Source organism: Ranitomeya variabilis, chromosome 1, assembly GCF_051348905.1.
Source record: "Ranitomeya variabilis isolate aRanVar5 chromosome 1, aRanVar5.hap1, whole genome shotgun sequence".
Lineage (NCBI taxonomy): Eukaryota > Metazoa > Chordata > Amphibia > Anura > Dendrobatidae > Ranitomeya > Ranitomeya variabilis.
The window spans coordinates 761,015,687-761,159,865 of NC_135232.1; the positions used below are offsets into that span (position 1 = coordinate 761,015,687).

A 144,179-nucleotide genomic window follows, 5' to 3' on the forward strand; every position below is an offset into this window, starting at 1 on the left:
CACCTGGTAAGAGTGTAAGTCCTGGAATGGTCAGGGTGTTGGATTGTCCTCGGATGGACTGGAGTCCTGCAAGCACCTGGTAAGATCATGGACTGATGGCCTGTGTGTTGGAAGTGCCTGTGATTGGACTTCCTGGAAGCGCATGGAAAGGCTGCATCTACAGAGCCTGAGACGGTTTCTGTGTTGGGGAAGCTACAGTTCCTACTGTGGGTCTGGACTATCCGAGGTGCCCTGGTCACAAGGATGGTGATCCCAGTGAGGCAGTTTTCCTGTGAACCAGCACTGGCAGGAGTCAGTGTGTGGAGCCGGAGCTCCTGAGAGGTTACCCCTGGTATGGGAAAAAAACTGTGATATACGGCAGAGACGTATCTGCCATTGGAACAGACTGTCGGTGATTAATATGTTCCGTTGATGCATACAATGAACTGTAATGAACTGTGCAGTCACCTGGTGACTGAAGACTATTGAATGCTTTGTAAAGCCACACGTGTTAAAGTAACAGACTATGTGTAAGCTGGTGATGTGTAACCTGGCTTACGGTGCAGTTTATGATGCTTTAATAAACCGGAATGGACTTAATTTGTGTGAGATATCGTGCCTGTATGCGTTATTCCCGTGCAATGCGAGTGTCCCCCAAGACCCGAAGTAAGGGAAACGCTACAGCTGACAAACATTTACTGTATTTTCCAGTGTATATGACGACTTTTTAACCCCTGAAAATCTTCTCAAAAGTCAGGGGTTGTCTTATAAGTCGGGTACGGCGTGTGCAGGGAGCGGTCCTGGATGGTTCCCAGGGTCTGGAGGAGAGAAGACTCTCCGTCGGACAGTAAGTTTATCCATATTTTTTATTTGTATTCTTTTTTTTTTTACATGAATATGGATCCCAGGACCTGAAGGAGAGTCTCCTCTCCTCCAGACCCTGGGAACCATCGGGACCGCACACACCATATAAGACGACACCCGGCGTATAAGATAACCCCCGTCTTATACGGCGAGTATATCCCAAACTCCCTATTTTATATGGAAAAGTTGGGGGTCGTCTTATACGCCCAGTCGTCTTATACACCAGAAAATACGGTACCCCTGGAGGTATACGTGAACATACTGTATAAGCATTTTTTTAATTACGAGCATCATAAACACCAATTAAAAATATTATGTGGGTGTTGCATCACGGACCATGGTCACCCTGGTGATATGGTGGAGGATGAGGATGGGGAGAAGGAGGAGGACAACAGCAAATAGCCAAAATCAGGAAGCGTATACCCATGTGTGGGTGTGAAGAGGTGCATGGGAATAGACCTCCCAAAAAAAGACACTGAATTTCGGTTTGTTATGTTGCTATTATACGATGGTGTTGAGAAGTCTGGCCCAATCCAGCCCTTGTTCATTTTTATAAGAGTCAGCCTGTCAGCATTTTCAGTTGTCTGGCGGATGCGCTTATCAGTTACAATTACACCAGCGGCACTAAAATCCCGCTCTGACAAAACGCTAGCGGCAGGGCAGGCCAGGACCTCCAAGGCATAGAGAGCCAGTTCATGCCACGTGTCCAGCTTGGATGCCCAATAATTATAAGGCACAGAGGAATCACGGAGGACATTGGTACAGTCAGCAAGGTAATCCCTCAGCATCTTCCAAAACTTTGCACTCCTTGTGAGAGTACCCCGCACCTCAAGGCCTGTGCGATGGGAGGGTCTGAAAAACTCTACCAGAACTTTGCCAGTGTTTCCTTGCCTCTGCTGGATAGGAGTTGTGTCTCTCTTGCCTGTACTCCTTGGTTGTCCAACGAACTGTGACCACTGCCGCCAGCATTTTCAGATGGGAATTTTTTTAATAATTCCACAACAAGGGCCCTCTGTTACTGCCCCATTTTAGTAGATCTGTCTGTCTCTGGAAAAAGAGATAGAAAGTTCTCTTTGTAGTGTGGGTCTATAAATGTCACCAAACAGCAATGACTGTCACCCAAAATTTGGAGAACTCGAGGGTCACGGGAAAGGCAGCGTAAAATAAAGTCAGCCATGCGTGCCAGACTGCTAACAGGCAAGACTTCGGTGTCCTCACCAAGAGGACAACTGACCATGCTCTCTTCATCTTCAACTTCCTCATCCTCCTCCCTGTCGTCAGGTCATCCACGCTGAACACACGGTATGACAGTTGTGCTTGTTGTACCGTCTACGCATGAAAGTAGCTCCTGTTCTTCCGCCTCCTCCTCACTGTCACCCAATCCACGTTGGGATGAGATGAGGCTGGGCTGTGTGTAATCACCCTGTATGGTTCCTTGCTCCATCTCATCATGCTCCGCCTGCAATGCATCTTCTTTAATTGTGAGCAGAAAGTGTTTCAGAACACAGACAAGCGAGATGGTGACGCTAATTATAGCATCATCGCCGCTCACCATCTTGGTGGAGTCCTCAAAGTTTTGGAGGATGGTACATATGTCAGACATCCATGTCCACTCCTGAGGTCTTATGTGTGGAGTCTGAACTGAATACCGATGGACTTATTGATTCTGGTAGTCAACAACTGCCCTCTCCTGCTCACAAATTCTTTCCAACATCTACAGTGTTGAGTTCCAATGCATGGTGACATCACACAACAGTCTGTGAGCCGGAAGCTGCAAACGCTGAAGCATGGCAAGGGCGGCGGCTCCGGGTAGGTTTTGAGAAACTGCTGAACCACGAGGTTAAGCACATGGGCTAGGCATGATATGTGTGTTAGCTCGTCTCGCCACAGAGCCGCCACCAGGTTCTGGCCATTGTCACACACGACCATGCCTGGATGTAGATTCAGCAGTGTCAGCCACAGATCTGCCTGCTCTTTCAGACCTGTCCACAACTCTTCAGCATTGTGCGGTTTGTCACCTAAGCATATTATCTTCTTCTTGGCTGAGGCAGTGCTTCCAGCTTGTGACTGCTTGTCATTTCGGAGATGGAGGCTGAAGAGCAGCAGGTGCAGGAGCTGTAGACTGTGGGGGCAACCCTGACTAATGTAAGGCCCGCATTTTTCGGTGTCGGGAGGATGTGTTCACTCCCAAGGTCTGACTGGGTTCCGGCTTCCTGTTAACTCAGTGTGCTGTCAGCAAGATGTACCGTCCCTGCCCACAAGCACTTGTCCTTGTGTCCATGGTTAGGTGGACTTTCCCAGTAACTACATTGTTGAAGGCACATCTAATGCTGTGGGACACGTGCTTGTGTAATGCGGGGACAGCACACCGGGAGAAATAGTGGCGGCTGGGGGCCAAGTACCGAGAAACGGCCGCTGACATCAGGTTCCGGAAAGCGTCCGTCTCGACAAGCCTAAAAGGCAACATTTCAAGCGCAAGCAGTTGTGAAATTTTGGAATTTAGTAGTGTGGCCTTTGGGGCGTGGGCTGCGTATTTGTGCTTGCGTTCCAAGGACTGGGGTAAGGACAACTGAATGCTGCGCTCGGACAAGGACGTGCTTGCTGATGGTGCTACTTGAGTGGGTGCAATGACAGGTGCAGGGCAGGAGGCATCTTCGCATGCACCATGGACAGGGGATTGGCTTGTACGCACAACGGCAGAAGATGCAGTGGTGTCACCCGCAGACACTGTTCCAGGAGCCTGGGGTTTGGCCCACAAAGTCAGGTGCTCTGCTGCCATGTGCCTGATCATGCTGGTCAGGCTGGTAGTTTTGCTACCCCTGCTGATGCTAAACCTGACAGGTGGTGGAAATGGCTTTTTTGGGGTTATCGGCAGAGTCTTTAAAAAACAACCAGACCCAGGAAGACCTAATAGCTGGACTGGCAACTTCCGTCGTGTTGGTGTTACGGGGAACGGTTGCCCGCCTTCTGTCTGCGGCTTCCACACTGCTTCTTCCTGCATGTTGGGGTGCTAAGCCTCCCTACCTCTGTGTGCTGCTGTCGTCGTTCTGCATGTCCTCCTGCCAGCTTGGGTCAGTTACTATATCATCCACCACCTCGTCTTCCACTTCCGCATCTTGGTCCTCCTGACTTTTCGTCAATTGTCTCATCACCGTCCATCTCTTGTGACACTTTCCCACCATCGCCTTCATGTGACCGTGGCTGCTCAAATATTTGGGCATTGCTACATGCCATCTCCTCTTGCCTCACTTCCAGTGGACCGGGTGAGAGTGTCCAAGTGTGGAGTTGTCATGCCGTTCTGTCTGTTTTTGGTTTTCAGCATGACAATGCATATGTTTGCTTTAACCCTTTACTCTTTTCCCCCTAATTTGAGCTGGGATACTGTTGGCTGTTACCTGGATGGAGCCTTTACAGTTCCCTGCTCTGCTGCGCAGTCACACATGGGTGTTTAGGTCTTTGCCCTGCTGCATACCTTCTTCATGCGCGGTCCCTGGTTGCTGCTGTGAAGCTGTCCGCGGGTTGTGAGGTCATTTGCAGCTGGTGCATGACTTTCCACGTGGGTCAGTGCATGCAGTTTCAGTCAGGTGCCCTGAGCCTCAGATCCTGCACTGTTTGTGCTGTGATGGTTTCTGTTTGTGCTTAAGGCGTGCGCGGCCACCCCTCCCCTGCTTTTATCAGGGTGAGGGTGTGTACTTGAAATGCTGTCCCCAGCCAATTGCGGAGGGGCAGCTCCTATATAAAGTTCCCCTGCCCTATGGGCAGGGCCTGAGCTACTCACAAAGCTCCTGAACTTTGCTATGTGTGTTTATGTTCCTGCACTTCTCCTGTCTATGTTTTGGTACCAAAGTCCTTGCCTTGATTCCTGTTTTGTCCTGTTCTGGTGCCTGTCCTGCATGCGGTATATCCAGGCCCTGATCCTGTACCTGAACCTGTCTGAATTGTGTCCCAGACGATGACCTGGGCTGCCACACCAGTGTCCCAGATGTCTCTCCGGTATTCCTGTGTCCTGATGCCCTGCCTGTGTCCTGATGTCCTGAGGTCTTTCCTGAGTCCAGATGTCCTGATGTCCTCGTGTACCCTGATGTCCTGCCTGGGTCCCTATGTCCCGCCTATCTGTGCCTCGGTGATCCGTTGGTGCCTTGGGGTCCACTGGGTGGTACCCTTCTGAGGTGTGGAATAGGGAGCCTGACATCGTCATGTTTTGTTTATGTACTGTGTAACTTTACTTTAGTAAACTTTACTTTCTCTATACCTGAAGTTGTGCGGTTTAATCAAGTCCTACGTGTCTCTTTCTTTGTACACATGCTCAGCTGCCACAGAACTCCGGTCTCTGGCCTCCCCTAGTTCGGGTAGTCCCGGGTCCCCCTCTGCGGTTTAAAGAGTCCGTATTTTGTCCCCAGGGACACACGCCCCACGCCTTCTGAGGTTGGTCGGTCTGGGGGCGTCTATGGACTGGGCCGCATCTGCGGCTGCAGCTGATCGTGACAGGAATCAGTTGTCTCCGGGAACTAGGCACGGTGGGAGGAAGGAGGATCAGGGTGAGGAATATGCGGTCCAGACTCACGGCTACTGAGACTTGACCGTGTAGAAGACAGGTTAGTGGTGGCAAATTGACTGGAAGCATTATCCGCTATCCAACCAACAACCTTTTGAAAATTGGGTCAGTAGTGGCGTGCTGTGGTCCCCTGGAAATTTGGACAGGAAGGTCGAGCGAGAAGATATGGGTGTTTGTTGTAGCACAATTTCAGCTTGCCCATGGCCACGGCCACGGCCTCGGCCTCTGCATGCACCATCACCATCACGTCCAGTTCCCTGTCCCTTTCCAAGCGCCTTGCCCATTTTAAATAGAGGACAATATTTTACACGTTCACTACAAATGGCTGAATTTGGAGTGCACTGATATGTGATCCATGTGACGGACAAGCCCCAGTTTCAAATATCTAGCCTGTAGGTAACTATTTTTTTTCGGCAAACTGGTATCTTATCTAAGACACTATAACAAAATTTAACAGTAGGCCACAAATGGCAGAATTTTCAACGCACTGAGATGTGATCTGTGCGACGGCCAAACCCCAGTACAAAATATCTGGCCTGTAGGTAAATATTTTTTTAAGCAAACTGGTGTCAATAACTAGACTAAGACAATGCAAAAAAATTAAATGGAGGCCTTAAATGGCACAATCTTGAGCACACTGATATGTGATCTGTGGGACAGACAAACCCCAGTTCAAAATATCTATAGCCTGTAGATAAATATTTTTTAAAGCAAACTGGTGTCAATAACTAAGCTAAGACACTGCAAAAAAAAAATAAATGGACACCTGAAATGGCGCAATTTTGAGCACACTGATATGTGTTCCGTGTGGCGGACAAACCCCAGAATAAAATAGCTGGATTTTTTGCGCTGTAATATGGAAAGGTTCTGGCTGTATTCTGCAGTGCCAACAAGCAAATGGAGCAGAAAAACGGTGTGCTCTGGATTGCTTTTAACGAAAATAATCAGGATTAAGATCCCAAAAACATTATTCCTGGCCCCTGATATCTGGAACTATGTATATAAATATCTGTAAGAGGCAGCAGCAGCAGACAGTACTGGAATGGACCTTCTTGCTGTATGCAATGAAGTCTGCCACATACGCTGCCTGCCTGCCTGGCGTTGATATCCATATACACCTTGATTAGTCCTCAGAAGGACTGTTGATTGAGATGGATTTGTGTATTACAGATGGTATACCCACACAACTAATAAAATTGAAAATCTCTCCCTATTTCAGCAGCAACTCTGCCTACACTGCCTGATTCCAGAGCCTGATTCCAGAGCAGACTGTGACGAGCAGGTGACGTCCGGTTTACTATAGCCCTGATGACGCTGTGCGGCCAGCCAATCACTGTAATGCCACAACCAACATGGCTGCGGCATTACAGTGTGTGGCAGACAATCCCTGCATGTTGATTAGTGCTCTAAAGTGCGCCAAAAATGCAGGACGGGTACCTGAACTCCCGCCGAGCAAAGCCGGAAATACTCGCCGAACTCCGAACATCGCGAGCACTGCGATGCCCGGGCGAGCACCAAGTAGTGTCGAGCATGCTCGCTCATCATTACCTCTTGTACATCTCTTCAAAGGTATATTGGGGTGCGTCTAAATTTTGGGCAAGCCTTGCATTCACTGCATAGGCAAACAGTATGGGAGAACTGCTTCCTAATAATTAGAACATTGCTTTCAGGAGACCATCTTGTATGTCTCTTCAAAAGGGTATTATGGTGTGTTCAAAATTTGGGCAGCTCTTGCATTCACTTCACAGGCAAATCGTATGAGAGAACCACTTCATAATAATCGGAACATTGTTTTCAGGAGGGCCTCCTGTACGTCTCTTCAAGGGGGTATTGGGGTGCATCTAAATTTTGGGCAGGCCTTGTATTCACTGCATAGGCAAACAGTATGGGAGAACTGCTTCCTAATAATGGGAACATTGTTTTCATACATTGTTGTACATTGAGGCCCTCCTGTACATTTCTTAAAAAGGGAATTGGGGTGCGTCTAAATTTTGGACAGCCCTGCCACTCACTGCATATGCAATAACAGTACAGGAGACCCACTGTTTAATAATGGTAACAACAAAGCATAGCCGGCTGATGGCTCTCTAAGAATAGTGAGGGTCGACTGCTGACCCTTTAAGAAAAGTGAAGGTCGCCTGATGGTCATATAATATTAGGCTTTGTGATTTTTCAGAGTCCCTCCTTCATAAATGAAACAGGATGTGTCTGATGTCACACAACACATGGCCAGATAATGTTGTAAATTGTTAAAATGACATTTCCCAGTGAATGCATTTGTCTTGGTTGAAAGCAATGCTAAAGTTCAAAAACACATAAAAAACGGTACATGTGAACATAGCCCAAGGTGTGGAGGAGCATTTTTGTTTTTGGTTATTTATTTTGCCTTATATACAAGTCATTACCCTGGAAAGGATGCTCCTTAACATATTTCCCAAGAAAATAAATTTTGGTTTCGTTTTTGTATGTTTTATTGTGAGTCTGTAAAAGTGGCATAAAACTCTGACAACAATCTTCACAACAGTGACCTGGGAGTCAGAAATGCTTCCAGGGGTCTTTTCCATGCTGTTCCCACGTCATTTGAGCACTGTTCCCATGGATTTCCACAATTTCTAGTCCCTCTGCAGACCCCCAGGGGGGCGCCAGAAAAAATGCTCGAGTTTCCCATAGATTTACATTGGGCCCGTTGCTCGGCTCGAGCACCCAAGCATTCCAATTTGCTCAACGCGAGCAACGAGCACCTGCGCATTTTAGTGCTAGCCCATCACTAACTGATATGTGATCCATGTGATGGACAAACCCCAGTTTAAAATATCTGGCCTGTAGGTAACTATTTTTTGTTTTAGCAAAGTTATTGACACCAGTTTCCTAAGACACTGCAATTAAATTTAAATGGAGGCCTAAAATGGCACAATTTTAAGCGCACTAATATGTGAACCGTGTGACGAACAAACCCCAGTTTAAAATATCTGGCCTTTAGGTAACTATTTTTTTTTCAGCAAACTGGTGTCAATAACTTGGCCAAGACACTGGAAAAAATTTAAATGGAGGCCTGAAATGGCACAATTTTGAGCGCACTGATATGTGATCTGTGTGATGGACAATCCCCAATTTAAAATAGCTGGATTTTTAGCTCTGTACTATGGAAAGGATCTGGCTGTATTCTGCATTGCCAACAAGCAAATGGAGCACAAAACGGTGTTCTCTGGATTGCTTTTAAAGCAAATAATCAGGATTAATATAAAAAAAAATATTCCTGGCCCCTGATACCTGGGGCTATGTCTAGAAATATCTGTAAGCAGCAGACAGAACTGGAATGGACGCTCTTGTTATATGCACTGAAGTCTGCAACATGCACTGCCTGCCTAGCACTGATATCTATGCAGCTTTATTAGTCCTTAGAAGGACTGTTAGATGAGATGGATATGTGTATTATATATGATATACCCACACTAAGTACGAAGCAAAAAAAATCTCTCCCTAGCTCAGCAGCAACTCTCCTTACACTGCCTGATTCCGGAGCAGACTGTGTCGAGCAGGGCGGCGCCATGTCTGATATAGACCTAATGGCTCTGTGCGGCCGGCCAATCACTGTAATGCCACAACCAACATGGCTTCAGCATTACAGTGTCTGGCAGACAATCCCTGCATGTTCATTGGCTCTCTAAAGAGCGCCAAACAAGCAGGGCGGGGACCCAAGCTCCAGCAAAGCAACCCCAGAAATACTCGGCGAGCTTCGAGCATCTCGAGCAGTGAGATGCTCGGGCGAGCACCGAGTAGTGGCGAGCATGCTCGCTCATCATTACTATGCATCCATCAAGTAGAACACATAATTTAGGAGAATTACACATCATTCTGCATTTGTTTTTTGACTGCAATTCTATGTATGCTATTCACTTTTTAAAAATGACTGAAGAGTCAAAGTAGAATAAGCAGTGTTTTTTTCCAATATGGTAAGTTGCAACAACTTCTGCACAAAGTAAATTATTACTAGCATAGAATAGAGAACAAAGGAGATATGGATATTGTATGGCATTGCAATTAGCTATGACTCAACATGGAAGAAACTACAAATAGGTTACCAAAGGTACGGTAGTACTGTAGGAGCTCTCAATATTCAGCACAAACATTGTTTACCTTCTGTTAAATGTGTTTTCATGCTGTAAATTATTTTTAAAAAGAAACAAGAAAGAATTGATCCACGGTAATAATTGTGGAAATGGCAAAATTGCTTCCTTCACCTTCCTTGGAGGCTTGGGCAGAGAAGTGGGAAATCAAGTTTAATGAAGATAAATGGAAGGAACACAACAGCCCTACATACTGCTCAGAGTTTGCTGGCGCACACTGCTGCTTGTCCCCTATTCTCTTGATATGTTATTAACATTTCAGACATAGACAACCTCTTTAATGCTTTTAGGAGAAAAAATATACCATGGAGCTTGCCACATTTTTTTTTCTGTTGAATTCATAAGGAAACACTTTCAGAAAATATGCGAGACATACAGAGCTTCAGAAGAGGTTCAATGCATTAGAATTATTATTGTTATAGACTGCTTTTTGACCAGTGATTAGCGAGCGTGCTCGTCACTACTCGTTACTCGCTCGAGCATCAGTGTGCTCGAGATGCTCGCTACTCGGTGAGTGTTTCTGAATGCTGGTGCCCCAGCTCAGGTCCCCTCCCTGCGTGTTTGGCACTTCTGAGACAGCCAATAAACATGCCAGTCACTATAATGCCCTATCCCTCTTGGTTGTGGCATTGTTGTGACTGGCTGGCTGCATAGCGTCATCAGGTCTATATAAGACCCATCACGCCATGCTCGGCACACTGTTCCAGCAAACACAGGCAGAGCAGAGAGAGGTGATGCGTTGCTAAGCTAGGGACTGAGTTAGAGCAGATGAAATATTTCTTTCAACTGCAACAACAGCCGTTAATACGCTAATATAATTATAGTAAAAAAAAAATTCCATAAAAGATTCTACAGCTTAAATAAAATCATTAACTTCTTAATTTTTTTTTTGTTAAAGAGAGGGCAAAGAAGTGACCAATTTTTCCAGATCCTGGAATTTCTGTAGCAACTCAACTTTAGCGGTGAACATTCCTTCCAAAAAAAGTACTACCGGTACTTCTTTAAAAGAAAAATATTCTGAATTGCAATAGATCTCCTCAAGCATGGTACTGACTTGTAGCTTAAACCTCTTGGGAAAATTACGTCTTACTACATATTTTTGATTTGACTTCAAAATTTACGGTCAGAAAAATCATCTACATCTGAAATCCTTAAACTATGTAAATGTTCATCTCTATACTATTTAACACATACATATCTTTACTATTTAACATATTTTTTTTCTTTTCTAAATAAATTTATAAGTGACTATGCAGGTAAAAAATCAAACCCAATAAATGAAAAAAGCTAGGAGATAAATGGAAGAATCGAATCAAAGAGCAAAAGGGATGTGCAAAGGACACATTATAAATGTTAATGAAAATTAGGTCACTTATACACTCCAAACAAATCACTGATATTGATGTCAGAAGTTACCTTGGAAAGGAATAATGGGAAATAGCTAATGAGTATGACATCCTTCATAAGCTGAATGACATCTTTACGAAAGCAAAAGTTCATACAAAATATTGTAAACAAAATACTGCATTATTCCACTAGACTGGAGACTTTTTTCCTGTAAAAGAAGTATAAAGTATACATATATTTGAGCAATTTAATTCATGACTCATGACAATCTTTTCTAAGTGGATTTCTGAGCATATTACCTGCTGCTGTTTTTGTGTATGGTAAAGGAAATTGCCAGCTACTAGACAATGGACCAAACAGGAACGTTAGTGAAAGCAGGGGTGACAAACACTAATATACCATCCTGAATCTATACATCTATAGTACAGACCAAAAGTTTGGACACACCTTCTCATTTAAAGATTTTTCTGTGTTTTCATGACAATGAAAATTGTACATTCACACTGAAGGCATCAAAACGATGAACTAACACATGTGAAATTATATACTTAACGAAAAAGTGTGAAACAACTGAAATTATATCTTATATTCTAGGTTCTTCAAAGTAGCCACCTTTTGCTTTATTGACTGCTTTGCACACTCTTGGCATTCTCTTGATGAGCTTCAAGAGGTAGTCACAGGGAATGGTCTTCCAACAATCTTTAAGGAGTTCCCAGAAATGCTTAGCACTTGTTGGCCCTTCTGCCTTCACTCTGCGATCCAGCTCACCCCAAACCATCTCGATTGGGTTCAGATCTGGTGACTGTGGAGGCCAGGTCATCTGGTGTAGCACCCCATCACTCTCCTTCTTGATCAAATAGCCCTTACACAGCCTGGAGGTGTGTTTGGGGTCATTGTCCTGTTGAAAAATAAAATGATGGTCCAACGCAAACCGGATGTAATAGCATGCCGCTGCAAGATGCTGTGGTAGCCATGCTGGTTCAGTATGCCTTCAATTTTGAATAAATCCCCAACAGTGTCACCAGCAAAGTACCCCTACACCATCACATCTCCTCCTCCATGCTTCACGGTGGGAACCAGGCATGTAGAGTCCATCCATTCACCTTTTCTGCGTCGCACAAAGACACATTGGTTGGAACCAAAGATCTCAAATTTGGACTCATCAGACCAAAGCACAGATTTCCACTGGTCTAATGTCCATTCCTTGTGTTCTTTAGCCCAAACAAGTCTCTTCTGTTTGTTGCCTGTCCTTAGCAGTGGTTTCCTAGCAGCTATTTTACCATGAAGGCCTGCTGCCCAAAGTCTCCTCTAACAGTTGTTGTAGAGATGTGTCTGCTGCCAGAACTCTGTGTGGCATTGACCTGGTCTCTAATCTGAGCTGCTGTTAACCTGTGATTTCTGAGGCTGGTGACTCGGATAAACTTATCCTCAGAAGCAGAGGTGACTCTTGGTCTTCCTTTCCTGGGGCGGTCCTCATGTGAGCCAGTTTCTTTGTAGCGCTTGATGGTTTTTGCCACTGCACTTGGGGACACTTTCAAAGTTTTCCCAATTTTTCGGACTGACTGACCTTCATTTCTTAAAGTAACGATGGCCACTCGTTTTTCTTTACTTAGCTGCTTTTTTCTTGCCATAATACAAATTCTAACAGTCTATTCAGTAGGACTATCAGCTGTGTATCCACCAGACTTCTGCAAAACACAACTGATGGTCCCAACCCCATTTATAAGGCAAGAAATCCCACTTATTAAACCTGACAGGGCACACCTGTGAAGTGAAAACCATTCCCAGTGACTACCTCTTGAAGCTCATCAAGAGAATGCCAAGAGTGTGCAAAGCAGTCAATAAAGCAAAAGGTGGCTACTTTGAAGAACCTAGAATATAAGACATAATTTCAGTTGTTTCACATATATAATTCCACATGTGTTGTTAATTCATAGTTTTGATGCCTTCAGTGTGAATGTACAATTTTCATAGTCATGAAAATACAGAAAAATCTTTAAATGAAAAGGTGTGTCCAAACTTTTGGTCTGTACTGTATTTCTGAAGTACTCGTCAGTGACCATTGTTTTTATATGAAAAGGCTATATAAGTACCTTAATGTAGGGAAAATGTGTATTTTTACCTAAAATGATGATGTAATCTTATGTCATGATGTTACTGTAATACATGACAAGGACTAACCATCACAAATCTAAATCCACTATGTATTTTGCTGTGGTCATGGAATCTCCTGCTAGATACTTCTTTTAGGGCTTTGTTTCTATAGATAAGGCCATCCAGAGTTATCTCTATGGCGCGGTGCAGAAACACTGAAGAGAGGCGGATTCTGCAACCATATAGATTTCTATAAAATTATTTCTAGTCATCCAGCTCATCAGTTGGTTTAGATACAGGATCAGAAAATGATGCACGCAGCGTTTTCTCACATAGCTACCAATATACATGTCCTTCTCACAAAATTAAAATATGATCAAAAAGTTAATTTATTTCAGTTCTTCAATAGAAAAAGTCAAACTCCTATATTATATAGAGTCATTACAAACAGAGTGATCTATCTCTAGTGTTTATTTCTGTTAATGTTGATGATTATGGCTTACAGCCAATGAAAACCCAAAAGTCATTATTTCAGTAAATTAGAATACGTTATAAAACAAGCTTGAAAAATTATTTTATCCCCTTTTGGACAGCAGATGGGATAGTACGTCCAATGTCAGAAGCCCTGCTTTGAGGTGGGCTCTGGCGGTGAGCCAACCTTAAAGCGGTGACATGTCAGCTGACATATGTCCGCAATAAGCGTAGGCGGAATCGCTTTTCGCCCGGGCCTATTAACCAGTTAAATGCTGCTGTCAAACTCTGACAGCGGCATATAACGTGCGCTTCCAACCATCAAGCCGGAAATACGCACACTGCTGACCCCTGTTATGACCTGGTGGTTAAGAGGCCACACTGATATGACCTGGTGGCTAAAACGCAACATGGGACGAGCTCTGAGGAGGTGGTATCTCTACTGACCGCAGTTCCTAATCCTAACAACAACACTAGTAATAGCCGTGGGATGTTCCTGACTCTCCCTAGACACCTCGTCACAGCCTAAGAGCTAACTACCCCTAAAGTAGGAAATAGAAAGCTATCTTGCCTCAGAGAAAACCCCCAAAGGAAAGACAGCCCCCCACAAATATTGACTGTGAGTGGAGAGGGAAATGACGTACACAGAAATGAAATCAGATTTCAGCAAAGGAGGCCAATACTAAACTTGATAGACAGAGAGAAAAGGATACTGTGCGGTCAGTATTAAAAACTACAAAATCCACGCAGAGTTTACAAAAATTAACTCCACACCGACTCACGGTGTGGAGGGGCAAATCTGCTTCCCCAGAGCTTCCAGCTAGCCTGAATATGACATAGTGACAAGCTGGACAAAAAGAGACATATTTGCAGAGCAATAGAGTCCTAACAAATGGACAAACAAGAACTAGCAAAAACTTATCTTTTGCTGACAAGGACAGGCCATATGAGAAATCCAAGGAGAGAACCAAATCCAACCAAGAACATTGACAGCTGGCATGAACTAAAGCCCAGAGCAGGTTTAACCCCTTTCTGCCAGCTGACGGAATAGTACGTCAGCTGGCAGATCCCCTGCTTTAAGGTGGGCTCCGGCGGCGAGCCCACCTTAAAGCCACGACATGTCAGCTGTTTTGTACAGCTGACATGTGCGCGCAATAAGCACGAGCGGAATCGCGATCCACCCGCGCCCATTAACTAGTTAAATGCCGCCGTCAAGCGCTGACAGCGGCATTTAACTAGCGCTCCCGGCCGTGCAGCCGGAAGTGCTCGCACTGCTGACCCCCGTCACATGATCAGGGGTCAGCAGTGCATCGCCATAACAACCAGAGGTCTCCTTGAGACCTCTATGGTTGTTGATGGCCGATTGCTTTGAGCGCCACCCAGTGGTCGGCGCTCAAAGTACACCTGCCTTTCTGCTACATAGAGGTGATCTGTATGTCACCTCTATGTAGCAGGGCCGATCGAGTTGTGCATGCTTCTAGCCTCCTATGGAGGCTATTGAAGCATGCCAAAATTTAAAAAAAAAGTGGTTAAAAATATAAAAAATATATATATATATATAAATATATAAAAGTTCAAATAAAACTATTAAAAAAAATCAAACCTACACATATTTGGTATCGCCGCATTCAGAATCGCCCGATCTATCAATAAAAACAAAGGATTAACCTGACTGCTAAATGGCGTAGCGAGAAAAAAAATCAAAACGCCAAAATTACGTTTTTTTTGTCGCCGCGACATTGCATTAAAATGCAATAACGGGCGATCAAAAGAACGTATCTACACCAAAATGGTATCATTAAAAACGCCAGCTTGGCACGCAAAAAATAAGCCCTCACCTGACCCCAGATCATGAAAATTGGAGACGCTATGGGTATCGGAAAATCGCGCAATTTTTTTTTTTTTTTTTTAGCAAACTTTGGAATTTTTTTTCACCACTTAGATCAAAAATAACCTAGACATGTTAGGTGTCTAAGAACTCGTAATGACCTGGAGAATCATAATGGCAGGTCAGTTTTAGCATTTGGTGAACCTAGCAAAAAAGCCAAACAAAAAACAAGTGTGAGATTGCACTTTTTTTGCAATTTCATCACACTTGGATTTTTTTTCCCGTTTCCTGTTACACGGCATGGTAAAACCAATTGTATTGTTCAAAAGTACATCTCGTCCCGCAAAAAATAAGCCCTCACATGGCCATATGGACGGAAAAATAAAAAAGTTATGGCTCTGGGAAGGAGGGGAGCGAAAAACGAAAACGAAAAAACAGAAAAAGCTCCGGGGGGTGAAGGGGTTAAATAACAAACCCAGGCAAGGCGATCAGTGGAGGCAGCTGCTACAGCTACCTAAAGGAGCAGCAGTTCCACTCGAAACCACCAGAGGGAGCCCAAGGGCAGAACTCACAAAAATACCATTAGCAACCACAGGAGGGAGCTCCAGAACGGAATTCACAACAGACCCCGTCACGTGATCGGAGGTCAGCAGTGCGTCCGCATGACAACCAGAGGTCTCCTTGAGACCTCTATGGTTGTTGATGTGAGTCGCCCCACGGGCCAGGGGTTACTCGGTACCGGGACTGGTACTTCACAGGGGGATGTCACGGTGGCTGCGACCCGGTCCTTGGCCCCGGGCGCCCATGTAAAAGGGAAAGGTCATTAAAGGGATAGCGTTTATAGTCGTGATGCCACCTGTGGTATTCGGTCAGGATGACCGATGCTGCTTTAAGGGGTCCGCTGGGGTGATGTTATGGCAGCTAGAAGGTATATCTTCCCACAGGTGAAGTATATCCCCAGGGCTCCCGGTGTGTAGATAGTGATATGGTGAGAGGTGCAGAGAAGAACGAGGACACAAGGTTGCAGACTCTTTACCTTTACTGAAGGCTTCAGCATCCACAGTCCAGGGCACCAGACCACAGGGCAGGCAGAGAAGTCCGGGCAGTCTAGAGACAAGAAAGTTCCCCTGGGTAAGTCAGGTGGGAGCCTACCACTCTGCGCTTTCTGTCTCTAAATCCCTGCTGCCACCAAGTGACTCAACAAGGTCTTTAATCGTTCTGCTGTCCTAGGACAGGTACCTGTATGGCAGGCAGCGCGGGCCATGTGAACTGGGGTCTGTTCTCGGTGACTCCAGGCTCCTAGGTGCTGCTGTGCCACTGGTAATTATGGGCAAAGTCTTTGTAGAACAATACCCTCCGGTTCTGCTCTGTGTTTTATAATCCACAAAAGCCTCGGGCTCCCAGTACCCGGATTCTTGCGCTGATACTCTTCCGAGGCCTGCTTGTGGCCTCTTGGAGCTTTCACTCTCCTCTGTGCTCCACTCCTGTCTGTCCTTGCACACAGACTTCTGCTACAAACTGAGGTCTCTCTGCCTCCAAACCAGGATCTTTATTGAGGGAAGCTGCCCTAAAACAGGGCTGGGAGCTCCCTCTCCTGGCCTGGAAGTGGAAGGTGTTGGGTGCGTGTAAACCTACCAAAGAAAACCTCACTTGTCTCCAGACATAGCACTATCCTCTCCGTGAGGAAGACAGCACTACTGTGGTACCCGAACTCCTGGGGTGCCACAGATGCTTGATTTCTATGAGCGCCACCCTGTGGTCAGCGCTCATAGCAATGCAGTAATTCTGCTACATAGGAACGATCTGAACATCACCTCTATGTAGCAGAGCTGATTAAGTTATAGCAGCTTCTAGCCTCCCATGCCAAAAGTAAAAAAAAAAAAAGTGATTAAAAATATGAAAAAATATATAAATATATATAAAGTTTATATCACCCCCCCTTTCAAAATAAAACAATAAAAATAAAACCAAACATAGACATATTTGGTATCACTGCATTTAGAATCGCCCGATCTATCAATAAAAAATAAAGGATTAGCTTGATCGCTAAACGGCATAGCGAGAAAAAAAATCATGCCAGAATTACTTTTTTTGGTCCCGCGACATTGCATTAAAATGCAATAACGGGCGATCCACAGATTGTATCTGCACAAAATTGGTATAATTAAAAACATCAGCTCGGCAGGCAATAAATAAGCCCTCACCCAACTCGAGGTCATGAAAAATGGAGACGCTACGGGTCTTGGAAAACTGCGCTTTTTTTAAGCAAACTTTGGAATTTTTTTCACCACTTAGATAAAAAGGAACCTAGACATGTTTGGTGTCAATGAGCTCATAATGACCTGGAGAATCATAATGCCAGGTCAGTTTTAGCATATAGTGAACTTAGCAAAGTGGACCTACACCAGCAGATGACATGGCTCCCCAAACCATCACTGATTGTGGAAACTTCACACTAGACCTCAAGCAGCTTGGATTGTGTGCCTCTCCACTCTTTCTCTAGACTCTGAGCCCTTGATTTCCAAATGAAATGCAAAATTTACTTTCATCTGAAAACAACACCATGGACCACTGAGCAACATTCTAGTTCTTTTTCTCCTTGACCCAGGTAAGAGCTTCTGGCCTTGTCTATTGGTCATGAATGAGTTGACACAAGGAATGCAACACTTGTAGCCCATGTCCTGGATACATCTGTGTGTGGCTGCTCTTGAAGCAATGACTCCAGCAGCAGTCCACTTTTTGTGAATCTCCCCAAAATTTTTGAATATCCTTTTCACAACAATCTTTTCAAGGCTGCGGTTATCCCGGTTGCTTGTGCACCTTTTTCTACCACACTTTTTCCTTCCACTCAACTTTCCATTAATACGCTTTGATACAGCACTCTGTGAACAGCCAGCTTATTTAGAAATGACTTTTTGTGGCTTACCCTCCTTGTGGAGTGTGTCAGTGACTACCTTCTGGACATCTGTCAAGTCAGCAGTCTTCCCCATGATTGTGGAGCCTACTGAAACAGACTAATTGACATTTTTAAACGCTTAGGAAGCCTTTGCAGGCGTTTTTTGTTAATTATTGTAATTTACTGAGATAATGACTTTTGGATTTTCATTAGCTGTAAGCCATAATCAACATTAACAGAAATAAGCACTTGAAATGGATCACTCTGTTTGTAATTGCTCTATATAATATACGAGTTTCACTTAAGTTATTTCAGTTCTTCAATACAATAACTTTTTGAACATATTCTAATTTTGTGAGAAGCACTTGTATCATGATATGAAGTTGATGCCACTTTTGGTGCAATAACAAAAAACATTTTTTTACAGTACTGTAGCTATCTGGATTAATATCTCTATACATTACAATGAAGGAATGGAACGACAGTACCCTGCAGTGGCCCTCTATACAACTGACGGAGCTGTGTGTTTGGCTCTGTATAAGCAGCCATCTGGCTGCAGGTGACCCTGAGAACAGCCAATCTGAAATTGTTGACCTATCTGTTATGATCTGGTGGCTTAGGAGCAGCATGAGACGTACTCTGGAGAAGGTGGAACCTGTACTGACCGCAGACCCTGAACGTGGAATGTACCTAGCGCTCCCTAGACATCTCGACACAGCCGGAGGACTAGTTACCCCTAGAGATAGAAAAGGGAAAACTATCTTGCCTCAGAGAAAATCCCCAAAGGATAGGCAGCCCCCCACAAATATTGACTGTGAGAGGAGAGGGAAAAAACATACACAGACTGAAATGAGAATTTAGTAAAGGAGGCCACTTCTAGCTAAATAGAAAGGATAGGACAGAGTACTATGCGGTCAGTATTAAAACACTAGAAAATATCCACCACAGAAAATACAAAATCTCCACAGCTAACTAAAGATATGGAGGGTATATCTGCATCTCCAGAGATACCAGCTTGGCTAAAAAAAATCCTTATACAGACCAAGCTGGACAAGACAAAACATAGAAAAGAACTGAACAATAAGACCACAGCATGTGGACAGCAAAATCAAGGCCAGAACTTATCTTTGAAGAAATGAACTGCAAAGCAGAAGAGACCAGGCAGGGATGTGAATCAAAGGGTGAAGCAAGACCAAATAGCCCAGTCAAAATTGCACAAAGTGAACACACCTGATAAATGCTGCGATTCAGAGACAGCAGCGCTACCACTTACAACCACCGGAGGGAGCCCAAGAGCAGAACTCACAACACCTATCCCAAAGATAAATCATCAGTATAAACGTAGTAGAACAATCCTTTAATCTTTTTATATTAATAATTTAAAGGGCCACTGTCACCCCCTCCAGCCGTTATAAACTAAAAGAGCCACCTTGTGCAGCAGTAATGCTGCAGTCTAACAAGGTGGCTCTTTTAGTTTTTGATTCAGTTATTCCCTCAATAAAGCGTTTTAAAATTTGTACAAAATAACCTGTCCTTAGACCTGGAGGCGGTCTGAAGCTTCCTCGGTGAATCTCCCAACGGCCGTCGCTCTTCTCTTCTGGGGATGTGGTCGCCGCCCCCTGAGCGCTGTTTCTTCTTAAATCCGGCACCTGCGCTGTGCGTGCCTGCCTGGGGCAGGCGCAGTCTTCATTGTCCGTCATAGGTCAGATCCAGGGTGCCTGACTGCGCCTGTGCGGGCAGTGCGGCAACCCTGTTGCTGAATCCCCGCCCCGCACTGTGTTATTCATTATGCACAGTGCGGGGCTGGGGTTCCTGGGCATGCGCACTGCGCTGTTCAGACGCTCCCCCAGCTCAGACGCTCCCCCAGCTCCCCCGCCTTCCAGCGTCGTTATTTGCGGCTGCTTCATTCCAAACGCTGGCAAGGAAACCTGTATATTACGGCAACGCTGGAAGGCGGGGGACCGGGGGAGCCTCTGAACAGCGCAGTGCGCATGCCCAGGAACCCCAGCCCTGCACTGTGCATAATGAATAACACAGTGCGGGGCGGGGATTCAGCAACAGGGTGGCCGCACTGCCCGCACAGGCGCAGTCAGGCACCCTGCATCTGAGCTGTGACTGACAATGAAGACTGCGCCTGCCCCAGGCAGGCACGCACAGCGCAGGCGCCGGATTTAAGAAGAAACAGCGCTCAGGGGGCGGCGACCACATCCCCAGAAGAGAAGAGTGACGGCCGTTGGGAGATTCACAGAGGAGGCTTCGGACCACCTCCAGGTCTGCAGACAGGTAGTTAGGGCAAATTTTAAAACGCTTTATTGAGGGAATAACTGAATCAAAAACTAAAAGAGCCACCTTGTTAGACTGCAGCATTACTGCTGCACAAGGTGGCTCTTTTAGTTTATAACGGCTGGAGGGTGTGACAGTGGCCCTTTAAACTTTATTTAGTCATCCATTAAATATATAACTTACATAATTTTATTGTGTCAGATGATTAGGTAGTAAAAGAGACATTTGTTAAATCATATCACAATAATAATTTGAATATCAGATCAATATATTTTTTATCTTGCATCCATTTGCCAGGCTGGCTGATTCCCTGCGGCTTCGACCCCAAGAACTGTTGAGTGTGACTGGTGTGCTGGTCACGACCTACTGTGCTGAGGAACGGAATTGAATAGAACCGGAATGCTGGTATTGAATTTATTCCAGGCTACAAATGTTACCATTGCTTCGAATATAAGCAGTAATATGTAAGCGTTATTACTCGTATCACCTTCTTTAACAATTGTCTATGAAAAATGGACAAAATATATTCTATTTATGTACCATTTATACTGATGGTTTTACTTTCTGTAATAATATACAAATGTGAATTAAGGTAGTTAAATGATCCATCAACTCCTGTTCTTTTGACCTATGTTATTAAAAGGAACCTTTCACCACAGAAAAAGAACAGTATTTCCTTGGATAGTGCTAATCTGCATATAAATACTGTTTTAACACCTTAGAGACCTTGCCCTTTTTCCTTTTTGCATTTGTTTTTCGCTTCCCTTCTTCCCAGAGTCATAACTTTATTTTTCCATCAATATGTGAGGGCTTATTTTTTGCAGGACAAGTTGTACCTTTGAACGGCACCATTGGTTTTACCATATCGCGTACTCAAACACAGGAAAAAAATTACAAGTGCGGTGAAATTGCAAAAAAAGTGCAATTCCACAACGGTTTTTTTAATTTATTTTTACCAGGTTCACCAAATGCTAAAACTGACCTGCCATTCTGATTATCCAAGTAATAATGAGTTCATAGACACCAAACACGTCTAGATTCTTTTTTTATTTGTGGTGAAAAAAAAAATCCAAAGTTTGTTAAAGAAAAAAAACCTGTGTTACATTTGGCGTAGTCGACAGGATGCAGTCTTTGGACACAGACGGTGCAGATCAGTCCACCATGAGTACCCCGAGGTCCACCTTGCAATTGGGGATCATGCTCGGCAATCTCCCAAAATTCACGGGAAGTAATATGATGCTGTGAGACTGGACTGAGAGTTAACAGCATGTTGCGGATGCACCCCATGACTCCTGTTATGCAAGCTGAGATCGCTTTAATGGACCTGGAGGGTGAGGCCTGGTATTGTTATGTTCCATCCCCCCATGAGCAGATTACACTGGACAAGGTGGTGCAGGTCCTAGAGGAAATGCATGGTGACCCCACTAATGTTGGGGAGCTGCGGACGCACCACTCAAGCAGGCCTTGCGGGAACGCCTGCGTACTTTCTTAGAAGTATGGGCGGAGGTGCATGTAAGAGAACAGGAGCAGGGGGTAGTGGCACCAGCAGGGATGGTGAGTAATGAGGTACCCACTCCTCCGGCAGCTGAGCCGGAGTGGGCCACAAATTACGGCAGGAAATGCGAGAAATTAGGGCAAAAATCTGGAGCATAAAAAAAGTCATTGCTGCTACCTTGGAATCCAATCCCATACCTCGGGGTAACTTACAGCAGGAGATAAAAGAAATTAGAGGAGAGATACAGTGCGTAAGAAAAACTCAAGCAGCAACCCCGGAATCTAATCCTATATCCTGGGATGAAGAACGATTACAGAGGGGGTATGCCTTTCCCGGAGAACAGCGATACAGACCGAAGCCCCCACCAGACAGGCTTAGAAGTGTGTGTTGGACTTGAGGAAAAATGGGACACATGTCAAGTAGTTGCCCTACACGAGGCAGCCAACAACGAAGATTCACCTACTCCTCCAATGGTCATGCCCACTGGAGAGAATGCTGCACCTTGAGCAGACGGTTCTTGGACAGGAAAGCCAGCCCCTGAGAAACAGAGTGGAGAAAATAGGTCCGCCTGTTGCAGAGTGACCATAAAGGATGGACGGAGACCTTGAAGAAATAGTATGGTGAGCGGAGGGGAGCCTCACCCAGAGCAAGGCAGAGCCATGGTGATGGATGCCGAGAAGTGAGGGAGAAGACATAATTTGACTGCAACGAGATGTCTGTGTTACTCAAGAGCATGGAAGTGAATTGAGTGGGGCCGGTGTGCGCCAAGGAAGTTGAAGATAACGGCAGCCCCAGTGAAGAGGCAGAGGAAGGACTCACACCTAGTGCACAGTCAGATAACTTAGTGGAGCAGGTCACTGAATGCCATGGAGAAGAGTCAGATGTCGAAATTCTGCACGAGGTACCTGAAATTCTGAGTACTCCTGATGAGAAAATTCAAGAGGTGCCTCAAAGTGTGTCCACGCTGGTGTCCCGTCCAACTATATGCGCAGAACATATAAATTTATTTGATATTACTTGTGTTTATTTGTGAAAAAATGGAAATTTAGCGAAAATTTTTAACATTTTGCAATTTTCCAACTTTGAATTTTCATGCCCTTAACTCACAGATATATGTTACACAAAATACTTAATAAGTAAGATTTCCCACATGTCTACTTTACATCAGCACAATTTTGCAACCAAATTTTTTTTTTCGTTAGGGAGTTATAAGGGTTAAAAGTTGACCAGCGATTTCTCATTTTTACAACACCATTTTTTTTAGGGACCACATCACATTTCAAGTCACTTTGAGGGGTCTATATGATAGAAAATACCAAAAAGTGACACCATTCTAAAAACTGCACCCCTCAAAGTGCTCAAAACCACATTTAAGAAGGTTATTAACCTTTCAGGTGCTTCACAGAAATTTTTGGAATGTTTAAAAAAAAAAAATAACATTTAACTTTTTTTCCCAAAAAAATTACTTCAGATCCAATTTGTTTTCTTTTACCAAGGATAATAGGAAAAATTGGACCCCAAAAGTTGTTGTGCAATTTGTCCTGAGTACGCCGATATGTGGAGGGGAACCACCGTTTGGACGCATGGCAGAGCTCGGAAGGGAAGGAGCGCTGTTTGGAATGCAGACTTAGATGGATTGGTCTGCAGGCGTCACGTTGCATTTGCAGAGTCCCTGATGTACCTAAACAGTAGAAACCCCCCACAAGTGACCCCATATTGGAAACTAGACCCCCCAAAGGAACTTATCTAGATGTGTTGTAAGAACTTTGAACCCCCAAGTGTTTCACTACAGTTTACAACGCAGAGCCGTGAAAATAAAAAATCCTTTTTTTTCCACAAAAATTATTTTTTAGCCCCCGGTTTTGTATTTTACCAAGGGTAACAGGAGAAATTGGACACCATACATTGTTGTCCAATTTATCCTGAGTACGTTGATGCAGCGCCCCAGAGTCTGGTCGTTGCAGTAACGTCGCTCTTCCACAAGGGGGAGTGATGGTACGTCTGATTGTACTAAAAGAGTTCACCTTGCCAGGTATCACAATCACACATTACACTTCACACTCCGGCCACCAGGGGGAGCAAAAGGTCCTATCTACTAGGCCACTCCTCACACATGGGTAAAACTGGGGGTTGGATAGGAAGTTAGTCAGAAAGCAGCCTGGGAGAGTTCCAGGGAGGACCTGTCAGGTGTGGGATCCTGACAGCACAGAAAGATCGTTACGGAGCTGCGCCTGCACTGCATAGCGGCAGTCTCCTAAGAAAGGACAAGAAGCGAAGTATATTGTGGAGGGCAGGCATGTCAAACTCAGGGTACCCCGAGGGCCACATGAGTAACAAGAGGTTGTTGCAAGGGCCGCACACAGCAGCTAATGTCACACACGTATTTTAACAGCAGTCATGAAAACAAGATATGAAGTAGTAATATGTAACAGCAACATATATTTGCAGTGCGCAACAGCAACTAATATATTTAACAAAAATACAGCAATTAAAAACTAAACATTTATTTGCTATCATTTTTTTCAATCATTAGTGTTTTGTCCTAAGGCTTGACACCTCTCTGTGCTAACAATTGTTGGTATATCAGGCTGAAATGACAACGCAGTGCCTACTTTGATCAAAGATGATAAGTGGTGATCAGTCAGCCTTGTTCTCTGAGAAGATTTTGTTAGTTTCATAAAACAAAATAACTGTTTGCAAACATAGGTTGAACCAAACATTGCCATAATCTTTGTGGCAAACTTTTTAAAGTTGTTAAACTTTTCAGGAAGGTACGAAAAGAAACCAGGTATTCCCACTTCAAGATACTTTGCTCTGAGTGTAGAATCAGATTGTATTTCTAAAAGTTCCATCTGCAGGCTTTCTTCTGCCTTTGCAACATCAAAGGTGAATGGTGCTGAGAATAATGCAAACTGATGTTCAAAAGATGAGAAATCACAAAATCTTTCCTGGAATTCCTTAGACAATAGCTTCAGATGACTGTCATACTTAGCAAAGATAAGTACAGACTCAGTATTAGCTGTGTTTTTTAACTCTTTGCATGTAGGAAAATGAACTACATTTTCATTTGACAACTGCGACTTCCATAAGCTTAAGGTACCGTCACATTAAGCGACGCTGCAGCGATAGCGACAGCGATGCCGATCGCTGCAGCGTCGCTGTTTGGTCGCTGGAGAGCTGTCACACAGACCGCTCTCCAGCGACCAACGATGCCGAGGTCCCCGGGTAACCAGGGTAAGCATCGGGTTGCTAAGCGCAGGGCCGCGCTTAGTAACCCGATGTTTACCCTGGTTACCAGCGTAAAAGTTAAAAAAACAAACAGTACATACTCACCAGCGCGTCCCCCAGCCTCTGCTTCCTGACACTGACTGAGCTCCGGCCCTAACAGCACAGCGGTGACGTCACCGCTGTGCTTTCACTTTCAGTTTAGGGCCGGCGCTCAGTCAGTGTCAGGAAGCAGAGGCTGGGGGACGCGCTGGTGAGTATGTGCTGTTTGTTTTTTTAACTTTTACGCTGGTAACCAGGGTAAACATCGGGTTACTAAGCGCGGCCCTGCGCTTAGTAACCCGATGTTTACCCTGGTTACCAGTGTAAAATATCGCTGGTATGGTTGCTTTTGCTGTCAAACACGGCGATACACGGCGACCTAGCGACCAAATAATGTGCAGACCTTCTAGCAGCGACCAGCAATTTCACAGCGGGATTCTGATCGCTGCTGCGTGTCAAATACAGCGATATCGCTCCCTATGACGCTGCAACGTCACAGATCGCTGGCGACGTTGCTTAGTGTGACGGTACCTTTAGTTTTGCAAGGAAGCACTTGATATCATCATACAGATTAGTGATGAGTTTGTTTTTACCTTGTAATTTCAGATTAAGATCAGTTAAATGTGCAGTTATATCCACAGCAAAAGCCAGGTCTTGTAGTAAACCAGACGGAAAACTGCTGCGAATCCGCAGCGGCCAATCCGCACCGTGTGCACACAGCCTGACAGTGAGAAAGAGGCCAGAACGAGGCTCCCACAGACTCACATTGATTAGTGACCTCTGCGCTGCTCCATGAAACACTGGAGCCTCGGACAGGCCACAAACTGCAGGAGACGGAGCCGAGGGGAGACAAAAACAGATGAAAACGCCGGAAGGTGAGTATCAGACAGAGGCAGGGGACGCGGATTTTCAGCACCGCTCCAGCAATGAAATAAATAATAATGCTGGAGTGGTGCTGTAAATGTGATGCAGCTCTTGGTTACTGTATGGGGGCTCCTTACACTAATACTCATAAAAGACCTAGGTGGTACGTATCAAAAGCCCCCTGCCCCCCCATCTCCAGCCTCCCCAGACAGCAAATATTATGTGATGGATCACATATAATATCAGAACTAAACATTATAATATTCAGCCCCCAGTGACCTGTCCCCCCTCCCCCACTTCAGTACCCAATACCCCCATCGTCTCACATCCAGCCCTCAGTGCCCTGTCCCACCTCACCCACCTTCTGCCCTCACAACCACCAAATGGTCTCACATTCACCCCTCAGTACCCTGTCCCCCCTCACTCACTTTCAGCCCCCACAATACCCCAACGGTCTCACAGTGACATACCTGAATTTAATAAACCTAAAATGTTCCATCCCCAGCACTTACTGATAACGTTTGCACTGCAGGCAGGACCAGGAAGTGTGAGTGAAATGCAAGGTGGGCACTAGGACCCAGCGTGCCTGAGCCAATCCCAGCGTGCACAGAGTGAAGAAAACTGCAGCCAGGAAAAGCTTCATGATCAGGTCAGACGGGCAATACCATTCACTGCAGGGGGGAGGCTCTGCAGCCGGCCACTGTGCTAGCAGCGTGCAGAGTCTCCGTCAGACGGGAGCAGACATTATACTGCTCTGCTCCTGTGCGGTGTTCTGCCTCATCACAGAAGTGGCCTGGCTCCCAGTGGGCCCCTTCATGTGACAGGGCCCGGGGCGATGGCCCCCTCTGCCCCCCCAGTAGCTACGCTAACAGCACCAATGGCAGGTTACATACAGATGGTGTTCCACCAGTTCATAGAGTAACATGTTGTGAATTCTGTTTGTGGGCTCCCCCGGTGGTGTTTTATGGTATTGCCACTTATTTGCCTTCTTCTATCCTTGATCACCTGTTGACACCCATTAGGGGAGTTTCCTATTTAAGCCTGCTTGGCTGCTGGTCTGATGCCGGCCAACAATGTATCAGTAGCATTCTGTTGCATTCTCCTGCCTCAAGATCCTGTTCAGCTAAGTTGAATTTTGTTTCTAGTTAATGCTATTTTTGTCCAGCTATTTGCAATGTGACTCTCCTTAGCTGGAAGCTCTCGTGGACTGAAATTGCCACTCCAGTGGCATGAGTTGTCACTGGAGTTTTAAAGTAATTTCAGGATGGTGTTTTTGAGTAGTGTTTTGAAGTGGACCGTGAAGTGACTCTTTCCTGTACTTCTGCTATCTAGTAAGCGGACCTCACTGTGCTAAATCTGCTGTTCATCCTACGTATGTCTTTTCCTCTTGACTCACCGTCAATATCTGTGGGGGACTGCTATCTCCTTTTGGGGTTCATCTCTGGAGGTAAGGCAGGCCTGTATATTTCTCTGATAGGGGTAGTTAGATCTCCGGCTGGCGCGTGGTGTCTAGGGCATCGTAGGAAACACTCCCCGGCTACTTCCAGTGTCGTGTCAGGTTCAGGTCACGGTCACTTTAGTTCCCATCACCCGAGAGCTAGTCCGTTGTTATTTTGATTTCCCTGCCATTGGGAAAATCATAACAGTTTGGCCGGCCCACATGTGTTAAAACTATGCACTAAAGCAGGAAAGGATATGAAAAGGTTTTTTTTTCCTTCTGTGTTTGGAAAGTGCACCTTAGTGCTTATTTGTACTCCTTGCTTAAACTGCAGTCTTCAGCCTTTTTTTTTTTCCTCTCCTCTTAATCTCTGAATGGCTTTGGTTACACCTGTTTGAATCATGGATCCACAGAGTCTGGTTGCAGGTCTGAATAACCTGGCTACAAAGGTCCAGAACTTACAAGATTTTGTTATACGTGCTCCAATGTCTGAACCTAAGATCCCTATGCCTGAATTTTTTACCGGAGACAGATCCCGTTTTTTGAATTTCAGAGAGAATTGTAAATTAATAAATAATAATCTTTATTTTTATATAGCGCTAACATATTCCGCAGCGCTTTACAGATTCCACACATTATCATCACTGTCCCCGATGGGGCTCACAATCTAAATTCCCTATCAGTATGTCTTTGGAATGTGGGAGGAAACCGGAGTGCCCGGAGGAAACCCACGCAAACACAGAGAGAACATACAAACTCTTTGCAGATGTTGTCCTTAGTGGGGTTTGAACCCAGGACTCCAGCGCTGCAAGGCTGCAGTGCTAACCACTGCGCCACCGTGCCGCCCACAATTGTTTCTGTCTCTGAAATCTCACTCTGCTGGTGATCCTGCGCAACAGGTTAAAATTGTTATTTCTCTATTGCGGGGTGACCCACAAAATTGGGCATTTGCATTGTCGCCAGGGGATCCTGCGTTATTAAATGTAGATGCGTTTTTTCTGGCTTTGGGGTTGCTTTATGAAGAACCTAATTTAGAGATTTTGGCTGAGAAAGCCTTGATAGCTCTTTCCCAAGGGCAAGATGAAGCTGAGATATACTGCCAGAAATTTCGTAAATGGTCGGTGCTTACTAAATGGAATGAGTGCGCTCTAGCAGCTAATTTCAGAGAAGGTCTCTCTGATGCCGTGAAGGATGTCATGGTGGGGTTCCCTGTGCCTACAGGTCTGAATGATGCCATGAAATTGGCTATCCAGATTGATCGGCGTTTACGGGAGCGCAAATCTGTGCACCATATGGCGGTATCTTCTGAGCAAAAATCTGTGCACCATATGGCAGTATCTTTTGAGCAAAAACCTGTGCACCATATGGCGGTATCTTCTGAGCAAAAACCTGTGCACCATATGGCGGTATCTTCTGAGCAAAAACCTGTGCATCATTTGGCGGTGACCTCTGAAAAGGCACCAGAGCATATGCAATGCGATAGTGTATTGTCTAGAGGCGAACGACAGAATTACAGGCGCAAAAATGGGTTGTGCTTCTATTGTGGAGATCCAGCTCATGTTATATCAGCATGCTCTAAACGCATAAAGAAGGTTGATAAAAAGGTTGATAAATCTTTTTCTATGGGTACCTTGCAGTCTAAATTTCTTTTGTCCATGACATTGATTTGTACTTTATCATCTGTTACTGTGGATGCTTATGTGGATTCTGGCGCCGCTCTGAGTCTCATGGATTGGTCCTTTGCCAAGCGTTGTGGGTTTGATTTAGAGCCTCTGGAGGTTTCTATTCCCTTAAAGGGTATTGATTCTACACCTTTGGCTAGCAATAAACCACAATATTGGACACAAGTGACTATGCATCTTTCCCCAGACCATCAGGAGATTATTCGTTTCCTTGTGTTGTATAATCTACATGACGTATTAGTACTTGGATTGCCATGGTTACAAATTCATAATCCAGTCTTGGACTGGAGATCAATGTCTGTGCTGAGCTGGGGATGTCGGGGGATTCATGGGGATGCACCTTTGGTTCCCATTTCTTCATCTACTCCCTCTGAGATCCCAGCATTTCTGTCAGATTTTTATGATGTCTTTCAGGAGCCTAAAACTGATTCTCTCCCCCCTCACAGAGAGTGTGACTGCGCTATTGAGTTGATTCCCGGTAGTAAATTTCCTAAGGGTCGCTTGTTTAATTTGTCTGTACCTGAACATACTGCTATGCGGGAGTATATCAGAGAATCTTTGGAAAAGGGTCATATTCGCCCCTCTTTGTCTCCATTGGGGGCAGGGTTTTTCTTTGTGGGTAAAAAGGATGGTTCATTGAGACCTTGTATCGACTATCGACTTCTGAATAAGATTACTGTTAAATACCAGTACCCGTTACCTTTACTGACTGATCTTTTTGCTCGCATAAAGGGGGCGAAGTGGTTCACTAAGATCGATCTACGTGGTGCGTATAATTTGGTGCGGATTAAGCAGGGGGATGAGTGGAAGACCGCATTTAATACGCCTGAAGGCCATTTTGAGTATTTGGTAATGCCTTTCGGTCTCGCGAATGCCCCTTCCGTTTTTCAGTCCTTTATGCACGATATTTTCCGTGAATATCTGGATAAATTTATGATTGTGTATTTGGATGATATTTTGATTTTTTCGGAGGACTGGGAATCTCATGTTCAACAGGTCAGGAGAGTTTTTCAGGTTTTACGAGCTAATTCTCTATTTGTGAAGGGCTCAAAGTGTATTTTTGGGGTTCAGAGAATTTCCTTTCTGGGATATATTTTTTCCCCTTCATCTATGGAGATGGACCCTGTTAAGGTTCAGGCTATTTGTGATTGGATACAACCTACTTCTCTAAAGAGTCTTCAGAAATTCTTGGGATTTGCTAATTTCTATCGCCGATTCATAGCGGGTTTTTCTGCCATTGCTAAACCTTTGACTGATTTGACCAAGAAGGGTGCTGATGTTGCTAATTGGTCCTCTGCGGCTGTGGAGGCCTTTCGGGAGCTTAAGCGCCGCTTTTCTTCTGCTCCTGTGTTGCGCCAGCCTGATGTTTCGCTCCCGTTCCAGGTTGAAGTAGATGCTTCCGAGATCGGAGCAGGTGCAGTTTTGTCGCAGAAAGGTCCTGACTGCTCAGTGATGAGACCATGTGCGTTTTTCTCTCGAAAGTTTTCGCCCGCTGAGCGAAATTATGATGTTGGAAATCGGGAGCTCTTGGCCATGAAGTGGGCATTTGAGGAGTGGCGTCATTGGCTTGAGGGTGCTAGACACCAGGTGGTGGTCTTGACTGACCACAAAAATCTAATTTATCTTGAGTCAGCCAGGCGTCTGAATCCTAGACAGGCGCGCTGGTCGCTGTTTTTCTCTCGATTTAACTTTGTGGTCTCATATCTGCCTGGGTCTAAGAATGTGAGGGCGGATGCCCTCTCTAGGAGTTTTGAGCCTGACTCGCCTGGTGATTCCGAACCTACTGGCATCCTGAAGGATGGGGTGATATTGTCAGCTGTCTCCCCAGACCTGCGGCGCTCTTTGCAGGAGTTTCAGGTGGATAGGCCTGATCGCTGTCCGCCTGGTAGACTGTTTGTCCCTGATGACTGGACCAGTAGAGTTATTTCGGACGTTCACTCTTCCGCGTTGGCAGGTCATCCTGGAATTTTTGGCACCAGGGATCTGGTGTCTAGGTCCTTCTGGTGGCCTTCCTTGTCTCGAGATGTACGTATTTTTGTGCAGTCTTGTGATGTTTGTGCTCGGGCTAAGCCCTGCTGTTCCCGGGCCAGCGGGTTGTTGTTGCCCTTGCCTATTCCTAAGAGGCCTTGGACGCACATCTCTATGGACTTTATTTCTGACCTTCCTGTTTCTCGTAGGATGTCCGTCATCTGGGTGGTGTGTGACCGTTTTTCCAAGATGGTTCACTTGGTACCTTTGCCCAAATTGCCCTCCTCCTCTGAGCTGGTCCCTCTATTTTTTCAGAATGTTGTGCGTTTGCATGGTATTCCTGAGAATATAGTGTCTGACAGGGGTACTCAGTTTGTGTCTAGATTTTGGCGGGCGTTCTGTGCCAGGATGGGCATCGACTTGTCGTTTTCGTCTGCATTCCATCCTCAGACTAATGGCCAGACTGAGCGTACTAATCAGACCTTGGAGACTTACTTGAGGTGTTTTGTGTCCGCTGATCAGGACGATTGGCTTGATTTTTTGCCATTGGCAGAGTTTGCCCTTAACAATCGGGCCAGTTCTGCCACTTTGGTTTCTCCATTTTTTTGTAATTCAGGGTTTCACCCTCGCTTTTCGTCCGGTCAATTGGAGTCTTCGGATTGTCCTGGAGTAGATGCTGTGGTTGATAGAATGCATCAGATTTGGGGACAGGTTGTGGACAATCTGAAGTTGTCCCAGGAGAAGACTCAACAGTTCACTAATCGTCATCGGCGTGTCGGTCCTCGTCTTTGTGTTGGGGACCTGGTTTGGTTGTCTTCTCGATTTGTTCCTATGAAGGTCTCGTCTCCTAAGTTTAAGCCTCGGTTTATCGGCCCTTATAGGATTCTGGAGGTTCTCAATCCTGTGTCCTTTCGTTTGGACCTCCCAGCATCTTTTACTATTCATAATGTTTTTCATCGGTCATTATTGCGGAGGTATGAGGTGCCGGTTGTTCCGTCTGCTGATCCTCCTGCTCCTGTGCTGGTTGAGGGTGAGTTGGAGTATGTGGTGGAAAAGATCTTGGACTCCCGTGTTTCCAGACGGAAACTTCAGTATCTGGTTAAGTGGAAAGGCTATGGCCAGGAGGATAATTCTTGGGTGACAGCATCTGATGTTCATGCTCCTGATTTGGTTCGTGCATTCCATAGTGCTCATCCAGATCGCCCTGGTGGTTCTGGTGAGGGTTCGGTGCCCCCTCCTTAAGGGGGGGGTACTGTTGTGAATTCTGTTTGTGGGCTCCCCCGGTGGTGTTTTATGGTATTGCCACTTATTTGCCTTCTTCTATCCTTGATCACCTGTTGACACCCATTAGGGGAGTTTCCTATTTAAGCCTGCTTGGCTGCTGGTCTGATGCCGGCCAACAATGTATCAGTAGCATTCTGTTGCATTCTCCTGCCTCAAGATCCTGTTCAGCTAAGTTGAATTTTGTTTCTAGTTAATGCTATTTTTGTCCAGCTATTTGCAATGTGACTCTCCTTAGCTGGAAGCTCTCGTGGACTGAAATTGCCACTCCAGTGGCATGAGTTGTCACTGGAGTTTTAAAGTAATTTCAGGATGGTGTTTTTGAGTAGTGTTTTGAAGTGGACCGTGAAGTGACTCTTTCCTGTACTTCTGCTATCTAGTAAGCGGACCTCACTGTGCTAAATCTGCTGTTCATCCTACGTATGTCTTTTCCTCTTGACTCACCGTCAATATCTGTGGGGGACTGCTATCTCCTTTTGGGGTTCATCTCTGGAGGTAAGGCAGGCCTGTATATTTCTCTGATAGGGGTAGTTAGATCTCCGGCTGGCGCGTGGTGTCTAGGGCATCGTAGGAAACACTCCCCGGCTACTTCCAGTGTCGTGTCAGGTTCAGGTCACGGTCACTTTAGTTCCCATCACCCGAGAGCTAGTCCGTTGTTATTTTGATTTCCCTGCCATTGGGAAAATCATAACAGTAACAGCTCTCCATTTGCATCACAATTATTTATAATCTGAGTGCTCACCCCTCTCTTTAGTTTTTAATGGTTACATACAGGAGGGCCACTCACTTGCTTGGACTTTGCCTGTGCGGCAGTGGGTCCCTTCTTCCTCAGCACGGTCACAGTATCCCAGTCACTCTCAGCCATGACTCTTCCTCTGCTCACAACAAAACTGACTTAGGTGATCAGCAGCCACGCGAGCCGCAGATGTACAAAACTCACGATCAGCACTTCCGGCTCTTCATTCATTGGCCCATATCCCTGCATATGACCTGCTTACATGATCAGCAGCCGACCAAAGTACACGCGTCATGGATTGACACGGAGCTAGTTGGTCGGCTGCTGATCACGTAAGCAGGTCATATGCAGGGATATGGGCCAATGAATGAAGAGCAGGAAGTGCTGATCGTGAAGTTTTGAGCATCTGCGGCCCGCACAAAAGTCTCAAACTTTGTGTTTAGAGACAAAGTTTGAGACTTTTGTGAGGGCCGCAGATATGCCTGTGAAGGGCCGCATGCGGCCCTCGGGACGCGTGTTTGACATGCCTGGTGGAGGGTGAGAAACGAGATCACAGCATAAAGGAGATAGAACCAGGAGGAGTCCTGCCTTAAGATCGGCAACATCCTTCTGAGGCGCGTAGCTGGTGGCTGGAACACCGAGGGAGTAATAGGCTCTACGCATTACTCTGAACTACGGCAGGGCAGTTTATTCCAAGTTGGCTGTCCAACCTTTACACTTAATGAAGACAACGGAGGCAATTGTGGGAGAGGGGCGTCTCTAGGGTCCCTATAAAATAACTACAGGCCTACCCCGTCATACGGGTCGTCCTATCCATATCATCTGGGGGGATGGAGAGAGAGACAGAAACATACACGACAGTTGTGAGGACTATCCCGTGGTGCTCAGCAGGGAAGTACTACAACAAACAGGCGCTAGTAGGAAGGCTACTGATTTCCACCTGCAAAGGGAACTCTGGATGTGCCTTTGGACCGGCCGGATTCAGCCAGCCCTGTGAGCAGTGCTCTGGATTGTGGATGCCGAAGTCTTCAGTAAAAGGTAAAGAGACTGCAACCTTGTGTCTCGTTATTTTCTGCGCCTCACATCCCCTGCCATCACCATCTACACACCTTGGGAAGCCCTGGGGACATACTTCACCTGTGGGAAGTTATACCATCAAGCCGCCTTTCCATCACCCCAGCGGACCCCTAGCAGCGCCGGTCACCCTGACCGAATACCACAGGTGGCGTCACGAACACTTGACAAACTATCACCTTTAATTGGGCGCCCCTTAGCAGGGTCACGGACCGGGTCGGGCCACCGTGACATTCCCAGAACCGAGACACCGAGACCCGGTGCTGAGCATCCCGTTGCCCTGTGTCTGGGGGCGCTTCAACTTTGGCATTGCAAACAGGATCTACTTAAGCCTGAGGAATCAGGTCATGTGTGCCTTAGAACTGTGACAGAGTTGTGCTTAAACTGTGATTTATTGCAAGGACTGTGCGTTGCAAATTGCCGCCAAAATCCGCCATTGCCGCGCCGTGTGGAGCACGAGGGGAGGAGCCATAGCTTTGTGGGCGGAGCCGGCCGAAAAGAGCGCGAGGCAAGAAGACGCGGTGAGGTGCCGATTCCGGAAGAGGAACCCCGACTTCAACCAGGTTAGCAGAGGGGAGGAGCGGCCATGTCTGATCCGGGAGGAGAGGTGGCGGTGGTCGCAGCCGCAGACTCAGAGGCACCTCCGGGCCCCGCAGTAGGCGCAGCCACGGGCCTTGTACCACCGCCGGGTCCCGCAGAGCTTGCCGCCCCCATCAGCCAGCCGGATACTGCCGCGGCTACGGCGGCCATAATGCCCTTCTCCATGCCATACATACCTGGAGCAGCCTGGCTCCCGCGAAACTCTGGAGAATCACATACATTAACTGACTTAAAGAAGGGATCTGCAGCCTGCTTGAGTTTTATCCCCTGACAGAGCCTCAGAAAGTTCATATGGTAACAGGCCAACTCTTTGGAGCGGCTCTGAGAGAAGTGAAGTCTTGGCCCGCCACGGATAAGAGAACTGCGCAGCAGGTCTTTGCAAAGCTTAAAACCACCTTTAACACCCGCTGTCACGATATTGCATGACAACCAGGGGCGTAACTACCGCGGTCGCAGCGGTCGCCAGTGCGACCGGGCCCGGCAGGTCAGGGGCCTGGCAGGTCAGAGGCACCGAACACCATGTTGCAGTGCAGGAGATTCCTCCTGCACGGCAACAGTCCGAGGCGTATCTAGGGGGAGGGGGTAGCCGGGGCACGTGAGAGACAGGAAGCAGCTCCAGTCAGCATAGTGAGACTGTCAGCTTCTGCTATGCAGCCCCGGGACAGAAGGTGAGAGCAGGGGGGAGGTGCGGGACAGAGCCGATTAGTCAGGAGAAGCTGAGGAGCTGCAGCCGACTTACATCAGCCACCCCTGTACCAGAGAGGAGATTGTGAGTTGTGTATATGAGCTGGTGTGTGTGTGTGTGTGTGTGTGTGTGTGTGTGTGATATCTGTAGTATGTGTGTGTGTGATATCTGTAGTGTGTGTGTGTGATATCTGTAGTATGTGTGTGTGTGATATCTGTAGTATGTGTGTGTGTGTGTGTGATATCTGTAGTATATGTGTGTGTGATATCTGTAGTGTGTGTGTGTGATATCTGTAGTATGTGTGTGATATCTGTAGTATGTGTGTGTGTGTGATATCTGTAGTATGTGTGTGTGTGTGATATCTGTAGTGTGTGTGTGTGATATCGTAGTGTGTGTGTGTGTGTGTGATATCTGTAGTGTGTGTGTGTGTGATATCGTAGTGTGTGTGTGTGGGATATCTGTAGTGTGTGTGTGTGTGTGTGTGTGTGTGATATCGTAGTGTGTGTGTGAGGCAGGGGCGTAATTACCACAGTCGCAGCGGTCGCCGCTGCAAGCGGCTCTGGCAGGTCAGGGGCCCGTGTGTCCCCTTGAGCCTGTCTCCCTTATCCCCTTATGCTTGTGTCCCTTGTCCCCGTGTGCCAGTCTCCCTTGCCCATTAGTCCCTGTGTGTCCCCATGTGCCTGTCTCCTTTGTCCCCTTGTGCTTGTGTCAGTCTCCCTTGCCCACTAGTCCCTGTGTGTCAGTCTCCCTTTCCCACTTGTCCCTGTGTCCCCTTGTGCTTGTATCCCTTGTCCACTAGTCCCCGTGTGCCCCTTGTGTCAGTCTCCCTTGCCCACTTGTCCCCGTGTGCCCCTTGTGTCAGGCTCCCTTGCCCACTTGTCCCCGTGTGCCCCTTGTGTCAGGCTCCCTTGCCCACTAGTCCCCTTGTGTCAGTCTCCCTTGTCCCCTTGTTAATAAAACACAGAAGCAACACCCTAGTATTGTAGAGGGACCTTTTCACCCATAAAAAGTATAAAAAAAATGTTTTATATATATATGTGTAAGAATAAATACCAGGAGGTCACCACATGTGCAAGTAATAGTGTAACCACTAGAGATGATTCAAAAGGACCATACTCCAACAGGATCAGAACCAGGATCGACACAGCAGGAAATATTTAAAATATATATTTATTTAATCAGTGACAATGACAAGATAAAAACCTTAAAATCTACAGACATAATATTCCATGCATATGTAGAATATATATATATATACAAGAAAAAATGTGCACGTATCAGGACTTCATATAGCAGGTCACTCCATCACAATATTTAATGCCCCCAAGGACTCAATACTTTTTATAAAGCCACATTGCACATACCAAAAAGGTGCTATTAAAAATATATATATAAACAACTAATAAAAAGTGCATACAATGTGCCACTTAATACACAAAGATATCCGGACCCCAAGAGATCATAAAAAAGTGCAATATGTGCTATTTTAAGGTGCAATGCGTGCGCGCTATCTAGAGCCACTTACTTATAAAGATGGGGGAGTAGTATAAGGACCGCCAGTTGCCTGCGAGCGTGCACCCCGACGCGCGTTTCGGAAGCGCTGTTCCTTCGTCAAGGTGGGCCACCTTGTAAGGTACTGTCATTTAAACGAGCAACCCCTGGGGCAGAGGGCCAACCCCCAGGAGTAGGACGCCCAGGCCACAAAATTGGAGAGCCAAATACATTGGAGGACAGGACGACCAGTTCTTCCCATCGTGATCGACGGTATCCCCATGAACGCTTTGCTGGACACTTGTTCTCAGGTGACAACTATGCCTTACATCCTTTATAAACGTTATTGGGAGGACACCGACATCACTCGTGGCCCCGATGATGATTTCACCATAATAGCCAGTAATGGTCAGCCATTGCCACAAGTGGAGTACAAAGAGGTCACCATTAAAGTTGGGCGGGTAGAATTGGAGGCCCAAGGAATTGTAATTGTTGATATTGACCGACGTGAATGTAACCCCATGATGACCATTGGTACTGTCATAGAAAATTGTCTTGCAGAGGTTATTGTCTTGTTACAGCAGGTAGCAGAAACAGCTGGTTACAGTGAACAACGTGCCCTGCAGAAAGAAATCAGAGCTCTGATGCAGAGACAGCAGGTAGAGCTGACTGGTGGTGAAATTGGCCGTGTCACAGTGAGTGATTCAAACCCCATTGCGATACCCCCCAGGAGTGAAATGTTAATATGGTGTCGGGCAGCAATAGGCCTGGTAGAATCTGTATATTCAGATATTAGGCCTACCCTCCTGACAGCCAGAGGGGTGGTTGAAGTCCGCAAGGGGAGGGTGCCAGTACGTGTCCTTAACTGTGGAGAGGAAGAAGTCCACCTAACCAAATATGCCACACTTGCCAAACTGTTTACTGTTGATAATAGTGTGATACAGGCACCAGAACCCTTGGTCCCGTCCAACCCGGCAGAGAACAACGGCTCTGCAGGGCAACCGAAAGATTGGTGTCAGGAATTGCACGTGGGCACTGACTCTACCCCATCACACCAGAAACAGGAGGCCTACAGAGTGGTTCATGAGTATGAGCGGGTATTCAGCAAGCACCCCCTAGATTTTGGGCAGGTAAAAGGGATTCAACATCATATCCCCACAGGAGATCATCCACCCATAAAAGAGAGATACCGTCCTGTACCCCCAGCTCATTATCAGTGTGCCAAAGACATGTTGCGAGAGCTGAAGGAGGCTGGGGTAGTGAGAGACAGTTGTAGCCCCTGGGCAGCCCCATTAGTCCTCTTCAGGAAGAAGGATGGCACAATGAGGATGTGTGTTGATTATAGGCAGATAAATCGCATTACACATAAGGATGCATACCACTGCCCAGGATAGAGGAGTCCTTGGCTGCTTTAAAATCTGCTAACTACTTCTCTACCTTGGATCTCACCAGTGGGTACTGGCAGGTTCCCGTGGCAGAGTCGGACAAGGAAAAGACGGCCTTCACGATGCCGATGGGTCTCTGCGAATTCAACTACATGCCCTTCGGATTGTGCAATGCCCCGGGAACGTTCCAGAGGATGATGGAGTGCTGTCTGGGACACAAGAACTTTGAAACCGTGTTGCTATATCTGGACGATGTCATTGTCTTCTCCAAGACTTATGACGACCATCTGAAGCACCTGGCCGAGGTGTTCGAAGCCCTGTCCAACTTTGGCCTAAAGGTAAATCCGTCCAAATGCCATCTGCTAAAACCCAAAGTGCAGTACCTGGGCCATGTAGTGAGTGCCGAAGGGGTGGCCCCAGACCCTGACAAGGTCACTGTGATCAAAGACTGGCCGAAGCCCGGCAACCTCCATGAAGTCCGGCAGTTCATCGGGTTGGTAGGCTACTACAGGAGGTTTATCAAGGACTTCACCAAGAAGGCCGCGCCATTGCAAGACCTGTTGGTGGGCCAATCCAAGAAAACCAAGGGTAAGAATACCCCATTTGATTGGAACGATGGACTAGAGGGATCCTTCACTTGTTTAAAGTTGGCGCTGACGGGAAAAGAGGTACTGGCCTACCCTGAATATGACCAACCGTTTGTGCTGTATACGGATGCCAGCAACGTGGGACTGGGGGCCATGTTGTCCCAGGTCCAGAAAGGCAAGGAGAGAATAATCGCTTACGCCAGCAGGAAACTTCGTCCCACTGAAAGGAACCCTGACAACTACAGTTCCTTAAACCCTTTCGCGACATGCGCCGTACATGTACTGCGCATGTCGGGTCCCCTGCTTTGATGTGCGCTCCGGCGGTGAGCGCACATCAAAGTCGCGACATGTCAGCTGTTTTGTACAGCTGACATGTGCGCGCAATAGCGGCGGGTGAAATCGCTATTCACCCGCCGCTATTAACCTGTTAAATGCCGCTGTCAAATGCAGACAGCGGCATTTAACTACCGCATCCGGCCGGGCGGCTGGAAATGACGTCATCGCCGACCCCCGTCACATGATCGGGGGTCGGCGATGCATCAGGATAGTAACCATAGAGGTCCTTGAGACCTCTATGGTTACTGATGCCGGCCTGCTGTGAGCGCCCCCCTGTGGTCGGCGCTCACAGCACACCTGCATTTCAGCTACATAACAGCGATCTGATGATCGCTGTTATGTAGCAGAGCCGATCGGGCTGTGCCTGCTTCTAGCCTCCCTTGGAGGCTATTGAAGCATGGCAAAAGTGAAAAAAAAAAAGTTTTTAAAAATGTGAAAAAAATATAAAAAATATAAAAGTTTAAATCACCCCCCTTTCGCCCCATCCTAAATAAAACAATAATAATAAAAAAAAACTACACATATTTGGTATCGCCGCGTTCAGAATCGCCCGATCTATCAATTAAAAAAAAGCATTAACCTGATCGCTAAACAGCGTAGCAAGAAAAAAATCCGAAACGCCAGAATTACGTTTTTTTGGTCACCGCGACATTGCGTTAAAATGCAATAACGGGCGATCAAAAGAACGCATCTGCGCCGAAATGGTATCATTAAAAACATCAGCTCGGCATGCAAAAAATAAGCCCTCACCCGACCCCAGATCACGAAAATTGGAGATGCTACGGGTATCGGAAAATGGCACTTTTTTTTGTTGTTGTTTTTAAGCAAAGTTTGGAATTTTTTTTCACCACTTGGATAAAAAATAACCTAGACATGTTAGGTGTCTATGAACTCGTAATGACCTAGAGAATCATAATGGCAGGTTAGTTTTAGCATTTAGTGAACCTAGCAAAAAAGCCAAACAAAAAACAAGTGTGGGATTACACTTTTTTTGCAATTTCACCGCACTTGGAATTTTTTTCCCGTTTTCTAGTACACGACATGGTAAAACCAATCATGTCCTTCAAAAGTACAACTCGTCCCGCAAAAAATAAGCCCTCACATGGCCATATTGACGGAAAAATAAAAAAGTTATGGCTCTGGGAAGGAGGGGAGTGAAAAACGAAAACACAAAAACATGAACGCGGCATGAAGGGGTTAAGCTGGAATTCCTCGCCATCGTTTGTGCAGTGACAGAGAGGTTTAAGCACTACCTGGCCTCAGCAAAATTCACCGTCTTCACGGATAATAATCCACTAACACACTTGGACACAGCAAAACTTGGCGCCTTGGAACAGCGGTGGATGGACCGGTTGTCCAATTACGACTTCACCATCAAGTACCGGGCAGGGCACAAGAATGCGAATGCGATGCATTGTCCCGGATGCCCAACTTGCCAGAAACGGGAGAAGACCCGGAAGCACTTGAAGAGATAGAGCTGCCCGCTTTCCATCGCCCCAAGGCCACCCAGTGTTCCCATCATGTGGAGAACAGGCGCAAGAACAAGCAGGACGCCACGCTGAATCCCCTGCCCCACCACGGATGGGCAGAGACCCAGGATGGTGACCCCGCGGTCCGTCGGGTGAAAGAGCTCCTGACGCAGGCAGTTTCGCATCCCGGCCCGGATGATCCACAAGAGACACAACAGCTGTGGAAGGTGAGAGGCAAACTGTTTATTCACGATGGTAAGCTGTGCCGAAGAAGCATCGACCCACGCACTCATGAATTGGTATGGCAGATAGTAGTCCCAAGGCAAGATGCACCAATGGTTCTGGGAGCGTACCACGATGGGGCAGGACACTTTGGATGGAGGAAGTTGGAGCATCTACTCCGTGGGAGGTTCTACTGGATTGGCATGAAGAAAGCCATCGAAAAGTGGTGTCGAGAGTGTGGCCCATGTAGCCTACGCAGGAAGGACCGTGACAGCCAACGGGCTCCCTTGCAGCCTATCATCAACAAACGGCCGCTCGAACTGGTCACGCTAGATCATGTGAAGCTAACACCTGGTCGGTCAGGCTATGTCTACGCTCTTACCATCATCGACCACTACTCTAGATTTCTGGTAGTTGTGCCTGTCAAAGATCTGACGGACAGGACGGCCGCCAAAACCTTCAGGCAGTACTTCTGTAGACCACATGGGTACCCGGAGAAGATACTGACCGATCAAGGGCCAGCATTTGAAGCGGAGGTGTTCCAGGAATTCTGCAATCTGTACGGGTGTAAGAAGATCAGAACAACACCGTACCATCCACAAACCAATGGGATGTGCGAGAAGATGAACCAAGTGGTAATCGAATTACTGAAGACCTTGCCTGTGGAGGAACGGAACTTGTGGCCAACAAAGTTGCCTGACTTGGTAGACATGTACAACCACATCCCAGTGAATTCCACCAACTGCACTCCAGCGTACCTGATGCGAGGAAGATCTAGCAAGTTACCTGTTGATCTAGACATGGGGGTCCTAACCCCCGAAGATACCTCGCCAGATGTAGATTGGGATACAGAAAGGCAGCAAAGGTACCGCAAAATACAGAAATGCGTGGAAAGAAGTCTAGCCCAACCCAGACAAAAACAAGAAAGGGACTACAACCAGCATGCTCCTGCAATTCCCTTGTCACCCGGTGAGCAAGTACTCAAACGGAAGAGGAGATTACACAAGCTTGACGACCAATGGGAAGCGGAACCGTATACCATCCTGCCATCAAATTTTGACAATACGAAGGTCTGTTTCATCAGCAAAGATGGAGGAGAAACCTCAACAGCAATATCCAGAGACCACCTTAAACTATGCCCTGATAAGTTGAGAGAGAGGGAAACAGATCCAGGAACATCTCCAGCCCAGTCTTGGACTCAAATAAACCAGGCCATTGTGGTACCTGTTTTAACATTTCGTCAGCTGAAACCGCCAGAACCAAACGTGATGCCAGATCATCCGGAACCGTGATCACAGCAGATCCCACCAGAGGATGCCATGCCAACAGTTAAACCGGCAAGTCCTCCCTCTGCTATCGGTGAATCTGCCATACCCACCATTAGTAGCAGCAGCCCTGAGAGCATGCCAGTGCTACCCAGACTCACTAGAAGTGTAGCTAGAAGACAGTGCACTACACCAGCGATAGCAAGCACAGCGGGCCCTGTTAGGTCAATAGCAACCCCTGCACTGCGGAGGTCTACACGTAGCACCAAGAATCAAACCCCAATTCACTACAAAACTTGGAAATATTAACGGGAGCTGCTATTTGGTTAAAAATGTTTGTGTATATATCTTTGTTACAGATTTAAAATGGACAATGGAGTAATGGACAGTGAATTGCTCCAAAGCTTTCAAAAGGGATCCCTTTGTTTACCCGGTATCCCTGCTGTTTCACGTTTGCACCCACTGAACTGGGAGTCATGAACTGTGCATGACCAAGACTTTCGCAACAATCAAGTGTCCTCACCTCCCATAAAGGGAAGCACTGTTATATTTACTTGTTCATAGCATTTCAAAAATTTTGTATGTTTTTTACTAACATGTATTGTTGTTCTTCTTTTCCCAGTCCGGGAGTACTGGATTTAACGGGGGGGGGGGGGAGTGCAGCGCCCCAGAGTCTGGTCGTTGCAGTAACGTCGCTCTTCCACCAGGGGGAGTGATGGTACGTCTGATTGTACTAAAAGAGTTCACCTTGCCAGGTATCACAGTCACACATTACACTTCACACTCCGGCCACCAGGGGGAGCAAAAGGTCCTATCTACTAGGCCACTCCTCACACATGGGTAGAACTGGGGGTTGGATAGGAAGTTAGTCAGAAAGCAGCCTGGGAGAGTTCCAGGGAGGACCTGTCGGGTGTGGGATCCTGACAGCGGCCAAGCACAGAAAGATCGCTACGGAGCTGCGCCTGCACTGCATAGCGGCAGTTTCCTAAGAAAGGACAAGAAGCGAAGTATATTGTGGAGGGCGAGAAACGAGATCACAGCATAAAGGAGATAGAACCAGGAGGAGTCCTGCCTTAAGATCGGCAACATCCTTCTGAGGCGCGTAGCCGGTGGCCGGAACACCGAGGGAGTAATAGGCTCTACGCATTACTCTGAACTACGGCAGGGCAGTTTATTCCAAGTTGGCTGTCCAACCTTTACACCTAATGAAGACAACGGAGGCAATTGTGGGAGAGGGGCATCTCTAGGGTCCCTATAAAATAACTCCAGGCCTACCCCGTCATACGGGTCGTCCTATCCATATCATCTGGGGGGATGGAGAGAGACAGAAACATACATGACAGTTGTGAGGACTATCTCGTGGTGCTCAGCAGGGAAGTACTAGAACACACAGGCGCTAGTAGGAAGGCTACTGATTTCCACCTGCAAAGGGAACTCTGGATGTGCCTTCAGACCGGCCGGATTCAGCCAGCCCTGTGAGCAGTGCTCTGGATTGTGGATGCCGAAGTCTTCAGTAAAAGGTAAAGAGACTGCAACCTTGTGTCTCGTTACTTTCTGCGCCTCACATCCCCTGCCATCACCATCTACACACCTTGGGAAGCCCTGGGGACATACTTCACCTGTGGGAAGTTATACCATTAAGCTGCCTTTCCATCACCCCAGCGGACCCCTAGCAGCGCCGGTCACCCTAACCGAATACCACAGGTGGCGTCACGAACACTTGACAAACTATCACCTTTAATTGGGCGCCCCTTAGCAGGGTCACGGACCAGGTCGGGCCACCGTGACATTCCCAGAACCGAGACACCGAGACCCGGTGCTGAGCATCCTGTTGCCCTGTGTCTGGGGGCGCTTCATTGATACCCCATATGTTGGGGTAAACCCCTGTTTGGACACAAGGGAGAGCTCGGAATGGAAGGAGCACTGTTTTACTTTTTCAACGCAGAATTGGCTGGAATTGAGATCGGACGCCATGTCGCATTTGGAGAGCCCCTGATGTGCCTGAACAGTGGAAACTCCCCAATTCTACCGGAAACCCTAACCCAAACACACCCCTAACCCTAACCAAAACCATAACCCTAACCACACCCCTAACCCGAACATGCCCCTAACCTTGATCCCATCCACACCCCTAACCCCAACACACCCCTAACCCAAACCACACCCCTAACTCCAACACACCCCTAACCCTAATCCCTTCCATAACCCTAACGATACCCTTAACCCTAATCCCAACTCTAATCCCAGCCGTAAATGTAATCCAAACCCTAACTTTAGCCCCAACTCTAACCCTAACTTTAGCCCTAACCCTAACTTTAGCCCCAACCCTAACCCTAACTTTAGCCCCAACCCTAACTGTAGCCCCAACCCTAACTTTAGCCCCAACCCTAACCCTAACTTTAGCCCTAACCCTAACTTTAGCCCCAACCCTAACCTTCACTTTAGCCCCAACCCTAACCCTAACTTTAGCCCCAACCCTATCCCTAATGGGAAAATGGAAATAAATACATTTTTTAAATTTTATTATTTTTCCCTAACTAAGGGGGTTTGATTTACTTTAATAGCGCGCTTTTTATGATTGGCAGCTGTCACACACTAAAAGACGCTTTTTTATTGCAAAAAATAGTTTTTGCGTCTCCACATTTTGAGAGCTATAATTTTTCCATATTTTGGTCCACAGAGTCATGTGAGGTCTTGTTTTTTGCGGGACGAGTTGACGTTTTTATTGGTACCATTTTCAGGCACATTACTTTTTTTATCGCTTTTTATTCCGATTTTTACATAGTTATTAAGGTTGAAGGAAGACTTTAAGTCCATCTAGTTCAACCCATAGCCTAACCTAACATGCCCTAACATGTTGATCCAGAGGAAGGCAAAAAAAAACCATGTGGCAAAGAGTAAGCTCCACATTGGGGAAAAAAATTCCTTCCTGACTCCACCTACGGCAATCAAACTAGTTCCCTGGATCAACGCCCTATCAAGGAATCTAGTGTATATACCCTGTAACATTATACTTTTCAAGAAAGGCATCCAGTCCCCTCTTAAATTTAAGTAACGAATCACTCATTACAACATCATACGGCAGAGAGTTCCATAGTCTCACTGCTCTTACAGTAAAGAATCCGCGTCTGTTATTATGCTTAAACGTTCTTTCCTCCAGACGTAGAGGATGCCCCCTTGTCCCCGTCTCAGGTCTATGATTAAAAAGATCATCAGAAAGGTCTTTGTACTGTCCCCTCATATATTTATACATTAAAATAAGATCACCCCTTAGTCTTCGTTTTTCCAAACTAAACAGCCCCAAGTGTAATAACCTATCTTGATATTGCAGACCCCCCAGTCCTCTAATAACCTTGGTCGCTCTTCTCTGCACCCGCTCTAGTTCAGCTATGTCTTTCTTATACACCGGAGACCAGAACTGTGCACAGTATTCTAAGTGTGGTCGAACTAGTGACTTGTATAGAGGTAAAATTATGTTCTCCTCATGAGCATCTATGCCTTTTTTAATGCATCCCATTATTTTATTTGCCTTTGTAGCAGCTGCCTGACACTGGCCACTGAATGTGAGTTTGTCATCCACCCATACACCCAGGTCTTTTTCATTGACGGTTTTGCCCAGAGTTTTAGAATTAAGCACATAGTTATACATCTTATTACTTCTACCCAAGTGCATGACCTTACATTTATCCCCATTAAAGCTCATTTGCCATTTATCAGCCCAAGCTTCTAGTTTACATAAATCATCCTGTAATATAAAATTGTCCTCCCCTGTATTGATTACCCTGCAGAGTTTAGTGTCATCTGCAAATATTGAAATTCTACTCTGAATGCCCCCTACAAGGTCATTAATAAATATGTTAAAAAGAAGAGGGCCGAATACTGACCCCTGTGGTACCCCACTGCTAACCGCAACCCAGTCCGAGTGTGCTCCATTAATAACCACTCTTTTTTTCCTATCCCTGAGCCAGCTCTCAACCCACTTACACATATTTTCCCCTATCCCCATTATTCTCATTTTATGTATCAACCTTTTGTGTGGCACCGTATCAAAAGCTTTTGAAAAGTCCATATACACTACATCTACTGGGTTCCCTTGGTCCAGTCCGGAACTTACCTCTTCATAGCAGCTGATCAAATTAGTCTGACATGAACGGTCCCTAGTAAACCCGTGTTGATACTGGGTCATGAGGTTATTCCTCTTCAGATACTCCAGTATAACATCCCTTAGAATGCCCTCCAGGATTTTACCCACAGTAGAGGTTAAGCTTACTGGCCTATAATTTCCGAGTTCAGTTTTTGTCCCCTTTTTGAATATTGGCACCACATTTGCTATACGCCAGTCCTGTGGTACAGACCCTGTTATTATGGACTCTTTAAAGATTAAAAATAATGGTCTATCAATGACTGTACTTAATTCCTGCAGTACTCGGGGGTGTATCCCATCCGGGCCCGGAGATTTGTCAATTTTAGTGATTTTTAGACGCCGCCGTACTTCCTGCTGGGTTAAGCAGGTGACACTTAATGGGGAATTTTTGTTATCACTGATCATATTGTCTGCCATGGGATTTTCTTGTGTAAATACTGATGAAAAAAAGTCATTTAGCATATTGGCTTTTTCCTCATCCTCATCCACCATTTCACCCAGACTATTTTTAAGGGGGCCAACACTTTCATTTTTTAGTTTCTTACTATTTATGTAGTTAAAGAATATTTTGGGACTATTTTTACTCTCTCTGGCAATGAGTCTCTCTGTCTCAATTTTTGCTGCCTTGATTTGCTTTTTACAGAATTTATTTAATTTTCTGTATTTATTTAATGCCTCATCACTACCTACTTCCTTTAATTCTCTAAATGCTTTCTTTTTGTCACTTATTGCACCCCCTACAGCTCTAATTAGCCATATTGGTTTCCTCCTATTTCTAGTATGTTTATTCCCATACGGTATATACTGTGCACAGGTCCTATCCAGGATGCTAATAAATGTCTCCCATTTTCTTTGTGTATTTTTATGTCTCAGGATATCGTCCCAGTTAATTGCACCAAGATCATCTCTCATCCGTTGGAAATTTGCCCTCCTGAAGTTTAGTGTCCTAGTCACCCCTCTACTACACATCTTATTAAAGGATACACGAAAACGTATTATTTTGTGATCACTAATCCCCAAGTGACCCCCAACCCTTATATTTGCTATGCGGTCTGGCTTGTTGGTTAATATTAGGTCTAGCAGTGCCCCCCTTCTTGTTGGGTCCTGAACCAGTTGTGAAAGGTAATTGTCTCTCATAGTTGTCAAAAACCGATTACCTTTGCTGGAACTGCAGGTTTCTGTTCCCCAATCTATTTCAGGGTAGTTGAAGTCCCCCATAATAATGACTTCTCCTTGAGTTGCAGCTTCATCTATTTGCTTTACGAGGATATTCTCCATTGCTTCCATTATTTTTGGAGATTTATAACAAACCACTATCAGTAATTTATTATTTTTTCCCCCTCCCCTTATCTCCACCCACAGGGACTCTACATTTTCATTAAATTCACCTATATTATCACGCCGGATGGGTTTTAAGGACGATTTTGCATACAGACACACCCCACCCCCTCGTTTATCTGTACGGTCATTTCTGAAAAGGCTATAGCCCTGCAAGTTAACAGCCCAGTCATGGCTCTCATCCAGCGATGTTTCAGATATCCCCACCATGTCATAATTATGCTCCAACAACATTAATTCTAATTCGGTCATTTTGTTGGCGAGGCTTCTGGCATTAGTATACATGCACTTGATGTTCCTCTCTGTACCTCTATTCTTTCTTAAATTATTAACTGTTCTAACCTCACCCCCCATGCCACCGCCACCCCCAACTTCCTTATTTGTGCCCAGGTCTCTATCTGCCCTATCTTTCCCTCCTATAAATTGAATACCCTCCCCCCCAATCCCTAGTTTAAACACTCCTCCAACCTTCTAGCCATTTTCTCCCCCAGCACAGCTGCACCTTCGCCATTGAGGTGCAGCCCGTCCCTAGCGTAGAGCCTGTAGCCCACTGAGAAGTCGGCCCAGTTCTGCAGAAACCCAAACCCCTCTTTCCTACACCAATTCTTGAGCCACTTATTAACCTCCCTAATCTCCCGTTGCCTCTCTGGCGTGGCACGTGGTACAGGAAGTATTTCGGAAAATACCACGTTGGAGGTCCTTGCTTTCAGCTTGCAGCCTAATTCCCTGAAATCATCTTTAAGGACCTTCCACCTACCTCTAACTTTGTCATTTGTGCCAATGTGCACCATGACCGCTGGGTCCTCACTAGCCCCTCCCAGTAATCTGTCCACCCGATCAGCGATGTGTCGGACTCGAGCGCCAGGTAGGCAGCACACCGTCCAACGATCCCTGTCTTTGTGACAGATTGCCCTATCTGTTCCCCTAATAATTGAGTCCCCCACTACCAGCACCTGTCTGACCTGTACTGCTCTCCTATTTCCCTCCTTACTGTAGCAGTCACTCCTCCGGCTTTCAGAGGGCATGCCTGGCTGCAGCAGTGCTACCCCTGTACGCCAACAGAGTTTCTCCCACGCTAGCACCAAACACGCTTGCCACTACATTACACTGTGCCGGCTCCGTTCCCTCCATTTTGACACAGCGCATGCGCCGATTTTCCTCCACAGTGCGCAGGCGCCGGACTTACACGCGATCTTTGGGTACTGCGCAGGCGCTGGCGTCCGCACTTACTTCCGGTCGCAGGACCGATCGGTACTATATATATAACGGCGCTGCTCTTACATGGCATTGCCGCCTCCACCGCCAGGACACGTTCTGTGTCGGCGCTCACCACAGGACCAGCCAAACGGTCTCCTCGGCCCCGGACTGCGCACACACTGCGCCACCAATCCATGTGAGACTACGGCCGCACATCAGATAAGTACTCCAAGCGGTTAGACCTTTTTATAATATGTCCCTATCCTTAGTCTTTAATAGGCATATCCACCTTATACTGAGGAGTCAAACCTAGTGTGGAGAACCTTACCTCCACTACCCACCCCTGTGTCCCTCAGGACTACAAGATATGGGCTAAGGATTACTAAGGTATAAATACCATGGACATACATAACATGTTGCTTTTCTGTACAACTTTAGTGCCAGGCACATCCTATATATGTATTTATATTACAGACAATCTAACATACGACAGAGGTCTCAAAACCACTGATACTCTGTCCTGGACAGTTACAATTGAAATTAAAAGCCCCTTTTTTCACTATCTGGGTAAATACCTCTCTATGTGCTGTGTACTCCTATATACAGTTTAGTGTTATAATCCCATGGACCACATACATTTCTATGGGATAACCTTGACACTATATATCTATACCATATCATGTTCTCCTATTGTCTCTGAACAGGGGAAATCTGGGCCACCTTTAATTTTGAATTTTCTACTCTATTATCATAAGACGTTATACGAACAACCTACTAAGGGTACGCTAATCCATCTTTACCTCTTTCTCTATAGATACATACTATCTTCAAGAAACCCATTCTTTGTTTTAAAGTCCTTGTATCCAACATAGGTCCTCTTATTGTGACAAAAATTCGTTTTGTCTGTTTACGGACATTTTGACATGTGTTCCATTATATCCATATTTGTATAGATAGTTTTCTGTATATTCTGTATATCTTGTACATTTGAGCACTGTATATATTATATGTTCATACACTGTTTTTTTCTATTTTTGTTACAGCATCATTTGTGATCAAGGCCACTGAGTGGCCGAAACGTTAAAAAATTTTTTGGTTGCCTTATTGTTTCATTTTTCACCTTCAATAAAAAAAATTTTCACTTCATCAAAATTGACTTGAACTAGGATGAGTGTAGTGATTTGATTCTCTCTACCCCTGTACTGGCACACCCCTCATCCGCCAACTTAGCAAACTTATTGGGGTGTGTCAGATCAGGACTAGCCTCCCTGGCACTCTTCCCTCTACCCCGCTTTCTGAATGTCACCCAGCTACCTACTTCACTGTCCTGCAGCTCCATCCTACCATCCCCCTCCTCATCTATCCCATTGAGCGTCTGCTCAGTGAGCAGAAGACTCCTCTCCATATTGTCTATGGATCTCAGTGTTGCCAGCTGCACATTTAGATCCAGAATCTGGGTTTCCAAATGCACAATGTGCTCACATCTCGCACAGCAGTATGCACCCTCGACCGGCTGATCAAGGACTGCATACATGTGGCAAGATGTACACTGGATGGCATTAACAATAGTGGAGCACATTTCCTAATGGGGATTGCACCACACAGAAACGTTAAATAAAAATAAATACAAAGTATTAATAAAATACAGACATTAATTCAGCAATTCCTCCCTTGGAAACTCCCTGAATCCAAAGTCACTGAATCACAAGTCACACTTACCGCCATCCACACTTACACTCAGGTCACACTCAGCTCGCTCACACTCGCTAAGCTGAAGATTTAAAGATTTGTTTTTTTTTCCCTTCAGCAACAATCCACCTTGCTGTTCAATGCTCTACCAAAAAATTTTTGTGAGGCAGGATGACCAAAAACCAGCTATTCATGTATATATTTTGGGGGGGTTATACCGTTCCGCTTTTGGTAAAATTGATAAAGCAGTTTTATTCTTCAGGTCAGTACGATTACAGCAATACCTCATTTATACCATTTTTTTATGTTTTGGTGCTTTTATACGATAAAAACTATTTTATATAAAAAATAATTATTTTTGCATCGCTTTATTCTGAGGACTATAACTTTTTTTGCGGAACAAGATGACATTTTCAGCAGTACCATGGTTATTTAAATGTCTTTTTGATCGCGTGTTATTCCACTTTTTGTTTGGCGGTATGATCATAAAGTGTTTTTTGCCTCGTTTTTTTTTACAGTGTTCACTGAAGGGTATAACTATTGGGACAGTTTTATAGGTCGGGTCATTACGGAGGCGGCGATACTAAATATGTGTACTTTTATTGTTTTGCTTTTTTTATTTAGATAAAGAAATGTATTTATTGGAACAATATATATATATTTTTTTACTTAATCACATTGCCCCGGGGGGACATCACTATATATTATCAGATCGCTGATCTGACACTTTGCAATGCAGTGTGTCAGATCAGCGATCTGACAGGCACTGCAGGAGGCTTGCTGGCACCTGCTCTGAGCAGGCGTTTGCAAGCCACCTCCCTACAGGACCCGGAAGTAGCCCCGCAGCCATTTTGGATCCGGGGCCTGCAGGGAGGAGGAGGTAGGAGACCCTCTGAACAACGCGATCACATCGCGTTGTTCCGAGGGTCTCAGGGAGGCACGCAGGGAGCCCCCTCCCTGCGCGATGCTTCCCTATGCCGCCAGAACACTGTGATCATGTTTGATCGCAGTGTTCCGGGGGCTAATGTGCTGGGAGCGGTCCGTGACCGCTCCTGGCACATAGTGCCAGATGTCAGCTGTAACAATCAGCTGACACCCGGCGGCAATCTGCCGTGCTCCCCCCGTGAGCGCGGCCGATCGACTATGACGTACTATCCCGTCACTGGGATTTAAGTCCCAGGTCACCTCAACGGGATAGTACGTCATATGGGATTAAGGGGTTAAACTTTTGCCCCGGGGCCCCATTTTGTCTAAAACCGGCACTGACTGTCCCTCTTATGGTACATGCTCTCCACACTGCCATCTTCTTTCCAATACTGGGTCTCCTCTTCACACTGTGTCCCCCTCCTATAGTGCCCAGTCTCTATACTGTTATCCCTACTGCCTAGTCTCTATTATGTGCCCTCTCACACTTTTCTCCCACCATACTGTCTCCTCACACATTCCCCCTCTCCCTCATATTGTCGCCTCACACATCCCCCTGCCAACCATACTGTCTCCTCAAATATTTACCCTTCAATGTCTATTCTGTCTCCTCACACATCTCCCTCGCTTCCCATACTATTTCCGGATCCATCCTACACTCATACCGTTTTCTCATACATCCTTCCTCACTCACCATACTGTGTCTGCAACCATTACCCCCTCATAGTGTTTCCTCATACACATCCCTCACTCTCCATACTGTGTCCACACACACCTCCCATCATAAATCCCTACACTTCCCATACCGTCTGCACCCATCTAATCACTCCCCATACTGTGTCCCCACCCATCCCGCATTACTCCTCATACTGTATTGTCATCCATCCTCCCTCTATTGCTACCAATACTATGTCCACACCCACCCCCCTCACACTGTATGCACCTACCCCCCCTTCGCTCCCCATTCTGTCTGCACCCATTAGGCTACTTTCACACTAGCGACGTACCGACGCATGCTGTGAAAAAAAAGCACAACGGGGCAGTGGATGCAGTATTACAATGCATCCGCTGCCCCATTGTAATGTCCGGGGAGGAGGGGGCGGAGTTCCGGCCGCGCATGCGCGGTCGGAAATGGCGGACACGACGCACAAAAAAACGTTACATGTAATGCTTTTTTGTGCCGACGGCCCACCAAAACACGACGCATCCGTCGCACGACGGATGCGACGTGTGGCAATCTGTCGCTAATGCAAGCCTATGGAGAAAAAACGCATCCTGAGGGCAACTTTGCAGGATGCGTTTTTCTCCCAAACGAAGCATTGCGACGTGCGTCGTACGACGCTAGTGTGAAAGTAGCCTAACTCATACGGTTTCCTCATACATCCCCCTTGCTCACCATACACCCATCCCCCCTCCCAATACTGTGGCTGTACCCATCTCCCCTGGCTCCCCATACTTTGTCTTCAGATTCCTCCCCTCCCTATTACACTAAATCTTCGGTGTCTTCAGCTCCACTGACTTAGCACCAACGTTTTATGCGCTGCCAACGACTGACGTCACTAGGGTGACCCCCAGCCTATCCGATTACGCTGCTAAAGTCACCATGGCTCGGAGGGCTTCCTTCGCTGACTCAAAATACTGGAGGGGGCAACAAAATGCAGCTGCGGAGAGACAACAAGCAGACTGACGGCATCCCCTGCCTGCCTCCATCCCCTGCCGGCCTCCATCCCCCTGCCTGCCTCCATCCCCCTGCCTGCCTCCATCCCCCTGCCTGCCTCCATCCCCTGCTGGCCTCCATCCCCTGCTGGCCTCCATCCCCTGCCGGCCTCCATCCCCTGCCGGCCTCCATCCCCCTGCCTGCCTCCATCCCCTGCCGGCCTCCATCCCCTGCCTGCCTCCATCCCCTGCCTGCCTGCCTCCATCCCCTGCCGGCCTCCATCCCCTGCCTGCCTGCCTCCATCCCCTGCCGGCCTCCATCCCCTGCCTGCCTCCATCCCCCTGCCGGCCTCCATCCCCTGCCTGCCTCCATCCCCCTGCCTGCCTCCATCCCCTGCCGGCCTCCATCCCCTGCCTGCCTCCATCCCCTGCCTGCCTGCCTCCATCCCCTGCCGGCCTCCATCCCCCTGCCGGCCTCCATCCCCTGCCTGCCTGCCTCCATCCCCTGCCGGCCTCCATCCCCTGCCGGCCTCCATCCCCTGCCGGCCTCCATCCCCTGCCTGCCTCCATCCCCTGCCGGCCTCCATCCCCTGCCTGCCTGCCTCCATCCCCTGCCTGCCTCCATCCCCTGCCTGCCTCCATCCCCTGCCTGCCTCCATCCCCTGCCGGCCTCCATCCCCTGCCTGCCTGCCTCCATCCCCTGCCGGCCTCCATCCCCCTGCCTGCCTCCATCCCCCTGCCGGCCTCCATCCCCTGCCTGCCTGCCTGCCTCCATCCCCCTGCCGGCCTCCATCCCCTGCCTGCCTGCCTGCCTCCATCCCCCTGCCGGCCTCCATCCCCTGCCTGCCTCCATCCCCTGCCTGCCTGCCTCCATCCCCCTGCCGGCCTCCATCCCCTGCCGGCCTCCATCCCCCTGCCTGCCTCCATCCCCCTGCCTGCCTCCATCCCCCTGCCTGCCTCCATCCCCCTGCCTGCCTCCATCCCCTGCCTGCCTCCATCCCCTAGATACGTCCGGCCCCGTAACCACATCGCCACAGAGGGCACTAGTTGCACAGCACCCTCCCAGGCAGCGGAACCACGCCTACACATGGCGTCACGGGAAGAGCCGCACAGCTACTTGTCTGTGATGGCAGCGTCTGATAAGGGAGGCGTGGCGTCACTGACGTTATTTCCTCCGGGAGTGAAAAACATCTGAGTACTCCGTACCGAGCGCCAGGATGGTGAATAACCGGAACACCGAGCTTGTGGGGGAGGAGGAGAGTCCTCGGTGAGTCCTGGGCACAGAGAGCCAGCGTGGGTGGTGTATGTCTCCGCAGCTGTCAGAGTGGGTGTGCGGCGTGTCAGCTCCCGTTACAGCTGTCTGTGCAGGTGTGCCGTGCTAACCAGTGTGAGCGCCCTGTGCTGACCTTTACCCTGAGCTGACGTACAGTGTGGGCGCCCTGTGCTGACCTTAAGGCTATGTGCACACTCTGCGGATTCAACTGTGGATTTTTCCGCAGCGGAATTCCAAGATTTTACTGCGGATTCTTCTGCGGTTTTTCATCTGCCTTTTCCTATTGGAGCAGGTGAAAATCCGCAGAAAAGAAGTGACATGTTGCGGAATGTAATCCGCTGTGTTTCTGCGTGGCTTTTTCCGCAGCATGTGCACAGCGTTTTTCGTTTCCCATAGGTTTACATTGTACTGTAAACTCATGGGAAACTGCTGCGGATCCGCAGTGGAATCCGCAAAGTGTGCACATAGCCTTATCCTGAGCACTGAGCTGGCGTACAGTGTGAGCGCCCTGTGCTGACCTTTATCCTGAGCACTGAGCTGGCGTACAGTGTGAGCGCCCTGTGCTGACCTTTATCCTGAGCACTGAGCTGGCGTACAGTGTGAGCGCCCTGTCCTGACCTTTATCCTGAGCACTGAGCTGGCGTACAGTGTGAGCGCCCTGTCCTGACCTTTATCCTGAGCACTGAGCTGGCGTACAGTGTGAGCACCCTGTCCTGACCTTTATCCTGAGCACTGAGCTGGCATACAGTGTGTCGTGTGCTGACCTTTATCCTGAGCACTGAGCTGGCGTACAGTGTGTGTCCTGTGCTGACCTTTATCCTGAGCACTGAGCTGGCGTACAGTGTGAGCGCCCTGTCCTGACCTTTATCCTGAGCACTGAGCTGGCGTACAGTGTGAGCACCCTGTCCTGACCTTTATCCTGAGCACTGAGCTGGCATACAGTGTGTCGTGTGCTGACCTTTATCCTGAGCACTGAGCTGGCGTACAGTGTGTGTCCTGTGCTGACCTTTATCCTGAGCACTAAGCTGGCGTACAGTGTGAACGCCCTGTGCTGACCTTTATCCTGAGCACTGAGCTGGCGTACAGGGTGAGTGCCCTGTGCTGACCTTTATCCTGAGCACTAAGCTGGCGTACAGTGTGAACGCCCTGTGCTGACCTTTATCCTGAGCACTGAGCTGGCGTACAGTGTGTGTGCTGTGCTGACCTTTATCCTGAGCACTGAGCTGACGCACAGTGTGAGCGCCCTGTGCTGACCTTTATCCTGAGCACTGAGCAGGCGTACAGTGTTAGCGCCCTGTGCTGACCTTTATCCTGAGCACTAAGCTGGCGTACAGTGTGAACGCCCTGTGCTGACCTTTATCCTGAGCACTGAGCTGGCGTACAGTGTGAGCGCCCTGTGCTGACCTTTATCCTGAGCACTAAGCTGGCGTACAGTGTGAACGCCCTGTGCTGACCTTTATCCTGAGCACTGAGCTGGCGTACAGTGTGTGTGCTGTGCTGACCTTTATCCTGAGCACTGAGCTGACGCACAGTGTGAGCGCCCTGTGCTGACCTTTATCCTGAGCACTGAGCTGGCATACAGTGTGTCGTGTGCTGACCTTTATCCTGAGCACTGAGCTGGCGTACAGTGTGTGTCCTGTGCTGACCTTTATCCTGAGCACTAAGCTGGCGTACAGTGTGAGCGCCCTGTGCTGACCTTTATCCTGAGCACTGAGCTGGCGTACAGTGTGAGCGCCCTGTGCTGACCTTTATCCTGAGAACTGAGCTGGCGTACAGTGTGAGCGCCCTGTGCTGACCTTTATCCTGAGAACTAAGCTGGTGTACAGTGTGAACGCCCTGTGCTGACCTTTATCCTGAGCACTGAGCTGGCGTACAGTGTGTGTGCTGTGCTGACCTTTATCCTGAGCACTGAGCTGACGCACAGTGTGAGCGCCCTGTGCTGACCTTTATCCTGAGCACTGAGCTGGCGTACAGTGTGAGCGCCCTGTGCTGACCTTTATCCTGAGCTGGCGTACAGTGTGTGTCCTGTGCTGACCTTTATCCTGAGCACTGAGCTGGCGTACAGTGTGAACGCCCTGTGCTGACCTTTATCCTGAGCACTGAGCTGGCGTACAGTGTAAGCGCCCTGTGCTGACCTTTATCCTGAGCACTGAGCTGGCGTACAGTGTAAGCGCCCTGTGCTGACCTTTATCCTGAGCACTGAGCTGGCGTACAGTGTAAGCGCCCTGTGCTGACCTTTATCCTGAGCTGGCGTACAGTGTGTGTCCTGTGCTGACCTTTATCCTGAGCACTGAGCTGGCGTACAGTGTGAACGCCCTGTGCTGACCTTTATCCTGAGCACTGAGCTGGCGTACAGTGTAAGCGCCCTGTGCTGACCTTTATCCTGAGCACTGAGCTGGCGTACAGTGTAAGCGCCCTGTGCTGACCTTTATCCTGAGCACTGAGCTGGCGTACAGTGTAAGCGCCCTGTGCTGACCTTTATCCTGAGCACTGAGCTGGCGTACAGTGTGAGCACCCGGAAAAAAGCACTTCAGCTGAAACACGTGTAGGGGTCAGTGGCACCGCAGGTCTTGGGTAATAACATACCATCTTTTTGTTCTCTTTGCCCTTAGATTCTTTCTTCGCTTGCTTTTAGGTTCACTAGTGACTGTAATCTCCTTACCTGTTGATTTAGGTACTTGCCTCACAGGGATGTGAACTCTTACTTATCACATACGCATTTTGATCTTACCTGTATCTCCGACCTGCGGTTCCACATGTTTGGTTATTTTCACTGTTTGATTACCCTGTTTGCTTTGTATTAACCTTTCACTAATTTTTAATAATACAAAATCTAACAAAGAAATAATTTTTTTTTATCTACCTTTTTTTAATCTACATGTGCTTTTTTCCTTATGTTTCACATGCTCTAATGAACTGAACCTTCTGACTTGGGCTGCTTTCACACTAGCGTCGGCAGGGGGCCGTCGCTATGCGTTGGCCCGACATGCCGACGCGCGTTGTGAGAATAATGCCCGACGTGGGCAGCGGAAACAGTCTTACGACTCTTCCACTGCCCCATTTGTAAGGTCCGGGGAGGAGGGGGCAGAGTTTCGGCCGCACATGCGCGGTCAAAAATGGCGGACACGATGCGCAAAAAACGTTACATGTAACTTTTTTTGTGGTGGCGGTCCGCCAAAACACGACGCATCCGTCGCACGACGGCTGCGACGTGTGGCCATACATCGCTAATGTTAGTCTATGGGGAAAAAACGCATCCTGCAGACAACTTTGCAGGAAACGTTTTTTCACCTAAACGACGCATTGCGACGTACACCCTACAATGCTAGTGTGAAAGAAAGTAGCCTAAATGCCCCTATGCGGGCACACGTGTCTATACTATACTGACACTGTGTATTGTTATCTATATATTTTATAGAGGGTACAAGAAAGGCATTATTACTATCAGAGCTGGAAGTGGCTCTCAAGCTCAGAAAGGTTGGGGAGGGGGTCTCTGCTCTAGAGGGTAAAATTGCTCCCTAGAAAATATTAATGCCCTAAAAAGTAGTAATCTCCCATGTGCACCTTTTATGATCAATACTGAGTGCCCCTATAACAATGTTCAAGTATCGGTGTGGTGAAATGTATGTGTATGTATGTATATATACACTCACCGGCCACTTTATTAGGTACACCTGTCCAACTTCTTGTTAACACTTAATTTCTAATCAGCCAATCACATGGCGGCAACTCAGTGCATTTAGGCATGTAGACATGGTCAAGACAATCTCCTGCAGTTCAAACCGAGCATCAGTATGGGGAAGAAAGGTGATTTGAGTGTCTTTGAACGTGGCATGGTTGTTGGTGCCAGAAGGGCTGGTCTGAGTATTTCAGAAACTGCTGATCTACTGGGATTTTCACGCACAACCATCTCTAGGGTTTACAGAGAATGGTCCGAAAAAGAAAAAAAATCCAGTGAGCGGCAGTTCTGTGGGCGGAAATGCCTTGTTGATGCCAGAGGTCAGAGGAGAATGGGCAGACTGGTTCGAGCTGATAGAAAGGCAACAGTGACTCAAATCGCCACCCGTTACAACCAAGGTAGGCCTAAGAGCATCTCTGAACGCACAGTGCGTCGAACTTTGAGGCAGATGGGCTACAGCAGCAGAAGACCACACCGGGTACCACTCCTTTCAGCTAAGAACAGGAAACTGAGGCTACAATTTGTACAAGCTCATCGAAATTGGACAGTAGAAGATTGGAAAAACGTTGCTTGGTCTGATGAGTCTCGATTTCTGCTGCGACATTCGGATGGTAGGGTCAGAATTTGGCGTAAACAACATGAAAGCATGGATCCATCCTGCCTTGTATGGAGCATCTTTGGGATGTGCAGCCGACAAATCTGCGGCAACTGTGTGATGCCATCATGTCAATATGGACCAAAATCTCTGAGGAATGCTTCCAGCACCTTGTTGAATCTATGCCACGAAGAATTGAGGCAGTTCTGAAGGCAAAAGGGGGTCCAACCCGTTACTAGCATGGTGTAACTAATAAAGTGGCCGGTGAGTGTGTGTGTATATATGTGTGTGTATATATATATATATCAGCCTGAGGTGATCTATTCCTGAGAACCTTTTCACAAGTGTCTCAAAAGAGAAAATAATATATTCATTGGTAGAGCTGCCGTGGCCAATCAAACAGCCCGCAATTATGATATTAACCTGAGGGGCCGGTCTAGAAACCTGACCTCAGACCAAAGTTATAAATTTAGGCTGCAGATAGAGAATTGTGTTCACATGATGGGGGCAGCCTGAGAAGCTGATGTGATCCAATCTACATTCGTCCTACCCCAGGGAGCAGAAAGCAACTACCAGTTAGATAATTTCTGTAAGTTTCTCCTCTTTATTTTGATACTGTTTTGCATAAGTTGTAAGTCTTTTTATTTTTTTATCATATTTTTATACCTTTTTCTTATTGTAAGCACTGAACCTTTGTTATTAAAGTATAAAACTTTAACAAGTTGAACCTTGAATGTTCTAAAAGAATGCATAGCCTTATGAGTGATAGACATATTTTAATTAGTATTATTATTATTTCTGATACTCATCGCCCGTGTATTCGATGAGTGGTGGCAGCGTGTATGAGCGGGTGTGTGGCCTGAGTCGGTGTGTGATTTATGCTCCCATTACAGCATAGGACAGAGGTTGAATGCTGGACTGAGAGTGGGGAGATAGATTAACCCTTGCAGGCACAACCCCAAGTCACGTGTGAGAGTGGGCACGTGACGAATAAGTGACACCACAGAGTAGGGATCCGTGACAATCAGTTTAATGTACCCCAAGTCCCCCCCATGTACAGCTTCCCTGTACACAGTATAGTTGGCCCACAGCTCCCCTATACACGGTAGCCACACACTGTATCTTGGGCCCCACAGTAGTCCCCTAATGTGATGGCCTTCACATTAGCTCCCACACTAGGGCCCAAACTGTCTAATTGTCCCCACACTTAGAGCGTTCCCACAGCAGACCCTTCAGTGTAAGTAATAAAGATGCTTGTTGTGAAGAGGTGAATAATGTGCTGTAAAAGTGATTACAAGTGGCTCTAAGACCATGTGTGACCATGGCTTTATCAGCAGAATGCCCACACTGATGTGTTCATACATACAGTGGTTTCCCCAAAGTACCCTAACTGGGCAGGCCGCATTAATGAGACATTAGTACCCCATGAGCCCTTCCCAGGCTAATAACTTTAAACTTGTTAACTCTTCTCAGAACTTCCTCAATGAATTCCTGTGGAGTGAATCACAATTGGGCTGGGCCAGGAGCTGTAACCTGAGGAACAGTCACCAGAGAGCTTCTGACATTTGTTTTAGTAACTATTTGTAGTCCACCTGATATAACAAGTCTGGAGCATCTTTTCTTATAACTCGGTGGTGTTCCTTTGTTATTCCTGCTGGAAATGTATGAATAAATGGATAACATGGAAAACTCTATCTAGAGCTGTGGTCTGAAACTCTGCTGGGTATATGGGCCCCACGTAGAAACAAATTTAAACTGATGGGCCACGTTCTTTGCAGGATGAAAGAACATTTTTAGTGATGCCATCTTTTTTTTTTTTTTTTTTCTTTTTATTATACATCTTTCAGAATCTTTGGAGTGTTGTGGGGCTTATTAGCCCTGTAACATTTGATCCTGGATGATGTGTGTTTTTAGCTTTATCTTTCATAAATTAACCCCTTCTTCCCCAAGGTAGTCTTTACTTAATGACCTGGCCAAATTCTACAATTCTGACCACTGTTACTTTCTGAGGTAATAACTCTGGAACGCTTAACAGATTCCACTGATTCTGAAATTTTATTTTTATTTTTTCTAGTAACTTTCCGCGACTGCATATGGGGGTTGCCTCTTTGCCCTGATGGGGAACAGGAAGCACAGAGAGGTTAAAAGGCCCTCCAACTTGCCAGTGTCTTTCCTGTTCCCGATGGGGCAGGGAGAGGTTTTGTGCTGTGGTGGCCGGCGGCTACAGTACCTTATGACAGGCTGTGCCTGTATTGCCGGACAGCATGTGGTCGCGTCTCTCCTCCTCCTAGCTGCTCCCGTCGTCCCCCATTGTGGTGACCTCGGGACCCCTTCCTGGCCTTCCCGCACCCCCTAGAGGGCTAAACAGGCCAGTGATCCCGACTGGAGGCCTCCCGGAGCTCTCCGGTCTTCTCCCCCTCCATGTGCGCAGCTCAGCGTCCCAGAAGTGTGTCAGCGGGCGTCACTTTCGGGACTCAGCATTCCAGTGGAGCGCACCTGGGCTTCCACTGGTGGCGCCTGGTGCTCGGGGACGCCGCTCCTCCTGCACATGGACCAGGAGGGGGGGGAACTTTCTACGCTGGGGGCAGGGGCTGGCTACCCACCGCCATAAAACCTGCCTGAAGTCGCCACAGAGGTAAGACTATCCTTTAGTATGGAAGGCAGCGCTGCCCCTGCCACAGTAAGTGTATGCAGGGATGGGGTCCTCGGGTACATAATTTAAGGGGTTCCTCCTGTCTGACACTTCTCTCCCTCTCGATCCAGGGAGACAAGTCTACCCCCAAAACCTCTATTAGGAAAAAGTGCACCATCTGTAATATAAAACTACCCTCACTATGGGATAATAAGCTCTGCCAGTCATGTATCGACAAAATAGCAGAGCAACCCTCCCTTTTGGAAGAAATTCACTTGCTAGTCAAGCGGGAGGTGCAGTCTTCCCTGACTGCTTTTACCCCTCCACCACCACCTTCTCCAGGGAAGAAAAGGAAAATACGGGTTGAGGACTCTGTCTGAATCAGGCCTCTCCTATGCATCGTCCTCTGGTAGACAGGAGGAGCACGTATCACCCAAGGCCACTGAAACCAGAAAATATCTATTTTCCTTGGAGTGGATTGAGGAGCTGGTACACAGCACTATGGGGCTGGAAGAGGAATCAGAACCTCGACCGTTCAGGACCAGATGTTTGGTGGACTAAAAACGGAAAAACGTGTAGGATTGCCAGTGCATGCTAATATACTTAACATGATTTCTCATGAGTGGGAACTGCCAGAGAAACGCCTCAGCACCCCCTCAGAGATGAAACACCGATTCCCCCTAGAAGGTGATTCTGTCAAATGGGGCATTCCTAAAGTCGACGTACAGGTGGCAAGGCTTGCAAAAAGAACTGCACTCCCATTTGAAGATTCTTCCCAACTGAAGGATCCAATGGACCGGAAAATAGTGTCTCTTGAAGAAATCCTGGGAGACATCTACGGTGGCCTTAAGGGCTAATATTGCTTTCACCTGTGTAGCTAGAGCCCTTTCCCGCTTGTTAGAGGAACTAGAAACCCATATATCCCAGGGTACCTCCAGGGGTGAACTGCTAGACTCACTACCTAGCCTTCTCAGGGCTCCTGGGTTTTTAGCGGACGCTTCCATCAGCGTTGCCGCCACGTCACTTGTACAATCTAACTCGGCTAGGAGAGCCCTCTGGCTCAAGATGTGGTCTGGTGATATCACCCCCTAAGCCAAGTTGTGTGCCATACCCTTTAAGGCCTGTCCCACACGTCCAGATAATTCCGGTACCGGAATTATCCGTGTGCCCGTGCGTTTCTGTGGCACACGTGCGGCACACGTGTGCCGCCCGTGTGCCGACTGGGTACCACACGCACCGTGCAGGAGACAGCGCTAGAGATAAGCGCTGTCCCCCCCACATGGTGCTGAAGCCACCATTCATATCTTCTCTGCAGCAGCGTTTGCTGTAGAGAAGATATGAATAATCTTTTTTTTTTTTTTTTTTTGTTTCTGGTGTTTAACATAAAGACCGCTGTTATTAAAATACTCACCCGCCTCCCTCGCAGTGTCCTGTCCTGGCCGCACCTTCTACTGTATGAGCGGTCACGTGGGGCTGCCGATTACAGTCATGAATATGCGGCTCCACCTCCCATAGGGGTGGAGCCGCATATTCATTTCTGTAATGGGCGGCCCCACATGTCCGCATACAGGAGAAGCTGCGGCCAGGACAGGACACTGCGAGGGAGGCGGGTGAGTATTTTAATAACAGCGGGCGGGCGCACAGGGGGTGGGGACAGGGATCTTTATGTTAAACACCAGAAACAAAACAAAAAAAAAAGATTATTCATAACTTCTCTACAGCAAACGCTGCTGCAGAGAAGATATGAATGGCGGCTTCAGCACCACGTGGGGGGGACAGCGCTTACTGTAGCACTGTCTCCTGCACGGCACACGGACAACGTCCGTGTGCGGTACGTGTTTTACACAGACCCATTGACTTTAATGGGTCCGTGTAATATGTGCGCTCCCACGAACACTGACATGTCTCCGTGTTTGGCACACGGAGACACGGTCCGCAAAAAATCAATGACACAGATGCATTGATTTCAATGTGTCTACGTGTGTCAGTGGCTCCGGTACGTGAGGAAACTCACCTCACGTACTGGAGCCACTGACGTGTGAAACCGGCCTAAAGGAGATTGTCTTTGGGCCTTCCCTAGACGAGATCCTAGAAAAGGCCACAGATAAGAAAAAAGCCCTCCCGGAACAAACCCCCTAAGAAAAGGTTTTTCCAGGACGTCCCTCCTGACAGCACCACCAGGAGGTTGTCGTCCTTATCCTTGATAGGGACAGGAAACAGAAGAGGTTAAATAGCCCCTCTCCACCTCCATCCCTCAGTGTTTTTCCTGTCCCTATCCGGGACAGACGCAGAGGAGTGATGGCACGGCTTACCGTGCTGAAGATTCCAGGTAACCGGTTGAGCAGGGCTCCCGGAGCGGCCTCATCCCTCTCCCGAGGGCTCTGAGCAGGCGGTGCAGGACGCCGCATAATAGCGCTGATACCGCTGGAGGTCCCTCAGCGCCGGTTGAGCTGTGCTCCCGACTCCGGTGCATTTCTCTTCAGAGGGCTCTGCACCTCTTGCTGCACCCGGGTACCGGCGGTGATCCTCCCAACGCACCCCAGGGAGTGCGCTGCGTTGGGCCTGTGGGGAGTGCCGTGGATCGGCGCACAGGGGGCGTGCCGCGTCGTCGAGCGTGCCACGTCGTCGGGCGCGCCACATCATCGGGGCGCCGCGTCATCAGGGCGCGCCGCGTCTCTGGGGCGTGCCGCGTCACCGGGGCGACGCGCTGGCGTGTCCGCCGCGTCTCTGGGGCGCGCCGCTTCAGGGACGCTATAACCACCAATGGGAACTTCCGGTGGCGTTCCTGGGCAGCTCGTGGCCTCGGGGACGCCGGAAGTAGGCGTCAGGCTGTATCATACAGCTGAAGAACGGAATCCCCGCCCAGCAGCAGTGGGCATCAGAGACCCGCAGTGATCACCAGCAGCTGAGCTCGGAAGGAGGACGAATCAGATGTTTTGAAGACAGGTAAGAGTTCCTATTTAATCAGGAACATCTGACTGCACACTGATCCTAGAGAAATGGAGGGTGCAGATCGTCCAGAAATCCTGTCCTCAGAGCTCGCCCCCCTATCATGTAAGTTATACATAGGGGGTCTGTATCACATAGTACAACACAAGCTATAGGGCCTCTCTATATCTATTGCGGGATAAGGAGGCTTCCAAGCGCCCAGCGTCAGGCCAAAAGCGCAGTAAATGCCCTCTATGCTCCAGTAGGCTACCAGAGGGGCATAGGAAGAAAGTATGTGATAAATGCATGGCAGGACTGCTTAAAGGAGAACAGACTTCCCTTCTGGATAGTATAAAAACTATGATCAGAGAGGAAGTACAGTCCACAGTATCAGCGCTGTTGCCAGTCGAATCTCCGCGCCCTAAGAGACCTAGGTGGGAGCAGGATCTTAGTTCAGAAGAACGCGAGCTTTCAGCTTACTCCGTATCCGATTCCATGGAGGGAGAATGCTCTTCAAATATCCTCCCAGAGGAAAAGAAGAGATATCTATTTTCTTCTGAACACACAGAGACATTACTACAGGCCGTCAGAGGTACCATGAGAGTAGAGGAGGCCACGGAACCCCTTACAATCCAAGACGAAATGTTTGGGGGGCTCAGAGCTCGTAGAAGCAGAGTGTTTCCCGTAAATCGCTATATTCAAGAAATGATCTTAGAAGAATGGGGCGATGTAGGGAGAAAACTCATAGTCCCAAGAGATTTCAAATATCGTCTGCCCTTTGATCCAGAGGAGACCAAAATCTGGGAATCCGTTCCTAAAGTGGATATACCCGTAGCCAAGGTCTCAAAAAAGACCGCCATCCCTTTTGAGGATTCCTCGGGTCTAAAGGATCCTATGGACAAAAGATCTGAAGATCTCCTCAAAAAGGCCTGGGAGGCTTCGGCCGCTATCATGAAAACCAATATTGCGGCCACCTCAGTTGCCAGATCAATGTCTCTGTGGGTAGAAAAACTAGAGACCCAGATTAATAATAAAATGCCTAGAGACGAGATCCTAAAATCTTTACCACTCCTGAAGATAGCAACAGACTTTATGGCCGATGCCTCGGCAGAGTCAGTGCGATTTGCTGCAAGGAACAATGCCTTATCTAATGCAGCGAGAAGAGCTCTATGGCTCAGATCATGGTCCGGCGATACACAGTCAAAGAATAAACTGTGTTCAATACCCTTCTCTGGCCTTCACGTCTTTGGTCCGGTATTGGACGAATTGCTTGAAAAAGCAGCGGATAAGAAAAAAGGTTTCCCAGAAGAGAAACCAAAAAACACGCCGTCCTTTCGTAGGTCTCGTTTCCATCCCAGACAAGACTATAGAGGGAAAGGGAAGGGCGGAAGATGGAGCTACCCGAAAGGTGGTAGAGGCAGGGGTACCTTTCAAGACCAAAAATCAAAAACTAATAAACAATGACGCCAACCTAGTGGGGGGAAGGCTTCAGTACTTCCTACAAGGTTGGCAAAGCATCACTCAGAACCCATGGATCCTAAGTCTGATAGAACGAGGATACAAAATAGAGTTCAGCCAAACACCTCCCAAAAGATTTTGCCTAACTCAGACCCAGTCTTTATCGGTTCAGCAGAGACTTCTAAAGGATATTCAGGAACTTATCCAGATAAAAGCCATCATTCCGGTACCCCATGCCCAGAGGTTCAGAGGACACTATTCAAGTCTATTCTCCATAAAAAAAACAAATGGAGAATTCCGTACGATTATAAACCTAAAACCTCTGAATCGGTCAGTTACTTACAAACGATTCAAAATGGAATCCCTCAAATCTGCAATACCTCTGATCCGGAAGGGATCAGTAATGAGCACATTAGATCTAAAAAGTGCCTATTATCAGGTTCCCATCTCCGCCTCACACCAACAGTATCTCAGATTCGCCATAAAAGACCAGGGCCAAATTCTGCACTATCAGTTCACATGTCTGGCATTCGGCATCTCGTCTGCTCCAAGAATATTCACCAAACTCATGGCAGAAGTGATGGCATTCTTGAGAGAAAAAGGGATACTTACCGTCCCTTATCTGGACGACATCCTGCTCATAGCAGACTCGCCACAACAGATGGAAGAGAACTTATCAACAACTATTTCACTCCTGGAAAAGCTGGGTTGGCTAATAAATTTCAAAAAGTCAAGCTTCAAACCCGAAACAAGAAAAACATTTCTTGGGGTAATCCTAGACTCAGTTCAGGAACATACGTACCACCCACATCACAAGCAGGAGTCATTCAAAAAAGAAATCCAAAAATTTCAAAAGCAGAAGCAAACATCCATAAGAAAGGCCTTGCGGGTATTGGGCTTGATGACCTCTTGTATTTCCAGTGTCCAGTTGAGCCAATATCACTCAAGACCCCTGCAGCAAGAGATCCTCTCGCTTTGGGATGGCAGGGACGTAACCCTGGACAACAAGATACGGCTATCCCTAGATACAAAAGGTTCACTGTCATGGTGGACCATAACAGGAAATCTCGAGAAAGGAAGACCTTGGAGAACATCTCCGTCTGTAAACATCACTACAAACGCAAGTCACAGCGGCTGGGGAGCCCACATAGAAGGGAATTACTCCCAGGGAACTTGGCCTGTATCAGTACAAGGCAGGTCTTCGAATTACAGAGAACTCAGGGCAGTCTGGGAGGCCTTAAAGGCATTCCAGGGAGGGTTAAAAGACCAACACATCCGTGTCTTTTCAGACAACTCGACTACAGTAGCCTTTCTACTTCACCAGGGAGGTCCAAAGCATCGTCACTTACAGGACCTGTCAGACACAATATTCTCTTGGGCAGAGCAGACCGTCAGATCAATAACGGCAGTGCACCTGAAAGGAGCCAAAAACCAGGTAGCCGACTTCCTAAGCAGACAGAAAATATGTCCTACAGAATGGTCCTTAAACGAACAGATCTTCCTCCAAATAACCCAACGTTGGGGCTTCCCGGAAGTAGACCTATTTGCCTCAGGGAAGAACGCAAAAACAAAAAGATTCTTCTCACTAAACCCAGGAGACAGGCCATCAGGAATAGATGCACTAGCTCAGAACTGGGACATGAAGTTGGCTTACGCTTTTCCTCCATTGGCCCTAATACCGAGGGTATTGAGGAAGATTCAGGAGAGCCAGGCATCAGTTACCTTGATAGCCCCATACTGGCCCAAAAGGAGCTGGTTTCCTCTTCTAAAGAGCATGTCCTGGGAGGATCTAATCCATCTACCAGCGGTACCGGACCTTCTGTCCCAAGGGCCCCTAGTCCATCAAAACCCGGGCCTTCTACGGTTAGCAGCATGGATCCTGAAAAAGAGATCCTAAGATCAAAAGGCCTCTCGGAACCAGTCATTGCTACTATTCAAAACAGTAGGAAACCGGTAACTGCCGCAATATACAGGAAGATATGGAAAAAGTTCTGTTCTCAGAGTACAGTTCCTGTATTGGTCTCCCACGGTCCAGACATTCCAAGAATTCTAGACTTTCTCAGGGTTCGATAAGGGACTAAGGCCTAGTACACTGAAGGTACAGATCTCGGCCCTCAGTTCCTTCTATGACTTACAGCTAGCCTCCCATCCATGGATAGTGAGGTTCGTCAAGGCCATTCAGAGACTTAGGCCTACAATTCGCAGTTCAGTGCCTCCCTGGGACCTAAACTTGGTGCTAAATGAACTTTGTAAGGAACCATATGAGCCATTAGCTCAAGCAGACCTGAGAGCCGTAACACTTAAAGCTCTTTTCCTAGTGGCAATAACGTCAGCGCGTCGCATTGGTGAGATCCAATCTTTCTCTATTAAATATCCATACTTAAAGGTCCAGGATGACTGTATCATCCTTAAACTAAATCCCGGGTTCCTTCCTAAAGTGGTTACAGACTTCCACAGAAGTCAAGAGATTGTTCTGCCAGAACTTCAGTAACGACAAAGAGCGGTTTCTTCACGCTCTAGACGTAAAAAGGACAATTCTACACTACTTGGAGATTACAAATAGTTGGAGAATTGACTCTAACCTCTTCATCCAGATGGCCGGAAAGAACAAAGGGGAAAAAAGCATCTAAAGCTACTCTAGCAAGATGGATTAAATCTACCATCAAGGCAGCCTACATCTCGGCAGGAAGAACTCCTCCAGAAAGCCTCAAGGCGCATTCGTTGAGCAATCTCAGCCTCATGGGCAGAAAGCGCTGGGGCTTCTATGGACCAAATATGCAAAGCTGCAACATGGTCGAGGTCAAATACCTTTTGTAGACATTATAAGTTAGATGTAACTGTGAATCAACAGACTACATTTGGGAGGAAAGTCCTCCAGGCTGTAATCCCGCCCTAAAAGATAAGGAGTTATTTGGTATTTCTCCTGGTGGTGCTGTCAGGAGGGACATCCTGGAAAGTAGGAATTAGTCCTACCGGTAAGTATGTTTCCAGGAGTCCATCATGACGGCACCCCTTATATACCCTCCCTTGAGTTCCTGTCTGATATGTGATATAAACATGTGTAGAAGGAATTTCAATAAAATAGAGTTGCATCCATCCTGGTGTAGTACTTTGAAAATCACTGAGGGGTGGAGGTGGGGAGGGGCTATTTAACCTCTTCTGTGTTTCCTGTCCCTATCAAGGATAAGAAGGACAACCTCCTGGTGGTGCTGTCATGATAGACTCCTGGAAACATACTTACCGGTAGGACTAATTCCTACTTTTCGTCCCTCACAGCCTCAAACCTCCCAAAGGTGGAAGGGCAAGGACGGGAGGTGGATCTATGCAAAAGGTGGAGGAAAAAATATTTTTATCCCCCAACAGCAGTCCCAACAAGAGAAACGTGTGACTTCGACCCGGTGGGGGGGGGGGACTCTCAAAATACGTACTTCAGTGGCAGAATATCACCAATTGTCACTGGGTCCTCAATGTCATCAAGGAGGGCCTATTAATAGAGTTAATTTCCTCCTCTCCATGGGGTCTGATAGTCACCTCCCTTCCAACCCCAAGAGATCAAACAGCGCTACTAGTAGGTCTCAGACACCTGGCAAGATCAAATGTGATCTCTCAAGTTCCAGAGTCCGAATGGGATCTGGGCCATTACTCTAGACTGTTTCTGGTAGCCAAACCTTCAGGCGAAGCCCTTATCATTATAAATCTGAAGGAACTAAACCAACATATAAGATGCCGCAGATTCAAGATGGAATCCATAAGAACAGCCATTCCTTTGATCGGCCCTCGCTTCTTCATGTCGACCATCGACTTAAAGGACGCCTACTTCCATATTCCAATTCACCTGAGACGCAGAAAATATCTCAGGTTTGCGGTACAGGGAGGTCGGCAGGTGGAACCCTATCAGTTCAACGTCCTTCTGTTTGGTATCTCCTCAGCGCCAAGAGTCTTCTCCAAGATAATGGTAGAAGTAGTGTCCTTTATCCGGAGTCAGGGCATCTGTATAGTGCCTTACCTGGACGACTTGCTGATAGTAGCCTCCACCAAGACAGTCCTACAATCTCATGTATCAAAGACTCCCAATATTTTAACATCTCTGGGGTGGATCCCAAACCTGAAAAAGTCCCAGTTACGGTCCTCCAAAACCAGGAAATTCCTGGGGGTACTCCTGAACTCTGCAAAACAAATGTCTTTCCTTCCAGAAGGCCACCGTCTTACCCTAATAACAAAGGTCAAGAGGTTCAGAGACATGAGGTCCCCTACACTCCGAGAAGGCATGTCAGTCTTGGGCTCCATGACAGCCTGCTTCTAATCAGTACCCTGGGTTCAGGCCCACTCCAGAGTCCTCCAAGCTCATATTTTAGAGAACTGGAACGGCCATCCAAGTGCTCTAAACAGAAGGGCTACACCAGCCAGGTCGAGTAAGAGCCTCCCTGGCATGATGGATAAAGTAAAAAAATCTCCACAAGGGTGTGAGCTGGACTCAAGTCCCGCTAACTACGGTCACATCAGATGCCAGCAAGAGGGGCTGGGGAGCCATGATAAACAATATCCCATTCCAAGGTCTCTGGGACCAGACAATGAGTGGAAAGTCGTCCTATTTCAGAGAGTTAAAAGCTGTAGAGGAAGACCGTCTGGCAGCAAGTCACCAGATCACTGGACAACACATCCAAATATATTCGGACAACATGACTGCAGTTGCTCATATCAGACATCAAGGCAGTACAAGGTTCAACAACCTAAAAAGCATCTCCGCTCGAATATTCTCCTGGGCAGAGAAACACCTACTGTAGCTGACAGCAGTCCATTTGAAAGGCTCTTCCAACACCCAGGAAGACTATCTGAGTCGCCAAGACATACAGCCGGGGGAATGGAGCTTGATCAGTCGGAGCTTCAAAATACTGGTAGACATGTGGGGTCTACCAGAAATCGATCTTTTTGCATCTCGCCAAAACACGCAGGTCGAAGTCTTTTTCTCCCTAAACCCCAGGGACAATTCCAGGGGAGTAGATGCTCTAGTCCAGAAGTGAGATTTTTACCTGGCCTATGCGTTCCCACCAATTCCGATTTTTGGCGAAGGTTTTACGGAAGATCCGAGAAGAACGAACCCCAACTATCCTAGTAGCCGTTATGGCCAAAAAGAAGTTGGTTCAACCTGATTATCGATCTGCAAGTAGAGGGCACTGTCCAGTTTCCAGTAGAAAACGACCTCCTTTTACAAGGGCCCATACCTCACCTGGATCCTCAGAAGTGGAACCTAGCGGCATGTTTACTGAGGCCCAGGTGCTGAGAGCCATGGGTTTATCGGATCCAGTAATTACTACTCTACAGAGGTCCAGAAAGCCAGTAACCAATGCTATGTACTATAGTCTGGAAGTAACACCTTCATGACATATATACCTATATCAATTCATTATAGTCATATAGGAAAATTTCCAACTTAAATCATAGGTAATATCTGGAAATTTATATGGGGGTAATCGCAGACAATTAACAGAAAACCGCAGAAAAAAGCGATCAAACACCCGATTTTATCAAAAGTGAATAACTTTATTGTTTACAATAAATAGGAGCATGAGGGGAGCACAGTTCATACCAAATGCACATGTCAGAAACGCAAGGGTGCACAAAGTGAGTGATGATATATACTAAGTTCAAACACAATTGTCATAGTCCATCCGGTCCTAATGACACAGATGAATCCACATAGGGACTCATATAGCTAATACCGCTAACTTGTACACCATACACAGGCATAGCCAACCTAAATGATTAATTTACAAGTCAGAAATCTATTCAATAATATTCCGTACGGTATATTTACCTGAATGGGTACAAGGATCAAACACACCACCGGGTGCACTCGGTGGTGTGTTTGATCCTTGTACCCATTCAGGTAAATATACCGTACGGAATATTATTGAATAGATTTCTGACTTGTAAATTAATCATTTAGGTTGGCTATGCCTGTGTATGGTGTACAAGTTAGCGGTATTAGCTATATGAGTCCCTATGTGGATTCATCTGTGTCATTAGGACCGGATGGACTATGACAATTGTGTTTGAACTTAGTATATATCATCACCCACTTTGTGCACCCTTGCGTTTCTGACATGTGCATTTGGTATGAACTGTGCTCCCCTCATGCTCCTATTTATTGTAAACAATAAAGTTATTAACTTTTGATAAAATCGGGTGTTTGATCGCTTTTTTCTGCGGTTTTCTACTATAGTCTGGAAGAAGTTCTCATCCTTCTGCCTCCCTAATCTACCGGATCCCCTTGGCCTAAATATGTCACAAATCTTAGATTTTCTACAAAAGGGCTTAGAGATAGGTCTTAGGCCTAGCACCCTAAAGATCCAGGTCTCCGCTCTGTTCTGTTTTTGACCAGGATCTAACAGGTCATCGTTGGATCAAAAGGTTCGACATCAGCCCTCAGAATGAACCCTAGAAGACAGTTAGTGGTTCCCTCATGGGATCTTAACTTAGTACTATAAGGGCTCACAGGTCCACCATTTGAGCCTTTGTCGTCTTGTTCTCCTCAAAACCTTATTTACATAACCATTTTCTTGGTGGCTATAACCACGGCAAGGAGAGTAGGAGAACTTCAAGCTCTATCAATGAGGGAGCCCTCTTTGTCAATTAGAAATGACTCGCTAGTCCTTCGTCTCGACCCTTCTTTTCTTCTGAAGGTAGTCTCTGAATTTCACTGTTCCCAGGAGATCGTACTACCATCCTTTTGCCAAAATCCAGCAAATTCGAAATAGGAAAAATTCCATACTCTCGATGTCACTCGTATTGTTCTACATTACTTAGAGCAAACCAGCTCTTGCAGAATTGATCAGAATCTGTTTGTCCATCTCTCTCTGGTCAAAATAAAAGGAAAAAGGTGGCAAAAAGCACTATCTCTAATTGGATTAAAAGAGCTATAGCAGAAGTATATCTCGCTCAAAAATAAATCACCCCCAGCAGGGATCAAGGCCCACTCAACCAGATCCACATCAGTCTCCTGGGCAGAAAGAGCAAGCGCATCCGCAGACCAAATCTGCAGGGCAGAGACATGGTCTTCACCTCATACTTTCTCCAAGCATTATAGATTGGCTGTATTGTCCAATAAAGATCTAGGCTTTGGCCGGAGAGTATTCCAGGCCGTTGTCCCACCCTAGCTCCAAATTAGTTGGTATTCCTCTGTATGCCATCGTGGAAGGTGACTAAAGAAAATTAGAATTGGGCTTACCGGTAATTCGGTTTCTAGGAACCTTATTTTTTCACGGCTCCACCTTTTATAAGTGGAGTTGAGCGAATTTGATCAGGTCCTTGCTTATTCGGCAAGCTATAGCACTTGTCGAATAAGCTTCAGAGGGAACCCGGATACACAGAGCGTGGTGGCTGAACAGTGGTCCAGCGCCGCTGCTGCATGTGTCGCGGCTGTCACAGTTCATGTATGGAGAATCTGTGTGTTGGGCTCCCATGCATGTGCTGTGACAGTGATGGCATGTGCTTCCAGAGCACATTCCCACTTTTTCCCCTTTCTTCTACACTGCGCAGCTGAATGCAGACATGCACCCACCATTAATATATAATTAGTTATTATGCAACCCACCATTCAAAATATCAATTATAATCCACCACTAACTATACATAGCCACTTTCCTCACGTAATAAGTATATAAAATAATAAGCCCCTGTATTCTTTCCCCCAATTCAATACCAGTCACACTTCATCATCCTCAACGCCCCCACTATGTACCTCTTCCCCCGATTCATTATATTTACATGCCCCTTCTGCCCCAATTCATTGTCATGTATTCTCTCTCCCACCCCCACCCTCTAATTCATTATCAACGTTTATAGCACAGCCCACGTAGTATATAATGGCACAGTCCTGTAGACTACCATACATAGAATTTTTATCCAGTTTTAAACTGGGCGATGTGTTGCTGAGAACAATTACTCCTTTTGACACAAACGCCTCTGAACTCGTGTGCGCTGTCGGGATACCACACACACGTGCACACTATAGAAGATTTCATACTGTCTCCTTCTGTTCAGTGCTCAGTGTAGCGTCTCCATTTTCCGTGATCTGGGGTCAGGTGAGGACTTATTTTGTTTGCGTGCCGAGCTGGCGTTTTTAATGATACGTTCTTTTGATCACCCGTTATTACATTTTAATGCAATGTTGCGGCGACCAAAGAAACATAATTCTGGCATTTCTGATCTTTTTCTTGCTAGGCTGTTTAGCGATCAGGTTAATCCTTTCCTTTTTATTGATAGATCGGTCGATTCTGAACGCGGTGATACCAAATATGTGTACTTTGGTTTTGTTTTTTTTTTTTATTGTTTTATTTTGATTGGGGCGAAAGGGTGGTGATTTAAACATATATATATATATATATATATATATATATATATATATATATATATATATAATTTTTTTTTTTTTTTTGCCATGCCTCAATAGCCTCCATGGGAGGCTAGAAGCTGGCATGGCCTGATCGGCTCTGCTACATAGCAGCGATCATCAGATCGCTCCTATGCAGCTGAATTACAGGCTTTCTATGAGCGCCGACCACAGGGTGGTGCTCATAGCAATCCGGCACCAGCAACCATAGAGGCTCTGGTTGCTATGCCAACGCATTGCTGACCCCCGATCATCTGACGGGGGTCGGTGATGCGCTCCTTTCCGGCCACGCGGCTGAAAGCGCCGGTTAAATGCCGCTGTCAGCATTTGACAGCGGCATTTAACTAGTTAATACCGCCTGAGCCCACATCAAAGCAGGGGATCCAACCTCCGCAGTAATAGTACAGCGGAGGTCGGTAAGGGGTTAAACAATATTTTACCTCACAAAATGTTTCCTCTGCAATCTCATGCTGTAATGTCAGTATTGTCTTTTGCTTCCTCCCCTGCCCAGGAGCTGGGGTATGTTCGGTACACGGTCAGACACAGACCATTTTTAAAATGAACTTTCGTTCGTGGGAAAACCCATTTAAAAAGCAAATATCAACGCCAAAATGGCTCCTCCTAAAAAGTATGACAATGAAAGGAAAGCCGTAAAGGCACAACGTCAAAGACCACAATGGGCAAATGACTCTTGCCTGCCCCCATCGTGACATTACCGCCCTCCTGATGCGATAGCTTCAGGCCTCCATTCAGTGTTTAATAAAAGCGAACATCATGGGGATCAGATTAATTTGTCTAATTCCATAATACTGTTGTATAAAATCCATAAAAGTAATTAATATGCTTGATTTATAACACTTAGTTCCTTGTTCCAAGTGCATATAAGAACCAATTATAACACTGGGCTACAAAATGGGACCCGCTTAGATTAAAGCCGGACATGTGCTTCCACTATGCAGGAGCCATTTTGTTAGCAGTAAACGGCCTACATGCCTTATAGCTTGCTCTAACAACCGGAGGTGTTGGTGTGATGAAAGATCAAGGTTCTGGCTGTGAAAATCAGCCTGTAATACCCCGAGAAGTAGTGTCGGGGTATCTATTCTTGGTGGCACTTCAAGCTGTACAGAGAGCCTGAGAATAAATAATTTTGTAAAGCGTTGTCCGTGCTGATAGCGCCATATCAGTGATGAACACATTCTGTTGGCACATTGCATATTAGCCAAAAAGTATGTACTTAAATTAGAATTGGAATATTTCCTGCTGTATGTTCATTCCCCTTTGAGAAGAGGGTCTGAAATGTGACTGAAGTCTCCAGCTCTGTGACCTTGACATGGTGGCAGTGCAATGAGCTTCTATGGAAATTCCCTTATTTCCAGCTTCATGTGCTAGCACCATCTCTATAGACCTGTTATAGGAAGCTCTTTACTTACCGTAATAGTAGTATTATGGAATTTAACAGTTATATCCCTTCTAAAGGATAGAAAACCTCTAATGCAGTGTTTCTCAACTCCAGTCCTCATGACCCACCAACAGGTCATGTTTTTTCAGGATTTCCTTAGTATTGCACAGGTGATGATTTCATCACCTGCTCAAGCATTAAAGGGCCACTGTCACCCCCCCCCCCCCCCAGCCGTTATAAACTAAAAGAGCCACCTTGTGCAGCAGTAATGCTGCAGTCTAACAAGGTGGCTCTTTTAGTTTTTGCTTCAGCTATTCCCTCAATAAAGCGTTTTAAAATTTTCCCTAAATACCTGTCTTTGTACCAGGAGGCGGTCCGAAGCGTCCTGTGACAGGCGCAGTCTTCATTGTCCGTCATAGGTCAGATGCAGGGTGCCTGACTGTGCCTGTGCGGGCAGTGCGGCCACCCTGTTGCTGAATCCCCGCCCCGCGCTGTGTTATTCATTATGCACAGTGCGGGGCTGGGGTTCCTGGGCATGCGCACTGCGCTGTTCAGACGCTCCCCCAGCTCAGACGCTCCCCCAGCTCAGACGCTCCCCCGCCTTCCAGCGTTGTTATTTGCGGCTGCTTCATTCCAAACGCTGACAAGGAAACCTGTATATTCCGGCAACGCTAGAAGGTGGGGGACCCGGGGAGCGTCTGAACAGCGCAGTGCGCATGCCCAGGAACCCCAGCTGAAGCAAAAACTAAAAGAGCCACCTTGTTAGACTGCAGCATTACTGCTGCACAAGGTGGCTCTTTTAGGCTACGTTCACATTTGCATTGTGCGCCGCAGCGTCGGCGCCGCAACGCACAACGCAAACAAAAACGCAGCAAAACGCATGCACAATGCTGCGTTTTGCGCCGCATGCGTCCTTTTTTCATTGATTTTTGACGCAGCAAAAATGCAACTTGCTGCGTCCTCTGCGCCCAGACGCGGGCGCCGCAGGGACGCATGCGGCGCAAAACACAAGTGCGACGCATGTCCATGCGCCCCCATGTTAAATATAGGGGCGCATGACGCATGCGGTGACGCTGCGGCGCCCGACGCTGCGGCGCACACCGCAAATGTGAACGTAGCCTTAGTTTATAACGGCTGGAGGGGGTGACAGTGGCCCTTTAATTCCATCGCCATTATATCGCCTATGCAGTAGTAAGGAAATCCTGAAAACATGACCTGTTGGTGGGTCTTGAGGACTGGAGTTGAGAGACACTGGTCTAATGGATGCATAATTTCAGTGTTTGATGTGCTTCCAACTGCGTATTTCATATAATGGAAAATGGTCTGCATTCTCTATAATTAAAGCTGCACGCCAATACATTTTGTTTGCGTATTTGGCCAGGGATTGTGTGTGTGTGTGTGTGTGTGTGTGTGTGTGCACAATTAGATTAGTTAGTATTTGTGACCATTAATATTTTTATGCATATTTTCCTATTTCAAGCTGTAAACCTTGCATGCTGATTGGATGAACTAGATCAGGTGATGTGTAACGAGGGAAGACTAGGCCTAAGGGTATGTGTCCACGTTCAGGAAACGCTGCGTTTTTGACGCAGGCCTGAGCCGCAGCGTCAAAAACGCAGCGTCCAGATGTTACAGCATAGTGGAGGGGATTTAATGAAATCCCGACTCCACTATGCGATGCGTTTTTGATGCGAAAAAGCATTGCGCGGTGCGTCTTTTCAAAACGCAGCATGTTGCTACAATGAGCAAAACACGCAGGAACACCGCAGGTGACCTGCCAGTGACCTCAGGTGCAGTTTTGGTCAGGATTTTACCTGCATAAAATCCTGACCAAAGCCTGAAGCAATCCTGAACGTGGACACATACCCTTAGGATATCAACACTTTTTTTTTTTTTTTAATGTGCATAATTATTAGGCAGCTTGTTTTCGTCAGCAAATTGGCCAAAAAGAGGTTCAACTGACTCTGAAAAGTCAAATATTTGAGGTTTACAAATAAATGGAGCACTCCTAAAATTACAAATATACTAGAGTCATCATAGAATCATTAAAAGTTGTGTTGTAAATTGTCAAAAGGGTTGCTAAAAATAAATGTTGAGGGGGGGGGGGGGGAGAAACTGGATAACTGCGCGTGTTAACTGCTATAGATATGAGAATAATCATGTGAAGCAACCAGGATCCCATTATCCTCCAGTGCTATCATAGTCCAGAACTGTAAACTCCCAGTATTGCCGAGAAGTGCCTCCCGGCATTGGGGGCATGTGATTCAATGCAACCATCGATGTGATCTTGGGTCACCGATGGGTTATGACAGCCTTGTCGTTAAGTAACGCCTTTGAAACCCTGTGGATGGGCATCAAAGGAGACCACAATTTTCACTAGATGAAAGAATACTGTGGTATTGCTGTGTATAGCACAAGCGTTCAGATAATCGGAGGTTAAAGTCTCGTAAGGACAATAACGTGTACATTCTGCACATGAATGAGATCTCCATAATTCAGGGAGATATTGCACTCCTATGGGTTGTCAGCTACCAAAACTTTTGCCGTTTTACCCACAGATGCGAATATGCTCTCCAATCATGGATATGTCCATGGACTCTGTAAAACTAGAATTCTAATTCTATAATGGAAGGGTGCAGAAACGCTGCAGATCCACACAAAAGAAGTGACCTGCTACTTCTTTTGATTAGCAGCATTTTTCATGCAGAATTTTCCGCACCATTAGCACAGCATTTTTTTTCCTGTTGATTTACATTGTACTGTAAATCACTTTGCGGATCTGCAGCGTTTCTGCGCGGAAAAACGCTGCAGATCCGCACTAAATCCGCATCGTGTGCACATAGCCTAAATCCAAACCGGTAGCTTTGCTAATGTGATAAAATTGCTGAAACTCCACATCTCCTATGTATGCCACATTTTCTGTACATCAAGCTAAATACCGTACATCAGAATTCTTCTGTGATTTATGGCAGGACAAAAAAATCGAATGACTTGCCCTACATTTGAGTCGTTGGACACATTTACGACTTGTCCAATTTAGGCAGGGTGATCTTTTCCAAATGGGTTGCGACTTGTCTAAAATGTGTTTAGTGCATGATTGTGTGTGACACTGGGTAAGTACGGTAATCCTTCTAATAGGTGGTGCAAGCTGAAACTAGACAGTCTTAAACTTAGACCCATTTATCAATGGCATAAGCCACTTATAAGTTTAGCTCATTTTCTGATTACTGTCTAAGGCTGGATTCACACTAGCGCATGACATCCGATGCGAGATGCTAAGGACTCCCGGCTCCTGCTCTGCTGCGCACGTGAGCCAAGTGTTGGTGCTCCGTTCTCAGATCCTCTCACATGACTCGCAGCACAGTAATTTCTCCATCTCCTCCATTGCCTATTTCTGACTGCACTGGGATGACATCCGAGTGCAGTCTGATGTCTCACACACACCTGTAGATTTGTATGGGTGCATGGGAGCTGCCGAGTCTCGCTCTCAATCACAGCATGCCAAACTGGCATGAGAAAATAATGGCTGAACTGCTCTGCCCCATAGTATAACATTGGCTGTGTACTATGCAATAAAATGAGACCATACAGGGCTTGTTTGTGCTTCCATGGAAACACATTGGGACATATGGCAACAACAAACACTTGTTTGGCGTTTTTCTCATAATGGACTGAAAACACATGATGAAAATAGTCTAATCCTCGAATCCGATTTCCCATTATTTTTCTCTGCCTTCCATTTTATGTAAAGGGCCGATTTACAGTGTACAGTCTGCAGTGGAACCTCACCTCCAACCAGTTATATAGGCAGTTGTGTAATAGCCTGTTTGGACAGACTGTGAGATCTCTCCACCTGACAGGCCAGCATTTCTCCTTTGGATGATTGACAGCTTGTTTATGTGGAAAGCCGCAATGTTCCTCCTGCAGTGTAAATGCACTTCGCCATGTGTTTGAGAGATAACCAAGACTTAGAGGACAGATGGAGGGCATGTGACTGCAGGATTAGACTAGTACTGGTTTTGTACAGTGTGTCACCATAGATTTCCAGCTTTTTAGACACTCTATTCCGACCTGCCGCTAAGAGCCTATTTACACCTGCCGTCCCACGGCACGAAGCTGCTGATCGTCCTTCCTGTTTGATCTGCAGTCGTTTTCTAGCCCGGCACTAAGCTGCTAATCGTCTACCTGTTTGATCTGCAGTCGTTTTCTAGCTCGGCACTAAGCTGCTGATCGTCTACCTGTTTGATCTGCAGTCGTTTTCTAGCCCGGCACTAAGCTGCTGATCGTCTACCTGTTTGATCTGCAGTCGTTTTCTAGCCCGGCACTAGGCTGCTGATCGTCTACCTGTTTGATCTGCAGTCGTTTTCTAGCCCGGCACTAAGCTGCTGATCGTCTACCTGTTTGATCTGCAGTTGTTTTGTAGCCCAGCACTAAGCTGCTGATCGTCTACCTGTTTGATCTGCGGTCGTTTTATAGCCCGTTTACACAAGCAGTCTTTGCTTCCGATGTGCACGGAACGTTCTACATAGGACCCGAGGAACCAGCAAACCACTTGGGTGGGCAGTTTTGTGCGGTTTATATCTCATCATGCAAATGACTAAAAAGACTCTTACCCTCTACTGAACAGTTACTCTTATTTCCAGTACGTATGTGCCCTAACTGCGCACTGTTTAATAAGGCATAAATATGCCCAGACATTTAAGAACAGGGCACATGCCTACTTTTTTGGATGGCCATACAATTTATTTCCTACTTTAGAAAAATCCTCTTTTTACACGGCTGCATAGTATAAATTGTACGTGGAGCTTTGTGTTCCTCATCTTAAATCTAACGCTTTCCATTAATGCAGCTAAAATTACTGTAATTTTTTCTTTCTCTGTTGGGGCACATTTACTGCTGTTCAGATTGGACTTGAGTGCCACGGTAATGCTACTTATCGTAAGGACGTTTTGGAAGTACAAGGCATACATGTGAAGGAATTGTGTGGTGCGTTTTGTATCAATTTGAATAACTTCCTTCGGATTAGACGCCATAATTAAAGGGGATCTGTCACCAAATGTTTAATGCTGAGTTGTCCACACCATGTACTGCCCCATCCAAACGTCCATGTTCTGTTCTGTTCCATTTCACAGATAATGTATCCATTATACTCTATAGAGCTATTCACATGTCCATGTGTCCAATCAAAATTCCCTGACGTCTGTTTTTCTGGTATCTGTCCATGAGAAACACGTACAGTACACGGATGGCGTTGTGTGTCTGTATTTAACATTGCAAAGGATGAACCTGCAGTAACCACCGATCGACCAAACCGCTGCATGACCACCTCTATCCTCGCCTACTGTACTCTCACCCATCCCTTGTAGATTGTGAGCCTTCGCGGGCAGGGTCCTCTCTCCTCCTGTACCAGTTATGACTTGTATTGTTTAAGATTATTGTACTTTGTTTTTATTATGTATACCCCTCCTCACATGTAAAGCGCCATGGAATAAATGGCGCTATAACAATAAATAATAATTTATTTCACCTCTAGAATTCAGTGTAGGGGGACCGCAGAAGTGGAGTCTCGTTACAAACCCTTCTAGCAGCCCTCCTCTAAAATTCAGTTGAGCTTTACCAGCAGGACAAAGTACACATTGGCATTGCCAAAGTTCAAGAGAATGTGTGAGCAATTTTTTTTTTTTTTTTTTTTTTTAATGTTACATTTTTAAATGGCATAAAAATATGAAACATGTAAACATTTATATTTTCCAACTAAACACTAGGGGGTGCAGTTGATGACATTTGTCTTGAAAACCTAGTGTACAACTAACTCACATTATGGCTGCTGTAAATGTGGGTGGGGTCTGATAACGTGTGACGTCGCTCCTCTCCTCCCTTTATGGGTGTTTGCGAAAAAATGAAGTTCAGTTTGGAGCCATTTTGTTGCTGACTGCAAAGTGATACTGACATGTGGACAGTGTCACTGAGGGCGGCCGGCAGCACCGATTGTCAGTTGGTGCTGCTCGCCGAATCAAATGGTGGAGTTGGATACACCGAGCGTAACACATGCTGGGATTAGATACAGGGCTAAATGGAGTGTATCTTACAGGATGGGATTAGGTATGTGTGACACTGCTCTGTCCACTTCTATGGGAACAGTGGTGTAAAGTGTAGTATGCATCGGGACTGGATGTGTAGAGAGTACCATGCACTGGGATTGGATGCACAGATGGTATAGACTAGAGTGCCGGGATGTTAGTGTAAAGCTCCTGATATAGCAGAGCTGAGTCAGTGTGGAGAGCACAGCAGCCTGATGATTAGTCTGCTGTGTTCTGAACTTTGCGGTGGTGATCAGCAGCCTGTATTGTAGTATTATGCCCAGGCTGCTGAATACATTTCACTCTGTGCATGTGCTCCTCATCCCGGACCTCCTCCCTGCATCTTCTGTGAGCAGTTGGGGGTGGTGTAGCTCACAGCATAGCTATAGGCTTTAAAAGAATAGCACACATCTCCCCCCACAGCTGTGACCTGGACGGTCTAGGAAACGTGCTCATGGAGACAGCCACAGTGCAAGAGATGCGGTCGGACATGGCAGTCCCTGGATATAGGAGACTGCGGGCCGTATTTGAGGTGTACAAAACCTACAAGAAACAACATGAGCCAAAAACCCTGCTGTAACTAAATAAATGCAAGTGCATTTAAATAACTCAGGGTTCTTGGTAACTATTTTTTTTTTTTTTGTATAAAAAATGGCATAAAAGCCATCTCACCGTCGACAAGGTGCCCCTGATTGGGACAGAACCTACACGGTCTAATATTAAAAACCTTACCACGTGTCAGAGTTGACCTCAGTGTGTGAATAAGGGCAGACAAAACGACGGGATCCCAATCTACGGACACCAGTCTGGGGAAGTTTTTAAACTTAATTACCAGCTCAGGAAAGGGAGGCCACGCCCCGGCTTGCACAGAATGCAAAAATACAAATTGTAATTCAAGGCCACACTCCCTGGAGCAAAACAAACCTACTTCTAATCTCTCATATCCTCCATGTCTCACAACTCTAAACAGTTATTCAACACTTTCAATTCTCCCCTCTGTCCCCCAGCACCCCCCTCCCTCTCCTGTCATCTCAGCTAAAGACTTTGCTTCATTTTTCAAGCAGTAGATTGATAACATCAGAGACAGTTTTGGTTGACAACCCTCAGAGGCCTTCCTACTAACTGCTCAGCCCTCCTCCTTCAAATCCAACTTCTCCACCTTTACAAAAGATCGACTCTCCACTTCACTCTCAAGATCACATCTCACCACCTGTGTACTTGACCCAATCCCATCCCACGTTATCCCAAACCTCACCACAGTCTTCATCCCAACCCTAACCCATCTCTCCAACCTATCACTAACAACTGGTGTTTTCCCCTCAAGCTTTAAACATGCCCCCATCACACCTATCCTCAAAAAGCCCTCTCTTGACCCATCCTCTATCTAGCTATCGCCCCATATCACTTCTCCCCTATGTCTGAAAATTACTAGAACAACACGTCCATATTGAACTGTCCTCCCACCCTCTCTTCTTGCTCCCTCTTCGACCGCTTTACAATTTGGCTTCCGGTCACACCACTCCACTGAAACTGCCCTAAGATCACCAATGACCTATTAACCGCCAAGAGCAGGCGACACTACTCTGTTCTCCTCTTCCTGGACCTGTCCTCTGCCTTTGACACAGTGGACCATTCCCTATTACTACAGATCCTCGTATCTCTTGGCATCATTCAGGTGGCCCTATCTTGATCTCGTCATACCTAACAGACCGGACATTCAGCATCTCCCTCCCACACACCACCACCTCGCCTCGCCCCCTATCTGTCAGTCCTGCAAGGTTCAGGCCCAGGGCACCTGCTCTTGTCCATCTACAACTTCGGCCTGGGACAGCTCATAGTCTCACGGCTTTCAGTATGGCCTCTATGCTGGTGACACACAGATCTATACCTCGGGACCAGATACAGTGCCTTGTGAAAGTATTCGGCTCCCTGAAACTTTTCAATCTTTTCCCACATATGCTTCATACATAAAGATACCTTTTATGTTTTATAGGCTCCATCCATCTTCCCATCAATTTTAACCATCTTCCCTGTCCCTACTGAAGAGAAGCAGGCCGAAACCATGATGCTGCCACCACCATGTTTGACAGTGGGGATGGTGTGTTCAGAGTGATGAGCTGTGTTGCCTTTACGCAAAACATATCGTTTGGCATTGTTGCCAAAAATTTCTATTTTGGTTTCATCTGACCAGAGCACCTTCTTCCACATGTTTGGTGTGTCTCCCAGGTGGCTTGTTGCAAACTTTAAACAACACTTTTTATGGATATCTTTGAGAAATGGCTTTCTTCTTGCCACTCTTCCATAAAGGCCAGATTTGTGCAGTGTACAACTGATTGTTGTCCTATGGACAGACTGTCCCACCTCAGCTGTAGATCTCTGCAGGTCATCCAGAGTGATCATGGGCCTCTTGGCTGCATCTCTAAACTTTCATCTCAAACAAGGAGAAGACTGATCAGAGGGACGGCCGGGTCTTGGTAGATTTGCAGTGGTATGATACTCCTTCCATTTCAATATGATCGCTTGCACAGTGGTCCTTGGGATGTTTAAAGTTTTGGAAATCAATTTGTATCTAAGTCTGGCTTTAAACTTCTCCACAACAATATCACGAACCTGACTGTTGTGTTCCTTGGTCTTCATGATTCTCTCTGTGCTTCAAACAGAATCCTGAGACTATCACAGAGCAGGTGCATTTATACGGAGACTTGATTACACACAGGTGGATTATATTTATCATCATTAGGCATTTAGGACAACATTGGATCATTCAGAGATCCACAATGAACTTCTGGAGTGAGCTTGCTGCACTGAGAGTAAAGGGGCCAAATAATATTGCACACCCCACTTTTCAGTTTTTGAACTTCCACAAAAATTTTAAATAACCAATAAATTCTGTTCAACTTCACAATTGTGTTCCACTTGTTGATTCTTCACCAAGAATTTACATTTGGTATCGTTATGTTTGAAGCATATGTTGAAAAGGTTGAAAAGTTCCAGGGAGCCAAATACTTCTGCAAGACACTGTATCACCTCCCTACTAACTGGAATTCCACAATGTCTGTCCAGATTTCTAAAACTTAATATGCACAAACAGAAGTCATCATCTTATCCCCATCTTGCTCAAACCCCCCCACCACCAACTGAGCCATAACACTTTTCCAGAGCCTTTGCACTACCAGTAACATGGAAGGCCCCTATATTTCCATTGACAGATCACGGACCTGAGTGGGGACTTGCTTTTTTATGGACTGAGTTGACGCTTTTTACTGGGAACATTTTGCATAACGTTTCAGATCATATTTATCCTGCGCTCTATGCTGAGCACTTACTTTGGTTTCCATCTATATCTCTTAACCCCTTCCCGACCTGTGACGCCACGTAGGCCTCATGAAAGTCTGTGCCAATCTGACCTGTGACGCCTATGTGGCGTCATGGAGGGATCGCGTCCCTGCAGATCGGGTGAAAGGGTTAACTCCAATTTCACCCGATCTGCAGGGACAGGGGGAATGGTACTTTAGCCCAGGGGGGGTGGCTTTGCCCCCAGGTGGCTATGATCGCTCTGATTGGCTGTTGCACTTTCAACAGCCAATCAGAGCAATTTGTAATATTTCACCTATGAAAAGTGGTGAAATATTAAAATCCAGCCATGGCCGATGCTGCAATATCATCGTCCATGGCTGCAAAACCGCTGCGGATTTCACTGCGGTTTTACAACTGCGGTTTTCTATAGGAGCAGCTGTAAAACCGCTGTGGAATCCGCAGAAAGAAGTGATATGCTGCGGAATGTAAACCGCTGCGTTTCCGCACAGTTTTTTTCCGCAGCATCTGCACAGCGTTTTTTTTTTTTTTCCCATAGCTTTATATTGAACTGTAAACTCATGGGAAACTGCTGTGGGTCCGCAGCGTTTTCCGCAGCATGTGCTCATACCCTTAGAATTAGGCTATGTGCACACGGTGCGGATTTGGCTGCGGATCCGCAGCGGATTGGCCGCTGCGGATTCGTAGCAGTTTTCCATCAGGTTTACAGTGCCATGTAAACCTATGGAAAACCAAATTTGCTGTGCCCATGGTGCGGAAAATACTGCGCGGAAATGCTGCGTTGTATTTTCCGCAGCATGTCAATTCTTTGTGCGGATTCCGCAGCATTTTACACCTGTTCCTCAATAGGAATCCGCAGGTGAAATCCGCATAAAAATACTGGAAATCTGCAGTAAATCCGCAGGTAAAACGCAGTGCCTTTTACCTGCGAATTTTTAAAAAAATGCTGCGGAAAAATCTCACACGAATCCGCAACGTGGGCACATAGCCTTAGGGGGTTAGGGTTGGATTTAGGGCTAGGGTTGGAAATAGGGTTAGGGGTGTGTTGGGGTTAGGGTTGTGGTTAGGGGTGTGTTGGGATTAGGGTTAGAGGTGTGTTGGGGTTAGGGTTGTGGTTAGGGGTGTGTTGGGGTTAGGGTTGTGATTAGGGTTATGGCTAGAGTTGGGATTAGGGTTAGGGGTGTGTTTGGGTTAGTGTTGGAGTTAGAATTGAGGGGTTTCCACTGTTTAAGCACATCAGGGGTCTCCAAACGCAACATGGCGCCAGCCAATCTTGCGTTTAAAAAGTCAAATGGTGCTCCCTCCCTTCCGAGCCCCGACGTGCGCCCAAACAGTGGTTTACCCCCACATATGGGGTACCAGCATACTCGGGACAAACTGGGCAACAACTAATGGGGTACAATTTCTCCTTTTACCCTTGTGAAAATAAAAAATTGCTTGCTAAAACATCATTTTTGAGGAAAGAAATTATTTTTTATTTTCAGGGCTCTGCGTTGTAAACTTCTGTGAAGCACTTGGGGGTTCAAAGTGCTCACCACATATCTAGATAAGTTTCTTGGGGGGTATAGTTTCCAAAATGGGGTCACTTGTGGGGGGTTTCTACTGTTTAGGCACATCAGGGGCTCTGCAAACGTAACATGATGCCCGCAGACCATTCCATCAAAGTCTGCATTCCAAAATGTCACTACTTCCCTTCCGAGCCCCGACGTGTACCCAAACAGTGGTTCCCCCCCACATATGGGATATCAGCGTACTCAGGACAAACTGGACAACAACTTTTGGGGTCCAATTTCTCCAGTTACCCTTGTGAAAATAAAAAATAGCAGACTAAAAAAAAATTTTTGAGGAAAGAAAAATGATTTTTTATTTTCACGGCTCTGCGTTATAAACTTCTGTGAAGAACTTGGGGGTTTAAAGTGGTCACTTCATAGCTAGATTAGTTCCACGGGAGGTCTAGTTTCCAAAATGGGGTCACATGTGGGGGAGCTCTAATGTTTAGGCACACAGGGGCTCTCCAAACGCGACATGGTTTCCGCTAAAGATTGGAGCTACCGTAATTTTTCATTGAGAAAGTCAAATGGCGCTCCTTCCCTTCCGAGCCCTGCCGTGTGCCCAAACAGTGGTTTACCCCCACATGTGAGGTATCAGTGTACTCAGGAGAAATTGCCCAATAAATTTTAGGATCCATTTTATCCTGTTGCTCATGTGGAAATGAACAAATTGAGGCTAAATTTTTTTTTTTTTGTGAAAACAAAAAAAAAAAGTACTTTTTCATTTTTACGGATCAATTTGTGAAGCACCTGGGGGTTCAAAGTACTCCCTATGCATCTAGATAAGTTCCTTGGGGGGTCTATTTTCTAAAATGGGGTCACTTGTGGGGGAGCTCCAATGTTTAGGCACACAGGGGCTCTCCAAACGCGACATGGTGTCCGCTAAAGATTGGAGCCAATTTTTCATTGAGAAAGTCAAATGGAGCTCCTTCCCTTCCGAGCCCTGTCGTGCGCCCAAACAGTTGTTACCCCATATGTGGGGGGGGGGGGGGGGAATCGGCGTACTCAGGACAAATTGTACAATAACTTTTGGGGTCCAGTTTCTTTTTACCCTTGGGAAAATAAAAAAAATTGTTGCTAAAAGATCATTTTATTTTTGTGACTAAAAAGTTAATTCATTTTTTCCTTCCATGTTGCTTCTGCTGCTGTGAAGCACCTGAAGGGTTAATAAACTTCTTGAATGTGGTTTTGAGCACCTTGAGGGGTGCAGTTTTTAGAATGGTGTCACTTTTGGGTATTTTCAGCCATATAGACCCCTCAAACTGACTTCAAATGTGAGGTGGTCCCTAAAAAAATGGTTTTGTAAATTTTGTTGTAAAAATGAGAAATCACTGGTCAAATTTTAACCCTTTTAACTTCGTAGCAAAAAAAAATTTTGTTTCCAAAATTGTGCTGATGTAAAGTAGACATGTGGAAAATGTTATTTATTAACTATTTTGTGTTACATAACTCTCTGGTTTAACAGAATAAAAATTCAAAATGTGAAAATTGCAAAATTTTCAAAATTTTCGCCAAATTTCAGTTTTTTTCACAAATAAACGCAGAAATTATCGACCTAAATTTACCACTAACGTGAAGCCCAATATGTCACGAAAAAACAGTCTCAGAACCGCTAGGATCCGTTGAAGCGTTCCGGAGTTATTACCTCATAAAGGGACACTGGTCAGAATTGTAAAAAACGGCCAGGTTTGGAGAGACCCTGTGTGCCTAAACATTGGAGCTCCCCCACATGTGACCCCATTTTGGAAACTAGACCCCCCCAAGGAACTTATCTAGATGCATAGTGAGCACTTTAAACCCCCAGCTGCTTCACAGAAGTTTATAACGCAGAGCCGTGAAAATAAAAAATAGTTTTTCTTTCCTCAAAAATGATTTTTTAGCCCGGAATTTTTTATTTTCCCAAGGGTAACAGGAGAAATTGGAACCCAAATGTTGTTGTCCAGTTTCTCCTGAGTACGCTGATACCCCATATGTGGGGGTAAACCACTGTTTGGGCACACGTCGGGGTTCGGAAGGGAAGTAGTGACTTTTTGAAATGCAGACTTTGATGGAATGCTCTGCGGGGGTCGCGTTGCGTTTGCAGAGCCCCTGATGTGCCTAAACAGTAGAAACCCCACACAAGTGACCACATTTTGGAAACTAGACCCCCAAAGGAACTTATCTACATGTGTAGTGAGCACTTAGAACCCCCAGCTGCTTCACAGAAGTTTATAACGCAGAGCCGTGAAAATAAAAAATCATTTTTCTTTCCTCAAAAATAATTTTTTAGCCTGCAATTTTTTATTTTCCCAAGGGTTACAGGAGAAATTAGACCCCAAAAGTTGTTGTCCAGTTTCTCCTGAGTACGCTGGTACCCCATATGTGGGGGTAAACCACTGTTTGGGCACACGTCGGGGCTCGGAAGGGAGAGAGCACCATTTGACTTTTTCAACGCAAGATTGGCTGGAATCAATGGTGGCGCCATGTCGCGTTTGGAGACCCCCTGATGTGCCTAAACAGTGGAAACCCCTCAATTCTAACTCCAACCCTAACCCCAACACACCCCTAACCCTAGTCTTTACCCTAATTCCAACCCTAACTCTAATTCCAATCCTAACCCTAAGGCTATCTGCCCACGTTGCGGATTTGTGTGCGGATTTTTCCGCACTGTTTTTGAAAAATCTGCAGGTAAAACGCACTGCGCTTTACCTGCGGATTTACCACGGATTTCCAGTGTTTTTTGTGTGGATTTCACCTGCGGATTCCTATTATGGAGCAGGTGTAAAACGCTGTGGAATCCGCACAAAGAATTGACATGCTGCGGAAAATACAACGCAGCGTTTCCGCGCTGTATTTTCCGCACCATGGGCACAGCGGATTTGGTTTTCCATAGGTTTACGTGGTACTGTAAACGTGATGGAAAACTGCTACAAATCCGCAGCGACCAATCCGCTGCGGATCCGCAGCCAATTCTGCACCATGTGCACATAGCCTAAGTGCAACTCTAAAGCCTAAGTGCAACTCTAAAGCCTAAGTGCAACTCTAAAGCCTAAGTGCAACTCTAAAGCCTAAGTGCAACTCTAAAGCCTAAGTGCAACTCTAAAGTCTAAGTGCAACTCTAAAGTCTAAGTGCAACTCTAAAGCCTAAGTGCAACTCTAAAGCCTAAGTGCAACTCTAAAGCCTAAGTGCAACTCTAAAGCCTAAGTGCAACTCTAAAGCCTAAGTGCAACTCTAAAGCCTAAGTGCAACTCTAAAGCCTAAGTGCAACTCTAAAGCCTAAGTGCAACTCTAAAGCCTAAGTGCAACTCTAAAGCCTAAGTGCAACTCTAAAGCCTAAGTGCAACTCTAAAGCCTAAGTGCAACTCTAAAGCCTAAGTGCAACTCTAAAGCCTAAGTGCAACTCTAAAGCCTAAGTGCAACTCTAAAGCCTAAGTGCAACTCTAAAGCCTAAGTGCAACTCTAAAGCCTAAGTGCAACTCTAAAGCCTAAGTGCAACTCTAAAGCCTAAGTGCAACTCTAAAGCCTAAGTGCAACTCTAAAGCCTAAGTGCAACTCTAAAGCCTAAGTGCAACTCTAAAGCCTAAGTGCAACTCTAAAGCCTAAGTGCAACTCTAAAGCCTAAGTGCAACTCTAAAGCCTAAGTGCAACTCTAAAGCCTAAGTGCAACTCTAAAGCCTAAGTGCAACTCTAAAGCCTAAGTGCAACTCTAAAGCCTAAGTGCAACTCTAAAGCCTAAGTGCAACTCTAAAGCCTAAGTGCAACTCTAAAGCCTAAGTGCAACTCTAAAGCCTAAGTGCAACTCTAAAGCCTAAGTGCAACTCTAAAGCCTAAGTGCAACTCTAAAGCCTAAGTGCAACTCTAAAGCCTAAGTGCAACTCTAAAGCCTAAGTGCAACTCTAAAGCCTAAGTGCAACTCTAAAGCCTAAGTGCAACTCTAAAGCCTAAGTGCAACTCTAAAGCCTAAGTGCAACTCTAAAGCCTAAGTGCAACTCTAAAGCCTAAGTGCAACTCTAAAGCCTAAGTGCAACTCTAAAGCCTAAGTGCAACTCTAAAGCCTAAGTGCAACTCTAAAGCCTAAGTGCAACTCTAAAGCCTAAGTGCAACTCTAAAGCCTAAGTGCAACTCTAAAGCCTAAGTGCAACTCTAAAGCCTAAGTGCAACTCTAAAGCCTAAGTGCAACTCTAAAGCCTAAGTGCAGCCCTATCCCCTACCCCTACTCCTAACAGAAAAACAAAAATAAATATATTTTCAGTATTTTATTATTGTTTCTACCTATGGGGGTGATAAAGGGGGGGTTTATTTACTATTTTTTTTATTTTGATCGCTGTGATAGAACCTATCGCAGCGATCAAAATGTGCAAGGAACGAATCTGCTGGCCGGCAGATTCGACCGGCGCACTGCACATGCGCCCGCCATTTTCCAAGATGGCGGCGCCCATGCGAGAAGACCGAGGACACCGGGAGGGACAACGGGACTAGGTAAGTATGGGGGGGTGCGATCGGACAGCAGGGGCGGCAGAGGGGAGGACGGGGGAGGGTCGGATGGGAGAGGAAGGCGCTTAGGACAGGACGGAGGGGTACGGAACACTGACGGCGGCTACAGATCGCCGCCGTCAGTCGTGGGGGGGCAGATCGGGGTCTCCAGCCATGGCAGATGCTATAGCAGCATCGGCCATGGCTGGATTGTAATATTTCACCAATTTTCATAGGTGAAATATTACAGATCGCTCTGATTGGCTGTTGAAAGTGAAACAGCCAATCAGAGCGATCGTAGCCACGGGGGGCGAAGCCACCCCCCCTGGGCTGAAGTACCACTCCCCCTGTCCCTGCATGTCGGGTGAAATTGGAGTTAACCCTTTCACCCGGCCTGCAGGGACGCGATCATACTGTGACACAGCATATGCGTCACAGGTCGGATTGGCACCGACTTTCATGACGCATACGCTGTCACAGGTCGGGAAGGGGTTAATGATGTGATTCAGATGATGGAGGCACTCACTATAATGAGGCAGCAGAGTGAGGCAGCAGAGTTAGGCTATGTGCACACGCTGCGGATTTTGCTGCGGAACCGCAGCGTTTCCGCAGCTGCGTTTCCGCAGCGGTTTTCCCATGAGTTTACAGTACAATGTAAACCTATGGGAAACTAAATCCGCAGTGCACATGCTGCGGAAAAAAACGCGCGGAAACACAGCAGTTTATATTCCGCAGCATGTCAATTCTTTGTGCGGATTCCGATGCAGGTTTACACCTGCTCCAATAGAAAACTGCAGGTGTAAACCTGCAGCGGAACCCGCAATTGAAACCGCAATAAATCCACAGTAAAAACCGCAGCGGTTTTGCACTGCGGATTTATCAAATCTGCTGCGGAAAATTCCGCAATGGAATCCGCAGCGTGTGCACAAGCCCTTACTCTGGACTCCGTCTGGCCTGGGTTCAGCAGTGTCGTTTTTCAGAGGTGCAGAATACTGTGGCCTACCGCACTTTTATGCTTGCCTAAAAATACTGACACCTCAAAATCATAGGCTAGACATAGACCAGTATCCCCATTTGACTCATTAGGGAGTCTCATGTATTTCAGAGATTTACACAGAAACGCCGGTGTGCGTGCTCAGCGCAGGATAAATGTGCGGCAAGCCTTACTGCGATCTTTGGGAGGCAGAATGGAAAAATGAACAGCAGGTGAAGAATTGGTTTTATTTATTTTTTACGCCGTTCCTCGTGCAGTATAAGTGATTTGACAACTTTTTTTTTTTTTTTATTCTAATAGTCGGTGTGATTTACAGCAATGCCAGATTTATAATGGACTTTTACCTTCACATACTGAAACAGCTTTTTTTTTTTTACCTAAAGTTTGCATTGTCATATTTTCAGTCCTATAATATAATATATATAATTTTTTTTTTTTTGCGGGATGAAATGGTTCTATTGGTACCATTTTGGGGTGCATAATTTTTTATTTATTTTTTATTGCTTTCTATGCCGATATTTGAGAGGCAGAGTGAACAAACCCCGGAACAGTGTAGTAAAAGTGATAAGTCAGCTTCATTTTTCTGGTCCCTACAATTACAGAAATACCACGTTTTATCACTTTTACACAATTACAAAAAAATTTTTACATCGCTATATTCTGAGAGCTGTAATTATATTTCTTTGCTGAGGAAGCTGTATGGTGGCATATTTTTTGCATACAAGATGGCGTTTTCAGCTATTTACAGTTAGGTCCATATATATTTGGACAGAGACAACATTTTTCTAATTTTGGTTATAGACATTACCACAATGAATTTTAAACAAAACAATTCAGATGCAGTTGAAGTTCAGACTTTCAGCTTTCATTTGAGGGTATCCACATTAAAATCGGATGAAGGGTTTAGGAGTTTCAACTCCTCAACATGTGCCACCCTGTTTTTAAAGGGACCAAAAGTAATTGGACAATTGACTCCAAGGCTATTTCATGGACAGGGGAGGGCAATCCCTTCGTTATGTCATTCTCAATTAAGCAGATAAAGGGCCTGGAGTTGATTTGATGTGTGGTGCTTGCATCTGAAAGGTTTTGCTGTGAAGTAAACATGCGGTCAAAGGAGCTCTCCATGCAGGTGAAACAATCCATCCTTAAGCTGCGAAAACAGAAAAAACCCATCCGAGAAATTGCTACAATATTAGGAGTGGCAAAATCTACAGTTTGGTACATCCCGAGAAAGAAAGAAAGCACTGGTGAACTCATCAATGCAAAAAGACCTGGGCGCCCACGGAAGACAACAGTGGTGGATGATCGCAGAATAATCTCCATGGTGAAGAGAAACCCCTTCACAACAGCCAACCAAGTGACCAACACTCTCCAGGAGGTAGGCGTATCAATATCCAAATCTACCATAAAGAGAAGACTGCATGAAAGTAAATACAGAGGGTTCACTGCATGGTGCAAGCCACTCATAAGCATCAAGAATAAAAAGGCTAGACTGGACTTTGCTAAAAAACATCTAAAAAAGTCAGCACAGTTCTGGAATAACATTCTTTGGACAGATGAAACCAAGATCAACCTCTACCAGAATGATGGAGAGAGAAAAGTATGGCAAAGGCGTGGTACAGCTCATGACACAAAGCATACCACATCATCTGTAAACACGGCGGAGGCAGTGTGATGGCTTGGGCATGCATGGCTGCCAGTGGCACTGGGTCACTAGTGTTTATTGTTGATGTGACACAGGACAGAAGCAGCCGAATGAATTCTGAGGTATTCAGAGCCATACTGTGTGCTCAGATCCAGCCAAATGCAGCCAAACTGATTGGTCGTCGTTTCATACTACAGATGGACAATGGCCCAAAACATAAAGCCAAAGCAACCCAGGAGTTTATTAAAGCAAAGAAGTGGAATATTCTTGAATGGCCAAGTCAGTCACCTGATCTCAACCCAACTGAGCATGCATTTCACTTGTTATAGACTAAACTTCAGACAGAAAGGCCCACAAACAAACAGCAACTGAAAACCACCGCAGTGAAGGCCTGGCAGAGCATCAAGGAAAGGAGGAAACACAGCGTCTGGTGATGTCCATGAGTTCAAGACTTCAGGCAGTCATTGCCAACAGAGGGTTTTCAACCAAGTACTAGAAATGAACATTTTATTTAAAATTATTGAATCTGTCCAATTACTTTTGGTCCCTTTAAAAACAGGGTGGCACATGTTAAGGAGCTGAAACTCCTAAACTCTTCATCCAATTTTAATGTGGATACCCTCAAATGAAAGCTGAAAGTCTGAACTTCAACTGCATCTGAATTGTTTTGTTTAAAATTCATTGTGGTAATGTCTATAACCAAAATTGGAAAAATGTTGTCTCTGTCCAAATATATATGGACCTAACTGTATTTATTTATTTTTTCTTTCAATCTAGCTTTATGCCTCTTCTTGTTTGTTAGGTGTGATGAAAACCCATGGGGAAAGGGGGTGGTCGCCCCTTTTTTTTTTTTTTAAATATAAACTGTCAACCACTGACCATTTTATAGGTCTGGTCGTTTCAGATGTGAGGATACCAAATGAGTAACTTTTCATGTTAAAAAAAATATATATTCTCTTTTGTTTCCCCCTTTTATTACTTAGTTGTTCTATGGGACTTTATATTTTATTACTCTGATCGATTTGGTATAATGCATTATATCTGTCAGTATTACACTGACGGAATCGTCTTTTAGATCGTGCTCTTGGTCAGGGCCAGCTCCAGATTTTCGTGGGCCCCGGGCAAAAGAGTCTCAGTGGGCCCTTTTTAAAGGGAATCTGTCACCCCAAAATTCACCTATAAGCTAAAGGCCCCGTCTCACATAGCGAGGTCGCTAGCGAGATCGCTGCTGAGTCACAAGTTTTGTGACGCAACAGCGACCTCAGTAGCGATCTCGCTATGTTTGACACGTACCAGCGACCCGGCCCCTGCTGTGAGATCGCTGGTCGTGTCAGAATGGCCTGGACCTTTTTTTGGTCGTTGAGGTCCCGCTGACATCGCTGAATCGGTGTGTGTGACACGGATTCAGAGATGTCTTCACTGGTAACCAGGGTAAACATCGGGTTACTAAGCGCAGGGCCGCACTTAGTAACCCGATGGTTACCATCGTAAATGTAAAAAAAAAAAAACAGTACATACTCGCATTCCGGTGTCCGTCAGGTCCCTTGCCGTCCGCTTCCCGCACTGACTGACTGCCGGCCGTAAAGTGAAAGTACAGCACAGCGGTGACGTCACCGCTCTGCTGTTAGGGCCGGCGCTCAGTCAGTGCAGGAAGCGGACGCCGGGGGACGCGAAGGTGAGTATGTACTGTTTGTTATTTTACATTTTACACTGGTAACCAGGGTAAACATCGGGTTACTAAGCGCGGCCCTGCGCTTAGCAACCCGATGTTTACCCTGGTTACCCGGGGACCTCGTCATCGTTGGTCGCTGGAGAGCGGTCTGTGTGACAGCTCCCCAGCGACCACACAGCGACTAAACAGCGACGCTGCAGCGATCGGCATCGTTGTCTGTATCGCTGCAGCGTCGCTATGTGTGACGGGGCCTTTAGGCCTCTGGCATCAGGGGCTTATCTACAGCATTCTGTAGATAAGCCCCCAATGTAACCTGAAAGATAAGAAAAACAAGTTAGATTATACTAACTAGGGGCGGTCCCGCTGCGGTCTGGGTCCACCGCCTCCAATCTTCATACGATGACGTCCTCTTCTCTGCTTCCTGCCGCGGCTTCTGCGCAGGCTTACTTTATCTGCCCTGTTGAGGGCAGCGTAAAGTGCGCAGGCTTCGGGAAAGGTCAGAGAGACCCAGCGCCTTCTCACTGCAGTACTTTAAGTTGCCCTCAACAGGGCAAATCTGTACGCCTGCGCAGGAGCCACGGCAGGAAGCAAAGAGGACATCATCGCATGAAGATGGGAGGTGCTGGACCCGGACCCGCAACGCCCATTGGACTGGATTGCACCAGGACCGCCCCTGGGTGAGTATAATATAACCTGTTTTTCTTATCTTTCAGGTGACATCAGGGGCTTATCTACAGCATTTTGTAAGCCCCTGATAGCGGTGGCCTTTGCTTATAGGCGAATTTTGGGGTGACAGATTCCCTTAACACATACCACGATTCATGATGCACAGATAAGTGAAATCTGTGGCATTGTTCTATACCTTATTTCTTCTTGCGTTACATCAGTGTTTAGCTATTGTAAATTCTGCAATACCACAAAAACCACCGGTGGGATTCAAGTCTGCAGTCGCACAGTTACTGAAGACTTTTCATTTCAGACTGGACAGTATAGTCCTCTACAGTATTATGGGCACCACATAGTTCTCCATACGTAAAAAATAAAAAATACTCACCTCCTCGATCCCCCGTTGCTCCGATCTACTCAGCATCTTCTAACTCTCTGCACTGCTTGGCACAGAGGGCATGTTGTAGTGACTGAGATGTCAGTCAGAAGACGCTGAAGAGACCGGAGCAGCGTGGAATGAGGAGAGGTGAGTAATTTGAGGGTGAGCACTTGCCCAGGTGTGTCAGGTGATGATGCCAGCCCTGTTCCTGGCATAGCCTAACAGCCCACTGTAGCTGGCAGAACCACAGGTCTTCATTGGACTTCAGACTCCCTCTCCCTGCCTTATACATGCTGCAATCGCTATTGATCGCAGCATATGGAGGGTTAAACAGCTAGGGGGCGGTGCTCGGCTATCACAATTGGACGTACCGCTACATCCATTTGTGGGAACGCGCCACAAAGTAGGTCATACTGGTACGTCCAATGTCAGGAAAGGCATAACAAATGCTTATAGCCTCTGAGCTAGATCAGTTTGGCTTATAAAGACCTTGGCTACAGGCATTGTAGGCTGCACCCAAGGTGGACACATTCTTTTCAATATTGTGTCGAATACTGCAATTGAAAGTCTGCTATAATGGAGTGACTGGGCCACGTGTAAAACAATTGATACAGTAACATTTTTAATTATCTGATTATGGGAACTTACACATACTCCATAAAATGATGGGATCTACGTGCTACAGGGCGGTATCGGTCTTGTTCATTCTTAGTGTTTTTGTTGTCTTTGTTCAGGTTAATTGAAGATTGTATATCCCCTTTACCAAGCTCTCCATCCAAGAAGATTTCTAGTGCAAAACGCAAGCAATACTACATAAATCGTGCAATCCGAAATTCTGATCTGATTCCCAAAGCCAAAGGACGCAAGAGTGTTCAACGTCTGGAAAACAGTAAGAAAATCCATGGGAAGGCTCTTTTTGCAGAATGGAATTAATTCTACATAGTAATAAAACTGAGATTGCACCATTAGAGGCTGTCAGGGTTTGTGATAAGTCACCAGTCACTCTGCAAGTGTGCGATATTCACATTTCTGGCCACATTCCAACTAGACATATTCGGCTTTGTTCAATTCACTTGTATTGAGCGCACGTTTGGTCGGCATGTGGGGAGAAGTGTGCATATTTATGGTCACCTGATCGCCCGCCATCTCCTATCTCAGTAATGTGAAAATCTGTCTTTACTGCATACAGATTTTACCTGTAAATTGAGACTGGCGATCCATCCAGAAGGGAAAGGAGCCAGATTTTTAAATACCGTATATCTTCTTTTCATGTGTACTATTTGATTTCTGAAGTATTTTATAACGATGGATACACTTTAATACAGGTTAGGTCACACGTGGCTTAACCGGGTTGGCTCACCGTGGGAAACCCCTCTGTTAAATAACTGCTCGCAGCAGGTCCAGCTCTTGGAAAGGAAGTTTCAAAAACTGATCCAGCTCGTAAGGGCTAAGAAGCCAAAGCTTATTGTGTTGGTAAAATTTCCATCATCAAAAATAAAGTTACATGTGAAAAAAAACAATGCTTTAAAAGTAATAAATGTTCTTGTCATGGCATAAATTACTGTATGTAAATAAAAAAGGAAGGTAGATTATATACAGTAGTTATGTGACTTGCTATCACAACAATTCTGTATGGTAGGGGAATAACAGCGCACAGGACCATCGGGTGATACTGCGTATAGGGAAGGTGCCCTCCTGGGCAGGGGGAAGGTACCCTCCTGGGCAGGCTGTGTGCAGGCACAACTCCTAGACTCCTCCTGCTGCTGCCTCGTGGCTGGGAATGACCTCCTCCAGGAACATTGACCAGTTTGGCTGATAATACAATATCAGGTTGCGCTGCTGGTATGAAGAATCCTTAGGACCAAGATGAGTTGAACGTTTGTTTGTTTTTTTTATTTCCACAACTCATTTCAACGCTTGACTAGCGTCTTTTCAAGTGGGAAAAAAAAACCAATTGCATGGCAAGTTTTTAAGGGCCAGGGGTTTAAAAAGGCTGGAGGTGTGATCGATACTGAAGAAAATGCCCACAAGAAAATTTGAGGGGAAAAAAAGTGATGTGATGGAAACGAAATGGAGTAGACTGATGATGGGATTGCAAAGGAGATAGGAAAGAAATGGAATGTATGAGGGAAAAGTAGGGGAGTAGGTTGAAGAAAGGCTGGGAAACCCTTGCATTGTTGAGGGGAGAGAAGGGGGTAAATCAAATGATTGGTCTGTTTGGAGGAAGAAGGGACAAACGAAAAGCAGGAATGAAGTGAAGACATGCCACAGAGGCAATCCCATTATCGGTCTACTCCTCAATTTCTTCTCGCCTACTTTTTTTTTTTTTTTTTTTTTTTCTTGTGGGCATTTTCTTCAGTTACAGATACACTTTCAGCCTTTTTACACTCCCCCTGCCCTTGAACACTTGCTATGCAATTATTTTTTTCACTTGAAAAAGACGCTATTCAAACATTGATGAAACTAGGCTAGAAGCTAGGAAATAAATAGAAACTGTTTGACTCCTCTTGACCCTAAGGATTCTTTATTACAGCACCGCAGCCGGACATGGTTTTATTGTCCAAATTGGTGAACAATTCTACATGGACTCCCTTGGTCTTATTGGAGGAGGATCAATGAACTTATCACCTCTCGTATTGTTTCATGAATTAACAATTTGAGTGGCTAGATTCCTTATTGCAACCATTACCCTTAAGAACACCAGGTTACATTAAAGGGTTGTCTGGTCTTCTGCTGAGTCGGCAGTCACTCTGCGCACTGTCAGGATTCTCCAGTGTTGCTGTGTTATGTGTTCTCAAGTATGCCATTCGCCTACTTCTGACTAGACATGATCATCTTCCCTCAATTGTGATTGAATTGAGCGAGGACGATCCTGCTTAGTCGGAATGTGGTCGGAAGTTAGAAAATGGCATTCTTGCAGTCACATGACCACCTGGTCTCCACAGTAATACAGCAGAATCCCGACAGTGTGCAGTGCGCATGCTGTAAGGATTCGGAAGTCTGCAGTCAAAGTGACTACAGACTTCTAGCGGAAGACTGGACAATCCCTTTAAGGATACCAGAGATGTTCTTGCTGCTTTTAACCTCCTCCTAGTTCCCACATCAGTTTCAGTCTAGTCACATTGTGTTTTTTTTTTTTTTTTAGTTTTTTTAAGATTTACCACTAAGGGGGGTGTTCATGACCCAACCATCTGTAATCACGTATCGATAGCCTGTTGCCTGAAATCCAGTGTTGCATACCAACAGTAGCCATCCTTGTCATATTTTAGTATCAATTCCTGTAGGCGAGTTGTAGTGATCCTGCAGTTCTGACACATGAAATTAGGAAAGCACTTCAGCGGCTTTAAAGAGGTAACGCCCCATGGATTCTGGAGCGGGCCCAATAGCTAGTAGGGCTGGGTGATTTTATCAGATTAATTTGCCATTGGCAGTCAGCTCGATTTGCGAGTTTTGCGAATATCGAAATAAATATATTTATTTTTTAGTTCTTCTCCCACAGCACGGTTTCTTCTCAATGGTGGGTTGACTGTAGGAGGGATGGGCTCTGGCTGGGCGAAGCTACTCAAACCTGAGAGTGGGAGGACATTCAGGATTTGAGGTCTGCATGAGCCTTACTTGACCTTGCATTAACCCCCTCCTACTTAAAGGGGGTTTTCCCATGATCAAAGTAAATTTTAATTAATAGATATTGGACTAATATTTTCCACAATTATGATTTTTTCTATCAAAGATAAAGTTTATATTTTTCTACACTGGAGTACCTTTTTTTTTTTTCTTCTTCATACTCTGACTATTGATCCCTGAATCCAACATTACTTCCGCTGTATCACATTGTGGGCACAAGTTACTTTGCACTCTTGGGGAAGGCACCGATAAACTATTGGGCAATGTTATCTCTGACTTTGATATCTCCAGCTTTAAAATTAATGTTGTGCCTGAGAAAACCTTTTAACCCCGGCCCACACACAAATCAACATTATAATCAAAGTGTTTAACTTAGAATGAAGATGTTTGTGTGGAAGCCATCCTACCACACCAACTAAGCGTTCAGCTAAGTAAACCATTCAGTGAAATTACCAGGATTATAAAAGAAAGCATATGCCATTACTATTTGAACATGAAATATTGGAAAAAATGTTGTCTTCTGGTGTCCAGTTTGTAGCCAAGAGGGTACGTACCATCCCCAGATCTTCTAGTGATCTTCAATAAAACCTGGCTATATTATGGCGGCGTCTGTAAATATGGTGCCACTCGCTGCAGGCTGTGCAATGCAGAGCACTACTTTATTCTAATTCTATGGGGTTTCAGATATACACCATTAAGAAATATGGTAACTGCAATAGCGAAAATGATATTTTGACATGTACATTATGTAGGTTGCACAAACCAGAAGACTAAAAATACATGACCGTGAACGATGTAATGATATAGCCACACTGAGGCCATGTGCACACGTTCAGGTTTTTTCGCACTAAAAAGTTATAAAAACTCATTACCAATGCATGCATTATGCATTCTATCATTTAGAATGCATTCTTCATGTTTTGTGCACATGGATGCGTTTTTTTCCGCGAAAAAAACGCATCGCGGTAAAAAAAATGAGCATGTTCATTAATTTTGCGGATTTTCTGCGTTTTTCCCGCAATTCTATGCATCTGGGAAAAAAACGCATCAAAAACGTGAAAAAAACGCATGCGGATTTCTGGCAGAAATTTCCGTTTTTTTGTCAGGAAAATTTCTGCAAGAAGTCCTGACGTGTGCACATACCCTAATGCGAGTCGGCACATCTGCTCAGCAGGCAGTCACTTTTTCAGTGCACCAGAAGAGTCCTTCCACTTCTAATGCATTTGGTATTCAGAGAATTCATTATACACAGAGGTGGTGATGTGGAACGGCTTTTCTCTATTTACATTAGACTCTATATTTTCCTAATTGCATGAATCAACTAAAGGAATTAATGTTCCATTACTAGTCAGCAGGATTCCACCCCACAGACTATTAATATGCACAATCCCATGTAGGTCTTTCAAAGACAACACCGCCTTCTCCTGCTTGACTGCCAAGCCCTATGGTCTGTGACTACAGGCAAAGGAGCCATCAATCAAGCAGGAGGCGGCATTAACCGGGGAATAGAGCTGGAGTGACCGAGGCTTCAGATTTCCAGCCTCATTTACATATAATTTTAAATGTTGTTTTCTCAGTAATGGAGGAACGGACCGGCCATGTGAAGATAATGCTGGAATTGTCTTTGAAAGAGCGACATGCAGATAAATAGTTTAGAGAGTAAAATCCAGCTGACAGATTCCCTTTAAACCCATTTCGTGCTATTGGGTCAGTATTGTCATCTGCTTGTCTTGACTAGCAAGTGTACAAATCAGTTATGGAAACGGTGAGTAATTCTTAGATACAGCCACGGTTTTTATTAGTCACAGTGCAAACTCTAACTCCTGAATAAACTGGATGGTTTATATTCAGAAGTACTTGTGAGGAGACGTTCCCACGATTTGAAAAATTTTGGTGCAACTGGAGGCTACACTGAAATTAAGCGGACAAGGGACGAACGGAACAGGACAAGGATGTGTTGACCGCTACTCATCAAATTGATGATGGGCAGTGTTTGCTACAACCCTAGTCTTGCTCTAGGGGTAGGATTTGTGTCAAGGGGGACACTGATGTGCACGCCACTCATCGGGCGCGCCGGATTCATGAAGATGCGTATGTCTCAGGAGCATTTGACTCCAGCATGAACATTTCTGGTCTTGATGAATCTGGAATAGTTTTTCCACCATCTCATATTTTCCACCTGTAGATTGCGAGTTTTTTTTCTCCAGCGGTTTTGCATCCTATTATTTGTTTCGAACTGATGATCCAGTTTCCTTCCTTTTGGTCTATGCCATGACTTAAGAACAGCTATTGCATTTGAAATGCGTTGGTTTTTGGACGATGACATTTTAGCTAACTTCATTAAATTAAGTATGTTTTAGACAGTTGGAACAGTCTGTAAAATGTCCTCCTAGTATGGAGCCATGATCCTTACAGGCTCTGTACACCATGTAACTGGAGGGTGAGATGATTGTTTTTCATTTTCTTTTTGTCGAACTCTTGGATAAGCTAATAAAGCGGGGCAGGGGGAGTCTCATGCATCAGAGCGGTGCTTGGGAACGTTCATCAAGGATTCTGAGATCCTTGGTCATGGACCCTCAATCAAATGGTGGTGAGGATATTGGAACACTGCTGCTCTATCTATAAAGATTTAGAAGTGTGATCACTCGATTGGACAAATTTATCTTTTTGTTTTTCCTCTCTTGCAGATCGCTATCTATTGAGTTTGCTGGAAAGGGATGAATGTGTTGCCGATGAAGTTGACTCTTGCATATGTTCGTCTCCCAGCATATTTGCTGAAGCCTGTAATAATGAGGTGTACATTGAGGTACCATATTGGAGCATATGTGGCATTAATCAACAAATAAAGGGAACCTGTCAGCAGGATTGTGCTCAGTAACCTACAGACAGTGTCAGGTCGGCGCCGTTATACTGATTACAATGATACCTGGTGATGATATCCGTCTTGTGGTTGTTTAATCTTTATTTTCAGTTTTGAGTTAATGATATGCTCGTGCTCCAAGCCTGCCTGTGGGGGTCTTCATGTGGTGCTCTGCTTAGATATTCATCTGTATGGCTTATGACAGGTCACTGATCTCTCACTGACTTGCCCCCTAGTTAACATAACCTTTAAAAAACCTTTTGCAGACAGGTGCCAGACGTCAGATGGCACCGCCTGAGCAGTAGCAGCTATTTGATCACCGATAGCTGCTGTTGCTCAGGCGCGGCTAGCGCCATTTTCAAACTGTTTTCACAATCCTGCTGACAGGTTTTCTTTAAACTGTAGTTTCAAGTAACTTTTCCAAAGCTGTCCTATGTGTGTACATGAGGAATAACCCCACATCTGGCAATTATTTGATGAGGACATTTGTCCAGCAGAGCTCAGAGCTGTGCTGTGTTAATCTGTATAAACCTCTGACGTGAGGTAAAACACTTGCTAGAATGTCCTGAGCCATGTCTTATTTTTTGTTTGTTTTTGTCTGTTCCCTTCCCTGCTACTCACTCCTCCACTCCCTTCCCCTTTCCATAGGGGATAATGAAGCTGTTATGTGACCCCTGCAGTCTGGCTCCTCTGACAAGACCAGATAAGGTACCGTTACACTAAGCGACTTACCAACGATCACAACAAGCGATTGTGATCGTTGGTAAGTCGTTGTGTGGTCGCTGTGGAGCTGTCACACAGACAGCTCTCCAGCGACCAACGATCAGGGGAAAGACTTCGGCATCGTTGAAGACAGTTTCAACGATGCCGAAGTCCCCCTGCAGCACCCGGGTAACCAGGGTAAACATCGGGTTACTAAGTGCAGGGCCGCGCTTAGTAACCCGATATTTACCCTGGTTACCATTGTAAAAGTAAAAAAAAACACTACATACTCACCTTCTGAAGTCTGTCACGTCCCCCGGCGTCCACGCGCTGCTGCAGAGAGCTTTCCCTGCACTGAATGTGTCAGCGGCGCCGGCAGTAACAGCGGTGACGTCACCGCTGTGCTCTGCTTTACGGCCGGCCGGCGCTCACACATTCAGTGCAGGGAAGCCGCCGGCGGGGGACGTGACAGACATCAGAAGGTGAGTATGTAGTGTTTTCTTTTTACTTTTACAATGGTAACCAGGGTAAATATCGGGTTACTAAGCGCGGCCCTGCGCTTAGTAACCCGATGTTTACCCTGGTTACAAGTGAACACATCGCTGGATCGGTGTCACACACACCGATCCAGCGATGACAGCGGGTGAGCAGCGACGAAATAAGGTGCTGGCCTTCTAGCTCCGACCAACGATATCACAGCGGGATCCACATCGCTGCTGCGTGTCAAACACAACGATATCGCTATCCAGGACGCTGCAACGTCACGGATCGTTGTCATTCTCTTTGGAAAGTTGTTCAGTGTGAAGGTACCTATAGACTTTAGCTGCTTTTTCACAGCGCTACAGAGTTCATGAGGCAGGGAAGTCGAAGTGTCTGATAAGTGAGGAAGGAAGCTGATTTCTACGATAAAATAAATTACAAAAGTTTCTTGTAATTGCCTATACTATTGATTTATGCAAAGTTTGTTGAAAGCATAATTCAGTTTGAGGTGTGATGGTAGAACAACCTTGAGGGATGCATTACATGTGTGCTTCATATTGGGGTGTTCATGATTTGTATGTCAATATTCTTAGTTATTGACATTTTCACAATGTGTTTCTCTTCTAAACAGATTTGGAATGATTTCATGAACCGATCTGGGGAAGAGCAAGAGAAACTGCTGGTGTACCTTGATCAGAAAGTGAGGAAACCTAAAGAGAAGGTTAATAAATGCAAGGATGAGAGGACAGGTATTTCAGGGAACCTTTTTATTTAGTTTTTTCTCTCCTCCATGTCTTTTAAAAGTCCTACTGATCACTTGTACTGATCACTTGTACTATACATGGCAAATAAATGTCCTATGTTGTGAAGGGGTTAAAGCAACACTCCAGCTTTGTTTGCTTTTTTGTTTTGTTTTAGCGCTGGAGTGGTGTTACTATTCGTAGGTCCCTGACTCTAGTCTTGTACTTACCGGCTACCGTGTTCATTTCTTTTATTGTTGCCCCTCTGGGGCTGCGGTGCCATCTTGTGAGCACAACTTTTGACTGGCCGGAAGTCAGAAGTAACGGTCACTAGCGCTCAATGTAAGTCTTTAAGAGCCAGTACAAGGCTCTCCGAGGCTTGCGTTGAAAAGTGACCTCCAGCTTGTCCAGAAAACACTGGAGCGATCCTGCAGGTCACAAACTGATGGGAGCAGCAGCGAGTAAGTACCAGCCTAAGGTTAAGGGACCTTACGCTGGAGGCACCACTCCAGCACTGCAATAGAATGGTGTGTGGTACTTTTTAACATTTTCCTCAAACGTCTACTGCAAATTTGTGTACTGTATTCACTTTATCTATACTACCTAACTGCTCCTGAAAGATGTACGTTTTTTTTAAGATTTTGATCTTAACTCCTTTGTGACATGCGCCATATTAGTACTGAGCTTGTCGGTGGTGAGCTGACATCTTTCCTGGCACGTGTCAGCTGTTTTGAACAGCTGACATGTGCCCAGAACATCTGCGGGTGGAATCGCGATCCACCTGCCGCGATTAACCTATTAAATGCCTCTGGCTAACTGTGACAGCAACATTTAACATGCGCTTCCGTCAATCGTGCCAGAAATCTGCCCATCGGTGACCCCGTCACGTGATCGCGGATCACCGATGGGTTAGCATCACAACCAGAGGTCTCCTGCAGACCTCTATGGTTGTCAATGCCGGTGGTCGGCACTCATAGCAAGTCAGCAATTCTGCTACATACAGGCGATCTGATCATTGAAGCATGGCCAAAGTAAAGGTTTTTAAAAATATTTTTTAAATTTCAAATCCCCCCCCCTTTCGCCCCACTCAAAATAAGACCATAAAAAAATCAAACTTACACGTATTCGGTATTGCCGCGTTCAGAATCGCCCGATCTATCAATATAAAAAAAAATTAACCTGATCGCTAAACTGTATAACGATAAAATTCAAAATGCCAAGTATTCCGTTTTTTGGTCACCGCAACATTTCATTAAAATGCAATAACGGGCGCTCAAAATATTGTATCTACACCTAAAATGGTATCTTTAAAAACGGCAGCTCGGCACGCAAAAAAAAAAAAGCCCTCAGCCAACCCGAGATCACGAAAAATGGAGATGCTACGGGTCTCGGAAAAAGGCGCATTTATTTATTTTTTTCCCACAAACTTTGGATTTTTTTTCACCACTTAAATAAAAAAGAACGCGGATATGTTTGGTGTCCATGAACTCGTAATGACCTATAGAATCATAATACCAGGTCAGTTTTAGCATTTGGTGAACATGGTAAAACAAAAAAAAAAAGCCCCAAAAAATGTTGTGGAATTGCACTTTTTTTGCAATTTCACTGCACTTGGAATTTTTTTCCCGTTTTTGAGTACATGATATGGTAAAACCAATGGAGTCGTTCAAAAGTACAACTTGTCCTGCAAAAAAACAAGCCCTCACATGGCCATATTGATGGAAAAATAAAAGTTATGGCTCAGGGAAGCGAAAAACAGAAACGCAAAAAACGAAAATGGGCCGCTGTGCGAGGGGTTAAAGGGTTGGTCCAGTACCTAAAATGTTCTTTCTAAATATTTTTATACCCTAAGCACCTTTGTAATTTTCTTTATTATAAAATACCCTACTCCTTCTCCCTATCCTGCTAATACCTAAATGTTGTGTTTTTAAACCTCACTTGCTTTAATTTCATTTGAGAGGAATTTCTATCACCGTGCCCCCTTCCCCTGGAACAAGATGTCATCTGGGGGCAGCTCTGCAGTTACTTGCTACAGTTTCTTGCACCACCACCCTCTGAAGCTGTCCTGTATCTATAATGATAGAAGCTGTTGGGAGAGGCGAGTGCAGCACCAGCTCTCTTGTTGATCTGTTGCAGCATGTAGTCCTTTCAGTGATCAGCTCCTGTCATTTAGTCTTAGATATTCTCGTTCTCCACCATTGATAAGCGGCTCTGTTTATTCTGCACATTATAGGTAGAAAGCTTTCAATCAATATTGTGGGAGGGATTAGGCAGTAAAAGCACATCATTGAGGGGACTACCAGAGCTACAACTGTGCTGTTTGTTTATTTTTTTTATTTTTGTTTTCTTTGGGATGGGGGGCAATGTGCCATACTGCTGGAATCACAGTCTTTGTCCCAACTTTATACTGCTTTTGATTAGGAAGCATGAAAATGGTGATGGATTCCATTTTCAATGGGAGCTGTCAGCCATAATATGCTTCCTGAATCATGGTCAATAGGAAGTTTAGACCAGTGTTTCTCAACTCCAGTCCTCAAGACCCCACAACAGGTCATGTTTTCAGAATTTCCTTACTACTGCATAGGCGATGGAATTAATGCTTGAGCAGGTGATGGAATTATCACCTGTGCAATCCTAAGGAAATCCTGAAAACATGACCTGTTGGTGGCTCTTGAGGACTGGAGTTGGGGAGCACTGGTCTAGACAGACCTCCACAATACAGAACGCATGTGATAATCTCAAATGTGGTGCTCATTTTCAGGGGATATTTTCTCTGAAACAGCAAGGGGGGGAGAATCTCCCAGATAGGGAGAAGCCAGAGGAGCTTGTTTATGCTATATGCTACCTGAAACTCAGCAGGACGCATCCAATGGCCACCACTCTTAGTGGTGCTGATACATACACTACCGCTCTACGCGCTGGAAGTAAAGCGACAGGTCGTCATGCATGCACACCACCCCTCCGTTCTCTGTTCACACAATCAGACCCTGATAATACATTTCTCGCCTCTCTAAAGATGGATGATCAATATTTGTAAGCTATCCTCTTTAAAGTTAATTGAAGGCTAGTTTAGAGCTATTTGGGCTATGAAAGTCACTTTGTAAAAATGGAGTGAGAAAAGGACATTCACCGTTGAGGTACTCAGACCTGCTACATAAAGCAGAACGTTGCAGTGCTATTTCCATATGTTTCCTGCCTGTTGTGCACTATAACACTATTACAATTGCGCTCACTTAATTTTATGCAAATGTGCTCCATTAATGCCTTTGTTCTGCATTTTAGAGCATCCTGCTTATACCCCTGAAGAGTGTTATCAGCGTATAAACCGGAGACTACGCTTCACCTTGAAAAGACGTCATGTACCAATGGTTAAGAATTGTTCCGTTTTTCTTTTTCTTGTGTGAAAATTGTGTTGGCGGCAAATGGGTTAAAATTAAGAGACACTATAAACTTTAAAGGGGTTGTCCTGTCCTAAGCAGCAAGTCTACAGTCAGACTTGTGAATCCTCACATGGCGTTCTGTGATCATGCTCAGGCGTCGGGAGTGGGCAGTCATGTAACCGCAAATATGCAAGCTCCAGACCAACTAGATGGGTGCTGCCTTGCTCAGTGCAAGTGTACGGGGCGAGGCCAGAAACGGCCTTACCTAATTTTGGAGTATTAATATCGCATACTTGTGGTTACATGACTTGTAGCTTAAGACCAGGCAACCCCTTTAATTCTTGGTTAATGTTAAGAAGTTACACATTACTAGCACAACCCCTTCTCGATCTGAATGTTTGGTGTCGATGAAATAAAAAACGCCTATTCTCGTCTCCCGGTGCCACTGTTAAGACGGGTGGGCCCTGCGCCCAATTGGCACCAGCTTTACTATCCCGTCTTCAGACATATTGAACATCCGCAATAAACCAAGGCTGTGGCTGCTCTGACTTGCTCTTGATGATCGATTTTTGTCCGAAGGCGGGGACAGTGATGCCAGCATTGTTTGGGGCACAGAGCTCGCATGTTATTGCCGCACGTGAGCGTGGGAACGAGAGGGCTGACACCGCTGGAACAGGAAGGGAGTATAGGTGTTTTTATTTTTACCAGCACCAAACCTTTAGATCAAGAAGGGGTTATATTAGTAGTGGACAACCCCTTTAACTTTTTCGTTTTGTTTTTTTTTTTTGTGGCAAGGGAAAGTTTAAGATGTTTGCGAAAATGTGCTTCGGGGTAGGGTTTTACATTTATTAGACACCTTTACAACCAATGGCCATCTTTATGCAATTCTGCATCAAGCGGTAATATATTTTTAATAAAAATTGTCTAAAAGCCTGACTCGAGCAGAGCCAAAGTAAGTCCAAGATCTGCAGGTCAAAATATATTACTTAAAGGGAACCAGTCATGTAAAATCATGCTGTCAGTCACCAGATATGGGGTGAATGTGCAGGTTAATGGTGTTCTGACAGTGTGGTGCCGTCACTGAGATCGCCGCTGCTGGGAGAAAATGTGACTTTATTGCCTCCTGGCAGCGTTCGGCCTCATAGGCGCGGTGTTGGCACTGTTTGTCACTGCTCTGTGTATAGAGAGCAGCTGCTGTAATCGCGTCCCTGGGACTGACTGACAGCCAGCTCTGTAATGTAAAGTACTGCGGAATATGTTTGCACTAGAAAAATAAAATTATTCTACAAGGGGAAGTAAAAACATTATGCCAGCTGCCTCCAAGCTGAAACTAAAGTTTGTGGTGTGTTTGTTTGTTTTTTCTTTTTTTGTTAATTCTGCCTTTGGCAGAATTTGACGTGACAATGATATCTCCTATTAATCAGATCTTGCTATTAAAGACTTGACTGCTTTCTTCCATGTAGTAACAGTCAGGCCATGTGCACACGTTCAGTTTTTTTCGCGTTTTTTTCGCGTTTTTTCGCTATAAAAACGCGAAAAAAACGCTTACATATGCCTCCCATTATTTTCAGTGTATTCCGCATTTTTTGTGCAAATGTAGCCTTTTTTTCCGCGAAAAAATCGCATCGCGGAAAAAAAGCAACATGTTCATTAAAATGCGGAATTGCAGGGGATTCCGCACACCTGGAAGTGCATTGATCTGCTTACTTCCCGACGTCATGGAAGGTCCTGCGCGCACACACCAGCTATACGGAACGGACGCCGGTGAGATCATCAGCTGTCTGCGGGTGAGTATAAGCATTTTTTTTATTTTTTTTATTATTTTTAAACATTCTATCTTTTACTATAGATGCTGCAAAAGCAGCATCTATAGTAAAAAGTTGGTCACACTTGTCAAACGCTATGTTTGACAAGTGTGACCAACCTGTCAGTCAGTTTTCCAAGCGATGCTACAGATCGCTTGGAAAACTTTAGCATTCTGCAAGCTAATTACGCTTGCAGAATGCTAAAAAAACGCAAAAAAAAAAATGCGGATTTCTTGCAGAACATTTCCGGTTTTCTTCAGGAAATTTCTGCAAGAAATCCGGTCGTGTGCACATACCCTCACTGTTCATGCAGATGTCAGATATACTCTTAGATTTCTGCTGCTGGTGGTTTTGTAAGATAATTTTGAATACATGTTTTGTCTCTAAACAGGGCACTCTGGAGGTTTTGGAAGAGGAGATGCTCTCATTTTTCTCTGTCAGCCCAGAATCTGTGTATATTGCTATGATGGAAAACAGGTACTGGCTGTGCCCTCAGCTTTTCCTTGTCTGTTCTGCTGCATTAATGGATAAATGGCAATTTAGCACATAAACAAAAATTACCCCTGTTGAGTGTGACAGATATATAGATAGATGTGGATATAGATAGATAGAAGTTTTATTGTAGGTTCACTTCAACTGTGAGAATCCAAGAAGAAAAAAACAGAAAATCACATTGCATGATTTTTACTTTACTTATTTCATGCAATATATTGCAAATTCATTTTTGATCACCTACCAAGCAGCAAGAATTCTGGCTCTCACAGACCTATTAGTTTTTCTTTAAGAAGCCCTCCTACTCTGCATTAATTACCTGTATTAATTGCACTTGTTACCGATATAAGACACCTGTCCACACACTAAATCAATCACACTCCAGCCTCTCCACTATGGCCAAGACCAAAGAGCTGTCTAAGGACACCAGGGACAAAATTGTAGACCTGCACCACGCTGGGATGGGTACAGGACAATAGGCAAGCAGCTTGAAGAGAAGGCAACAACTGTTGCCGCAATTATTAGAAAATTGAAGAAACAGTCTAAAACATTACCGTTAGGAACACACTACGCCATCATGGATTAAAATCCTGTAGGGCATGCAAGGATCCCCTGCTCATGCCAGCACATGTCCAGGCCCATTTGAAGTTCGCCATTGACCATTTGGATAATCCAGGGGAGGCATGGGAGAAGATCTTGTGGTCAGGGGAGACTAAAATATGACTTTTGGTATCAACTCCACTCACCGTATTTGGAGGAAGGATGAGTAAAACCACAAGAACACATCCCAACCGTGAAGCATGGTGGGGGAAACATCATGCTTAGGGGGTGCTTTTCTGCAAAGGGGACAGGATGAATGGGGTCATATATTGTGAGATTTTGGCCAACAACCTCCTACCCTCAGTAAGTGCATCGAAGATGGGTCGTGGCTGGGTCTTACAGCATGACAATGACCCAAAACACACAGCCAGGGCAGCTAAGGAGTGGCTCCGAAAGAAGCATTTCAAGGTCCTGGAGTGGCCTCCAGACCTGAACCAATAGAAAATCTTTGGAGGGAGCTGAAACTCCGTGTTGCCCAGTGACAGCCCTGAAAACTGAAAGATCTGGAAAAAAATCTGTATGGAAGAGTGGGCCAAAATCCCTTCTGCAGTGTGTGCAAACTTGGTCAAGAACTACAGGAAACGTCTGACCTCTGTAATTGCAAACAAAGGTTTCTGTACCAAACATTCAGTTCTGTTTTTCTATTGTATCAAATACTTATTTCATGCAATAAGATGCAAATTACTAATGTAAAAATCATACAATGGGATTTTCTGGTTCTTATTTTTAGATTGTGTCTCACAGGTGAAGAGTACCTGTGATAAAAATTACAGACCTCTCCATTCTTTGTAGGTGGGAAAACTTGCAAAATCAGAAGTGTATCAAATGCTTATTTTTTCCCAGCTGTATTTATTGAAAACTCTTCCTATTTGCTAACATAGGTCAAATGTAGGTGGATTGGTGGCTTTGGGACACTCGGGTCCACCTCCCTCTCCACCTGCTTTTGAGCCTTCCAGTCATCTGCTTGTTGGAAATGATGTATACTACAGTAATTTATTTTGTACATGCTGACTGAATGCTATGGGTCCATATCATCAGTTGAGTGGCAGAATGAAGCAAAATGAGTTTTCCCAGCTCCTTCTTTACTGTCCTGCATTCACTGGTATCTTTCAGTGCATTCCCTGTAATTAGACTTATGATCTTCCATGGCTTCTTTCCCCCCACTATACCATATAACGATAATCTAATAGACCATGCAAGGAGTGGACTAAAACCAAGAACCCCTTATAAGAGGTCCTTCAGTTTTAACACTGTTGGTTTAGCAGCAACCAGTATTGTAAATCCAGAATGAGAGCTCTTGTACTAGTAATTTTCTATGGTTCCAATTTGTGACTACAGACTTGTAGTTTAAGGCCGGATAACCCACTTAATCTACATATAACATTGACCCTCTCTAAATACACCACTCTCTGACTGCAGACTTGTGAATCCTCACATTGCGTGCTTTGATTATTCTCTGGTGGTGTTTGCCAGGAGCGGCTGTCCCGTCACATGGAGTGGCTGTCGTATGCAAACTCAAGGCCACATTCCGACTAGACTGTTTCTGGGCTTGCGCAATATGCTTGCATTGAGTGAGGCTGCACCCATCTAGTCGTGATGTAGCCAAGAGTATGCATACTTGCTGTCACATGACCACCAATGCCAGCGAATCCTCATACCACACCGTGCGCGTGATGTGAGGATTCACAAGCATCAGGCATAGTGACCGCACACCTGCTGTTTAAGACCAGACAATCCCTTTTAATCCATGTGAAAACTGCTGAGAATACACTTGTATAATTTTTGAAGATCATAAAAATAGTATGTTTTACATAGCTTGGTAGAAAGCAGTAGAATATTTAATGTTCTTTCATTGTCCTTTTCAAGTAACAAGCATTTTGTAATGGTTTAAAGAAGACTTTTCCCCAAATTTTTCCTGTTAATCCTGACACAGAATATAATGGTCGCTGCAAAGCGGAATACATATTTTTTTTCTTTTGCCTCTCCATTGCAGAGTTGTGGTATAATGTGACTTGGCTGCACTGCCCCTCCTCCAGTAGGGACTTAACAAAAAGTACCTCATTACTGAACAAATTCTTTGCCCATATCCGCAACAGTGAGGTAAAATCAAAAAGTTCTCTTCTGCTCTGCATACACAATTACATTGCATGTACAGGTTAACATGAAAAATTTGAGGAATGATCCTCTTAATTTTTTAGCCTCTTAATATATTTCAGCCATCATATTATACAGCGCTGTGTGCTTACAATTGCTTATTTTGCCTTTCTACCCAGCTAATTCTTCTCTATTCTATGTAGAATTAGGAAGTTTCTTTTCCCTGTATTTATCATTCCTCTCTCCAACTCCTGACCCAGCTGCTCCCTCCTTCCCCGGCAAGTGACTTTTGCAGTAACTCATGATTCATACAGAGATAATTGGCCTCCTGTTTCTACATAAAGCTTAGAATTATTCAGCTAGTCCGTTTTTTAATCATGCAATGTTTTAGATTTAATGGAAAACAGAAGAATTTGCTGGATAGAGGGGGAAAAAATGAGCAATTGTAAGTATACAGTGCTAGAATATGATGATTGCAATATATTGAGAGGATAAAAACGTTGATGGGCGTGCTACTTTAAGCTGAATTATTTGTGGTTATACTTCAGCCTGTGTCCTGTGTGTTTCTTTCCTAGTTACCATCGCCTTCTGCTGCATGCGGTGTGTCAGTACATGGATCTTGCTTCTGCCAGTAAGAACTCTATGTTTATGTGCATTGTAGAACTGCAATCCTCGATTGTAATGTCCTCAGTAGTGGTTACAGTCTATACGCCTGTTGCAGTGCAGTCACATGATTGATTTTCTTACAATATGTTATGGAACTGAAAGAATACAGGCTGCTGGACCCTTACTAAACACAAATGCACCATGAGTAGTGATGAGTGAGTGTGTTGGGATAAGGAGTTTTCTGAACATGCTCGTGTGCCAACAGGGTTACTTCGGCGTGCTCATAAAATGCGTTTCAGTCCCTGCGGCTGTTCGACAGCTGCAACAAATGCATGGGCAATCCCTGCATGTGTTGCAGCTGTCTAACAGCCGTGGGGACTCAAACATATTTTTTCAAGCACGCAGAAGTAAGCACTGAGGTGATCCAGTGTATCCACCTGAAAGCGTAAAACCACTTAGTGCTATATCTTTATTTCTAGATTTGTCACAAATGTATTCCATAAAATACTGACCCTTAACACTGCAGAACCTGTCACTGAGAGTGACCACTATAATGATATCAGTATGATATGCCTAGCAGTGCTATACTAGTGGGTATAGTTTATAAAGGAAGCACTTCCGGCTTCTGTGGAAGCCTAGCATGTCGCATGCTCCCTCTCAACCACACGTGAAGTTGGCAAGCTCAGACCCCTGATTTCCTATATTACAGATCGGTGACGTTCATTAACGTTCATTAAGAAATTTTCCAGTAAGCTAATAACTGAGCAGTGCCTAATAGGTTCTCCAGGGTTCAGTGGCACTGTTGAACAGTACTAGGCCAATTGTTCAAGAAATTCTGGCAGCCATTGAAAGGATGGACAAATGTGCCCATTTTAACCTTCAATGTATTTTCTCTAGAAACAGATTGCATACAATATTGGCACTCACTTGTGATGCAAGAAAAAAGTGATTTATTGGAAACCGCAAACACTTCTTCACAGTGCTATCTCTGAACTAGAACGACTCTTCCAGAGCAATCCTGTATCTTTATAGTCTATTGTTCCATCTAGGGGGTCAGCTGCTATCACCCTTGTTATTGATGAGGACAATTCTCTTGAACTGATTAAAGGTCTATTCAGACGGAAACTTTTTCTCATTCTGGATTGCAATTGTCTACTTGCTTTCTTTGCATTACAAGTGAGTGCTTTTGCTGACCCCTCTGCCAAGTACTAAAACATGGCAAAGACAGCAGGTTCCATCTTTGATTTATAGGGAGCAGTCCATCTTGGACATTTGGTTTCTGGGACAGCACTCTTCGCACTACTATCCAGAGACTGCTTTCATAGCCCCTAGCCAGTTCATGCATTGCAGTCCATATTCATACCATGTTGCACTTACTTCTGCATGAGCCCTTATAATTGAAAGCAAGCTTTTTGATGGCAACCATAATGCTGATATGGCCCTCTGTGAAATTGAGTTTGACAGCCCTAACGCATAGCACAGACCCCTCATGAGTATTTTGCAAAATCCTGTTTACCTTGCAGGGGTGAGGGGTGGTTCTTTCTTCACCAATCTTGTGAAATATTGAGCCATGAGTGAAGGTGAGGAAGAACACATTTGTCATAACACTGAAAGATTCTCTTCAAACATCCTATTAACATGCTGCCTAACCGTCAGCTTTGATCAAAGTAGAGCCTTTGACAGACGACAAGGCATACATCAAAATATGCCACCCAGCTAAGTTCAAGAGAAGGAGATTCAACTTCAGCAAAACCACAAAACCATCGAAATGAGCCGGAGCAGAAGTTGGTTTACATGCAATACATAGAAGAACGTTCACACTGTGGCAATTTAAGAGACAAAATCTTAGAAAAAATGAGCTTATAACCTGTAGCCTCCTCCTCCTCCTCCTCCTCCTCCTCCTCCTCCTCTTCCTCCTCCTCCTCCTCCACCTCCACCTCCTCCACCTCCACCTCCACCTCCTCCTCCACCACCTCCTCCACCACCACCACCACCACCACTTTTGAAAATGTCCGATCTGTTTCGCTCAACCCTAGTGAACACGGTTTCGATAAAAAAAAAGCTTAAAAGCCATCGCAACAAAGTGTACCCATTCCTTTCAATATATTAGATGGAACCATCCTGATTGGGTACACCTGTCACAGTGGGATGGCTTTTACGCGTTTTTGATCAAATAGTGCTAACGAAGTACCCTATGTTGTTTACTACTTACTCACTACAGTGTACATGCTCATTTTGTTTTAGTCTTACATAAATTCTTATTGCTCTCAATTAACAAATCTCAATAGTTTGTCTAGTGTCTCGGGAGGTGGTAATCGCTGTAGAATTAAAATGTCCGCCATCTTATTAAAATATTTAGAATTGAGAGTCCTCAGTGGTTGATACCTTTTAATGGCTAACTGAAAAGATGGTAACAAATTGCAAGCTTTCGTGACTACGCAGGTCCCTTCATCAGGCAGGGACTAAATCACATTCTGAAGAATCACATATTTATACACAACACAGCCATCTTGTTAGTGATTGGTAGAAACCTGCCTGTTCCAGAAACCTGTCCTAGAGTAGTAGGACAGGTGCAAGTGAGTATGTGCAGTGGGAAACTCCACTGTGGTTACCTGGAGATGGTTATACTGTGTATAGTCACTGAGAATGACTGGGTAGACAGTAGGCTGAGTGACCTCTTTACGTCATCGGCTTTGGCATCTCCAGTATTAGATCAGATAGACATGGTGGACAGCAGTGTGAGCAGCCTCTTCTTACCTAATCACTGGTATCTCCAGTATTAAATCACAAAGACTGAGGACACCGGTGTGAGAAGTCTCTTACTGTAATACTGGCATCTGCGGTACTGGAACAGAATCTAAGGGTTAGCTCAACGCACTATGGATATTTTTATTCACAAAAGTGCTCAGAAGAGGACAAAGTGTGATTAAGAGTGCATAGTCACCTGAAACGCGTCAATGTTCCATGTCGTGTAATCTGTGGGTCTGACTATGTTTGTCCTCTTCCAAGCACTTTTGTGAATAAAAATATCCATAGTCGGTTGCGCTGGATCCTTCTATTCTGTGATTGCTTCACGCCTTTATGCGGCGTCCTCTGAACACCTCAGATGTCATGAACGGTGACCTGGATTTAATCTGGTCTCCATTAGGACAGAATATCCACTGATAGTACATTTTACGCATGAAGGGGTCGGGAGGAGCTTCTGCTGCACATGCTTACAGGCTCCTGTCCTAACATTCGAAGACCGGTTTCTGTCAGAGTAACAAGGTGGCGGCCATTTTAGTTCTATAGTGATAAAAAAAATAGTGATTTGCTAGAGAGCAAGTTAAAAAGTATTATGGAATTTATTTATAATTACAATTTCCATTTTAAACTTTATTTTTTTCCTTTTCTTTGAAAACCCCTTCAGCTAATTATATTTTCATTTCATTTGCTAAATTCCCTTCTTTATTTTCCATGTAGGTTCCAACTTTGAAGGCAAACGTCAGATGCGTGTGGTAAACAGGAACCGAGAGTTCTGCCCTCCAGAATTGCTGCTTTCATCCTACCTCCAGATGAAATGCTGACCTCCGCCATCACTTGGAGATGCCTTATCCAGCAGAAAGTCTGTGTACCGTAGCCTTTGCTCTCCATTGCTCTTCACCTCGTGTTCTTACTTTGCTATTTTCTTTCTGGCTAGTTATGTACATTGCTCTGTAGATGGCAGATCAGATCCTGCCTTGTAGTTCGCAGCTGATCAGCATTTGTTGCAGTGCAATAGGCAACGGATGCTGCAAGTGAAAGGTGTGTAATTGTACATGTGTACATGTGTACATGTATAGCTGGCTGCACAGGCAAGGGAAAACTGCTAAAAGCCAAAGCAATGGTTAGTGGCTAGGGCATGCATGATTAAGGAGCGGTCGTAGTTGTCAGTGAAGTGTCAAAAGAGATTTGTCTTAAAGAATCTTGCATCTCTACATGTAAGGTTTTGCCCCTTCTTGGCTTATCTGGATGACTAGGAACTACTCACATATCACTGGGATATGCCAGAAGTGTTGCTGGGACTTCCTAATGCCACATTGAAGGGGCCATTATAGTTCTGTGGGTTTTTTCTTTGCATAGCACCACTTTGAAGCTGTACAGGAGCTGCATTTTAGGCTGCTGTTATACCACGCTGTGGTAGCATATACATTTTACCCCAATAAGGACTCCGTCCTTATCATTCATTTCCAGAATTGAAAGTCACCTACATAGGATGAGGTCTAACCTACTTGGTTGCTGAATCCCCCATGGATCTGTGTTCTGCAGAGCTCCATACTGAATGAAATGCTGGTGTGCATGCTTGCCCTCTACTCCATTCACTGTCTATGTGGCGGAGAAAGCGGAGCACAGCACTTGGTGTTTTGTTTTTTTTTCGAGGTGAAGGAAGGATCACTTTAAATTTTGAGAATTCCTTTTTAAGTGGTTTGTCAAGTATTAGAAAAATGAGTTCTTTTAATTGCGTCTCTGCTTCTTTGGATTGGTTTATCTGTTCTATCACACGCTACCTGTGGACAAGTGTGGTGATCATTTTCTTAAAGGTATTAGCCATGTTTTTCTAATCCTGGACAAATCCAGCCTTCTGCTAGAAAGCTTGTGTAGGCGTTTTCTTGCTTTCTTGTTCACATGAGGGATTTGAATGATCTTGAATCTGTCTTTTATGTAGCTGACAGGTGCTAAATAAACTACATGTTGGTACAGTTTGTGCAATAAATGGGTTCAGAAAAATTGATTTTTCCTTGTTTTATTGCTTTGTACTGTAATTGGTCAACAATGGAGCGTTCATGTGATACATCATCATATCATGATCACCATCAATGCTACCTTTTTTGACAAGTCTCTATAGAAACACTGACCGGTGTAGATGTGGCCTAAACAGTTGTTACGTCTTCCTTATGGCGAATGCTTACCTGCCCTTTGGGTTGGTTGTGGTCTATTATGGTGCATTCCTTGGTGTAAAAAACCCAAAACAGATTTCAAATGGTGCTATGGGTGGAACACACAAGGAGAGATAATGTGGTTAAATGTGCTGACCATGAAGTGCAAAGAACTAGGTGGTTCTTGTGTGTGTATATAGTTATATTCAGGGGTTTGCTCCTAATAAAATAGATCTCCTTATATATGAATTAAGTTGGACCTACACAGATTCTGACCGAATACTGACCGCCATCCTGTCCCTGCTGAAGAATCGTCTCTGTATTGGGATTTCTGCTGTGAGGTGTATCAGAGCAGATACTAAATGCTTGTACTATCAGAACTGACACTGCCCGCCATCACAGTCCTGCTGGAGAATAGTCTCTGGATCTGCATCTCAACTGCGAGGTATCAGAGGAGATATTAAATACTGGTACCTTTTTATAATTCCATCCAAAAAGTGTTGGTAAATCTTCCAAATTACCTGTGACCTGTATGTTAGTTGCTAGTAATCTAAACGATGCCCCAGCCGGTGATGCACGCTTAAAATGATTACTGCCGGTTGAACTCCACATCCAGCTGAGCAAAGGTGAACGTGTCTCTGACTGCTACGGTAAGCTCTGGTGATCCTGTGTATCGTCCCAAAGATCCAATCCAACGCAAAAGCGGGCGGCTGTCTTCCTCAGGAATCACTTGCACTAGGAGGAGCGATCTTTTTATATTGTGCTATGAATATTTTGTGAATTAGCAACATCACCATACATGTCTGTTTATTGAGATGCAATTATCTCTACCTCACTGTTGAAGCCATTCGGTTTTAAAGTATTAAGTTGGAATATCCATTGGCTTCTGTAATTCTCACCCACTCCTGGTTTTGGCGCTTACAAATAATGAGGTAAAATACTGACCAAATACTCAATGTGTGCACATGGCCTTAAAATGCTGCTAGTGTAACACACACTGGCTTTTCTGCATGCCTACTGTCCTGGTGTGAGCATGGCCTTCAGCTCAAGCTATGACTCCCAACTGCTCAGGTATAGGACTTCAGAGTCCTAATTATTTCTGTTGTCCACAGGCTCAAGGTATTGCTCTTCGTTTTCAGATGCTAGAGATCTGTGACATATACAGTATATCATAGCAGTTAATGTCTTTCTAGTAGGAAGTGTGGCTTTATTGGACTTCCATGTTCTGTTGCAAGACATGTTATATGAAACATCACCTAATGACCCATCTATGGCGCATCATTGGAGAGATGGGTGGATGGATTTAGCCTCATGCTTCTCATTTTTTCCCTTCTTCTGACTTCTATAGCTAAAGAGGTTTCACCACACTGTTATTCTTCCAGTAGGTCTCAAGGACAGAGGGACTTTTAATTCTGTACTATACAGCTTGTTGCCTAGGTTACTGACTACTCTGCCTTGTTCATGGCCTGTTGCCTAGGCAAGGAACACGTGCCGATCCTAGGCTTTAGGCTTTGAGCCTGCACGCTCTGTTGTGAAGCCACCTGGATCCCAGCAGCCTTTGTGCTTCTTCAATGCTACCAAGTCAAAGCTACCTCTGCTAGCAGCTATATGTGAGAGTAGTCTGTTCAGACTAGGAGCTGGACCACAGCCCCTTCCGAACTGGCAATCCTTAGGAAAGCATTGCCCCCCTGCAAAGCGAGAAGCTGGGGACAGAAAGCGGTGCTCTTCTAGAAAAAAGATGAGATGGCTAGGATTGCCCTGTATACAGTATCTGATGTATTGGATATTCATCACACATCTATTCCGCTATCAAATTTAGTTAGAAGTTGCTTAGCGTTTGGAAAACTACTTGAATGTGGTATTTCATAAATGGAATTTCAATGTGATCTTTGTGTGAGCGCCTTTGCTGCCTCAGTGTGTGACTCTCACCCCTGGCCTACTTAAGATGACATCGGTTGCCGGAAACCTGCCTTCATAAATGACATCTCCGATACTCCGTAGTTAGCAGGCGGGGCTCATCTTGCATACCACACATGTGGCTGCTTTGTGGGATGTAAATGGTAATCCTTTTTATTAAGAGTGCCACAGTACAGAAGGAAAAATATAGGATTATCGCTCAGGATTGGCAGATGTATGATTTTTATCAATTAAATTGCAGTGTATTGACAATGTTTTCCAGCCAATAGATTAGTGTATTTTAGATTAGGCACTGAACTACATGGGTGGTAGGCAAGCAACCCTATTGACACACACCCACCAATACGAGCAGCAAAATGGTTAAAAACCTGTACTATTTGGCATTTAGGAGTCTAAAATGCACAAAATAAAGCCTAGTAAAGATACAGTGCCACTCGCTCAAGGCCAGCTGCAGGCAAATCGTAGTAACAGGTCAGGTGTTGACCCACCAAAGTTCTTGTGTTTCAGGTGAAAGATCCAGTATCCTTTCCCATTGATCTGTGCGTAACAACAAAGGTGGCATTGCTTTTCTCTGGTCAGTATACGGTTACTCAGTCAGAGCTGGATTTGTAGAATTGCCAGGAACTGGACAGCTTAGAACACAGGAAATGAAGGATTGATAAACTTCTTGAGCACATTTTAACAATAGGGAAGTCAAACATTGCTTGTTTGTGGGAGGAAATCTAATAGGGACAAGAAATAGATATTCCAATCAGTGATCCTGGTCACCATATTATTTTGAACATGTCATTTACATGAACTGTGCAGCTGGCAATTCCCCCCCCCCCCCCCCTATAAAAGATTTGATCAGGCACGAAGAACATTAATTTGAACATTTTGATTTGCCCCCCAGTATTAAGGGGTCTTAAATAGGTAATTCAGATTAATTTACTTCCATAATGCCTGTCATTTGCTTACACAAGCCTTAGATATCTGTATATGTGATGAATGTGGAAAGGAATGGAGCTAGATTACAACCAAGTGCTTTTACAGGGTCGTACAGCAGTGATTATGGGAGGCTTTTCAACAGATATTGTTGACAAAAAACTTGACACTTGAATTATAGTGAAGTAAGGTTCCTTTTGTTTGCAATCAAAAAATAGGTTGAACTTTTTTGGTCTTGATTCAGACCTTCATCAGAACTAAAGGGGGGGGGGGGAGTGTACAGAATAAAATATGGGGTCATATAATAAAGAAAAATGACAAACTTGTAGCAAAAAGTAAAACAATTGTACAAATTAACTTAGACGTTAAAACTGCCATTAGATTTATAAACGTGTCCTTCAATAATCAAATTATAGAGCAATAACATAATAGATCAGAGAAGTAAAGCATATTGTGCAGTCATGAGAAAAGTAGAAATAGTGGCTATTCAAGTGAATATGATGGAAACTAGTGGTAAAAGGATACAGGAACATCCTAGGAGGGACCTGGGGAGAGAATACAGTTGGTAAGAAATAAGGAACTCTCTGCACCTATGTATTCTTCAAGGGCAGACATCCAGTATGGGAGCAGAGAGTTAAATGGACCTTTAATACCTGGTAGAGCGGGGGTCCCCTTTTCATCCTTGCAAACTAGGGTGTCTAGAAAACTGACTTGTCCCCTACTGTGTTGTATGGTGAACTTTTAGTTCAGGCTATACACCGATAATGTGGGTATCAAAATTGAGGAGAATCTCTAGTGGCTCATGCTAGATGCCGAATATGTAATCACTATATCTTCGCCATGAAGTAGAGTGCTGTTAGAGTGGATGAGTATATATTTAGTCCTCTTCAAAAGATGTCACGTATGCAATCGCATACGGATGTGTCACGTTCAATCCCACTGCTGGCTCTTGTGTCTGGATGTAGAACATATCTTGGAAGAGAAAGAAGTTATCTTTAAGAACTACTTCCTACAGGTCAGAGCAGAGTTCTCTTACTCTTATGTCTACATTTGCCTCGCTTAATGATCCGTCCGTGGCTTTCAGTCCATTCTTGTGGGTGATAGACGCATATAGTCTACTAACGTCCCATGTAACAAGGGTGAAAGACGGGGGCAAAGTACCTAGGTATTTAACTCAATGGTGTCCAACAGGAATGTGTGGAGACACAGCATTGTATCTTAACTAACCAGATGACTATTTTTAGCAAACCAAGAAGAATAGACTTATCTGTATGTTGAATTTTGAATTTGTGTTGGTCAAGAAAAGACTTTTGCTTGTGTAAGCCTGTAATATTGACATTTCATATTATTATTATTTATTCATATAGCACCATTAATTCCATGGTGCTGTACATGAGAAGGGGTTACATCAAAATACAAATATCACTTACAGTAAACAAAACTAACAGTGACAGACTGGTACAGAGGGAAGAGGACCCTGCCCTTGTGGGCTTGCATTTCATATGACATATTGTGCTTGTATCCTTGATGACTAGTGATGTTTACTGATATGCTAATTATGCATTATGTAGGCCAGATAGTTTGGGGACTTCGAAAACAGAGGAGGAAAAACTATGCAAATAGATTAAATAATCAAGTAATGCTACTTGATCTCATCTCCATTCCTACCCTTTATGTAAATACTGAATGAAGGACACTTGTTAAGTATAAAAAGTTACATGCCTCTTTAGAGCAAGACAGCCATAGATTCTGCCAAGACATCTAAACATCCAGGGGACCTTACAGGACTGCTGCCAATCCATCATGAGGGACATGGCTTTATCATTCTACAGGCCCCGGTTGGAAGAATACAGATCTGCTTCATTAACCATCGCTGAACCATGGATACGTTTAGAGAAAGCCAGGATTGGGACCCGCCGGTCGCCTGGCTCCATGGAGATGTCTGTAGAAGCCAAGTTGTGACCCTCGGATCAACTGGCCTTGTACCTCTATGGACTTTCATCTTTCTATGCTTGTCGTTACCTCCATTGTGCATGTCACAGGTGGGGTAGTCAACACTAGGAGCTGTGGAGTAACAGCTGCCATTATCCCAGTGAGTCAGCGGAAGGGTGAGACTCTGTAATGTGCACCATCTTGAAGTTTGCTGGGACTGTTCTACGTATTATCTGCCTCCCCACAGAAGGATTTGGTTTTTTTGACCAATGGTGTCAAGATACGTTCAAGTACTATGGCTAACAGAAATAAAATGTATGATACCATCTGCGCTTGAAGATTCTTAAGGCCCAGCAGCTGAGTGGTCACTGAAAGTCACACCATTGCTACACTCTGTTCTAAAGGCAGTCCTCTGCATCCCTCAGGAACTAGGATCTTTTCTTCTTCTGGTGATATGTTCGTAGAGATTCTTGGTTTTTATTTCCTGAAACTCTTCTGGTTGACGCACAGTAGCTTGTATATACACGCCCCGTCACATGATGTGATGACACTCTGTGGTCACGTGTCACGATGATGCGGTACGGTCAAAGGATGCCCACACTTCCGGGTTCGGACTCCATTTAATTCCAGCCTGCACACACCGCATGCTGCGTCTTCTAGCGACTTGTGGCAGCTGCATGCACGGTCTTCAATGAGGTTTCTACTCCTCAGCATTCGGGTAATCTTATCTGCATTATGATCAAAGGTCTAGGGGCTCATAAATACGCTGTTGCTCTCTTTCTGGCTCTTCTCATGCAAATCATATGTGATACTAACTACAGGTGCTTTTAACAAAATTAGAACATTATCAAAAAGTTAATTTTTTTTCAGTTCTTCAATACAAAAAGTGAAACTCATGTATTATATATAGTCATTACAAACAGAGTGATCTATTTCAAGTGTTTATTTCTGTTAATGTTGATGATTATGGCTTACAGCCAATGAAAACCCAAAAGTCATTATCTCAGTAAATTAGAACTCTTAATTACACCAGCTTGAAAAATGATTTTAAAGTCTGAAATGTTGGCCTACTGAAATGTATGTTCAGTAAATGCACTCAATACTTGGTCGGGGCTCCTTTTGCATCATTTACTGCATCAACGCGGCGTGGCATGAAGGCGACTGGCCTGTGGCACTGCTGACATGTTATGGAAGCCCAGGTTGCTTTGATACCAGCCTTCAGCTCGTTTGCATTGTTGGGTCTGGTGTCTTTTATCTTCCTCTTCACAATACCCCACAGATTCTCTATGGGGTTAAGGTCAGGCGAGTTTGCTGGCCAATCAAGCACAGTGATACTGTTGTTTTAAGCCAGGTATTGATACTTTTCTGGCAGTGTGGACAGATGCCAAGTCCTACTGGAGAATTAAATTTCCATCTCCAAAAAGCTTGTAGACAGAGGGAAGCATGAAGTGCTCTAAAATGTCCTAGTAAACGGCTGCGCTGACTTTGGCCTTAATAAAACACAGTGGACCTACATCAGCAGATTGCATGGCTCCTCAAACCTTCGCTGATTGTGGAAACTTCACACTAGACACTCAAGCAGCTTGGATTGTGTGCCTCTTCACTCTTCCTCCAGACTCTGGGATCTTGATTTCCACATGAAATGCAAAATTTACTGTCATCTGAAAACAACACCTTGGACCACTGAGCAACAGTACAGTTTTTTCCCTTTGGCCCTGGTAAGACGCTTCTGGCGTTGTGTATTGGTCATGAGTGGCTTAACACAAGTAATGCGACACTTGTAGCCCATGTTCTGGATACCTCTGTGTGTGGTGGCTCTTTGAAGCAATGACTCCAGCAACAGTCCACTCCTTGTGAATCTCCCCCAAATTTTTTAATGGCCTAATCCTTTCAAGGCCGCGGTTGTCCGGGTTGCTTATGCACCTTCTACCACACTTTTTACCTATTCATGCAGATCATCAGCGGTTCCTCCGGGTGGCTGTAGTCATAGTGGGCTTGGTTAGGCATTTCAGATTTAGAGCTCTCCCCTTTGGTCTTGCTGTGGCCCCTCGAGTTTTTACAAAGGAAGTAGCTGAGATCATGGCCCACCTGCATGAAACCAATGTCTTCATTATTCCCTACCTGGACGATTTTCTTATTTTACGCAGGTCAGTGGATCATTGGTTAGTCCAAGTAGAAGGGATAATGGCCACCTTAGAGCACTTGGGGTGGCTACTGAACATTAAAAAAATCTCGACTAAAGCCCTTAAAGGTGCAGCAGTTCCTGGGGCTCAATCTGCACTCAGAGATGCAGGAGTGTCATCTGCCGCCTGATAAATTGATTAACATTCGGCACCAAGTAATGCAAGCATCAAGCAATCCCACTATGTCTCTTAGGAAGGCTATGTCCCTGTTAGTCACTTACCTTCTGCATCCCAGCGGTCCGGTGGGCGCAGTTTCATACAAGAGCCTTGCAGTGCAATGTTTTGTTTAATGATAGAGCCTTTAGCTCCTTCCCGACCTGTGACACAGCGTATGCGTCATGAAAGTCGGTGCCAATCCGACCTGTGACGCATATGCTGTCACAGAATGATCGCGTTCCTGCAGATCAGGTGAAAGGGTTAACTGTAATTTCACCCAACCTGCAGGGACAGGGGGAGTGGTACTTCAGCCCAGGGGGTGGCGAAATATTACAATCCAGCCATGGCCGATGCTGCAATATCATCGACCATGGCTGCAGACCACGATCTGCCCCTGCCACCGATCTCCTCCCCTCTGTCCTCCGTCCTGTCCTCTACTGTCCTCCGCTCCCTTCCGTCCTCCTGTCCGTTCCTCCCGTGCACCGATCCCACCCCCCCATACTTACCGACCTCCTGTGCCCGTTCCTGGTGTCCGTCGGTTTTCTGCATGGGCGCCGCCATCTTCCAAAATGGCGGGTGCATGCCGGCCGATTTGTTCCAGGTTCATTTTGATCACTGTGATAGAACCTATCACAGTGATCAAAATGAAAATAGTAAATAACCCCCCCCCCCTTTATCACCCCCATAGGTAGGGACAATAATAAAATAAAGAAAATATGTTTACTTTTAATTTTCCACTAGGGTTAGGGTTGCAATTAGGGTTAGTGTTGGAATTAGGGTTAGCGATGGAAAAAGGGTTAAGATTAGGGTTAGGGGTGTGTTGGGGTTAGGGTTGTGGTTAGGGTTAGGGGTGTGTTGGGGTTAGTGTTGGAGTTAGAATTGAGGAGTTTCCACTGTTTAGGCACATCAGGGGTCTTCAAACGTGATATGGCGCCACCATTGATTCTAGCCAATCTTGCAATAAAAAAGTCAAATGGTACTCCCTCCCTTCCGAGCCCCGACGTGTGCCCAAACAGTGGTTTACCCAAACATATAGGGCATAATCGTACTCAGGAAAAATTGCACAACAACTTTGGGGGTCTAATTTCTCCTGCTACCCTTGAGGGAAAAAAAAAATGGGGGCTAAAAAATGTATTTTTGTGGGGAAAAAAAAGGATTTTTTATTTTCACGGCTCTGTTATAAAATTCTGTGAAGCACTTGGGGGTCTAGTTTCCAAAATGGGGTCACTTGTGGGGGAGCTCCAATGATTAGGCACACAGGGGCTCTCCAAACGCGACATGGTGTCCGCTAACGATTGGAGCTAATTTTTCATTCAAAAGTCAAATGGCGCTCCTTCCCTTCCGAGCCTTGCCGTGTGCCCAAACAGTGGTTTACCCCCACATGTGAGGTATCGGTATACTCAGGAGAAATTGCCCAACACATTTTAGGATCCATTTTATCCTGTGTAGCCCATGAGAAAATGAAAAAATTGAGGCTAAAAGAAATATTTTGTGAGAAAAAAAAAGTACTTTTTCATTTTTACGGATCAATTTCTGAAGCACCTGGGGAGTCAAAGTGCTCACTATGCATCTAGATAAGTTGCTTAGGGGCTCTAGTTTCCAAAATGGGGTCACTTGTGGGGGAACTCCAATGTTTAGGCACACAGGGGCTCTCCAAACGCGACATGGTGTCCGCTAAAGATTGGAGCCAATTTTTCATTCAAAAAGTCAAATGGCGCTCCTTCCCTTCCGAGCCCTGTCGTGCCCCAAACAGTGGTACCCCCCCACATATGGGGTATCGGCGTACTCAGGACAAATTGTACAATAACTTTCGGGGTCCAGTTTCTCCTTTTACCCTTGGGAAAATAAAAAATTGTTGCTAAAAGATCATTTTTGTGACTAAAAAGTTAAATGTTCATTTTTTCCTTTCATGTTGCTTCTGCTGCTGTGAAGCACCTGAAGGGTTAATAAACTTCTTGAATGTGGTTTTGAGCACCTTGAGGGGTGCAGTTTTTAGAATGGTGTCACTTTTGGGTATTTTCAGACATATAGACCCCTCAAACTGACTTCAAATGTGAGGTGGTCTCTAAAAAAATGGTTTTGTAAATTTTGTTAAAATTAGAAAACGCTGGTCAAATTTTAACCCTTATAACTTCCTAGCAAAAGAAAATTTTGTTTCCAAAATTGTGCTGATGTAAAGTAGACATGTGGGTAATGTCATTTATTAACTACTTTGTGTCACATAACTCTCTGGTTTAACAGAATAAAAACGCAAAATTTGAAAATTGCGAAATTTTCAAGATTTTCGCCAAATTTCCATTTTTTTTCACAAATATAAACGCAAAAAATATCGACCTAAATTTACCACTAACATGAAGCCCAATATGTCACGAAAAAACAATCTCAGAACCGCTAGGATCCGTTGAAGCGTTCCTGAGTTATTACCTCATAAAGGGACACTGGTCAGAATTGCAAAAAATGGCCAGATCATTAAGGTCAAAATAGGCTGGGTCATTAAGGGGTTAGGGGATACCTGCAGGACCTGGTGACCTTGTCCCCTTCTATACATTCTCTGAGGTGATGGTAAAGGCCCCGTCTCACACAGCGACGCTGCAGCGATACAGACAACGATGCTGATCGCTGCAGCGTCGCTGTGTGGTCGCTGGGGAGCTGTCACACAGACAGCTCTCTCCAGCGACCAACGATCAGGGGAACGACTTCGGCATCGTTGAAACTGTCTTCAACGATGCCGAAGTCCCCCTGCAGCACCCGGGTAACCAGGGTAAACATCGGGTTACTAAGCGCAGGGCCGCGATGTTTACCCTGGTTACCAGCGTAAATGTAAAAAAAACCAAACACTACATACTCACCATCTGTTGCCTGTCAGGTCCCTTGCCGTCTGCTTCCTGCTCTGACTGAGCCGCCATACAGTGAGAGCAGAGCGCAGCGGTGACGTCACTGCTGTGCTCTCACTTTGCGGCCGGCAGTCAGAGCAGGAAGCAGACGCCAAGGGACCTGACGGACATCAGATGGTGAGTATGTACTGTTTGTTTTTTTTTTACATTTACGCTGGTAACCAGGGTAAACATCGGGTTACTAAGCGCGGCCCTGCGCTTAGTAACCCGATGTTTACCCTGGTTACCAGTGAAGACATCGCTGGATCGGTGTCACACACACCGATTCAGCGATGTCAGCGGGACCTCAACGACCAAAAAAAGGTCCAGGCCATTCCGACACGACCAGCGATCTCACAGCAGGGGCCTGATCGCTGGTACGTGTCACACATAGCGAGATCGCTACTGAGGTCGCTGTTGCGTCACAAAACTTGTGACTCAGCGAGATCGCTAGCGAGATCGCTGCTATGTGAGACGGGGCCTTTAGACCGGGATAATCTGTCCGGGGGGGGGGGGGGGGGTTCCTGGGAAAATCATATAACTCAGTTGGTCACCACTGATGCTAGCCCTACAGGGTGGGGGAGGTCGTAGTACAAGGGTTATGGGGAGAACAGTTAGTGATTTTAACCTGAAAGAGCTGATGACAGTGAAGCTGGCTGTAAGAAAGCTCCTTACATCCCTACAGAGTCATCATGTCAGGATCCTCTCTGACAATCAGGTTGCGGTGGCCTACATCAACCACCAAGGGGGAACTCTGTCCCGACACCTAATGGAAGTGGCAGAGCAGCTATTCCAAGTAGAGGATCATATTTATGTCTCTAACGGCTCTGCACACAAGAGGAAAGGACAATATCAGAACAGACTTTTTAAGCCGCAACCTACTTGGGCTGGGAGAATGGTCGCTGAAAAGTTCCATCTTCGACCAGATTGTGCGGATGTGAGGTCATCCAGACATGGACCTCTTTGCCACCAGGAAGAACAGAAAAGTAAGGCAGATCTTTTCTCTCAACCCCAGAGAAAAACCACTGGTGGTAGATGCCTTCTTGTTCAGGTGGGACTTCAACCTGAGTTAAGAAGAAAGAAGCGTGTGCACTACTGATAGGATGGTGCTTAGGTAGGCTCCCACACCTTAATACAATAATGAAAAAAACCTAGCACTCAACTTGATGCTTATGTGAAAGTTTTATTGTAGTACCCAACAAACGTTTCGGTCCATATTACGGACCTTCATCAGTAACGTACTATACTGTAGCCTGGACAAAGAGACTGTAATGCCTCAGGGCACTTATAACTGTAACACCTCACTAGCGGTGGACTCCGCGTCTGTCAGCGGCACCTCACGATCCATCTTCTACAGTCTGTGTACCAGCCCAGCGTTCTCGTTAAGGTGTTACAGTTATAAGTGCCCTGAGGCATTACAGTCTCTTTGTCCAGGCTACAGTATAGTACGTTACTGATGAAGGTCCGTAATATGGACCGAAACGTTTGTTGGGTACTACAATAAAACTTTCACATAAGCATCAAGTTGAGTGCTAGGTTTTTTTCATTATTCAACCTGAGTTATGCCTTTCCCCCTTAGCCCTTTTAACCTCTAGTGGTGAGGAAGATCAGGGAGGACAGGGCAAGAATTATCGTGATTGCTCCCTTTTGGCCCAGAAGGGCGTAGTTTTTGTGGCTAAGGACCATGTTAGTCACCGAATCGTGGGTGCTACCGGAACTTCTGGATCTCCAGTCCCAGGGACCGATCTACCGTCCATGAGTAGGGGGGCTTCACCTGACAGCGTGGAATTTGAGAGGACGTTACTGAGGGATAAAGGATTTTCTTAGCACAATCTTAGTGCTGCTGAAGGTGGCTCTTTTACTTAAAAACGCCCTGGGGGGGTGATAAGTTCCCATTTAAGGTCCAAGTTTCAGCCCTGGGGGCCTTGTTTGGCTGTGATATTGCAGGTAATTACTGGGTCTCCAGATTTATTAAAGCATCTAGTAGATCTAGGCCTATTCTTAAACAAAGGATTATGCCATGGGACCTGAACTTAGTTCTCACAGCTATGACAGAGCCCCCCTTTGAACCCATTGAGTCAGCCCCTATAAAAGTGCTCTCCCTTAGGGTATGTGCACACGTTGCGGATTTCTTGCAGAAATTTCCTGAAGAAAACCGGAAATTCTCTGCAAGAAATCCGCATTTTTTTTTTTGCGTTTTTTTCCCGTTTTTTTTGCGTTTTTTTAGCATTCTGCAAGCGTAATTAGCTTGCAGAATGCTCCAAGCGATCTGTAGCATCGCTTGGAAAACTGACTGACAAGTTGGTCACACTTGTCAAACATAGCGTTTGACAAGTGTGACCAACTTGTTACTATAGATGCTGCTTTTGCAGCATCTATAGTAAAAGATAGAACGTTTAAAAATAATAAAAAAAATAAAAAAATGCTTATACTCACCCGCAGACATCAGATCTCCTCACCGGCGTCCGTTCCGTATAGATGGTGTGTGCGCGCAGGGCCTTCCATGACGTCACGGTCACGTGAGCGGTCTCGACCAATCACAGGACAGTGACGTCATTCGGCAAGGTCCTTCACCGCACACCAGCTACAGGAACCAGCCAGCGTGCAGCACAGAGGCGGGAACACTTCGGGGGACATCGAGGGTGAGTATAGGACTATTTTTTTATTTTAATTCTTTTTTTTTTTACCAATTATATGGTGCCCAGTGCGTGGAGGAGAGTCTCGTCTCCTCCACCCTGGGTACCAACCGCACATAATCTGCTTACTTCCCGCATCGTGGGCACAGCCCCGTGCGGGAAGTAAGCAGATCAATGGACCCCTAGGTGTGCGGAATCCCCTGCAATTCCGCATTTTAATGAACATGTTGCTTTTTTTTCCGCGATGCGATTTTTTCGCGGAAAAAAAGGCTACATTTGCACAAAAAATGCGGAATACACTGAAAATAATGGGAGGCATATGTAAGCGTTTTTTTCGCGTTTTTATCACGTTTTTATAGCGAAAAAACGCGAAAAATACTGAACGTGTGCACATGGCCTTAAAGTAGCCCTCTTGGTCGCATTAACATCAGCCCAGTGGGTGAGTGTTATCCAGGCTCTTTCTAGACTCCCTCCATGTACCCAGTTTCTGGAGGATAGGGTAGTACTTAGGCCGTATCCATTTTGCTTGTTCAAAGTAGCCTCCAAATTCCATTGGTCACAGGAAATAATTCTCCCTTCCTTCCTTGCCAATCCTAGAAACCAGATAGAGATGAAGCTTCCTAAGATGTTAGGAGGTGCCTGTTAGGGTATTTATCTGCCACTGATCCTTAGAAGAAGGAAAATTCCTTATGTGTCCTTCCAGGGGGCCAGGAAGAGTCTTAGGGTGTCAAGAAGTACTTTAAATAGCTGAATTAGGGATGATATTTCACTGGCGTATACAGCAAGTTGCAGGATGGCATCGGAGGGTCTGAAAGTGCATTCCACTCGAGCCATGGCAACCTCGTGGACGGAGAGATCAGAGGTCTCAATCGAGCAGATATGTAAGGCAGCTACATGGTCTTCTCATTCCACCTTTTATAAACATATGTTGGATATGGGTGCCCCCTCGGATCTCACCTTTGGTATAAGAGTGCTGCAGGCTGCGGTCCCCTCCCCCAAGAAAATCCTTACTTCCCTGTAATTCTCTCACGGTGCTGTCATAGGAGACCGAATAAAGTCTTGGTTGCTAACCAGTAACTATTTTTCAGAGCCCAGACCGCACCCTTAGATTTCCTCCCTTCACGTGTGGGTGTGCACTTCTTGTAAGTATTCACGAGTGTGAGATTATCGGGTATTAGGGTATTGTATATTTGTGCCATTAACCATGGAGGTTCTCTCGGGCTCTGTAATCCAACTGATGTGTGGGAGAGGTGCCGCCCTTTTGTCCGTAGGTTTCCTGTCCCTGAAGGGCGGATCCCCTATCTTGTGGTGCTGTCATGGGCTCCAAAAAAATACTGTTACTGGTAAGTAACAAAGACTTTTCCTCCAAAGGACCTTCCCAGCTTCCATTTTGCCAGTGTCTTTTTATAATACCTCCCCATTGTGCTTAGATATAATAATGATACTCAGTGCCTCTTTATTGTAATAACACTCCTGAGCAGGGGCATATATATATAAATATCAGGTGCCGCATAGCAAAAGTCAGTCACAGAAAGGCATACCTCCCAACTTTCTATAGAAGCACTCCTCCTCCTCCCATCAAAATTTGTATCCTCTTAATATATTGCAGTCATCACATTATAATACTGTGTGCTCATTTTTCCTTTCTACTCAGCTAATTATTCTCTTTTTCATTCAGTCAATGACATCGCATGATTAAAAACTGACTCGCTGAATCCTTCTAAGTTCTATGTAGAAACAGAAGGTCAATTTTCCCTAATGAGTAGTGATGAGTGATGATTCCCTAGCAACCAGGCAACCCCCACATGTACTTATGCTGGCTAACAGATGTAAATAATTCAGCTGCGGCACTAAAAACTAAAACTCCAAGCACTAAAAAATACTCGGAGGACACCCGAGCGTGCTCGGGAAATCTCGAGTAACGAGAATATTTGCTCATCACTATACATGAATCATGAGCCACTGCAAAATAGTGATGAGCAGTCCGGCTCTTTTTGGTGATCCAGCTCTCTTGGCTCCGCTCACCAAGAAGAGCCGACTCTTTTTTTTTTTTTAATCCTAAATGGATCCCTATTAAATGTGTTCACAATATGCGTGCTGCCCCTTTAAGAATGGGGGAGCGCGTACGCACACTAAGTGTGATGCCAGGAAGTGCGGTGTTCACAAGTAGGAGGTATGCCAGTAGACCGGGATGCAGACGGAACCATGCATTGACGCTGGCATTAACTTTACACATAGGAATACGCTCTTAAAAAAGGAACATATTATTTGACTTCATGTTCCACAGCTCTCATCCGGTGGGCTTGCAAAAAAGTGATGAGCGACCATGCTCGGATAATGTGTTAGCGGTGCATGCTTGGGTGTTAGCCAAGTATCTTTGGTGTGCACGGATAATATGTTAGTACCTGCTATATGTTTTGTGGCTGTTGGACAGCTGCAACTCATGTGAGGATTGCCTGTTTGTTAGGCAATGTCTGCATGTTACGGCTGTCTAACAGCCACAAAACATGCAGCCGCAGGGACTTGAACATATTTTCCTATCACGTCCAAGATATCCAGATAATACCCAAGCATGCTCAGGTAACATGTTAAACGAGCACATTCGCTCATCACTATTTGCAAAGTTTTGGCCCATTCAAGCCTTGTTCATTTTAATGAGTCAGCCTGTAAGCATTTTCAGTTGACAAGTGGATCAGTTATTATGCCCCCGGCAGTAGTAAACATCTACTGTGACAAAATGCTAGTGGTAAGGCAGGCCAGCACCTCCAAGGCATAGAGGAACAGTTCATGCCACGTGTCCAGCTTGGACACCCAATAGTTGTATGGCACAGAGGAATCACTGAGAGGCTGGTACAGTCGCTAGGTACTCCTTCACCATCTTCGTTAACTTTTCTATCCTTTTTGGAGTACCCCACAAATCATGGCCTGGGTCCTAGGATGGTCTAATGAAACTGTCCCAGACCTTTGATAGTGTTCCCCTGCCTCTGATGAACCTGTTGTGTGTCTCCCTCCTCCCTACGCCTTGGTTGTCCAAAGAACTCTGAACTCTGTTAAATTGGAATTTTTTTTATCAATTCTTATACAGAGACCCTCTGGTATTGCATGATTTTATTAGCCATCTCTGCCACTGGAAGGAGAGATGGGAAGTTCTCTGTCACAGGATTACCGTGACCGAGTGGAGCCAGAAGAATGCATCATATTATGGCTCCTACTCCTGCGCTGAAAAGAAGCATTTCACCTTCTTTTTAAATGGTATAAATTTCTTTTGGCATTACATGGATTAATCGGCCATCTTGAAAGCTCTGGAAGTCGGGTTCTCAGCTGAGCATGGTTAGCCACTCCTATCCCCTATATAATCTGGGTCCTCACTGACGCACATCGTCAGAGCTAGCCTATGCTGCATGGCTGGGAGGATAGGAGTTAGTGGTTATATGTGAAGGCATCTGGTGGGTTTCAGTGACTGTTGCTTGGGTTAGTAAGTGTAATAATTCCCATTCACTCTCCCTCTAATTTGGTTTTTCCCCATCCTCCACTCCCCGGTGCATTCCTCTGTAATATGTGAGTGACTATCAGTATGCCTGGTATTTTCAGTTGCCCCTGTTTGTGTTGCCTTTTTTGTCTGCTCGATGTGCTGCGGTCCACAGCTGTTCCCCTCTTCCCTGAGTTGAGGAAGGGTACAGACAGATTGTAGATGCAGGAATTAAGGCAAGGTACGTGGCCCAGGCACATTCACCTTCAGAAGTAATCCGGTGAATAGGGCGAGCTAGGGCGCCACCTAACGTTAGGGACAGGGAAGGAGCCCCTGGTTCCGAGCCACCCGACAACAGAATCGTGACATTAGCTCTGACTGAAATTTTTTTTTTTTTTTTTTTTTTTTTTATCCATTATGGATTCTGTTACTACTCTGTCAGGTCAACTGCAACAGCTTACTCTGAAGGTGGCAGATTTATCCACTGTCGTTTTCTCTCCCGTCTGACTCCCAGTCATTTCAGACGGTGGAGGAAGTTTTTCTGGCACTGGGTCTTATATACGATGACTCCAACTGCGTTTCCTTGGCTTAGTCCACGCTGCACCAGCTTCAGTAAGGAGACCAGCTGGCGGAGGAGTATTGCTCTGAGTTTTGGAAGTGGTCCACAGACAGTAAGTTGAATGACCGTGCAATCTATAGTCTGTTCTGTGAGGGGCTACTAGTAAGATTGAAGGATGCCTTAGCCTTATATGAGACTCCAGTCTCCCTTAAGGCAGCCATGTCTCTGGCTATCCAGGTTGATCACCGTCTTCGCCATAGACATAGGTCCGGGGCCAAGGAAGATCGGGTCTGAGTTATCTAAGGAACCCATGCAGGTGGGTGCGGCATCTCATCCTGGAAAACAGTCTGTTGTTCAACGCAAAGGAGGGTTGTGTTTTTACTGTGGTAAAAATGGCCATTTTGTGGGCACGTGTCCTGTCCTTCCCAATCTCACAGTAAGACAGCTGCCAGAAAACTAAGAGGCACATGTTGTGGGGATGTACTTATCACCTCCGTGGGTAGGACACAATTTTTTTTTCTGCCAGCTGAGAATCACCTGGGTGAAATTACAGTTGTTGTGTCTGTATTTCTGGACGGTGGGGTGGGGTTTATAACTTGATCGTTGCTAGGTTCATCCAGATCTGGGACCTAGATCCACAAACACTGTCCAGACCCATACCCATAATCACCATAGACTCTGCCCCCTTGAGACGGGTATTTTACTCAAGTCGTCCAAGGTTTACATCTCCAGGTAGGGGCCATGCACTCTGATGTAATTGACTGTTGCGTGTTAGGAGGTCTGCCCTCTCCTGTGGTTCTTGGACTTCCTTGGCTCACTCTGTACAATCCTGTGGTAGATTGGCAGACTCAGGAGGTGGTAAAGTTGAGTGAGTGTTGTCAAAAACATTGCTTGGGTACCCGGCTTGCTAGGGTGGATAACCAGTCTGTGTCTAAATATGTGTGACTTTGGGGATGTGTTCTCAGAGCAGGGGTGCCTAGAACTTCCTCCCCATCATCCTTATGACTGCACCGTTAATCTTGTTCCTGGGTCCAAGGTGCCTAAGAGCAGAGTATATAATATCTCTTATCCAGAGAGGCAAGCCATGAAGGACTAAATCCCAGAAAGTTTGGCAAAGGGATATATCAGACCATCCTCATCCCCCCCCCCCCCCAATTGCTGTGGGATTTTTCTTTGTAAAGAAGAAAGATTGGGGGGGGGGAGCCCCTGCCTAGATTTCCGCGAACTGAATCTGATCATGGTCCGGGATCCGTGTCCGCTCCCCCTCATCCCGGACCTTTTTAATCACATTGTAGGTGCAAAATGTTTTTCAAAACTGGACATCAGGGGGGTGTATTATCTCATTTGCATTAAAGAGGGGGGTGAGTGGAAGAGAGCTTTCAATTTGCCTGAGGGACACTGAGAACCTGGTGATGCTATTTGGGTTGACGAACGCACCCGCAGTATTGATGACTAGCGGTGCCGTCACTGATGCTGCGCTACCTCACAGCCTTGCCTGCGCTGAACACTGGAGCGTGGGAAAATGCCAATTCATTTTCCCACGCTCTAGAGGTTATCACAGTTTAGGCTGTGAGGGAGCGCAGCTTCAGTGACGTCACCGCTAGTCACGGAAGCTCCGCTCGCAGCATCTCCTCATTCACCAGTAGTTTTCAGCCAGGGCGGAGTGGAGTGTGCGCAAACATGTCATCCCAAGAGGATAATACTGTGCGCCCACTGGAGGAGTTATTACCAGTTGGTGACACTAGAAGGAAAGGTAGTGGACACTCTAAAGTGAGTGATTCCACTGAGAAATCAGGAAAAGACAGAAAATCAACCCAGTCTGCACCCCAGGCTAATCAAACAACCCTACAGCTGGTATTTATATGGTTTTATATCCAGGTGAGCTCATTTAAAAGCTTCACTGAAGCTCACGGTAGCCTATTTTATGTCTATTTTTTCATAGGTAAAAAAGACTGGAAAGACTAAACATAAGCAGTGTGCTTTGTGTACTGAACCCCTGCCTGATTCCTATACTAAGAGATTATGTCAAATTTGTATAGGCAATACCTTACAACAGGAAGGATCAGTCAGAATGGACGATATTCGTTTAATGATCCGTCAGAAGCTACAGTCCTTAAGTAGTAGCCCTTCTATGAATATAGAGAGGAGAGGCAGAAGGGCACCCTCACCTAGAGCGGACACGTCTGCGGAGAGTGGGGAGATAGATTCGGATATCTCACAGACGTCGGGTTCTACAGATGAAGAGGACTATGTGTGTTTTCCTACTGACGGGGTTAATAATCTAATTAAATCTGTTAGAAACACAATGGGGTTACCAGAATCCAAAGAACCCCAGACTCCGCAGGAGGTTATGTTTGCGAGTCTGTCCCAGCGGAAAGGTCATGTATTCCCTGTTATTCAGACTATTAAGGATCTGATTAAAAAGGAGTGGGACAAACAGGCAGAAAGGATTCGTGCCCATATCTTGTAAAAGGCGCTACCCATTCGATGATGAGGACTTGGCCTCTTGGGCTAAGGTGCCTAAGGTAGACGCGGCTGTAGCCTCCACTTCTCTCCGCTCCTCCTTACCTGTAGAGGACGTAGGAACTCTATCTGATTCGATGGATAGGAAATCGGATGCGCTTCTAAAGAGATCCTGGGAAGCTTGCATCACTGCATTCAAGCCTGCGATTTCAGCCACATGTACTGGCAGATATATGCTGGTTTGGCTGGACCAGAATATAAAGAATGGTATGTCCAGAGAAAAATTGCGTGCTTCTATTCCCTTGATTAAGGGTGCTGCGGCCTTTTTGTCAGATGCCTCAGTAGACTCTCTCCGTTTGGCGACCAGGACGGCTAATCTAACCAATACAGCTCGGTGAGCTTTATGGTTAAAAAATTGGAAGGGTGATGCTCAGTTCAGATCTAAGCTGTGTGCGATACCCTGTCAGGGTGAGTACCTTTTTGGGACTGTACTGGACGATATCCTAACCAAAGCAGGCGAGAGGAAGAAAGGGTTTCCTAATCCTTTTGTTGCTTCTTACAGAAGGGCATTCAGGAAGCCACCATTTGGCAGGAGAAAAGACTTTAAGGACCGCTGGAATAACAAGGAGTTCAGACAGAAAGGGAGCCTATTTAATAAACGTCCCTTCAAGCCGGCTGATAGATCCCGCTAGTTCTTTTCTGCCAGTAGGGGGTAGATTGCTTAATTTTTCTCAACAATGGAAGGAAATAACTAATTAATGGGCCATCAATGTAGCATCATCAGGCCTAACCTTAGACCTTATCCGGAGACCTCCAGATTCCTTCCTTTTGACTTCCTTAAAATCTAAACACAGCAGGAGGCGTTAGAGCTTGAAATTAAGTCTCTCTTGGCCAAACAGGTGTTAATAGAGGTTCCGTCATCTCAAATAGGGAAGGGATTCTACTCCCCCTTGTTTCTGATTACCAAACCTGATGGATCCTTCAGGACTATATAATAAATCTAAAAAAAAATAAACACCTTTTTAAGATCCAAGACCTTTAAGATGGAGTCTATACGTTCAGCTATAAAAAATCTGTTTCCTGGTTGCTATATGGTGGTTTTGGATCTTAAAGATGCGTATTATCATCTTCCTATACACCAATCACACCAGCAATTCCTCAGAGTGGCGGTCATATTGGAGGGCCAGATTTGTCGTCTACAATTTAGAGCAATACCCTTCGGGTTGTCTATGGCTCCCAGAATTTTCACCAAATTATTATTAGAGGTAATGTCCTATCTACGGGTAAAAGATACACTAGTTATGCCGTACCTAGACGACCTACTAATAGTAGGGAATTCCCCCCTTCAGTGTGAGCAGAGGTTGGGGGAAGTTGTTGTTTCTCTGCAAAAACTTGGCTGGATTATCAATTGGGAAAAATCCATACTCCAACCGGTAACGTGTCAAAGGTTTCTTGGATTTCTTCTAGAACAGAACAGCAGCGAAAAAAAGGCAGCAAACAGTCCAATTTATATCAATATACAAATATCTTTATTGAAAGTAAAACCAGGGAGAAACATGACAGAGGGAAACAATCCCCGTGCAACCATCAGCAAGTACCTATAGGGACAGGGGGCAGGTGACTACAGCATATAAATAGCCATTTAATAACCAGCATAAATATAGCAAAACAAATAAGAAAATTGCGTCAGACTACCTGGTATATATATGCAACTTGGACCCAAAGCCCAGAAGGATCACAAAGGAGCCTGGCACATAGAACGTATATATAGAGTACATACCGGTTAGTGCAAAGATATAGCAAGTTGAACTGGTACCTCGCCCCCGTCCACCCCGACGCGCGTTTCGGCGGGTGCCTTTCTCAAGGGGTATACGCGTCGGGGTGGACGGGGGCGAGGTACAAGTTCAACTTGCTATATCTTTGCACTAACCGGTATGTACTCTATATATACGTTCTATGTGCCAGGCTCCTTTGTGATCCTTCTGGGCTTTAGGTCCAAGTTGCATATATATACCAGGTAGTCTGACGCAATTTTCTTATTTGTTTTGCTATATTTATGCTGGTTAGTAAATGGCTATTTATATGCTGTAGTCACCTGCCCCCTGTCCCTATAGGTACTTGCTGATGGTTGCACGGGGATTGTTTCCCTCAGTCATGTTTCTCCCTGGTTTTACTTTCAATAAAGATATTTGTATATTGATATAAATTGGACTGTTTGCTGCCTTTTTTTTTCGCTGCTGTTCTGTTTCATTATATGGCAGTTGGTCCATTATGGTCTTATTTCTTTGGTCCCAGTTTGAAATTATATGAATATACCCTATTTTGGGTAAATAATTATTATGGTGGTGACCTTCTATTTTTCCACAATTGTGTTATTTCTTCTAGACTCAGTAAGCCAAAAATGTCAGCTTCCTGAGGATAAGAAGACATCCATAGTCAATAGGGTGAGCCTAGCTGTTGAGAAGCGTAGTATATCATAAAGAAGCGCCATGTCCTTGCTAGGTTCATTAACTTCATGTATTCCTGCGGTACAATAGGCACAGTTGCATACTAGAGAACTGCAGAAATTGGTATTAGAGGAGGACATTAGAAGTCAGGGACATTTAGATCGAACAATGTTTCTAACATTAGATGTGGTTCGCTCCCTTACATGGTGGTTGGATAGAAAAAATCTTTTGGGTGGAGTTCTTTGGGTAATAACTCCTTCAAACCTAGTGACCACAGATGCTAGTCCCTGGGGCTGGGGTGCACATTTTCAGGAGCAGATGGTTCAGGGTCTTTGGTCTAGAGCAGAATCTAGAGACTCTTCTAATGTAAAAGAATTAAGGGCAATATATTATGCCATACTCCACTTTCTTCCGCAGCTGCGAGGCTCCCATTCAAGGATCTTTTCCGACAACACCACCTCAGTAGCTTACTTAAACCATCAAGGAGGTATGCGGTCAAACAGTCTCATGACCATTACATCAGACACATGAATCTAGCCGAAAGTCATCTTTTGTCCCTATCAGCGGTACATATCAGGGGTATAGACAATTTTTGTGCTGATTTTCTCAGCCGCCGCACCCTTCATCAAGGAGAGTGGATGCTCAACAGACGGATCTTCAAATTGATAACTGCCCGATGGGGAGTGCCTCAGATAGACTTATTTGCAACAAGATCCAACAGACAGGTCAGAACATTCGCCTTGTTGTGTAGACAGGACAATCCAGACGTATTCGATGGCCTACAGGTTCTGTGGACATTCAGTCTGGGTTATGCCTTTCCCCCATGGAATCTTCTTCCCATAGTTATCAGGAAGATAAGGGAAGAAGGGGCAAGAGTGTTGTTGATAGCTCCATTTTGGTCCAAAAGGCCATGGTTTTCATGGCTAAGAGCAATGTCGATTTCCGACCCTTGGATTCTTCCTCAGACCAAAGACCTACTGTCTCAGGGGCCCTTCTTCCACCCTCAGGTAAAGGGTATGAACTTGACAGTTTGGAATTTGAGAGGCAATTATTGAATCTTTGAGGATTCTCTAAAGGGTTGATAGATACCCTCATGAAAAGTAGAAAGCCATCCACTACAAAAATTTATGCCAGAGTCTGGAGAAAACTTCTCGAGTTCCACACAGTGCAGTTTTCTACTGAAATACCCATATTTCCAATATTAGAGTTTCTGCAGAATGGACTTGAGTTAGGTCTCTCTGCAAGCACTCTAAAAGTTCAAATTTCAGCTCTAGGAGATCTCTTCAATTATGATATTGCGGGCAATAGGTGGATATCCTGTTTTCTGTCTGCATGTGAACGATCAAAACCGCTCTATATACCACAGGTCCCACAATGGGATCTGAGTTTAGTCCTGGACGCATTAACAAGAAACCCTTTTGAGCCTCTTCATACAGCCTCATTGAAACATATCTCATTAAAAACAATATTATTAGTAGCTTTGGTATCTGCTAGGAGGGTGAGCGATCTCCAAACTTTGTCGATAGACCCTCCGTTTTTATCAGTAAAACCTGACAGAATAATTTTAAAAACGGACCCGACCTATCTTCCGAAAGTTTCTACTAAGTTTCATAGATCCCAAGAGATCTTCCTGCCTACTTTTTATGAGGACCACTCGACTCTAGAAAAGGAAAAACTTCATACCCTGGATGTAAAGAGGACTGTTCTGACCTACATAGACAGGACCAGGGACTGGATACAGAGTAGGGCTCTCTTTGTATCTTTCCAGGGTAAAAAGAAAGGCTCCAGAGTTACGAAGAATACATTATCCCGCTGGATTAGAGATGCAATAATCCTGGCATATAAGGCTAAAGGAAAAGATCCACCGCAACAAGTGGGAGCAAACTCTACAAGGGCTTTGTCGACTTCCTGGGCGGAAAAGGCAGATGTCCCAATCGACCTTATATGTAAGGCTGCAACCTGGTCTTCGCCCAGTACTTTTTATAAGCACTATAGGTTAGACCTATGTTCCTCCCTGGATTTATCCTTTGGAATATTGGTCCTTGACACAGTGAACCCACCCAAGTGATAGTCTCTCTAAATCTCTCAAGTGGGTGCTGTCGTGGCGAAAAGAAAATACCGGATTACTTACCGGTAATGCTCTTTTATAGAGCCCACGACAGCACCCACTCACATCCCTCCCTTATTATAGTTGCATGGGGTGCCTTGGTGGTGAGTTGTTAATGGTAGAACTGTATAGGATAACATTGTAAATATGTATATATGATTGAGCTTGTTAACTAAAACCTGGCGGCGGTTCCTCCTATTCTCTGTAATACAACTGAGGAGCGAGGGGGGCCGCCCCTTTTTATCTCTCTGTAGGTTTCCTGTTCCTAGGGTCAGATCCCCTCTGTCAAGTGGGTGCTGTTGTGGACTCTATAAAAGAGCATTACCGGTAAGTAATCCGTATTTTTCATTAAATAATCTAACCCAGTGCTCCCCAACTCCGGTCCTCAAGAGCCACCAACAGGTCATGTTTTCAAGATTTCCTTAGCATTACACAGGGGATAATTTCATCACCTGCATAGGCAGGAATTCCATCACCTGTGAAATACTAAGGAAATCCTGAAAACATGACCTGTTGGTGGCTCTTGAGGACTGGAGTTGGGGAACACTGATCTAACCATTTATAATAAAGGTCCAATAATATAGGGAATTAAAGAACAAATGACTAAAGGTCACAAAGAGACCAGAGTTCAAGAAAGTTCATCACTGACCCCCATTAAGAAGAAGCTCACGCAAAATGCCCGTCGGGTCGCCATCTGCAGCCAGGTCATGTATATCTTTCTAACTTAAAACTCTTTTTCTCCTCTTTGTCACCATTTAGTGGCTTAACAGCACTGTTCACCTTAAATTTGTATGCTATGTTGATTATACCTTGATTGCAACATTACCATTGCACTGAATGGTGATGAACATTGAAAATAGCACATTGATTAACTTATGATGGGTGCATATTACTTTGTATAACGAGGTTTCCCTTTCTTGAACTCTCGTCTCCTTGTGACCTTTAGTCATTTGTTCTTTCATTCCCTATATAATTGGACCTTTATTATAAATTGTTATATTTATTAGGTATGGTATATTGTTGGTTTGTTATTTTTATTACAGGAGATCGAGGGCGTCGCATAGATTAGGAGTACTAATAAAATGGGAAAACTGTGTTGCTTTTTTTCACTAAAAGACTTTATTCTGGCTGTGTCTTTAATTAACAACATATAATTAACATGTAATAACTATAGGATTAGTAATGGATAGGTGTCTTTATGATTTGTTTTCTCATTCTGACTATCATAGTTATGGTCTACCTATGATGTAAATTGCAGGTCTCTCTCATCTTTTTAAGAGGGAGAACTTGCACAATTGTTGGCCGATTAAATACTTTTTTTCCCCACTGCATTAAATAGAAACAAAATTATATTGCTGTTGGGGGACATAAAATATGGAAACATGATATCACGGTGGGGGGTCATAAAATATGGAAACATAATTATATCATGGTGGGTGGGACATATAATATGGAAACACAATGATATCACTGTGGGGGGAACATAAAATATGGAAATATAATCATCACTGTGGGGGACATATAATGTGGAAATAAAGATATCACTGTGGAGGGACATACAATATAGAAACATAATGATATCACTGTAGGGGACATAAAATATGGAAACATAATGATATCACTGTGGGGGACATATAATATGGAAACAATGATATCACTGTGGGGGACACATAATATGGGAACATAATGGTATCACTGTGGGGGGACATAAAATATGGAAACATAATGATATCACTGTGGGGGACATATAATATGGGAACATAATGGTATCACTGTGGGGGGACATAAAATATGGAAACATAATGATATCACTGTGGGGGACATATAATATGGAAACATAATGATATCACTGTGGGGGGGCCTATAATATGGAAACAATGATGTCACT

General features: G+C 45.4%; 1 protein-coding gene and 1 long non-coding RNA gene across 2 annotated transcripts; both read left to right on the plus strand.

Annotated features, from left to right (window-relative positions):
• The first annotated feature begins 48,846 nt into the window (after positions 1 to 48,846).
• Positions 48,847 to 50,569, plus strand: LOC143766135 (uncharacterized). Its single transcript, XR_013213544.1, has 3 exons — positions 48,847 to 49,164; positions 49,673 to 49,748; positions 50,012 to 50,569. It is a non-coding gene; the product is annotated as an uncharacterized LOC143766135 (long non-coding RNA).
• A 3,679-nt stretch (positions 50,570 to 54,248) lies between these two features.
• On the plus strand, positions 54,249 to 118,480 carry R3HDM4 (R3H domain containing 4). Its single transcript, XM_077271562.1, has 8 exons — positions 54,249 to 54,504; positions 97,082 to 97,236; positions 102,659 to 102,777; positions 104,645 to 104,762; positions 108,036 to 108,121; positions 110,330 to 110,415; positions 113,700 to 113,755; positions 117,193 to 118,480. Exons 1-8 carry the CDS (start codon positions 54,455 to 54,457, stop codon positions 117,294 to 117,296), a joined length of 774 nt encoding a protein of 257 aa, XP_077127677.1. The 5' UTR covers positions 54,249 to 54,454; the 3' UTR covers positions 117,297 to 118,480.
• Positions 118,481 to 144,179: the final 25,699 nt, after the last annotated feature.

Coding starts and splice junctions, on each gene's coding strand:
- R3HDM4 (XM_077271562.1), top strand. CDS start 54,455: ATGGTGAATAACCGGAACACCGAGCTTGTGGGGGAGGAGGAGAGTCCT. Junction 104,763..108,035: donor ATGCAAGGATGAGAGGACAG/GTATTTCAGGGA, acceptor TCTGCATTTTAG/AGCATCCTGCTTATACCCCT. Junction 108,122..110,329: donor AAAGACGTCATGTACCAATG/GTTAAGAATTGT, acceptor GTCTCTAAACAG/GGCACTCTGGAGGTTTTGGA.